This window comes from Phyllobates terribilis, unplaced genomic scaffold (genome assembly GCF_046119375.1).
Source record: "Phyllobates terribilis strain yellow unplaced genomic scaffold, ASM4611937v1 Scaffold_1__5_contigs__length_1240528914, whole genome shotgun sequence".
Classification (NCBI taxonomy): Eukaryota; Metazoa; Chordata; class Amphibia; order Anura; family Dendrobatidae; genus Phyllobates; species Phyllobates terribilis.
The window spans coordinates 813,165,924-813,310,102 of NW_027362761.1; the positions used below are offsets into that span (position 1 = coordinate 813,165,924).

Below are 144,179 nucleotides of genomic sequence, written 5' to 3' on the forward strand. Positions count from 1 at the left end.
CAAGGTCAACAGCACAATACATATTGATACCATATACTGTGTTGTATGCCCAATGTCTCCATACATATCCCCATGTTGTATCTCTATGATACCAAATACATTTAAAAAAAGTTATTACAGTACATATATTAATAGAGGTTTTTGATATATAATAACATCATAACATAGTCCATATATAGGTACAGAGATACAACAAATACAACTGCTGGATAGCGGGTATTTTCTCCACTGTATATAATACACTCCAAGCAAATAAATTTAAAAGGGGCTGCTTCCACATACACAGGGGATCCCAAAAAGTTACATACGCTCTTATTCATTTTTCCATTATAATATCCATAGTGCGATGCAGGTAGAACCTTCACACTGTATCAATGGGTAGATGTATATTGCCATATTTATCCACAGCAGGTGGACGACAAATAAAAAAATAAAAACCTAAAAATTAAAACAAAAATTAGATATACACACATAAAAAGTACCCAGAAAAAGAAAGAAAAATAATTCTTTTTGATTGAATTGTTTGTCACACAGAGGACAGCAAACTATAGAAATGGGGCAAAACTAATATTTTCGTTAAGTCCGGTGGGATGTAAAGTATTTAAGGTCCATATCCATCTAGACTCTAATTGAGCTAATCGTTGAGAAATCGGACCGCCACGTATCCCTACTTTGATGCTATCAATACCTCGAACCTTCAGTAGACTTGGGTTACTTTGATGATATAATTTAAAGTGTCGCACAATGGTTTTCAGCGTGGATGCGTCCACGTGATCCGCCGAAGCCATAATCCCCAACACATGCTCCCGAACTCTACCTTTTAGTTGTCTAGTGGTTAAACCTATATAGATTAGACCACATGGACATGACGCATAATAGATAACATTACACGTATAGCAAGATATGTATTGTTTGATATTATATACAACGGAGCCGTCTGCATTAGAAAAGTTGTTACAGCGATCAATGTTGGGGCAGGCCACACAGCGCCCACATGGACTACATCCACACCGCACCATCTTAGCATCAAGGCAAGTTGGCCTTGGTGTCTCCTTATAGTGACTACGCACAAGATTTTCACGCAGATTTTTAGCCCGACGAAATGTAAGGGCCGGTTTATCAGGGATGTATCTAGAAATGAAAGGATCAGCCTTAAGAACCGCCATGCCTTTATCAATGCTCTCCTCATTGCCGGAACTTGTGTATGGAATTGGGTGATGAATCTCACAGTTTCATTATTGGTATTCTCCTTTTTACCATACAAGAGATTATACCTTGATGTATGCTTAGCTCTGTGAAATGCCCTCTTCACCATCCTATGACTATAGCCGCGTTCATAAAAATGCTCCTTAAGATCACGGGCCTGTGTTTCAAATTCAAAATGTTTTTTATGTTCCATATATTACAGATCTTTTAATACATTGCATATAGACTTGCTACGTGCCTATAATTTATCTCTACACAGTTTATGTGTGACACTGTCACGATTCTGTGGTATTTCCAAATGCAAGCAAGCATATGACCGCATGTATGCAATTAGAATACATGCGGTTGTATGCAGGTGACTGGATGCAATGCACAGACTAGCACGAGGAGGAACAGACAACAAAACTATTTATTACTTCCAGTATGGTGGGAATTTGTGGAACTGGAGAAGCAGTTTAACAATAGGAAACAACACAAACACAAGTCGGTTATACAATGCAAAATACAGAAAAAGTTTTACAGTTCAATTAGAATAATCAGAGAAGTCTCTTAAAAGATTATACTAGTGTCTCTTTGGCAGGGGTTGATATACCAGTTCCTAGGGGAGCTGATATACTAGCTCCTCTTGACACAATGGCCCTAGCAGGAGTCACCGGGTATTCCCGCTAGGTCGCAAGTCCTCCTAATGAAGTCAATCAAGGAACGCTGAGCTTCCATCGCCCCAGCCCTCCCCCACCTGTTGTCTTTAGCCAGGCCGACCCCTGTACCATAAGTTGGTGTAGGAAGTGACGGCCAGTCTCACTCGTGTCTCCTTCGTTTCACCACAAGCGTCCTCCATCAGTCGAAATTGCCTTTTGGATCTTAGGTGCTTGAGCGATGGCGGGTGTCTCCTAGGCCTAGGGGAAAGAGGGCTGGGCTCTGGCTCTCGGCTGACGTTGTCTGGCCTCTGGAACTTGACTGGCATAGATTGGTAGCTCAGGCCTTGCAGTCTGGGCTCAGGGTCTTGACCAGTGTGGATCTGGTCCCCGGGTCTTGACCGGCATAGTCGGGTCTCCGGACCTCACTGGGCGTTGTCTGGGCTCCATCTGAGAGCGGTCAGTACTCTACGGGTGCATGCTCTTCGCTAAGGCCTGTCACACTGTCCGCAATACTCCTCTCCTTGGTGCAAACTCTTCCCGCGGTTTGGCACACAGGACTTTTATATCCGGGAACTTTGTCATCCAAGGCACCTGACCAGGTCCCGAACGTGAACCGGTTTACCCTGCAACTTTTCCAATGCTGGTTGGTTCCTCATGGTTCCGTCTAGCCAGTAAATGGCAGTCTTCCCTCACTAATGCCTCGGGCGAGTGGCATCATAGATTGCCCGAAGTTTTCCCAAGGGTAATCTAATTTCAGCTAATAGTTGGGCACATTTTCAGGTTTTCTGCTGTTTCTGTTTCAAAACAAATTCGTCTTGTGCAGTTTGGAGTAATACCAGCGTTGGCACGTTCGGCCCTGCAGGGTTCTTCCTGTGGTGGCGTTTCTGGAGTACTTGGAGACCTAGTCACCAGAGACCGTAGGTTGTCATTTGGCTCATTTCCTGCCTAATTTGAGAGTGGCATCGGCAACTTTGGTGATCCCAACGGCATTGTGATCCAGCCTTCCTCATCTCCTAGAGTCCCTCTTTGGCTGGTCTCGGCCAGTCCCATTGGAGACCTTGTCTTGTTGGGCTCCTCCGCTTCAGAGGAACAGGGCCGCAGGATATTTCGGTGTAAATCTCAGGGTGGTGCTGTCTCGTCACCATCGGGTCTGACCTAATAGACTTGATTACCTGAGTGAATCTTCCTTTCTACTCAGAAGGGTACAGCTTCCCAATGGTGATACAGATTATTCTTGGGCCGCTTGGCCCGCACACGGTCTCTGACTGGAACTGTTCACCCGACGTCGGGGACCGACCTGAGTATTCCACCTCCTGAAACTTTTGCTAAACCAACCGCCTCACTGTCTGGAATCCCACACGTTGCATGCGTTCAGCCGTTGGTAGTCTATGTGTTAGAACCCTCCTGTTAGTTTTCTTTCTATTTTGTGGTCAAGTGACCTGCTGCCTATTTATTCCAGCTCCACCCTTCTGGCTTTGCTGGACTTCAGTGTTACTTTGACTCAATCTAGCCAGGTGCTTTGTACCTATCTCTATAGTTTGCTTGGTCCTTTGACCTCTAAGTATTTTTGTCTGTTTGTCTTTTTGCTCCGCTACAACTTCTGCTAGGAGGTGTCCAATTTTGTCCCAGTCCTTAGTACTTTTAGGGACCCCTCCTTTATATCTATAGGTCTGCGTTCAGACTAGCTGAGGACGAAGGAGGGTCTGTTCACAAGGAACAGGTTGCCCGCAGCATCATAGGGAATCAGCTTAGTCCTATTGTAGGGACAGTTTTCCTATCTTTCCTTAGTTCTTGTAGCAGATCATAACACTATGCAGAACCTCAGCGAACTAACACAATAGGTGCCACCCAAGAGCTCTGGCTTTCGTGGATCATTCCATTGCGCAGTATGAGTGACATCAGTTCTTTCACCTCCTGGTACATCTGAGGTAGAATTTGCAGATACCTCTCTCTCTCGCCAGTCCCAGGAACACTCTCAGCTCCCTCAGGTTGGCAGGAGTGAGCCACTTTTGTACTGCAACCACCATCTCTGTGGTGGGGTACACTCCTACACTGTGTCCCAAATACTCAATCTTCCTCTTAAACAAGTGTTAAACAAGTGACACTTCCAGGGTTTGACTTTTAGCCCATGTCTTTGAAGCTGCCCCAACACTTGTTCTTGCCGGGTACGGTGATCTTCAAACGTGGAGAAGTAAATGATGATGTCATCAAGGTATATAAGGGTCACTTCAAAGTTTAGATCCCCACATATATCTCTATCAGGCGTTGAAATGTTCCCAGTGCATTTGTCAGCCTGAAAGGCATCCAGTTAAATTCGAATAGGCCCATAGGGGGGACGAAGGCTGTCTTCGGGTGTTCTTCAGCAGTCACCGGAACTTGCCAGTAGCCTCTAGTACTTGGCCTTTCCCAAAGCGGACAGGGATTCTTCGATCCTGGGCAAGGGGTAGGAATCCCATACGGTGCACGCGTTCAGCCATCGGTAGTCTATGCAGAACCTCACCATAGCATCTTTCTTCCAAACTAACACAATAGGTGCCGCCCAAGGGCTCTGGCTTTCGCGGATCACTCCATTGCACAGAATGTGTGACAGCAGTTCTTTCACCTCTTGAATGGGAGCAGCGGTTCCTGTGGGGATCTCGTGCTGTATAGCCTGGGTACATCCGCAGTCATCTTTGTGTTGTGCAAAAACTCCTCGGTATCGCTGAAGCAATTGTTCGATTTGTTCAACTTGTTTCGAGGAGAATTCTGTGAGATTAGCCTCCATTTGTTTCAAGAGACATTGACCGGCCAGTGGCTCGCTTCTTTCCCTTTGACCATCGCTTGACACTGCTAAAGTCCACGGGTTTCCTCCTACAGGTGTTAATTCTATAGCATTGGCCCTGGTGAGATTTTTTGGCATTATGCAAACTTGGGTTACTTCTTGCCGGGATGTCAACTGCAGGCTTGCTCCACTCAAATTTATACAATGCATGGGTTCGCATCCCTGACGAACAGTGGTCAATGTGCGAGCAACCAATAGTCCGTAGATCGCTTCTTCCCCCTCTATTGATTCAATTTGGACATCCACTCCTTCCAACGATACATTAGCCAATACCGGCATAGTGACCACAGTCTGTCCTGCCAGTAGCATCGCCGTGTCTCAGGGGTATCAGCACTTTGCCGAGACGCTGGCAGGTAGCGGGAAACTTCTGAATTTGGCTGACCCACACCTTCTTGATGGCTTGTTCATGAGTGGCACGGGTCCAATTATTTCTGTCTAGGCCATCGGCCAGGAACTACCCAATAACACATTCATCCCCAGGGTCACGATGGGTCCTCCTCCTCCGGAGCCCTTTACCAGCACTATTCCCTTTAATCTCTGGCCCACGTCCACACCGCTCCTATCCTTGTCATCAACTTTTCCAGCAGTTTGGCGCGCAGGAACTTTATATCCAGAAACTTTGTCATCCAAGACACCAGACCGGGTTCCGCTCATGAACTCATCCCCCCTGCAACTTTTCCAATACCAGCTGGTTCCGCATGGTTCCGTCTAGCCAGAAGATGGCAGCCTTCCCTCACTAATGTCACATCACACAGGGGCTCTTCAGGGGTACCATCGCCTCCTCTTACACGTTCATGTGCATACTTGTCGTATTCGGCTTCTCGCAATTCACTTCTTTATATCTAGAGAAGACAGATGAGACTAGTCGGCACATGAAAACATATATGCAAATTGCTTACACCAGCAATACCAGGGAATCATGGCAGCGTGTGCACCATATGCTGTCATGAATCAGAAGTCTACAGTCAAATAGAGTGACTGCAGACTTGGGTCTGAAACCTGGACAACCTGGGTTTTCCACTACAAAGAGATTAACGATCTGATCTTTAGTACCACTAATTAAAACTCTAAATTTCTTTAAAGTATAAGTGGAGCCCAACATTGCTAAAAACCATAAACGTCACCAGACCAAGAAAAACTATTTTTTATACTCAGAAACGTATAGTTTAAATGAGTTTGATTAAAGTGATGCTCAACTGTGGGTTTCGCACTCATCAGCTTCTTCCAGGACATGAAGCCGTTTCTGATAACTTCAGCTGGAAGAGAAGTGAATTTAACAAATCGGACAACTTGTAATCTGCACATAGTTGACGTTGAGTGGTGAGCCAGTATATTTGCTTTTATGTGTGTGACATTTAACTGAAAGTTTTCTTTTTCTTTAGGGATTTAGTTATCTGTCACATTTTTGGTATGTATTGTGGAGGTATTCAGTAGTAGGCTAGGTGCACACAAAGCGTTTTTGATGCGTTTTTGCGGCGGTTTTCCCGCTGAGGAAACGCTGCGAAAACGCTTGTTAATAGGTCTGCCAGCTATAGCAATGGTAATCCGGATGTGCTGTGCACATGATTTGGAAATTTCCGCTCCGGATTACTATTGCGGTAAAAACCGCAGCATGACCATTGTTCGGGCTTTTCCGTCACAAATTTGCACCCATTAACTTGCATTGAACCGCAGCAAACCCGCAGGTATAATATCTATACTTGCGGGTTTGCTGTGTTTCAATTAAAGCCAATGGCCGTGAATTTGCGGAGGAAACGCGCTGCGGGTGGTACCTGGGTCGGGAGAAGAGGACTACAACTCCTCTCATCCAATCGCCACTCCTGCTGATAACGAGAGCAGCGTGGCTGGGAGAAGCAGCAGTCTGCTCTGCCCAGCCCGTGGTAGTAAAAAAAATAAAATAAAAAAAGAAATAAAAATAAAAAAAAACCTTATAATCACCTCTCCGGCAGCCCCCGGTGTCCCCCTGGTCCCCGGCGACGATCCTCTCCTCCTGGCGGTACACTGCGGGAGCGTGTGCCCTCCCGCAGTGTACTGTACTGCCAGGACCTGCGGTGACATAGTGATCAGCTGATCATCACGTGACACAACCGTGGGAACATTCTCAAGAATGCGCCCACGGTGGTTAGCTCACCGGGGCTCTTCAGCTGATCTTTAGCTGATGAACCCCAGTGACCTCCCTCCTGCAGCAATGTACACTGACAGGAGTGATTTTACACCCCTGTCAGTATACATTGCTGGCTTCTACAGCAGTGACATCAGTGAGGGACAATGGGCGGTAACCGTGGACTGCGTCATGACAGCGGACAGGTGAGGGATATGGTTGTTTGCTTTTTAATTTTATTTTTCAGAAGATCGAGAGCTTCGCGGGTCCAGTGCAATACAATTTTTTTTAAAAACCATGTCTTTTTTTTATTTCATTAAAATACTTTATTCTGGTCGTGTACTTATTGAAAAAGCACCGACAACTTTACTACACGGTTAGTAATGGGGGTGTCTTATAGACACCCTCCATTACTAACCTGGGCTTCACGTCAGCCGCCACTACAAGGCTGACATGAACCCCAACCCCATTACCCCACTCACCACCGCTACAGGGCAGTGGGAAGAGCGGAGGCTAAGCACCAGATTTGGCGCATCTTATGGATGCGCCATTTCTGGGACTGCTGAGGGGTGATATTAATAGCTGCGGGGGGGGGCTAGTATCCATAGCCTCTTCCCTGGCAATTAATATCAGCCCGCAGCTGTCTAGTTTAGCCTTTGCTGGTTAGATTTTATAGGGGGACCCCATGTCAATCTTTTTCTGGGGTCCCCCTGTAATCTAGCCAGTAAAGGCTAAACAAACAGCTGTGGACTGATAATAGCCAGGGAACATTGTTGGCTAACGGCCCCTTCCCCGGCTACTAATATCAGCCCCCATTTTATTTAAATGCACTTGCTTTTTATTTTATTTACAGCAGGGTTTATTTTCATTTTGCTTCTTGTAGGTTTTTTCTGATTCATGGCCATTGTGAAACATGCATTTATGTGCTGCATGTATACTATCCTAAACCAAGCTCAAATTTTGTGTTTTTTAATATCAGCCCCCAGCGCTCGGCTTTCCCTCTGCTGGTTATAAAAATGACGCGGGAGCCCACGCCATTTTCTTTTTAAATTTAGGCTCTGTGCCCACGATCCGGACGTAGCAGCGCTTTGGACGCATATTTTTTGCTGTGTCCAAAACATTTCATTCTATTGAACGCAGGTAAATCCACATGTGTTCACTGAACCATGCGTATTTACCGCATTCAATACTTTCTAGTGGTCAAATTTCTGTTGCAGAGACTAGCGACTCCGCAAGAGAATTTGACATGCTGCGGTCCTGAAAAACGCGTCGCGTGTCAGTGTCCACAGGTTGATCCGCAGCCTTGGATGCACCCATAGTCGACATGGGATTTCTAGAGATCCCATCCACTATACTGTAACATGTGGACGCTGAGGGTTTGGCACTGTATAAACACGCAGCGTCAAACCTGCAGCGGCTCCTGATCGTGGCCACGTACCCAAACTCACCCGCAGCATGTCAATATCTGTAGCGGACATGCTAGTCTCCACTGCAGATTTTGACCAATTGAACTGTCATTATATGCGGTGGATTCACATGTGCCGAAAACAAAAGTGCGGCATTAGAATACCGCATTTTGTATGCAACAAAAATACGCTGCGTCCAAAGCGCTGCTTGTTGCTGTTCGTGGGGACGTAGCGGCTGTGAGCTGTTATTAATGGCCAGGGACCATGTTTGCAAATGGCACCTTCCCAGGCTAAGAATACCAGCTCACAGCAGCCGCATAAATTACATGAATAGAAATGCTAATGAAGATTGGGTGAATGGGACCAGCTGACACATAGCTCTTTTATTTGGTGATGACAAGGTGTCAATTAGACCTTTTCATGACCAAACCTAATTTAAGTAAACACTTTATTTGAAAAACAACAGACACATTTTTTAATCATTTAAGTTAACCAATTTACTCACCCCAGTTCTGACGGTAATCCAAGGGTTTAAGCAATGTCCCACCAAATAACTTTATTTAGCTCCAAAAAGCATTCATTGATGTACAAAAACGCTTCAAAAACCGCATAAAAAATGCGCTGCGTTTTTCTTGCCAAGGAGATGCAGAAACGCTCAGGAAATTTGCTTCAAATCCTGATCGTGCGCACATAGCCGTAGTCTTATCTACTAAGGGAATGTTTTTTTACAATTTCCTTTGCTGTAAAAACCAAATCCATAGTTGTACCTTAATGAAGCAGCTGAGCCAGGCAGAGAGAAGCCATTTGGGACCTGTCCAGATGACTGTTTTTCCCATTCCTGTTTGTTGTTAAACTATGTTTACTCTGAAATGCCAAAATGTTTCAGAATAAAACAAAAGTTCAGTGAATATGCCTGTCTCTGTTTCCTGCTGCATGTGATTCCAGCAGCACAAATCCACTAACCACTCAGGGCCTGATTTTTGTGGATGTATTGAATTTACGACATTGATACAATATTATTACTTTTTTATTGTTTGTTTTACGGAGGCACAGACTAAGTAAGACTAATTTCAGACTAAGTAAGAGCATGTAATGCCAATCAGCGACTTCAAAGGCCAGCAGGATATATCATGTATTTAAAAAGAGACATGGACTCACAAAACAGGGATGAAATACTACCATTTTACAAAGCATTAATAGAGCCTTATCAGCAATATGCAGTTTAGTTTTGGGCACCAGTTCTTACAAAGGATGCTCTTGAGCAGATGCACATTCAGATGAAATGTATTGTGGCACAGAGACACGCCGGGTCCCTGCGCTGCAATATATTCTGCCAGCCAATTAGAGACCGGCAGCACATGTTGGCTTGCCAGGGACACACGGCGCATGGTAGTGATGTCATGCACTACCTGTACCGGCTCACCGAAGACAGCTGCCAGCTCCTGCACCGGCTACAGAAGAGGATGCTGGGAACAGAGGAGGGTGAGTAGAATAGTTTGTTTCTTTTAAAAATGTGCTGGATAAGAACGGATGGATGGGGCCCAGGGGCGGACCTACCGCCGGTGCAAACTACATCGGGGCCCGGCGGTGCAGGGGGTCCTTGCCGGGCGGTTAATATTAAGGGCAATCTGGCCTGCTTCTTGGAGCCCCAGGCTCTGGGGGGCCCATGGCCAGATTGCCCTCATCATATGCGGCGGGCAGGAAGCGATCCCTCAAGCTCTGCTGCTGACAGGAGGAAAATGGCGGCGGAGCTGGAGGGATCCGTCCACACCTCTGCTTCCTGCCCGGCGCTTCTTCTTTGACACAGGCCCACGCTGCTTGATGACGTCATCATGCAGCACGTGCCTGAGTCAGAGCGAAAGTTTCCGGTAACGAGGAGGATGCTGCTGCAGGGGAGCGGGCTGAGAGGTAAGTTGTATTTTTTTTATACTGAAATGCTGGGGAGAGGAACAGGAGGATGAGGGGAGGTGGGGGAGAGAAATGATGGGGTTGGGGAGAGCGATGATGGGACTGGAGAGAGCAATGATGGGGCTGGAGAGAGCAATGATGGGGCTGGAGAGAGCAATGATGGGGCTGGAGAGAGCAATGATGGCGCTGGAGAGAGCAATGATGAGGAAGGGGAGAGCAATGATGAGGAAGGGGAGAGCAATGATGAGGAAGGGGAGAGCAATGATTGGGGCTGGGGAGAGCAATGATGGGGCTGGGGAGAGCAATGATGGGGTTGCTGGGAGAAGGCAATGACAGGGGTGGTGTGGGGAGAGAAATGATGGGGTTGTGGGACAACAATAATGAGGGTGCTGGGAGAGCAATGAGGGGGGATGCAGGGAGAGTAATGATGGGGGCGCTGGGAGAGAGCAATGATGGGGGTGCTGGAAGAGAGCAATGGTGGGGATGGGGACAGCAATGATGAGGATGGTGGGAATGGGGAGAGCAATGATGGGGCTGGGAGAGAGCAATGACGGGGGTGCTGGGAGAGAGCAATGATGGGAGTTTCACTTTTCTTGTACTGTAAAGCCTTGTATATTTTCCGTGTGCACATAGCCTTACTGTTAATTGGGGAGAGTTACAGAGACTGAATAATTTATATTATTGGCCGGTGGAGATTATAGTTAATGGGGGGCACAGTGCTGCTTATCACTTTATATTTTGATTACTAAGTGGCTAATAGCATATTAATGGGGGAGGCGGTGCATATCTGTATGTGGGGAAGACACAAGTATGTATACAATATATGTGACCTTGTTTTTTTTCTAGGCTGGAGATCATCGTGACAAGACAAGTCGTGACAGGGAGATGTCAACATGAAGGTCTGACCAGATGGAGAAGAAGCAGCAGAAACCAACTCTGATCAGATGAGACGTTAGCGGTAAGTACCTGGATGTAAATATTATTCTGTGTCTGCACTGTGTGACTTGGAGTGATAATGTTATCTGTAAAATCCCTTAGTCTGCATTCTCACATTTGTGTGAAATGTCCGTGTGCTGCCAGATTTTTTTATCAGATGGTCCACGGACTCGTAAAGTTTTATAGATCCATTCACACATCCATGAAAATCACGGATCTGAGAATGTCCTGTTCTGATCCGATTTTGAGGATTAGAATAGGACATGCTCAATGCGTCTGTAAAAGCGGGCAGCACACCGACACTGCACACAGATACAGGAATGTAGGCTTATTTTGTATAGCACAGTCCCTTAGTATATAGTGTACTCACTTATTATGTATAGCGCCATCCTTAGTTATATAGTTTCATCTTTTATTATATATAACACCCTCCTTTATTACGTACCATCGCCTCTAGTTATATATGGTGCCGTCTCTTATTGTATAGCTTCCTTTGCTGTTATGTACAGTGCTGTCCCTTACATAGCGTATTCTTGTTATTTTTGTCAGTCACAGCGCAATCTTTTATTACATAGTCGTCTCTTGTTAGATATAAAATGACTGCTGATGGAGCAGCCGGTGACCAATCCATCAGCTCCTCCATCAGAAAAGAAGCTTTCCTATGCTCCATCAGTAGTCATTGCATTATATATCTAACAAGAGAGGACGCTATGTAATAAAGAACAGGGCGCTATGGATAATCCAAGATGTAAGGGACGGTGCTGTATATAACAAGAGAGCGTACTGTATAGTAAGGGATGTCAGTATACATAATAAAGGAGGCTATGTAAGAGGTATATACAGTGCCTACACGTAGTATTCAACCCCCTGCAGATTTAGCTGGTTTGATAAGATGCAAATAAGTTAGAGCCTTCAAACTGCAAACGAGAGTAGGTTTTATGAACAGAAGCATAAATCTTACAAACCAAAAAGTTATGTTGCTCAGTTGAATTTTATTAAATTTTAAACATAAAAGTGTGGGTCAATTATTATACAACCCCTATGTTTAATATTTTGTGGAATAACCCTTGTTTGCAATTACAGCTAATAATCGTCTTTTACAAGACCTGATCAGGCCGGCACAGGTCTGTGGAGTTATCTTGGCCCACTCCTCCATGCATATCTTCTCCAAGTTATCTAGGTTCTTTGGGTGTCTCATGTGGACTTTATTCTTGAGCTCCTTCCACAAGTTTTCAATTGGGTTAAGGTCAGGAGACTGACTAGGCCACTCCAACACCTTGACTTTTTCCCTCTTGAACCAGGCCTTGGTTTTCTTGGCTGTGTGCTTTGGGTCGTTGTCTTGTTGGAAGATGAAATTACGACCCATCTTAAGATCCTTGATGGAGGAGCGGAGGTTCTTGGCCAAAATCTCCAGGTAGGCCGTGCTATCCATCTTCCCATGGATGCGGACCAGATGGCCAGGCCCCTTGGCTGAGAAACAGCCCCACAGCATGATGCTGCCACCACCATGCTTGACTGTAGGGATGGTATTCTTGGGGTCGTATGCAGTGCCATCCAGTCTCCAAACGTCACGTGTGTGGTTGGCACCAAAGATCTCGATCTTGGTGTCATCAGACCATAGAACCTTGAACCAGTCTGTCTCAGAGTCCTCCAAGTGATCATGAGCAAACTGTAGACGAGCCTTGACATGACGCTTTGAAAGTAAAGGTACCATACAGGCTCGTCTGGAACGGAGACCATTGCGGTGGAGTACGTTACTTATGGTATTGACTGAAACCAATGTCCCCACTGCCATGAGATCTTCCCGGAGCTCCTTCCTTGTTGTCCTTGGGTTAGCCTTGACTCTTCGGACAAGCCTGGCCTCGGCACGGGAGGACACTTTCAAAGGCTGTCCAGGCCGTGGAAGGCTAACAGTAGTTCCATAAGCCTTCCACTTACGGATGATGCTCCCAACAGTGGAGACAGGTAGGCCCAACTCCTTGGAAAGGGTTTTGTACCCCTTGCCAGCCTTGTGACCCTCCACGATCTTGTCTCTGATGGCCTTGGAATGCTCCTTTGTCTTTCCCATGTTGACCATGTCTGAGTGCTGTTCACAAGTTTGGGGAGGGTCTTAAATAGTCAGAAAAGGCTGGCAAAAGAGATCTTTAATCCACACATGTGAAGCTCATTATTCTTGGTGCCTGAACTACTTCTTAATACTTTAGGGGGACCAAACAGAATTCTTGTGGTTTGAGGGGTTGAATAATAAATGACACGCTGAATTAACTTTTAACGTTTTAAAAAAAAAAAAATTTGCTGCAGTGCATTTCCCACTTCCAGGCTGATCTACAGTACAAATGTCACAATGCCAAGTTAATTCCGCATGTGTCAACCAGCTAAATCTGCAGGGGGTTGAATACTACTTGTAGGCACTGTATGTGTGTGTGACTATATATACATCTGTAGCTTTGTCGCCATAAAAGGTGGGGGGCCCAGACACATTTCTTGCACAGGGGCCCCAAGCAGTCAGTGTCAGCCCCTGATGGGGCCCATTATACCAGAATTGGGGACGTTATACCAAAATTGGGGATATTATACAAGCATGCGGGACATTATACCAGGATGGGGGACATTATATAAGAATTGGGGGCATTATAGCAGAATTGGGGATATTATATCAGCATGCAAGACATTATACCAGAATTGGGGATATTGTACCAGCATGGGGAACATTATGCCAGGATGGGGGACATTATACCAAGATGGTGGACATTATACCAGAATTGGGGATATTATACCAGGATGGGGAAGAATATAACAAGTTGTGGGGAATTATAACAGAACTGCAAGATTATACCAGCATGGGGGACATTATTCCAAATGTGGTGGTACTATATCAGGATAGGGGACATTGCACCAGAATTGGGGACATTATACTGGCATGGAGGACATTATACTAGAATTGGGGATATGGAACCAGAACGGTGAAATTATAACAGCATGGGGGACATTGTACCCGAATTTGGGATAATATACCAGAACTGGAGATATTATACCAGCTTGGGGGACATTATACCAGCATGATTGAAATTATACCAGAATTGGGGATATAACACCAGGATGGTGGGAAATATACCAAGATGGGGGACATTATACTAGAATTGGGGGTATTAGACCAGAACTGGGGACATTATAACAGTATGGCGGACATTATAGCAGAATTGAGGATATTATACCAGGAAGGGGGGCATTATACCAGAATTAGGGACATTATCCCAGAATTGGGGACATTGTACCAGGATGGGGGACATTATATCAGGATGGGGGACACTATACTACACCAGGAAGGGATGCAGGATGGTGAAAATGTTATAGCATGGGGCTCAGGAAGAGGGAGATTATTACAAGAAGGAGCCAGGATGGGGGACATTATTACATTGGGTGGGGGGACACGTATGTCTTTATAGGATCTAGATTCTGGAGGAAAGACTGGCACTACTGCTCCTGAAGTGCACGTGCTTGAGGAAAGGATGGCATTCCTAACTTAATGTAGGCAAAAATCCTCAGCACCGAAATGATGAGTTCAAGTTATAGGACCTTTTCTTGCCCTTGCAGACACACATTCAGATGAAATATATTATGGCGCAAAGTCCCTGCACTGCAATATACGCCACCAGCCAATCAGAGACAGGCAGCAGATGTTGGCATGCCAGGCAGGCACGGTGCATGGAAGTGATGTCATGCGCTGCCTGTACCAGCTCACCAAAGTCAGCTTCTGGCTCCTGCACCGGCTACAGAAGTGGACGCTGGGAGAAGAGGAAGGTGAGTAGAATAGTTTGTTTCTTTTAAAAATATGCTGGACAAGAATGAAGGGGCACAGGATGGGGGACCTTATAGCAGGATGGATGCCTTATAGAAGAATTGGGGACATTATAGCAGAATTGGGGACATTGTACCAGGATGGGGGACATTATGCCAGGATGGGGGACATTATGGCAGAATTGGGGAGATTACATCAGGATGAGGGACAATATACCAAGATGGACATTATAACAGAACGATGAGATTATACCAGCATAGGGGACATTATATCAAAATTGGGGATATTGTATCAGGATGGGGGACATTACACCAGAACTGGAGACATTATACCAGCATGGGGGACATTATAGCAGAATTGGGGATATTATACCAGCATGCGGGACATTATACTAGAATTGGGATATTATACCAGCAGACGGTCCATTATACTAGAATTGGGGATATTATACCAGCATGCGAGACATTATACTAGAATTGGGGACATTACTGTATATCAGAATTGGAGATATTATACCAGGATGGGGGACAATATACCAATATGGGAGACATTATACCAGAATAGGGAAATTATACCAGCATGGGGGACATTATACCAGAACTGGGGACATTGTACCAGCATGGGGAACATTATACCAGCATGGAGGACATTATACCAGGACGGGGGACATCATACCAGAATGGGGATATTATACAAGCATGGGCTAAATTATACCAGAATTGGGGATAATATACCAAGATGGGGGACATTGTACCTGAATTTGGGATAATATACCAGAACTGGGGACATTATACCAGCATCGGAGACATTATACCAAGCATGGGGCAAATTGAACCAGAATTGAGGATATAACATCAGGATGGTGGGCAATATACCAAGATGGGGGACATTATACTAAAATTGAGGATATTACACCAGGACTGGTGACATTATACCAGCATGGGGGACATTATACCAGCATGGGGGACATTATAGCAGAATTGGGGATATTATACCAGCATGCGAGACATTATACTAGAATTGGGGACATTACTGTATATCAGAATTGGAGATATTATACCAGGATGGGGGACAATATACCAATATGGGAGACATTATACCAGAATAGGGAAATTATACCAGCATGGGGGACATTATACCAGAGTTTGGGATATTATACCAGGATGGGGGACATTACACCAGAACTAGGGACATTGTACCAGCATGGGGGACATTATACCAGCATGGAGGACATTATACCAGGACGGGGATATTATACAAGCATGGGCGAAATTATACCAGAATTGGGGATAATATACCAAGATAGGGGACACTGTACCCGAATTTGGGATAATATACCAGAACTAGGGACATTATACCAGCATGGGAGACATTATACCAAGCATGGGGCAAATTGAACCAGAATTGAGGATATAACATCAGGATGGTGGGCAATATACCAAGATGGGGGACATTATACTAAAATTGAGGATATTACACCAGGACTGGTGACATTATACCAGCATGGGGGACATTATACCAGCATGGGGGACATTATAGCAGAATTGGGGATATTATACCAGCATGCGGGACATTATACTAGAATTGGGGATATTATACCAGCATGCGAGACATTATACTAGAATTGAGGACATTATATCAGAATTGGGGACAATATACCAATATGGGGGGACATTATACCAGAACGGGGAAATTATACCAGCATGGGGGACATTACACCAGAACTGGGGACACTGTACCAGCATGGGGGACATTATACCAGGATGGGGGACATTATACCAGAATGAGGGATATTATGCCAGAATTGGGGATAATATAACAAGATGGGGGACATTGTACCCAAATTTAGGATAATATACCAGAACTGGGGACATTTTACCAGATTGAGGGTCATTATACCAGCATGGGCGAAATTGTACCAGAATTGGGGATATAACATCAGGATGGTGGACAATATACCAAGATGGGGGACATTATACTAGAATTGAGGGTATTACACCAGAACTGGTGGCATTGCACGAGCATGGGGGACATTATAGCAGAATTGGGGATATTATACCAGCATGGGGGACATTATACCAGTATGGGGAACATTATCCCAGAATTGGGGACATTGTACCAGGATGGTGGACATCATATCAAGATGAGGGACATTATCCCAGGATGAGGGACATTACACCATACCAGGAAGGGGCCCAGGATGATGAAAAATGTTATTGCATGGGGCTCAGGAAGGGGGAGATTATTACAAAAAGGAGCCAGGATGGGGGATATTATTACATGGGGGGGGGGAGTAAACACGTATATCTTTATAGGATCTAAATTCTGGCGAAAGACCAGCACTACTGCTCCTAAAGTTAACGTGCTTGAGGAAAGGAAGACATTCCTGACTTAATGTGGGCAAAAAACCTCAGCATAAAAATGATGAGCTCAAGTGGTAGGACCTTTTCTTGCCAGATCAAAATAAAATATTCACCTATTTTGCATCAATATCTTCATTCTCTATCCTCATTTTGGTGATGAAGTTTTTTGGCAACTTTATAGGATCTAGAATGCTACCAGGCCCATACATCTGACCAACATGCAGGTGGGGGCCTGGGTCCAAAGCTTGCATCGGGGCCCATCAGACTCTAGGTACGCCACTGCCCTGGAGCTAGAAAAGTTACAAACAAGAGACACAAAACTGATTAAGGGGCATGGAAGATCTCAGTTATGAGAAAAGATTAAACAGATTCGATTCATTTAGACTTAAGAAAAGATGTCTGAGGGGGAGACAATATTAACTTGTACAAGTATATAAATTGCCCATACAAAAAGTATGGTGATAATCTGATTCATGTAAAGCCCCCTCAAAAGACAAGATACCTCCATCTAGACTAAGAAAAGGTTCAATCTTCAGATTGAACAGGTCTTCTTTACCATAAGCATTTTTAATCAGTGGAACAGTCTTTCTCAGGAGTTGGCCACAGTGGGAACCAATGATGGTTTTAAAAAAAGGGCTTAGACGCTTTTTTACAAGAAAAAAATTATAAATACATATGTTCTTGTCCTGAATGTTGATCCAGTCAATTGAAACTTGGGATCAGGAGGAAAAAACTTGCTTTTTCAGGGTAAATTGGTTCATGCATTATGGATGTACCTATACCTCTTTTTTTATCCATTCAATTCCCTTTGTTGAACTTGATGGATATGTGTCTTTTTCAATTATACTAACCACTGTGGTAAGACGACTCACTCGGCTGCAGTCGGAAGTAGACACAGGAACGGTTACGTTTGCAGGTTTATTTGTTAGCATAAAGCACTGCAGGCTTCATCATCCTTCTCTACGACGTTTTTGAGCATTGTTTTTAAGGATTTATTTAAGCGTCCCACCAGGCCGTCTGTCTGCGGATGGTAAACGGAGGTTTGCAGCTGGGTAATCTGAAGGACTTTACACAGCTCCTTCATTACCTTGCTCATGAACGGGGTTCCTTGGTCCATTAGTATCTCCTTCGGCAGACCAGTCTTGGCAAATATATGGACAAGTTCACGAGCTATGCTCCTACTCGACGAGTTCTTCAGTGGTACCGCTTCTGGGTACCGGGTCGCATAGTCCATGACCACCAGGATGTATTGGTGGCCCCGGGCTGACTTGATTAAGGGCCCCATAAGGTCCATGGCAATCCTCTCAAAGGGGATTTCTATCACAGGTAGGGGGATTAAAGGACTATGGAAGTGGGAAGAGGGGGCGGTTATCTGGCAGGTGGGGCAGGACCTACAATAGTTCAGGATCTCCCGGTTACACCCTGGCCAATAAAACCTCCTTAATATCCTCTCCTGAGTCTTCTCGACCTCCAGGTGTCCCCCCAGAACATGTGAATGGGCCATATCTAATACCCTCTGTTGGTATGGCCCTGGAACTAATAGCTGCTCCACTATCTCATCACCCCTTGGTTTGGTCACCCAATACAATAACTCCCCCTGAACTGCGAAGTGTGGGTACCTGGGGTATGCCCCCGGCTCTTGAGCAACCCCATTACAGACAGTAACATTTTCCCATGCCCCCTTCAAGGTCAAGTCCCGAACTTAAGCAGACCCAAAGTTCTCTCCTGGCACCTCTAACTCCGGGAGGTCGGCCTCCTCGGTCACAGTCTCATCCTTGTCGACAGCAAGGACACATAGTGGGAACTCATCCCCTTCAGATGTTGACGGGGGCATTTCCCTAGGGACCTGGATTTTGTCCAAGCGACTCAGTCTGGTCCTTTCCCCCACAAGTCCCAGAACAATGGGAAATCGCACCCCAATATGACGGGATGTATCAGGTCTTTGACCACCCTGACCTCGTGGGATTGGGCACCACAGTCTGTTCCCACTGTCACTCTGGCCATAGGGTAGTCCTTGGCGTCCCCATGTATGCAGCGAACGGCCACAGTCTTGGCAGAGATTAGCTGGTGGGGAAGGGTGGCACTGATTAGGGTCACTAGACTCCCTGAATCCAACAGTCCAAGCACCATCACCCCATTAACGGACACGTTACATGCCAGCGGCACCTCACCAGGTTGACCATCCACGCTACAGGCCGGATAGGCATAATAGGAACAACACTGTCCTAGGCTGCAGTCCATTGGTTCAGGGGACATATGACACCAGGCACCTATGTGTCCAGGATTATGACACCGCCAACACACGACGTCCCTCAAAGCAGTCTTTTCAGGGCCCTCAGAGGAATTGGGACTACCCCCATTTGTGACTCTAGACCCCTTACGTGGTGAGCCCATCCCTCTTTGCGTACTCCAGTACGGGAATTGACTATGTCCGGTTTCACAAGGGATTTTTCGACCACTTGGTACCTCTCTACCAGGCCCACAAGGTCGGCCGTGTTCCAAGGGTCGCCCTGGGCCATCCAGGTCTGTGCCGGCCTGGGTAAGGAATGGATGAACCTGTCCATCACCACTCGTTCAACCATCTGGCAAGGGGATGAAGACTCTGGCTGCAGCCATTTCTGGACTAGATGTAGCAAGTCAAACATCTGCGAGCGAGGGGGTTTGTCGCCAGCATACGCCCAGTGGTGCACCCTTTGTGCTCTGAAAGACATAGTCACTCCCGAGCATGCCAGTATCTGTCTTTAACTTGGCATACTCCTGTGCATCCTGTAGGTCCAGGTCATAGTAGGCCTTTTGGGGTTCACCCATTAAATAGGGGGCCAGCACCTCCGCCCACTGCTCCAGCGGCAGTTTTTCCCCCTCGGCTACCCTTTCGAACACAGTCAGAAATGCCTCAACATCATCCCCCGAGGTCATCTTTTGCAACGCATGCCTTACCGCCTTCCGGACGTATGACACATCACCTGGACTTGGGGGAGGGGCGGCCTCCCTGCTGCGGATCTCCCCTGCTAGGAGGTCCATCTGCAGTTGTTGCTGTTGGATCTGCTGCATGAGGAGTTTATTGGTCTCTTGCTGTGCTTGCTGGCTCTGCAACTGCTGCTCTCGTTGCTGGTGTAGAAGCTCCCGGTGCTGCTGCATGCTCTGCTGGCTCTGCAAGTGCTGTTGATGTTGCTGTTGTTGGCTTTGAAGCAAGTGCTTCAGGAGCTCCTCCATGTTGCCGGACATCTCTGGCTGGCTGGCGGCTTTTACCCAGGACATCCATCGATTCCTGTGGCAGGTACACGTGTTCCTGGAATCACACTCGCACTCTCACCAAACTGTGGTAAGGAGACTCGCTCGGCTGCAATCATAACCAGTAGAATGGTTACGTCCGTAGGTTTATTATGTCAGCATAAAGCACTGCAGACTTCAGCAAAAATTAAACTCAGCCTTGCTGGCATAAAGATAAAGCAAAAGACAAACGATAGCACAGTCCATATGTATGTGGAATTCGCCCACACAGGTTGTAGTCCTAGCCTTCAGCTCCGTCCTGAGCTGAAGCTTTCCCAGTCTAGAGACCTTGCCTCTCAAGACCACAACACAGAAAGAAAAAACAGAACTGAACATTTAAACCATGCTCAGCCACACCCTGAGGGGAGGTATGATGAATGAAGTCCCTCCCGTCTCTATGTCATTCACATAAAACCACACCCTTTAAAAGCGTTAACCCCCAGCAAATAACATGCTGGCAGAAATTCAGTAGGTCTCAGTTTACACAGGAGAGCAACCTGAGTGACACATACCTCCCATCGTATATCACACCAGTGACTGTCACACCACGTAATATTTTATTGATCTTTTTTTTTATTTTTTAAGTTCAAATATAGGACTTTGATCATTTCATTTAACCATTTGATTGCTTCAATGCCGGTGGTCACTTTTCTGAGGCAAGTTCGCCGGTGGCTTTGCCATCGTTCCTGTGGCAGCTCTGATGCTGGCAGATTTCTCTCTATACTGTCAAGTATGGGGAGCGGGCAACTTCCTCTAGGAAGAGTGAGAATGTCACTTCTTTAACTGAATATGTTTCCGAACCCTGAGGCGGTTAAAAGATGTAACAAAAGATGAAACGAGCGCAGCAACATAGTTTGGACATTGCTGTGCATTATGTTCATTTTTTGGGTCACTATTGCAGGCCGAATTCATCTGAAAAAGACGCAATGTGCATGTCTTTAGATTGCTTTTTATTTTTCCAAGAGCCTGGCTGCCATGACAATCCATCAGCACCCAGCGATCACATCGCGAGAACGCTAATGGGGTGACAAAGCCCATTCCCTTTATCTCAGCAATTAACACCTTAACCCCGGGCAATTTTCCGTTTTTGCGTTTTCGTTTTTTGCTCCCCTTTTTCTCAGAGCCATAACTTTTTTATTTTTCTGTCAATATGCCATGTGACGGCTTATTTTTTGCTGGATAAGTTGTACTTTTGAATGACACCATTGGTTTTACCATATTGTGTACTGGAAAACAGGAAAAAAAATCCAAATGTGGTGAAATAACAAAAAAAGTGCAATTCCACAGTTATTTTTGTATTTTATTTTTTACCATGCTCACTAAATGCCAAAACTGACCTGCCACTATGATTTCCCAGGTCATTACGAGTTCATAGATACCAAACATGTATTGGTTCATTTTTATTTGAGTAAGGGAAAAAAATCCAACGTTTGTTAAAAAAAAAAATTGCCATTTTCCTAGACCCACAGCATCTCTATTTTTCGGGATCTGGGGCCGGGTGAGGGCTTAATTTTTGCCTGCCGAGCTGACGTTTTTATTAATAACATTTTGGGGCAGATACAATGTTTTTATCGCCCATTATTGCATTTTATTGCAATGTTGCGGTGACCTAAAAAACATAATTCTGGTGTTTTGATTTTTTTCTCATTACGCCATTTACCGATTGGATTAATTATTTTTATATATTGATAGATCGGGCAATTCTGAATGTGGCGATAGCAAATATGTATATTTGTGATTTTTTTTAATCATTTTATTTTGAATGGTGCAAAAGGGGGGTGATTTAAACTTTTATATTTTTTTAATATTTGTAAAAACTTTTTTTTTTTACATTACACTTGCTTCAATAGTCTCCATGCTAGACTACAAGCTGCCATTGTCAGATCGCTTGTTTGTAGCAGAAATGCTCACTGGCCATGAGCGCCGACCGCTGGGCGGCGCTCATAGCCTCCTGCAATGGCAACCACAGGGGTCTCCTGCAGACCCTGGGTTGTCTTGCCAACCCATCGACGACCCACGTGACACGGGCGCCGCTGGGCGAGACTTATGACATCCTTCTGCCGTGGCCATGTTAAATGCCGCTGTTAGAGATTGACAGCGGCATTTAACATGTTAACAGCTGCATGTGGATCGCGATTCCACCTGTGGCTCTTAGGGGCACATGACAGCTGTACAGATCAGCTGTCATGTCCCCGGAAAGGTGTGGGCTCAGCACCGGAGGCCACGCCAAAGGGGGAGACCCGACATGTGCCGTACATATCGGAAAAGGGGTTAATAACTATTGACCACTGCATCATATATGATGAGCTTATATACAAGAGGTACAACTAGATATCAGTTTCACAGAATAGCATGGGGAGAAAGTACAACTTGTTCCGCAAAAAAACAATGACTCATATAGCAACGTCAATGTAAGAAAAAAAGCAATGATTGCAAAAGAAAACTGAAAAATTCTTTGAAAATGGGCTTAGCCCTCAAGGGACAAAATACATATTTGCAGAAATCACAAAGAAATTTTGATATTCATAAAGAACTATTCATTTGTAGCTTCAATGAAGCTTTGAATGAGTTAACTGGAGATTGGCAAGCCTCAGAACTGTGACGTCTGTTTACTCCCTGAGTTTTCCCTTCTGTATAGTAGAGCGAACGAACGTCTTTTTCTTCACGGAGGACCATGAAGATTGTTTTGGAAATCCTTCTGCTGCTCCTCACCGTCATCTACTCCTACCTGGAGGCTCTGGTGAAGCTATTCATTCCTGCAAAAAGAAAATCAGTCAGTGGAGAAATCGTATTGATCACTGGTGCAGGTCATGGCATAGGAAAGATCACAGCTACAGAGTTTGCTAAACTTCACACTGTCCTGGTGTTATGGGATATTAATAAGGTGAGATACCAGCAGAGGTTTAATTTACGATGCTGTCACTGTAAATCCGAGTGTAATGGGTCCCATACAAGGACCATGTAAGGTGTCATATAGAGGGGTCATCTCATTAGTCATAGTCATACCAAATGCTACATAAGGCGGTAAATAACTAATTTAAAGTAATTTACATTTTTTCAAACATAAAAAATAAATTATTTCTATCATTAATTGGTTCGATATGCCTAGAGTGCCTAGGGGGGCATAATCAGAGTCTCATGGGCCCTAGGGCAAATTTAGAACTTGGGGCGTCCCTCCCCACCAGCTTATGGCTTGGATACCTTTTTTTAAGGGACAAATAATATTGCCTCCATATTACTATATATTACCATCATATTGATTATCACAAAACCATGATTATAGACTGATGGAACACTCCATATATGTCTATATATATATCTACAGTACAGACCAAAAGTTTGGACACACCTTCTCATTTAAAGATTTTTCTGTATTTTCATGACTATGAAAATTGTACATTCACACTGAAGGCATCAAAACTATGAATTAACCCATGTGGAATTATATACTTAACAAAAAAGTGTGAAACAACTGAAAATATATCTTATATTCTAGGTTCTTCAAAGTAGCCACCTTTTGCTTTGATGACTGCTTTGCACACTCTTGGCATTCTCTTGATGAGCTTCAAGAGGTAGTCACTGGAAACGTTTTTCACTTCACAGATGTGCCCTGTCAGGTTTAATAAGTGGGATTTCTTGCGTTATAAATGGGGTTGGGACCATCAGTTGTGTTGTGCAGAAGTCTGTTGGATACACAGCTGATAGTCCTACTGAATAGACTGTTAGAATTTGTATTATGGCAAGAAAAAAGCAGCTAAGTAAAGAAAAACAAGTGGCCATCATTACTTTAAGAAATGAAGATCATTCAGTCCGAAAAATTGGGAAAACTTTGAAAGTGTCCCCAAGTGCAGTTGCAAAAAACATCAAGCGCTACAAAGAAACTGGCTCACATGAGGACCGCCCCAGGAAAGAAAGACCAAGAGTCACCTCTGCTTCTGAGGATAAGTTTATCCGAGTCACCAGCCTCAGAAATCGTAGGTTAACAGCAGCTCAGATTAGAGACCAGGTCAATGCCACACAGAGTTCTAGCAGCAGACGCATCTCTTCAACAACTGTTAAGAGGAGACTTTGTGCAGCAGGCCTTCATGGTAAAATAGCTGCTAGGAAACCACTGCTAAGGACAGGCAACAAGCAGAAGAGACTTGTTTGGGCTAAAGAACACAAGGAATGGACATTAGACCAGTGGAAATCTGTGCTTTGGTCTCATGAGTCCAAATTTGAGATCTTTGGTTCCAACCACCGTGTCTTTGTGCGACGCAGAAAAGGTGAACGGATGGACTCTACATGCCTGGTTCCCACCGTGAAGCATGGAGGAGGAGGAGTGATGGTGTGGGGGTGCTTAGCTGGTGACACTGTTGGGGATTTATTCAAAATTGAAAGCATACTGAACCAGCATGGCTACCACAGCATCTTGCAGCGGCATGCTATTCCATCTGGTTTGCGTTTAGTTGGACCATCATTTATTTTTTAACAGTACAATGACCCCAAACACACCTCCAGGCTGTGTAAGGCCTATTTGACCAAGAAGGAGAGTGATGGGGTGCTACGCCAGATGATCTGGCCTCCACAGTCAACAGACCTGAACCCAATCGAGATGGTTTGGGGTGAGCTGGACTGTAGAGTGAAGGCAAAAGGGCCAACAAGTGCTAAGCATCTCTCGGAAATCCTTCAAGGTTGTGGGAAGACCATTTCCGGTGACTACCTCTTGAAGCTCATCAAGAGAATGCCAAGAGTGTGCAAAGCAGTCATCAAAGCAAAAGGTGGCTACTTTGAAGAACCTAGAATATAAGACATATTTTCAGTTGTTTCACACTTTTTTGTTAAGTATATAATTCCACATGTGTTAATTCATAGTTTTGATGCCTTCAGTGTGAATGTATAATTTTCATAGTCACGAAAATACAGAAAAATCTTTAAATGAGAAGGTGTGTCCAAACTTTTGGTCTGTACTGTATATATGTATGTATAATATAATATAATATATACACACACACACATACGGTATATAACTGCAGATATATCTCTGCAACCCATTTTTATTTATTTGTCCAATTCATGGAGTATTAATTGGGTACAGAGACACACAAGACCCTATAGCACCATAATTGAATGTCACAGTGTTGGAAGGGGTTAATATGACTAGATGTTTAAATAGTTTGTCCAGGATAATAACAAAAAACTGCACAAAAGCAGCAATATATATAAAATAATGAAATAATATATGCTCAACCTTTCACTCCAGCCCATTCCAACGCTGCGTCCCTGACACTCTCTGATTGTTTTCCGTTACCTTGGCCAAAGACTACACAGTCAGTAAACCCAATATCACTGCTGCAGCCAATCACTGGCCTGAGAGGACTCATGCTCTACTGTGGTTGCAGCAGAGACGTGGGGTAAAATGGCTGTGAAGTCTGCTCTCTAGGTAAGCAGAAGACAAGCAAAGGGAGACAGGGACGTGGTGTCAGAAAGACCTGGGGTAAACATGTGAGGGTATATTATTTCTTTACTTTACATGTATTGTTGCCGATGTACAGACGCAGTGTGTGAATGCAGCCCATTGGTACCAATGAAGGCTCACTTTGTGAACTCTCTATTAGCGGCAGGTGTCATGTTCTCTTGTCTGATAGTAACTAACTCCTAAAGTGGCTGTCATTTCTTCACTGCTCCTAAACAGTAGCAGCCATTATAGAGAGCCTGACCTCTTCGTCTCTCCCCCTTGGCTGCATTACTTGGTCCTGGCTATACAGCCGGCCCTCGCGCTTCTCCTGAGGCTGAAGGAGCAGCATAGAAGCATCATGTTTGAACTATTTAATAACCAAAAGTCCTTGTTTTGCCATAGTTTTCGACTTTAAAAGTGTCCTGAATATGCACATACAGTTGAAAATGGGGGTTTGCCCGGGAATCCTGGAGTGTCTACTTACCATTCAGGCCCCTTTGTGGTCGTAAGCTCTGTGACCACAAACGTTACGCCACTGCATCTGCACACATTGGTTCTGCAGGTGATCTGTGCAGCTGGCAGAATCAGTCTCCAGCACCCTCTTGCAGCTGACAATATAGTTCTTTTTTACTTTCCTGCGGAAAGAATCTTTTCGAGTACTCTACTACTACAGAGCCTTTGCTCATTCCCTGACAAGAGGGCAGAAAGCAGCATAAAGTAGTGACAGACATGCTGATTTCCATGGTCTGTCACTTCTTAAGACCTTACATTTTAATCTTTACAAAACCCCATAAACGTAGTGAAGGTTCTGAGGAGTCCTACATTGCAATAAAAGTACAGGAATGTGAAATGCTATATCTCGTTAATTATCCGGCCACTAATTACAATATTTTACAATGACAGTCATGTTTATGAAATATTCCCATACATAAAACAATTATTTCATAGCTGTGCATGTGAAAGAAGAAGTACTTTCCTTTATTATTGTGCTCTATTTCATATGACACAATAACTTATTTTTGTCAAGTGCTTGTGCCAAGATCACATATGGATTTTGCAATGCTTTATATTTTATCAATATAAAATTATAGTTTTTTTCTTTTTGTATGTGAAAATCAAAGAGGCAGTATAATTTGACTATCATTATCGAACATTCTTTTTTTCAATATTTTTCTTTAAGTTGTTTTTTCATAGTAAGCTGCCATATATATTAGGCCTTTGACGTTTGAGTCCTACATTTATAGTATAAGTCAGAAGTACTGATAGACCTTTATTTACCAGACTTAGGACAAAAAAGTGTTACTTTGGCCTCCGCTGGGCTGGCATAAGTCAATATAACTTTTTTTTACTCACAAATATTCCAGGTTTGGCACCATCCCTCACAATATCGCAGCAGAATGAAGTGGATCAAGTCTGAACTGGTGGTGCTCAGTAGCCACAAATGGCCAGAATAGAAAACCGTATAATGTAGAAATAAAGTCCAGAAAATATATACGGCACCACTCACCAGATAATTTTCATATTTTTATTCCATGATCATTGGAGCAATCAAACTTATCACAGAGTCAGCACTACAGCCGTTTCGCGGCCCACTCAGGAGGCGCCTGTAGAAGCGTCACGTGGGATGCGAAACCGCCGATTCTGTGAGAAGGCGCCTAAAGCTTGATTGTCCTTATGATCATGGAATATTTTAATATCGAGTAAAAAGCAATATGAAAATTATGAGGTGAGTGCCACATATATTTTCTGGACTCTATTTCTAACTTTTTTTTACTTCTGCATTAAAAAAAATGTAGTCAACTAAACATTTCTAGGCCAAGGCATCTGGAAAGAGAGTATAGAGTATGGGAGAGGCATAGCTAGGGGTATAAAACGGGAGGAGGTAGAGAATCGTGAAAGAACTTTGAGAGGGTCACTAACACGGGCAACACATGTTTACAATGTGCGTTGGCGCATCTTTATTCTAGTAGTTTATTCTGTGTGATTATGGCAATGCCCAATTTACATCGTTTGCAGTGAGGCAATGCTACTGTCACATTTCCACCCGGGTCTGCTCCAGCTCCATGTGCTCTGGTCACCATGTGCTGCCATATTCACACTGCAAGCGGCGCTAGTGCTACAGGAGATGTGGTAGCCAGTAGTGCAGTCACTGCCTAGCTAGAGTTTAGCTGACACCTGTGGTTCCACTCAGTCAGGATAATGGGTGTGCTGCAGACCAACAAGTGCAATCATCTCTTACTGTGGCCTACCGGGTGGTACCATACCCTATATAAACTCACAGCTTCCTGCTTCAGTTGCCAGATATTGTGCTTCAAAGCCTCCTGAACTATGGTGTTTTCTTGTTCATTGACTCATGTGATTGACCCGGATTGTACCTTGACCTTGTCTTATTCTTTTATCACCCCTATTCCAACCTCCGCTTCTTTGACTACCCTCTGACTGATTGCCTGGCATCTGACCCTGGCTATCCCCCTGACTATGGCTTCTGATTTCTGCTTCTGTCCTTGTCTTGTTACTCCTGCTTCTGACCTGGCTAGCTAGCCTTCTCTCACCTCTGGTCAGCAGTCCCTCCTTGAAAGCAATCCATTGGCCCCCATTGTAAGACCAGATGCCTTTACAGTGGTTAAAGGGTGTTGGCCGGGGTTGCTCTAGTATCTGCCAGAGTAAATTGTTAGAGCAAAGTTAGTCCAAGGTAGCCTTTTTGAGCCAAATGGCCTCTGACAGACGTTACAGTGACATTGCAACACAAAGCATTTCTGACCCATAAATCTGTGACCTAAATCACAAGATATCCAAACCTGCTCGACACCCTGCCACTCGTATATCAAGGTCTCAGCAACATAACTATCCATACTAGGTCGTTCTTAAAGAGCAACTGTGCTTTAGAACAACTGCAGGTAATTAAATAAACAGCATGTTCATAAAAATCCTTGAACAGGCTGCTGTTTATAGCAGTCCATAGACAATGAATGGACTCTAGACTACAGGCAATTGCAAAAACAGCCAGGGGTGGTTATACTGTAACAGATACAGATGAGAGGTCAATCCATGGGAATTTGAACTCTCCAATCTCCCTTGCTCTAGTCTTGAAACACTACCATATGTACAGTTGTGGGTGCTGCTGATAATCATAATATATCAGGCAAATGCTGTATGTTAATTTATAATATACAGAAGAAAGATCCTTATTCTTAAAGGAGATATCTGGGACTTTGTAAGAATCAAAAAAGTGCCTAAGCACTAACATTTTGAAACAGCAAAAATGTGTATCTTTGTACCATGTTAGCTAGTAAATAAAAAAATATTAAGATTTGAGAGTCCTCAGTGGTTGATACCATCTTTTCAGTTAGCCATTAAAAGATAACAAATTGTAAGCTTTTGAGACTACTCAGGTCTCTGCATTAGGCATAGTATAACACAAAATCTGAAGATTCATATATTTATACATATACCTGTGTTGTGTGTAAATATGTGAATGTTCAGATTTTGTGTTATACTATGCCTGATGAAGAGAACTGAATAGTCTGGAAAGCTTGCAATTTGTTACCATCTGTTCAGTTAGCCATTAACCCCTTTAAAGCCCAAGATGTACTAATACGTATCTGCGCCCTGGGCTTTAAGAGCCTGATACGTATTAGTACGTCTTTGCGATCGCGATCGCCGCTGGGTGTCAGCTGATTGTCACAGCTGACACCCGGTACTATGTGCAGGGAGCAGCCTGCGGTGGCAAGGGGAGGTGATCGCAATACTCACCTCCTCTTCCGGCCTCCAGTGCTGTCTGCCGCGACTTCCCGGATGTTGCTGACGCGCCCAGGGGATGGGGACGACTCGGCGCCCGGGCCTTGTTGATGGTGCTGGGGGATGCCGGGGTGGCCGGCTCTCGGGGCCGTACCCTGGGGTCACTCTTAAAAGCAAGGAATAATGGGGGAAAATGTGTATGGGAAAGGGGAAAGTTTGTGACGCCACCCGTGGTGTCTGGTGAGACTCACCAGTGCTGCTACAGTCCTCTGAGGCCGGTGATCAGGCAGCTTAGTTGGTGCAGCTCCCCACAGGTGGAGGGGGGCCTCAGGGCAGCGTAGGAGAAGGAATGCAGAACAGAGCGCTGGAGTGGTATAGTGTTGAGTGTGTTGGTTGGAGTTCTGTGTGGTGCTCCATCCTTACGTTGGAGAGAAGATACCACACCTCATTTTGAGGTGCAGTACCCCTGTGGCGACTGATCCCTCAGGGGCGCCACATTCCCCCCTGGTGAAACACAGCACGTCCGCGGGCTGCAATAGAGCAAAGACAGGGTATTTTCAGACATTCAAAAATATTTTTCATAACAATAACAATCTTCCCTTTATGGGAGGCTCCTTATTAAACGTTACACATTATAATTACAAAGACATTATACATGTAGAGAAACAGTAGGAAATATTCTTTAAGTGCAGGCTCAGCAGCATGAGGGACCTGTCCAAAACCCTCCACGTAGGCCCTGGGGTGGCTTCCGGGCATGGCGATCCTGAGTTGGACCTCCGTTAGTGCCACCCAGACAGGCTTTGCTTCTGAGGTCAGCTGTTGTACTTATAACACCAATAGGGGTCACCTTAATAGGTGCAAACTATTTACAATCCAGTCTGTTGACTGCTCACTGTCCGCAGGCATAATCTCTTAAGGGAACAAAACAGTAACTGAAACTGAACAACAAGGAAGTTTTAGCCTCTGGGGCCGCATTACTGATGGTATCCCCACCGGGGGTACGGCTCATGTTTGCCCACAGAGACGAATCGATCCTCAGTGGCAATGCGCAGGGGGGCATCCTCCTTGAACACCCGGTGCACCTCCAGGGCATACAACCCACGTACTCCGTGGTGGCGGGTGTAGGAGACCAAGTCTCCCCGGTACAGATTGCGGTCGGGGTGTCCGTGCTCCAAGTGGGGCTCAACGTCCCGCCGGTTATCAAAGACGTCTTGTGCGAACTGGAGGCTGCGGATAAAGCCCCATCCCGCTTCCTGATGAAATCGGACTATCAGTCCTTCCTCCCGGGGACTAAAGCGGGAGGCCTGCGCCTGGCGGGCTTGGGTCTTGGCGGCTTTGACCGCACCTCCAGCTGCTCACAGCGGACCCTCCGGGTGCGTCGTTCTTTCTCTAGCTGGAGGAGCTCACTCCTGCAATGCTCCTCTCGGTGTCGAGCCTCAGCTTGGGTCTCCCGGGGAAACCCCATTAGGTACCCCCCCTGGTTGTCCCATCTAAACTCCTCTCCTTTAGGGCATGCAACCGGGGGTGCTGGTAACGGCATTAACGGGGGCCGCTGTTGGTCCTCTATTTTAGCGGACCAGTCCGGGAGTGGGTGCGTATACACCCAGGCGAGGGCAGGTGCTGGCGGATCCGGGAGTGTGAGGGGCAGCAGGCTTCTGGAGGCTGCGGCAGCTTGGGCCTCAGGTTCCTGGGCTAGTAGCTGTTCCCAGACGGTAGCGCCCGAGAATGGAGGTGGCGGTAGAATATCAAAGAGGAGATCGGTGCACTCGGCGCCCGGGGCAGGGGTTTCTTCCTTACCCGCTCCTGGGCTGGATGCGGCTTCCTGACTTTGTTCCGTTTCCGCCTGGGCTGGGGCATCGCTGATGGGGCACAGCGCATCCTGGTGTCGGGCCGCAAGCTTCCCCAGCATTTCTTTCCTCCACTCCGCGACTGCGTTCCATTGGGCCTCGTCCACCCGACGAGTCAGGTCCTGCGTCCCGCCGCGGAGGAATTCGGCTTCCTCCGCTGTTAGGTGAATACTGCATTCCTCCAGGGTGAGAGAGGTGGCGATTGGTAGGCCAGCGACGGAGGGCACATTTTGCTCCGCTTCCATCGCGACGGCCCGGTGTGTTCTGCCCAGACGTGCCCGGGCCACACCCTGCTTTCCTCTCTTTCTCCTCCTCTTTTGGGGCGGTTCATTGGCTGCTTGCAGACAGGCACTCCCTGGAACGTCCCATCCGTCTTGACGAACACAACTATGCGGACAGTCTCTAAGGCAATGGGCGGTCTGAGCTTTTGGCGCCATTGGGGAACCTGGCCCACGATGGGAAGGCTTAAGTTGGTGTTGTTTTCCCTGCACATAATGGCGCCCGTTCTTCTTGGGCGGGCGCCACATTGAATGTGGAAATACAGTCTCTAGGAAGGCGCACAGTACCCGATGGCAATGGGTATAGACTTCTGCCGTTGCCATGGGCACGAAATCCTGTTTGTGATGCCAGGAAGAGTTGACGCGCCCAGGGGATGGGGATGACTCGGCGCCCGGGCCTTGTTGATGGTGCTGGGGGATGCTGCGGTGGCCGACTGCCGGGGCCGTACCCTGGGGTCACTCTTAAAAGCAAGGAATAATGGGGGAAAAAGTGTATGGGAAAGGGGAAAGTTCGTGACGCCAACCGTGGTGTCTGGTGAGACTCACAAGCGCTGCTACAGTCCTCTGAGGCCGGTGATCAGGCAGCTTAGTTGGTGCGGCTCCCCACAGGTGGAGCGGGCCTCAGGGCAGCGTAGGAGAAGGAATGCAGAACAGAGTGCTGGCGAGTGCAAAGCCGAGGAGGAAAGAACAGACAGAGGCAGGATTTGAAGTCATCCAGGTCTTTACTCACGGTAGTGCTTTCTCAGCCCAGAGTTTCTCTCTGCTGTCACACGGCGAGCTGCGGCCGCCAGGGTGGGGTTCAGCACACCCCAGGTAGTTCAGGAGCGCTTGACAGAACCCCCGCTTGTAAAGTGTTCCTCTCCTTGTGAAGCTTTTCCCGCCTTGTGTCCCCCACTGTGTCCCGTACGGGTACTGCGATGTCCTTGATGGGTAGCTTGTAGCTCCCGGACCGACTGGGTGCCCTTCTTGGTTACTAGTGGTGAGAACTTGGCGTAAGGCTGGATCCCTCTGGATGAACTCAGATTAAGGAATACAGGTGGCGACTCCGCTCCGTCCACATCCCCCTGGCATCCACATAAGCCTCCGGACTTTTCCGACAGAGACGTGAAGTGCAAAGTCAGATAATCGGGGACCGGTACCGCCTCTTGCGGCAGGGTCTCTCTGGCAGGGCCAGAATAAGGTATGCAGGTGGCGACTCCGCTCCGTCCGCACCCCCTGAGATCCTTTCGCCTGTGGAGCTGAACTCCTCTGCTCCCCTCCTGGGCCATCTTGGTTGAACTCTGACCGGGGACAGAGCCGGGTATGACTCTGCCCCAATCCCACGTCTCGAGGCCTGAGACCGGGAATCGTGGACCCCTCAGCCGGCAGCAGCTTTGTGCTGACTTGCCGCCCCAAAGACCCACGACCAAAGACCCGGTTATCAAAATGGCCTCCGGTTATATATGATTCTATTAAGTGCTAAAGTAAAGTGCTTCCTCCACCCTCACTCACTACTTGGTTCCCCCTAACTTTGGTTCCCCCCAACTCCTCCATTCCGGAACGGGGCAGCACTATGGTGCTTTTTAAGCCCCTTGCAGAACTGGAGTGGTGTAGTGTTGAGTGTGTTGGTTGAGGTCCTGTGTGGTGCTCCATCCTTACCTTGGAGAGGAGATACCACACCTCATTTTGAGGTGCAGTACCCCTGTGGCAACTGAACCCTCAGGGGCGCCACATTGCCATGACGACCCGATGTCGTCATGACAATATCCGGGTCACCAGACAGCAGGAAGATATTTTGGTCACGCGCAGTGCATGACCAAACTATCTTCTGCATCTGCAGCACTGACAGCCTGTATAGCACAGGGATGGTGCTCCAGCCCTATACTATGCAGTCGATCAGAATAAAAAAAAGTGAAATTCCCATAGTGGGACAAAGTATAAAAGTAAATAAAGAGTCAGAAAGTGAAAAAAAAAAGTAATCCACCAAAAATAAAAATATTATGTACCCATCAATAAATATTATTATGAAAAAAACAAAAAAAAACAATAAAAGTACACATATTTGGTATCGCCGTGCCCAGAACGACCTGACCTATAAAATTGTCCCACTAGTTAACCCCTTCAGTGAACACGGTAAAAAAAATAAAAAACGAAGCAAAAAACAATGATTTATCATCATACTGCCAAACAAAAAATGAAATAACACGCGATCAAAAAGACAAATATAAATAAAAATGGTACCGCTGAAAATGTCATCTCGTCCCACAAAAAAAAAGCCGCCATACATCTCCATCAGCCGAAAAATAAAAAAGTTATAGCTCTCAGAATAAAACGATGCAAAAAAATATTTTTTTATATAAAATTGCTTTTATTATGTAAAAGCGCCAAAACATAGAAAAAACTATATAAATGTGGTACCGCTGTAAACGTACTGACCTGAAGAATAGAGCTACCTTATCAATTTTACCACATGCAGAACATATTAAAAATAAATAAAAAAAAAAACTATTCCTGAATTGTTGGTTTTTGTTTATTCTGCCTCCCAAAAATCAAAATAGAAAGCGATCAAAAAAGTCACAAGCCTGAAAATGGCACCAATAAAAACGTCAACTCATCCCGCAAAAAAGAAGCCGTCACATGACTCTGTCGGCCAAAATATGGAAAAATTTTATCTCTCAAAATATGGCGATGCAAAAACTAGATTTTACAAAAAAATGCATCTTTCAGTGTGTGACAGCTGTCTCAATCATAAAAACCCGATATGATTCTGGTATCACTGTAATCACACCGGCCCGAAGAATAAAGTCGTCTAATCACGTATACCGCATGAGGAACGGCGTAAAAAATAAACTCTCGGGTTAGGGTTAGGATTGTGCTAGGGTTGGGGTTGGGGTTAGGGTTGTGCTAGGGTTAGGGTTGGGCTAGGGTTGGGCTAGGGTTAGGGTAGGGTTAGGGTTGGGCTAGGGTTAGGGTTGGGCTAGGGTTGGGCTAGGGTTAGGGTTGGGCTAGGGTTGTGCTAGGGTTAGGGTTGGGGTTGGGCTAGGGTTGTGCTAGGGTTAGGGTTGGGGTTGGGCTAGGGTTAGAGTTGGGATTTTTTTCAAAAGTTAAAAAAAAAAAAAAGAGAACAATATGGCAACTAGTGTTGAGCACAAGTGCTCGCTACTTGAGTTTGCACCGGGTGCTCAGGTATGCATTGAGTATCGCGAGTGCTCGAGTGACATGCTCGAGTCTCTGCCCCATATGCTTCGCGGCCAAAAAAAACCTCGTGGGGATTGCCTGCCATGCACGAGCGATCCCCGCATGGTTTTTTTTGGGTGTCTAATAACCGTGAAACATGCGCTCCTTCCCTTCCGAACCCTGCCATGCGCCCACACAGTGTTTTTTCCCCACATATGGGGTATCTGCGTGCCCAAGGAAAATTGCACAACAAATTTTGGGGTCCATTGTTTCCCGTTACCCCTGCGAAAATAAAAAAAATTGGGTCTAAAGTAACATTTTTGTGAAAAAAGTTAAATGTTCATTTTTTTTCTTCCACATTCCAAAAATTCCTGTGAAGCATCTGAAGAGTTAATAAAGTTCTTGAATGTGGTTTTGTGCACCTTGAGGTGTGTAGTTTTTAGAATGGTGTCACTTTTGGGTATTTTCTGTCATAAAGACCCCTCAAAGTAACTTCAAATGTGATGTGGTCCCTAAAAAATGGTTTTGTAAATTTTATTGGAAAAATGAGAAATCGCTGATCAACTTTTAACCTTTATAGCTCCCGAATAAAAGAAAAAATTTGGTTCCAAAATTGTGCTGATGTAAAGTAGACATGTGGGAAATGTTATTTATTAACTATTTTGTGTGATATATCTCTCTGACTTAAAAATTCAAATTTTAAAAATTCTAAATTTTCGCCAAATTTCCGTGTTTTTTTTTAACAAATAAACGCAAGTGATATCGAAGAAATTTTACCACTATCATGAAGTACAATATGTCACGAAAAAACAGTCTCAGAATCAGGGGAATTGAAGCGTTCCAGAGTAATTACCTCATAAAGTGACAGTGGTCAGAATTGTAAAAATTGGCCTGGTCATTAACGTGCAAACCACCCTGGGGGGGTAAAGGGGTTATTGGGCATCAACCACTGAGGACTCTCAAATCTTAATATTTTTCTAAGCACTAGTACGCAGGTAGTCACTACTTACCTGTATGTTGTGCCCGGCGCCGTTCTTCCCCGCCACAGAGCAGTCACAGACCACTCCTGACAGGGATTCAGCTGCCTCTCTTGATATCACATCAATAAAGCGGCAGATTCTTTTCCACTTTTTTCTGTTGACGGGCCGGGACTGTCAACATCATTCTGATTGACAGCTGGATTCCCGCTGCCTAACTGGGGGGGGGGGGGGCCGACTGTCAAGCAGATTAACTTCGGAAGTCACACCCTGTCGACAGAGCAGGGAGGAAAATAATCCACCGCTCTATCGATGTGACGTCAGCAGGGGCAGCTGAATCACCGTCAGGAACTGTGACCGCTCTGTGCCGGGGAAGGACGATGCCGGGACAACAGGCAGGTAGGTAGCAACTACCTGCCTGTCTGAGTTTAGACACATTTTTTGTTTTGTTACAAAGTCTCAGATATCCCCTTTAATAGGCAAGTGGAGATAAAAGGCAGCACTAAAGCTACTGCAAATAAGGGTGCGTGTTTTCTAAGGACATATATCCATATAAAGTTTCAGACGTGATTGCTTGTATATGGAGTGAATAGACATAAATAAGACACTGTTTCACACTGTGTGCATTCTAGTTATTATGAATATTGTCAAGATTATAAAGCATGCATATAAATGTTCTGCATCCCTTAATGAAGCCATAGCACTGAACATCTTCCAAATACATGATCTTTCTATAAGAACAGGAATCATTACTATATTGTAAATGTTCTAAAGAATAAATCATGAAATATGAGTTCCAAACACAAAAGCAGATCTGTCATCAGAATCCACAATACAAACCTTTGCCCTGATGAGATTGGTATATTTACTTTGAAAATACATGTCAGAATGGTTATATAATTCTAATATTACGATGAGCATTTTTAGAGTTCAGCTACAGAATGAAGTAGCTCATAAGTCCAAGTGTATTCCATCTCCATTCAACCTGACAGGCTGCAGCTTGTACTGAGCAGTATGAGGTCCCTGAAGGGTGGAGCAACACTGAGAAGCTGTTTATTAGAACAGGTGGGCGGAGAATGAGTAAAATTTCATAACAGATTATGCTGTCATTCTGACATAGATTTAGAAAGTAAATACAACTGCCTTATCAAGTCTAAGTGATCTATTTAGCAACATATGTAATTTGTAATGAGGACTCTGACTGATCTGCTTATTGACTGAAAACACTTAAAGGGTGTGGTACATCTGCTCACTTGGCTGCATATGGAGGTAGACACGGAACACTGTCTCTTTAAATTTTCAGTTGGTTTATTAAGCGGCATAAAACAATGCAAAGTTCATAAAAATGACCGGGTCCAGCCACCCAGGAATAGCAAAAACACATGGTTCAGATTAGCACACAAAAACACAAGCTCCTCTCTCAGGAGCTAGCTTCCACACACTGAACAACACCTGAGTGAAAAGGCTGGCTATTTAAAGCCAAGACCACACCCTGGGGTAGAGATATGGTGAATGGCCTTCCGCCCGCACTTTGGCCATTCACAATCAAACATGCCCTTTTAAATATGGCTGCTTAACCCTCGTTGCACCTACCATGCAGGAGAAGACTTCCATGTTTCACATCACTGAAGCTAACAGCCTCAGTGAAACATATCTCCCCTCCAGTATTCTGCCAATGACTTTGTCACAAGGGGTATTTCTATCTTGAAGATCCTATCCCAATATGTAGTAGGTTTAATAATAATCGTTTTTAAGATTCACTATATTGCTTGCCTCATGTGCATGGCATTGTTGTAGCTTACTTATCCATGGTTCCGACTGCTAACAGTAAACTAAATAACTAACTGTCCCTATATGCGTGGTTGTAACCATGGATACCTAAGCTACTCCAATGCCCTGCACATGAGTTAAAGGGGTATTCCCATCTCCAATATCCTGTCTCAATATGTAGTAGGTGTAATAATAGTAATATTAGCAAATATCTCCAATTAGAAATGTAGTATAGTATTTTTGATTCACTATCTCTCTTTCCTCATGTGCAGGCATCGCAGGACCTTAGGTATCCATGGTTACGACCACTAGCAACTAGCTAACTGTGACTTTATCAGTGGACGTAACCATGGATACCTAAGGTCCTGCGATGCCTGCACATGAGGAAAGAGACATAGCGAATCAGAAAAACTATACTACATTTCTAATTGGAGATATTTGCTAATATTACTATTATTACACCTACTACATATTGGAGATGGGAATAGCCCTTTAATCGACTCAATAATGAATGAATGATAATTAATGAACACTTATGACCATGTGATATTTCAGTTTTTCTTTTTTAATAAATTTGCAAAAATTTGTACATTTCTGTTGTTTTTCAGTCAGGATGGGGTGCAGAGTGTACATTAATGAAAAAAAAAAATTAACTTTTTAGAATTTACCAAATGGCTGCAATGAAACAAAGAGTGAAAAATTTAAAGGGGTCTGAATACTTTCCGTCCCCACTGTATATTTAAAAAATCCATTAAATCATTCTTGAACCTATATGAATCCCTGATTACTGCAGATATTGTCACCCTTGATGATAAATGACAGTGATGCCCCTCTACTCTCCTTAAAATGTTCCTCTTATGTCCCTAGGAATATTATGGAGGAAACACAGGACAAATGTTTCAGCTAGCCTATAGATAATTAACTCTCAAAGTTGTCAATCGAGCAGCAATGACAATCAATAAAGTAGATTAGTTTCTCCATACAAGTTTCAAATAGAACCCACCCAACATAAAAAAAAAATCTTCATACAACTGGTCCCTGTTTAAGTATTAGGTCACATCCCCACTATCAGTATTTGGTCTATATTTGGTCAGTATTTTTTCTCAGGAGTGGGAGTCAAAACCAAGTGAGGAACAATCAGAGAAAAGGTATAATAGAAACAAGTCACCAATTCTGCATTTATCACCCACTGGTTTTGGCTCCCACTCCTGAGAAATAATACTGACCAAATACTGATAGTGGGGCCGTGGCCTAAAAATCTCAAACTTATCTGCACAGAGTGTTTCAACCTTCAATAAGGTAAATTTAGGGTTCATCAGAGGAACTGGAGCGCCAGAAATGTGGAAGTACTAGCCATAAAGGCCATAGTAAAGCAATGTAGGCAGTACATTTGCTTTAGGTGAACAGTCAGTTATATGGAGTATGTCTACATGTTTCAGATTTCTTTCATAGCAGAAATAATGTTCAGTGTAGTTCACTGCCACTGACTGCCAAAGTAGCTGAACCCAAGTGTCAGATACTTTTCGGAGATCTTGAAAAGATTGGCATCCAGGCTGAGTTCTGTATTTCTCAATACAATTACAGTATGCCCGAATACTGGAGAATGTTATTAATGCATAACACATATAATTATCTTAATAGATCTTAATTATCTTAATTAGTATACTAATAGATCATAGACTGAACATGAGTCAACAGTGTGATGCAGCAGCAAAAAAGGCAAATACAATTCTGGGATGTATTAACAGAAGCATACAGTCTAGATCACGTGAAGTCATTATCGGTCTTTACTCCTCTTTGGTCAGACCTCATCTGGAATACTGTGTACAGTTTTGGGCACCACATTTTAAAAAAGACATAGACAAACTGGAGCAAGTTCAGAGAAGAGCGACCAGAATGGTGACTGGTCTGCAAACCATGTCCTATGAGGAACGGTTGCAGGATTTGGGAATGTTTAGCTTGCAAAAAAGAAGACTGAGAGGAGACTTAATAGCTGTCTACAAATATGTCAAGGGCTGTCACATTGTAGAAGGATCATCTTTATTCTCATTTGCACAAGGAAAGACTAGAAGCAATGGGATGAAACTAAATGGGAGGAGACACAGATTAGATATTAGAAAAAACTTTTTGACAGTTAGGGTGATTAATGAGTGGAACAGGCTGCCACGAGAGGTGGTGAGTTCTCCTTCAATGGACGTCTTCAAACAGAGGCTGGACAGACATCTGTCTGAGATGATTTAGTGAATCCTGCTTTGAGCAGGGGGTTGGACCAGATGACCCAGGAGGTCCCTTCCAACTCTACTATTCTATGATTCTATGATTCTATGATTCTTGTTAGTATTTGCTGATGAGTAATGTGAATTCTTTTATTTTCTTGACAGAATGGTGTTGAGGAAACTGCAGCAGAATGCAGAAAACTTGGAGCCAAAGTATACACGTATGTGGTGGACTGCAGCAAACGTGAGGACATCGGTCAAGCTGCTGATAAGGTGGAAAACTTCCTGTACCTAAATATTATTTACTGATGATGGTCATTGAGTAAAGCATTTTTATCTCTTTAAAGAGGACCTGTAACTTGTCATATATATGCAATATTTTACCTGGTGTAGAAGCCGCTGTTCTCCTGAAACTGACATTGCATTCAGTTTGTTCCTACACCTCTCCATCCCTGAGAAATGTCCCTCCATTACATGTCTATACATTCCTCACAAGTATTAAAGCTGTCAAACAGTTGCAAATCATGCACACGAGTGATTCAAACATATCACCGAGCAGCTGTAACTACTCGGTGCTCGCCCGAGCATACTCGGCGAAAGGGTTAATAGAACATACTTGCTCATCACTAGTCCTGATATTTCCGGTACTGGAAAAAACAGTACCGGAGATACTGTATCTGTGTCTGTGCGCAACATACGTGTGGCATCCGTATGCCGCATCAGTATGACACGTACCGGCGCCTGGGAAGAGCCTGGGTACATTTAGCGATATTCCCAGGCACTGGGTGCTGAAGGCAGGGCCGGCTCCAGGTTTTTGTGGGCCCTGGGCGAAAGAGTCTCAGGGGGCCCCTTTAACACATGCCACAATTCATGATGCACAGATACGCAGAGAAATATATGTATAGTACAAGGCCAAAGATTTTACTTCTTTCATTACATGAGTGATATCTATTGTAAATTCTACAATAGCTCAGAAACCGGCAAATCCTCGCATCACACAGTGCAGACCGGACAATATAGTCCTCAATACAGTATTATGGGCACCACTAAGTCTTCCATACAGTATTATGGGCACCACATAGTTCTCAATACAGTATTATGGGCCCCATATATTGCTCCATACAGAAAAATGGACCCCATATGATGCTCCATACAGAATAATGGATCCCATAAAACGCTCCATGCAGAATAATGGACCCCATAAAACGCTCCATACAGAATACTGGCCCCCATATAATGCCCCATGCAGGCTGTGCCCCATATAATGCCCCATGCTTCCTGGGCCCCAATATAATGCCCCATGCTTCCTGGACCCCTATATAATGCCCCATGCTTCCTGGGCCCCCATATAATGCCCCATGCAGCCAGGTGCCCCATATAATGCCCCATGCAGCCAGGTGCCCCGTATAATGTCCCATGCAGCCAGGTGCCCCATATAATGCCCCATGCAGCCAGGTACCCCATATAATGCTCCATGCAGCTAGGTGCCTCATATAATGCCCCATGCAGCCAAGTACCCCATATAATGCCCCATGCAACCAGGTGCCCCATATAATGCCCCATGCAACCAGGTGCCCCATATAATGCCCTATGCCAGGCTCCATAAATAAAAAAAAATAAAAAATCAAATACTCACCTCACTTTTCCTCACCTGCTGCCGCTGCTCTCATCGCTGCCACTGCTCGGGACTCTTCAGCCGCGTCTCCGTCTTCCATGGCTGCTGGACTGTGACTGTCCAGGAGAGGACACGGTGCAAAGACATCATCGCGCCCTCTGACCTAAGACGTCATAGTGCAGCAGACGCGGAGGATACAGGACCTGCTGTGGAGGCACGGGGAGAGGTAAGTATTATGCTGGCTGCCGGGGCCCTGAGCAAGCGGGGAAGGGTGGCACAGTGGCGGGCGCTGGCTCCGCTCTCCTCCGCTCACGGGTCCCATAGCGCGCCGGGGTGCCCGACGGGAGTTGTATTCAGCCCACGTCGTGTACATCGTGTATTAACCCCTTTACCCCCAAAAGTGGTTTACACGTTAATGACCAGACCAATTTTTACAATTCTGACCACTGTCACTTTATGAGGTAATAACTCGGGAATGCTTCAACGGATCCCCCTGATTCTGAGATTGTTTTTTTTTTATGACATATTGTACTTCATGATTGTGATAAAATTTCTTCGATATGACTTGCTATACTTTGTGAAAAAAATCGGAAATTTTTGAAAATTTTGCAATTTTCAAACTTTGAAGTTTCATGCCGTTAAATCAGAGAGATATGTCACTCAAAATAGTTAATAAATAACATTTACCACATGTCTACTTTACATCAGCACAATTTTGGAACCAACATTTTTGGGGGTTAAGAAGTTATAAGGGTTAAAAGTTGACCCCAGCAGAATTTACATAACCATTTTTTTAGGGACCACATCACATTTGAAGTGACTTTGAGGGACCTTTATGACATAAAATACCAAAAAGTGACACCATTATAAAAACTGCACCCCTCAAGGTGCTCAAAACCACATTCAATAAGTTTATTAACCATTCAGGTGCTTCACCGGAATTTTTGGAATGTAGAAGAAAACAATGAACATTTAACATTTTCTCATAAAAATGTTAGTTTAGACCCAAACTTTTTTATTTTCACAAGGGTAACAGGAAAAAATGGACCACAAAATTTGTTGTGCAATTCCTCCTGAGCACGCCAATACCCCATATGTGGGGGAAAAGCACTGTTTGGGCGCACGGCAGGGCTCGGAAGGGAAGGAGCGCCATTTGACTTTTTGAATGTAAAATTTGCTTGAATAATTAGCGGATGCAATGTCACATTTGGAGATCCCCTGATGTGCCTAAACAGTGGAAACCCCACACAAGTGACACCATTTTGGAAACTAGACCCCTCAGGGGACGTATATAGATGTGTGGTGAGCAACTTGAACGCTCAGGTGCTTCATAGAAGTTTATAACATTGAGTTGTAAAAATAAAATTGTCACATTTTTCCCACAAAAACGTTTTTCAGCCCACAATTTTGCATTTTCATAAGGGTAAAAGGAGAAATTGCACCATACCATTTGTTGTGCAATTTCTCCTGAGTAAGCCGATACCCCATATGTTTATAACGTAGAGCAGTGAAAATAAAAAGATGAAACTTTTTCCACAAAAATGATCTTTTGGCCCAAATTTTTTTAATTTCACAAGGGTAAGAGGAGAAAATTGGACCCCAAAAACTGTTGTGAAATTTCTCCTGAGTACGCCGATACCCCATATGTGGGGAAAATACACTGTTTGGGTGCACGGCAGGATTCAGAAGGGAAGGAGCACTGTGTTACTTTTTGAACGCAAAATTGGCGGGAATCGAGAGCGGATGCCATGTCACGTTTGGAGAGCCCCTCATGCACCTAAACAGTGGAGACCTTCCACAAGTGACCCCATTTTGGAAACTAGACCCCTCAACGATTTTAATTAGGGATATAGTGAACATTTTGAGCCCAGAGGTACGACACAGAATTTGATAACATTAGGTCATCATATTTAATAAGTTGTCATTAGTCTTGAGCGCAAGTGTTCGCTACTTGAGTTTGCATCGGGTACTTGGGCATGCACCATGTATCGCAGGTGCTAGAGTGTCATGCTTGAGTCCCCGTCCCGTATGTTTCATGGTTGTTAGATACCCAAAAAAAACATGCGGGGATCGCTCATGCATGGCAGGCAATCCTCGCAAGTTTGTTTTGGCTGTATAACGGCCATGAAACATATGGGGCAGAGACTTGAGAATGTCACTCGAGCACCCGCGATACTCTGCGCATACCCAAGCACCCAGGGTCGGACTGAGGTGCTTAGGGCCCACCAGGGTAATTGACTCTAGGGGCCCACACCACAGCTACCATAAACGGTTTTATTACTTGTTAATTTTTCGGCCTCTCTCACTAAAATGTGTGCCTTTTCGCAAACTATACAGTGTGCAAAAGAACTGTAATGTGCACTGCACTATATCAAAGTGTTTTTTTGTTAAAATGGAAGAAACACAAGATGACTGTTAATCTTCCTCGGTCTCGGGCTCCATGCAAGATCTCCCCTCGTGGGGTAAGGATGATTCAGAGAAAGGTCAGGAATCATCCCAGAACTACACGGGAGGACCTGGTCAATGACCTGAAGAGATCTGGGACCACAGTCTGAAACATTACCATTAGTAACACACTACGCCGTCATGGATTAAAATCCTGCAGGGCACGCAAGGTCCCCCTGCTCACGCCAGCACATGTCCAGGCCCGTTTGAAGCAGGGCTCTGGAGTCGGAGGCCATTTTGGTGGAGTCGGTATAAAATAGACCAACTCCGACTCCTAAAATATATAATAAATTGGGTACAGTAGTTCAATGCAGTTTGTGGGGAATATTTTTTCATAATAATTTGGAAAAGTTATGAAACGTCCTATAAATGTCTGTCCTATTCCTGATCTAACGGTCTAGACTTTTAGCTGAGATGAATCTGTGCTACAGTAAATTCATCACTTAAACATGAGCCATGTATGAGAGAGTCGGAGTCGGAGTTGGAGTCGGTGTCATGGAAATTGAGGATTCGGAGTCGGAGGTTTAGCTTACCGACTCCACAGCCCTGATTTGAAGTCCGCCAATGACCATCTGGATGATCTGGAGGAGGCATGGGAGACGGTCATGAGGTCAGATGAGACCAAAATAGAACTTTTGGTATCAACGCCACTAGCCGTGTTTGGAGGAAGAAGGATGAGTACAACCCCAAGAACACCATCCCAACTGTGAAGCATGGTGGGGGAAACATCATACTTTGAGAGTGCTTTTCTGCAAAGGGGACAGGAAGACAGCACCGTATTGAAGGGAGGATGGATGGGGTCATGTATCATGAGATTTTGGCCAACAACCTCCTTCCCTCAGTAAGAGTATTGAAGATGGGTCATGGCTGGATCTTTCTTCATGACAATGACCCAAAACACACAGCCAGGGTAACTAAGGAGTGGCTCTGTAAGAGGCATTTCAAGGTCCTGGAGTGGCCTAGCCAGTCTCCAGGCCTGAACCCAATAGAAAATCTTTGGAAGGAGCTGAAACTCAATGTTGCCCAGCGACAGCCCCGAAACCTGAAAGATCTGGAGAAGAACTACAGGAAACGTCTGACCTCTGTAAATGCAAACAAAGGTTTCTGTACCAAATATTAAGTTCTGTTTTTCTATTGTATCAAATACTTATTTCATGCAATAAAATGCAAATTAATTATGTAAAATCATTCAATGTGATTTTCTGTTTTTTTTTTTTTTATAGATTCTGTTTCTCACAGGTGAAGTGTGCCTACGATAAAAATTACAGACCTCTCCATTCTTTGTAGGTGGGAAAACTTGCAAAATCGTCAGTGTATCAAATACTTGTTTTCTCCACTGTATAATGACAGGTGCATTATATACAATGTTATGAGTCAGAGTGAAATCCTTAAAGTATACTGGACTTTTCTTTAGGCTACGGCCCCACTATCAGTATTTGGTCAGTATTTTTTGTAAGCCAAAACCACGTGAGGAACATTCGGAGAAAAGATATAGTAGAAAGAATTCTGCATTTTTGACCCACTCTTGGTTTTGGCTTACAAATGCTGAGGAAAAATACTGACCGAATACTGATAGTGGGGCTGTAGCCTTAAAGGGACTCTGTCAGCACAGAATGACTGTACAAACCAAATGCAGGCGCTCGGTGCATCATGACAGGGCCAATCTTTTACATACACCTTCCCAAGGCCCTGGAAAATCAGAGGGGCCCACCGCCCACTCACTGTCGGGGCCCTGGCCGCTTCCTCGGCACCTGTTCAGGGACGCAGGCGCTGCTTGATTGCCGGCACTCCCCCCAGACATGGCCGCGCGCTGTCCGGCTATGTCTGCTAGTAATGACGCGGCAGGGTCGACGGCACTGCACCTTTAATTGTGCTTGTGTGTCGCCCCTGCCGCGTCATTACTAGCAGACACAGCCGCACAGTGCGCAGCCATGTCTGGAGGAGTGCCGGCAATCAAACACCGTTGGAGCGGAGGTCCTGCACAGATGGGCGGGAGCGGCACGGACCCGACCGCAAGTGGGCCCCTCTGATGTTCCAGGGCCATGAAGTCTGTGACACGCCGGGGGCCCTGCACTGCCCCATACCTGAGGAGCTGCTGGACAGGACACTTGACCGGGGACAGGTGAGTGAGGCTTCCCCTTCCCCAATCCCCATATTAAAAATATTTGTAATGGGTCTGTGTGAGTGCATGTATGTGAATGTCAGTGTGTATGACTGTGTATATATATTTGTCTGTTTTATATATGTCTTTAAGAATTTGTGTAAAAATGTGTGTATGTCTGTATGTGTACATATCTGCGTACCGTGTGTGCGTGCATATGTCTGCGTACCGTGTGTGCATGCATATGTCTGCGTACCGTGTGTGCGTGCATATGGCTGTTTACCGTGTGTGCTTGCATATGGCTGCGTACCGTGTGCGTGCATATGTCTGCGTACCGTGCGTGCGTGCATATGGCTGCGTACCGTGAATGCGTGCATATGGCTGTTTACCGTGTGTGCGTGCATATGGCTGCGTACTGTGTGTGCGTGCATATGGCTGCGTACCGTGTGTGCGTGCATATGGCTGCATATGTGAAGGATGAGGGGGCAGGCTGGGCCCTGTGTACTATATATATATTTCTCCGCCGTATCTGTGCATCATGAATCGTGGTATGTGTTAAAAGGGCCCACTGAGACTCTTTCACCCGGGGCCCAGAAAAACCTGGAGCCGGCCCTGCACCTTCCCACCTGCTGGTTTCCATCTATCTCCATCCTTCTCTGGCTCTATGAAGCCAGAGCTGTCAATCTAATTAGAGGGAGATTGTGGAGATTGAGGGAAAATAAGCAGGTGGGAAGATGTATATAAATGATTGGCCCCGCCATAAAGCACCGAACAGCGGGACTTAGTTTGAACAGTCATGCAGTACGGAAAGTCGCTTTAAGGGTAACTTGTCACATTGAGAAACACTATTTATCTGCAGATATGTGGTTAATCTGCAGGTAAATAGGGTTTAAAGCCAGGTTAGCCAACTTAATGAAAAAACGTTAACTACAGGGAGAAAATTACGTTTTATTCTCCCTGCCGCCACTCGTTTCCTGTTATAGGGTCGGTGCAAGGAGGGAGACAATACAGGCACTGCTAACTACAAAGTGAGTGTGCTGTAATAACGTCCCGGCACCTTGATTGTGACATTGTCTAAGGAGCCCAACCTCAGTGTGAGCTTCTTTGAACAACGATCATGGCAGCAACACATGAAAACTCATCAGCAGCCCACAATTGCGTCACAGGGGGTTGATCGAAGCTGGTGAGTGCATGCACCAGCCATCGTGCTATCTAAATGACGCTGTCAGTGATTGACAAGGCCATTTAAATACTTAAAACAGCAATCAAGGCGAGCTCTGATCACTGCTGTTACAGGCAAATGCCGGCTATGTGTCACAGCCGACATCTGCCTGGTATGGAGAAGGCTCAGCTCCTGAACCTGCTCCATAAAAGCACATCACTAAGGTGCCAGTTATGTCAAGGTTAGCCAATTTCACTTATCTGTTCCTAAACATGGAAAGACAAATGGAAGATTTATTATAATTGGAGAGAGATTGGGGAGACATTTTAGAAGACAGTATGGGGAGAATGTGTGAAGAAACAGGATAGTGAATGGGTGAGGGTACAGATTGGGGAAGGGGGTGTATTTATTGTCAAACTACTATGTTTTCTCTTTTTAAATTTTAATGACAACCAAAAACATCCAAATGACTCTGTTCAAAAGTTCACATACCCTGGTGATTTTGACCTGATAACATGCACAGAATTTGACACAAATGGGTTTGAATGGCTACTAAATGTAACATCCTCACCTGTGATCTGTTTGCTTATAATCAGTGTGTGTGCATAAAAGCTGAGTGAGTTTCTGGGTTCCAGACAGACTCTTGCATCTTTCATACAGCCACTGATGTTTCTGGATTGTGAGTCATGGGGAAAGCAAAAGAATTGTCAACGGATCAACGGGTAAAGGTACTTGAACTGTATAACACAGGAAAGGGATACAAAAAAATATCCAAGGAATTGATAATGCCAGTCAGCAGCATTCAAACTGTAATTAACAAATGGAAAATCAGGGGCTCTGTAAAAACCAAACCACGGTCAGGTAGACCAACAAAAATTTTGGCTCAAACTGCCAGGAAAATTGTTTGGGATGCAAAGAAAAACCCACAATAACATCAGCTGAAATTCAGGACTCTCTGAAAACTAGCAGCGTGGCTGTTTCAAGATGCACAATAAGGAGGCACTTGAAGAAAAATGGGCTGCATGGTCGAGTCGCCAGAAGAAAGCCATTACTGCACAAATGCCACAAAGTATCTCACCTACAATACGCCAAACAAGGTAATTTGGAGTGATGAGACCAAAATTGAACTTTTTGGCCAAAACCATAAACGTTACATTGGGAGAGAGGTCAACAAGGCCTATGATGAAAGGAACATCATTCCTATAGTAAAGCACGGAGGTGGATCGCTGATGTTTTGGGGATGTGTGAGCTACAAAAGCACAGGAAACTTGGTAAAAGTTGAAGGAAAGATAAATGCAGCACGTTATCAGCAAATACTGGAGGCAAATTTGCACTCATCAGCCCGGAAGCTGCGCAAGGGATGTACTTGGACGTTCCAACATAACAACGATCCAAAATACAAGGCCAAGTCGACCTGTCATTGGCTACAGCAGAACAAAGTGAAGGTTCTGGAGTGGCCATCTCAGTCTCCTGACCTCAATATCATTGAGCCACTCTGGGAAGATCTCAAGCGCGCAGTTCATGCTAGACAGCCCAGGAATTTACAGGAACTGGAGGCTTTTTGCCAAGATAAATGGGCAGCTTTACCATCTGAGAAAGTAAAGAACCTCATCCACAACTACCACAAAAGACTTCAAGCTGTCATTGATGTTAAAGGGGGCAATACATGGTATTAAGAACTGGGGTATGTGAACTTTTGATCAGGGTCATTTGGATGTTTTTGGTTGTCATTAAGATTTAAAAAGAGAAAATACAGTAGTTTGACAATAAATGGCTTCACCCAACCAGTAACCATGAGTGGAGGAAAAGTTTTTTTGTTATCATTCATATTGTCTGAAACAAGGTTAAGAAAGGAAAAATTCTGCCGGGGTATGTAAACTTTTGAGCACAACTGTATACACATGCAAACACAAACAAGCGCACACACACATACAAATGCAGTGCAGGCAAACATACACATGTAGACAAGCACACACACAGAAATGCAAACGCTGTCATGCACAGGCACATGCTAATACAGATGCACACTCAGATACGCATATACTCGTACATACACAGAAATGCACACGTAAACACACCCACACATGCGCACACAGACACGTGCACACACAGTCATGCAGACACATGCAGATATTCACACAGAAATGCACGCAGACAAGCGCACGCATGTAGTCACGCACAGACATGCACACACACGCAAATGCACACGCACATACAGGCAGGCACGCACACGTACACATGCACATACAGGCAGACACGTACACATGCACACGCACATACAGGCAGACACGCACACATGCATACACACAGGCACATACAGGCATACATGCACACACACAGACATGCACACGCAGACTCACAAAGACATGCGCGCACAAACACAGAAATGCACATGCAAACATGCACACATGCATACCCAGGCAGACGCGCATGCATACACACACACATAGACATGCGCAGACAAACATATACACAAACACATACAGATTCACATTCCCATAAACAGTCACAAATATTAAGGGTGTTAACATTACTAAACTACCGTGGCTTGTTTCCTATACAGCGTAAAGTAGCTGTGCAGGGCCCAGGTTCTTCAAAGGGGCCCGCGGCCGTGCATGCTCACCCGGCTATAGAGGCCTGTGCGCACCCAAGCTCTTCAAAGGGGCCGCGGCCTTGCGCGCCCAGGCTTTTCAAAGGGGCCTGCGGCCGTGCACGTGACCCCTGTTCCCCGTCTTCCCTGACCCAGCCCGCCCCTGTCTTGAGTGTCGCGCGCGGCCCTGCACTTTTAAAGGGCCCGCAACCACAAACATATATGTATATTTCTGTTGCTTTTTTTTCCCTCTCTCCTCAGCAAGGGCCCATCGGGGATTTCCCCGATACCCCGCCAGGCCAGTCCGACCCTGCAAGCACCCGATGCAAACTCAAGTAGCGAGCACTTGCACTCAACACTAATCGCCATATCGTCATAATTTTTTTTCTTTACTTTTGAAAAAATCCCAATCCCAACACAACCTTAACCCCAACCCTAATACAACCCCAACTCTAATACAACTCTAACCCTAGCACAACCCTAACCCTAGCACAACCCCAACCCTAGCACAACCCTAACTCTAGCACAACCCTAACCCTAGCACAATCCTAACCCTAGAGTTTATTTTTTACTCCGTTCCTCGTGCCGTATAAGTGATTATACGACTTTATTCTTTGGGTTGGTGCGATTACAGCGATACTAGATTCATATCGGGTTTTTATGTTTGGCAGCTGTCACACACTAAAAGATGCTTTATTTTTTGCAAAGACTAGTTTATGCAATCATTTTTCCATATTTTGGCAGAGTCATGTAAGGGCTTGTTTTTTGAGGGACAAGTTGACGTTTTTATTGGTACCATTTTCGGTCAAATTACATTTTTTGATCGCTTTCTATTCCGATTTTTGGGAGGCAGAATAAAGAAAAACCAACAATTCAGGAATTGTTTTTTTTTATATGCCGTTCCACTTTGTGGCAAAATTGATGAGGCAGCATTATTCTTCAGGTCAGTATGTTTACAGTGATACTACATTTCTATAGTTTTTTTTTATTTTTTGGCACTTATTACACAATAAAAACTATTTTATAGAAAAAATAAATTTTTTTGCATCGCTTTATTCTGAGAGCTATAACTTTTTTATTTTTCAACTGATGGAGCTGTGTTTTGCAAGACAAGATGACGATTCCAGCGGTAACATTTTTATTTACATTTGTCTTTTTGATCGTGTTTTTTTCAATTTTTTGTTTGGAGGTATGTTGATAAAGAATTGTTTTTTGCTTCGTTTTTTATTTATTTTTTTACTGTGTTCACTAAAGGGGTTAACTAGTGGGACAGTTTTATAGGTCAGGTAATACAAGACGCGGTGATATCAAATATGTGTACTTTTTTTTGTATAATAGTTCTTTATGTGTACAGCATATTTTTATTTTTTTGGATTACTATTTCATTTTTTTATATTTTTACAATTTAAAAAAAAAATTCACCTTCTGACACTTTTTTTTTAACTTTTACACTTTTTCCCACTATGGGACTTTAATTTTTTGCAGGCTGATCGCTTGTATAGCAAAGGGATGCAGCAGTATCCTTGTGCTATGCAGGCTGCCAGCCCTGCAGACACAAGTTAGATAGATCGTGCACCGAGCACGATCTACCTAACTTCCTGATGCCTGATGACCCGAATGTCGTCATGACTACATTGGGTCATCATGGCAACGATCGGGACCCCGTGCTCACAGCACGGGGTCACCGATCCAAGGTAAGAGGGGCGCTCTTACCACTGCTTTCCCTGGAAATGCTGCGATCGACTTAGTTCACAGCAATTCCGGGGTTAATGTAACGGGAGCAGTGCGGGACTGCTCCTGCAACATAGTACCGAGTGTCAGCTGTTAGAATCAGCTGACACCCGGTGTCAATCGCGTCTACACAGCCTCTGTGCGGGCATGATCGGCAGGGTGTAATAATCCGTACCTGGTCATTAAGGCCCAGGGCGCAGGTACATATTATTATGCCCTGCGTCAAAAAGGGGTTAAATAAATATTTTTCTTAAAAAATGGAGTGGGGTCCAGCAAAATTTTCATAACTAGGAGAGGAAAAGCCGACCGCTGTGGGCTGATCTGGGAAAGGGGTCAATATCCCAAAAGGTTCCTAGGCTATTAATAACAGCTTACAGCTGTTTGCTTAGCCTTTAGTGGTTAGTTTACAGGGATCTGTGAAAAAAATTACTAGTAATAAGTGCTAATCAGCCAAGGCTAAACAGACCGCTGTGGGCTGATACTAATTGCCTAGGAAGGGGCCAGGGATATTGGCCCCCATCCAGACTAAGAACATCAGCCCTCAGTCGCCCCAGAAATGGCGCATCCCTAAAATGCGCCAAATCTGGTGCTTAGCCTTGCTTTTCCCACTTGCCCTGGTGCGGTGGCAAGTGGGGTAATAGTGTTGGGGTTGATGTCAGCTGTTTTAGGGCAGCTGACACCAAGCCCAGGGGTAATAATGGAGAGCCATCGATAAGACACCCCCATTACTAACCCCATAGTCAAATGTAATAAAGAAAAAGACAGAGTCCTTTATTTGAAATAAACACTCCGCACCCTCTTTTTCCCATTTGTTACTGTAAAATTAAAAATAATAAAACACTATATTCCTCACCTGTCCATCAACAATCCATTTACCCAGGAAGAGCTCCAACTCTGCTTCATTTTAATTTCATGGCTGAGCGGTGCAACCGCTCAGCCGTGAATCCAGGAGAAACTGTCTGGGGGTGACGGATAACTTCATGAAGTTCGCAGTCGTGACCCCTACCAACGATCAGACGGCCGAGTCAGAGACCCAAGCAATCTGTCGTGACTTCATCCAGGTATACGGATGTCCAAAGAGGATCTATTCCAACCAGGGAGCGTGCTTTCAAGGGGGAGTCATGGAAGAACAACACCGACTGTACGGCATTGAGAAGACCAGAATGACGCCCTATCATCCACAGGGAAATGAAGACTGTGAACATTTCAACAGAACGTTGCTACAGATGCTGAAGACGCTGGAAGATTACCAGAAGATGAGATGGCCCGAATTTGTATCAGAACTGGTGTGGGTGTACAATAATCGGGTTCACGCCGCAACAGGTAGTACCCCCTACACACTGCTGTTTGGCCATGAAATCACCGAGCTTGAATTCGATCCAGAGGATCTGTACAAGAATGAATACTTCCACCGTGGTGAGAGAACATCGACATCGGTTGCAGACCTCGGGGCGTCTGGTTGGGCAGAGATTCCAGGAGATGAGCCACCCTGATGTGACCCCAGTGCAGGAGACGCCACTGCAACCAGGGGATCGAATATTGGTACGAGAAAAGCACCCTAGGGGCAAGTTGGATTACAGATGGGAGGCAACTCCCTATCGGGTGACAAGGAGAGTGCATCCCAAAAATCCAGTGTATGAGGTTTGACCTGAGGGAGAAGAAGAGCGCGAAACTGCAACATGCTCCATCCTTGTGTGTCTGAAGGGGAGATAGTGACTGAACCCAGAAAGAGCAGAGGAATTCTGCACCAAGAAGGTATGCGGACCATGAAGATGAAGGGTGGGTAGTACTTGCAGTACCAAGAGAAGTAACACTACCACCTCAAACCAGCTCTGAGGATAGATCAATAGATCAAAAAATTAAAGATGTGTCTGACAGGATATCAAGACTCTTCAGACCTACAGATCACTACCCATTCCTGCTAATACATGTGGGGACAAATGACACCGCAAGAAAGGACCTGGAAACCATCTGCAGTGACTTTGAAGACTTAGGCAAGAAAGTGAAAGAATTGGGAGCGCAGGTGGTCTTCTCATCCATCCTCCCAGTGGATGGCCATGGAACAATGAGGTGGAATAAGATTCTACAGGTGAACAACTGGCTACGTCGATGGTGCCGTCAACAAGGATTTGGATTTCTGGATCACGGAATGAATTACCTATACGATGGACTACTTGCTAGAGATGGGGTGCACCTTACGAAGACTGGAAAACATGTATTTGGAAGTCGCCTTGCTACACTCATCAGAAGAGCTTTAAACTAGAACAATGTGGGAAGGGAAGCAAAAGGCCAGAAAAAGCCATACAGCTGACAAATACTATTGAGATCTCTGCTACTGGAAGTGGAAAGGAAGAACAAAGACAAAACAATTTAAATAATAAAAATATGGGAGGAAGAGAAACCAATCACAAACTAAAATGTTTTTATACAAATGCACAAAGCATGGGCAACAAACAAGGAGAATTGGAACTACTAATGCAGGAAAAGGAATATGATGTCATTGGAATCACTGAAACTTGGTGGGACGATACACATGATTGGAATAAAAGGCTAAAAGGATACAACTTATTTGCAAGAAACAGACTTGATAAACGAGGAGGAGGTGTTGCATTGTATGTTAGAAAAGCGTATATCTGCACAGAGATTGAAGCTTCAGAGACTGGGAGTTCTGTGGAAACTGTTTGGGTAAGAATACAAGGAGAGAACAACGGAAAGGACACCATTGTAGGCATTTACTACAGGCCACCTGGGCAAGCTGAAGATATGGATGAACTCTTTATGTATCAAATGACCAAGTTCTCCAAAAAATATGACGTAGTGGTCATGGGAGATTTCAACTATCCAGACATTTGTTGGGAATCTCTCTCAAGTAAAACTAACAGGTCAAGCAAATTCTTATCCTCTCTTGCTGACAACTTTATCTTCCAAAAGGTAGGGGAGAAAACAAGGGGATCTTCTACTTTGGATCTAATCCTTATAAGCAGGGAGGAAATGGTTAAGGAGGTAAAGGTGGCTGGGACCCTAGGAGGCAGCGATCATGCTATTATAGAATTTTGGATAACTAGAGGAGGAAGACATGTGAAGACTCAAACTTCAAGGTTAGATTTTAGAAAGGCAGATTTTAAGAGACTCAGAAAGAGAATAGGAGGAATCCAATGGCTGGATGTCCTTAAGGACAAAAATGTCCAGGAAGGATGGGAAATTTTTAAAAATGAGATTCTCAAAGCACAATCGTTAACAATCCCGAAAAGTAGGAAGAATGGGAAGCATTTAAGGAAACCAGGATGGATGAACACAGAACTTAAACACATGCTAAAAAGAAAGAAAGAAATGTTTATTAAATGGAAAGAGGGAGGCATATCTAAAGAAGATTATAATGCAGTCTGCAGATCCTGCAGGGCACGTATCAGATTAGCTAAAGCTGACAATGAATTAAGGCTTGCAAGAGATGTCAAAAGCAATAAAAAAGGATTTTGGGGGTATGTCAAAAGTAAAAGAAAAGTCAAAGACGCTATAGGATTTTTACAGGATGAAAATGGAGAAATGGTAAGAGAGGATGTTGAGAAGGCCAAACTTTTTAATTCCTATTTTGCATCTGTTTTCTCTCAGAAAGAAAATGTAACATCAACTGATCTTCACTGTCCTTTTAAAGGAATAGAGGAATCCAAGTTATCTGTAAACAGAAAGATTGTGAGGGAATATTTAGCTAACATAAATGAGTTCAAGTCTCCAGGTCTAGATGAATTACACCCCAGAGTACTGAAGGAGATCGTAGAAGAAATTTTAGAACCACTCTCCATAATCTTTGAAAATTCTTGGAGAACAGGAGAAGTCCCAGAAGACTGGAGAAGAGCAAATGTTGTTCCTATCTTCAAAAAGGGGAAGAAGGTGGACCCAGGGAACTATAGGCCGGTGAGTCTGACTTCTATACCAGGAAAGATCTTTGAACAAATTATTAAACAACATGTATGTAAGTACATGGATAAGAATGAAGTGATTAACCAGAGTCAGCATGGGTTTGTAACTAACAAGTCATGTCAGACTAACTTAATTTCCTTCTATGACAGAATCACTGACTGGGTGGATCAGGGAAATGCTGTAGATATAGTATATCTTGACTTCAGCAAAGCATTTGACAAAGTATCTCACACCATCCTTATTGAAAAAATGACCAAGTATGCAATGGACCAGGCAACTGTTAGGTGGATTCATAACTGGCTTAGTGATCGGACTCAAAGGGTGGTTGTAAATGGCTTCACATCCAGCTGGATGAATGTCTCAAGTGGGGTACCACAGGGCTCCGTCCTGGGACCTGTATTGTTCAACATCTTTATCAATGATTTAGATGAAGGAATTGAGGGTAAACTGATTAAATTTGCTGATGACACAAAGCTAGGAGGGATAGCTAATACTAGAGAAGAGAGAGAGAGGATTCAAAAAGACCTAAATAAACTGGAGCAGTGGGCAGCAACCAACAGAATGGTTTTTAACAGGGAAAAATGCAAAGTACTACATCTGGGCAATAAAAATGAAAAAAGCATATACAGAATGGGAGGAATAGAGCTAAGCAACAGTACATGTGAAAAAGACTTAGGTATACTAATAGATCATAGACTGAACATGAGTCAACAGTGTGGTGCAGCAGCAAAAAAGGCAAATACAATTCTGGGATGTATTAACAGAAGCATACAGTCTAGATCACGTGAAGTCATTATCGGTCTTTACTCCTCTTTGATCAGACCTCATCTGGAATACTGTGTACAGTTTTGGGCACCACATTTTAAAAAAGACATAGACAAACTGGAGCAAGTTCAGAGAAGAGCGACCAGAATGGTGACTGGTCTGCAAACCATGTCCTATGAGGAACGGTTGCAGGATTTGGGAATGTTTAGCTTGCAAAAAAGAAGACTGAGAGGAGACTTAATAGCTGTCTACAAATATGTCAAGGGCTGTCACATTGTAGAAGGATCATCTTTATTCTCATTTGCACAAGGAAAGACTAGAAGCAATGGGATGAAACTAAATGGGAGGAGACACAGATTAGATATTAGAAAAAACTTTTTGACAGTTAGGGTGATTAATGAGTGGAACAGGCTGCCACGAGAGGTGGTGAGTTCCCCTTCAATGGACGTCTTCAAACAGAGGCTGGACAGACATCTGTCTGAGATGATCTAGTGAATCCTGCTTTGAGCAGGGGGTTGGACCAGATGACCCAGGAGGTCCCTTCCAACTCTACCATTCTATGATTCTATGATTCTATGATCAATGACTGAACTTACAGGAGGAGTATCAGAAGCCCCGAGAGCTCCAAAAGATACAAGTCAAGAAGAGCTTTGCAGAACGGAGTGTGCCATCGCTGGTGTCCCACCCACAGGGTACACAGAGGAAAACTTCATCTGACAGTACATAATGTAGGAGATATGAGAATGGCAGATAATAGCAAAGCTTGGACCGCCGCCGAGGAGCATCTAGGGACAAAGCGATCCTTCCAGCCTGAGGACTGACAAGATTAAGGATAGGATGAATGTAAGAGGATTAAGGACTTCTGTAGTGGAGTGTACAGTGAAGCCTACATAAGCAAACATCGCCATCTAGTGGCCAGAGCTTGTAGGGACAGCAACAAAAAGAGAACAAACAGGAACCACAAAATAGGCATAGGTTGCCAGAGAGGAAACAAAAGAGAGGGACACTATCATGTGAGTGAGGAAGAGGGACCCGAGAGAGAGGGCCAACCAGAAGAATCGAGACGACCCGAGAGAGGGAGTCGATCAGAGGAATTGAGAGAGAGGGAGAGCTGAACAGAGGAATTGAGGAAGAGGGATCCGACAGAGAGAGAGAGCCGACCAGAGGGATCAAGAAGACCTGAGAGAGGGAGATGTTCAGAGGAACTGAGAGAGAGAGACGATCAGAGGAACTCAAGACGACTGCGGTGTAAATGACCTTACAGAGGGGACTTGGGGCCACGCTTCAGGAAACGGAGGCGGCCGGCATAAACGCATCACTGAAGCAAATAGTTAATAAAGGACTTGTGGCCTAACTGAGTAGTACCACTGACTCCTGTTACGGCCTGTATTGAGATTGTTACTGCCGACGTACTGACTAAGCGACGACAGTGAAGAGTACGAAACTGACTAACGCACTATAGACCAGGATATCAGGACAGAGACATAGCCATCATTATTATTATTGTTGTCTTGTTAGATATAGTTTTGATTGTTATAGCAACTCTCACCCCCAAAAAGGGGTATACATTTCCATTATAAAATACTTCACTGCATTACAATAATTTTTCAATCCTTCTTAATTCTGCATCTTAATCACCTTAACAGTTGTGTTAGGCTATTAAACAGTCTTTGGTTAAGTTATCACTGTGTCTTCATCTTCTGCACCATTGCATCCAAGCACCTGTTTGTAACTGCACAATCAATAACTGAATCGCAAAAGAAAAAAGAAAATTGCTCCGAAATGCGGGCAGGTTTATCTCCTAGTAATTGGCTGCTTGCCACACTACAGTTACATGTGGACCCAGCCTTAATGAGTAACCACCATTTTAGTTTTTTTTTTAACAAATCAATAATGCACTTAAAAATAACAAAAAACGTTGTAATATATCTTATTAGAGAAACTGATTCTTTCTGGATTCATCATTCAATCTCAAAATTCTCCATTCACAGGTAAAATCTGTTTTCAATCAACACAGGTGTTCCCAGTTTAGAAATGGATGATGACAGTTGGTGCTTATCAAGTTCTGTGGAGAACTTTAACTGTTGTTTCATTAGAACTTGAGCTTAGAGTAGCAAAATATCTGTCTGCCTCTAGCTCTTCCCCTTCTCCATAGAAGTTAAAAAGCACCAACGGATATCTACTACTATCTCAGTAATGGGGAAAATCTGTCTTCACTAAATACAAATTTTACTAAAGTATTGAGAGTAAAAGATCAATCCTGGCAGAAAAAGAAGCAAGTTTCTCTGATAAGATATATTAAAAAGTTGTTTTTTTCAGGTGTACTATTAATTTATGAAATAACAATTAAAATGGTTACATTTTTAATCAGTTTTATCATTAGATCAAATGTGTTTTTAATCGGGAGGGAGAGAGGAGAGGAGAAAGCCTGGCAGCGGCTTATCTCCCATGTAAGGATCAGTCGCAGGACAGTCGGGAGGCTCCCACACACATCAGATAATTGGCTGGTCCCATCGAAATTGGTTGGTTCAGTCAACTCTTACAGTATATCACAAAAGTGAGTACACCCCTCACATTTTAGTACATATTTCATTATATTTTTTCATGGGACAACACTGAAGATAGGACACTTTGATACAATGTAAAGTAGTCAGTGTACAGCTAGTACAACAGTGAACATTTGGTGTGCCCTGTAAATAACAACACACAGTCATTAATGTCTAAACTGCAGGCAATATAAGTGAGTACACCCAAAGTGAAAATGGCCAAATTGTGCCCAATTAGCCATTTTCCTCCCCGGTGTTATGTGACTCATTAGTGTTACAAGGTCTCAGGTGTGTTAAATTCAGTGTTATCCCTCTCACACTCTCTCATATTGGTCACTGGAGTTCAACATGGCACTTCATGGCAACGTGCTCTCGGAGGATCTGAAATTAAGAATTGTTACTCTACATAAAGATGGCTTAGGCTATTAGTAGATTGCCGAAATCCTGAAACTGAGCTGCAGAACGGTGGCCAAACCATACAGCGGTTTAACAAGATAGCTTCCACCATGGTCAACCAAAGTTGAGTGCACATGCTCCGCATCATATTTAGAGGTTGTCTTTTTAAAATAGAACGTATGAGTGTTGCCAGCATTGCTGCAGATGTTAAAGGGTTGGTGGGGCAGTGCTCAGACCATACGCCGCACACAGCATCAAATTGCTCTGCACGGCTGTCGTCCCAGAAGGAAGCCTCTTCTAAAGATGATGCACAAGAAATCCCGCAAACACTTTTTTGAAGACAAGTAGACTAAGGACATGGTGTACTAGAACCTTGGCCTGTGAGCTGATAAAATCAAGATAAGCTTATTTGGTTCAGAAGGTGTCAAGCTTGTATGGTGGCAGCCAGGTGGGGAGTACAAAGATATGTGTGCCTTGTCTACAGTCAAGCATGTGGTGGGAGTGTCATGGTTTGGGGCTGCATGAGTGCTGTTTGCTGTGGGGAGCTACAGTTCATTGAGGTAACCATGAATGGCAACATGTACTGTGACATACTGAAACAAAGGCTGATCCACTCCCTTTGAAAACTGCTCTGTAGGGCAGTATTCCAATATGATAACGACCCCAAACACACCTCCAAGACTACCACTGCCTTGCTAAAGAAAATGAGGGTAAAGGTTCTGGACTGTCCAAGCATGTTCCAGACCTAAACCCCATTGAGCATCCTCAAACAGAAGGTGGAGGAGTGCAAGGTCTCTTAACATCTACCAACTCCGTGATGTAGTCATGGAGAACTGGTAGAGGAGTCCAGTAGCAACCTTTGAAGCTCTAGTGAACTCCATGCCCATGACAGTTAAGGCAGTGCTTGAAAATAATGGTGGCCACACAAAATATTGACACTTTGGGCACAATTTGGCCATTTTCACTTAGGGGTATACTCACTTTTGCTGCCAGCGGTTTAGAGAATAATGGCTTTGTGCTGAGTTATTTAGCGGGAACACCAAATGTACACTGTTATACTAGCTGTACACTGACTACTTTACATTGTATCAAAATGTCATATCTTCAGTGTTGTCCCATGAAAAGATACAATAAAATAATTACAAAAATGTGAGGGGTGTACTCACTTTTGTGACATACTGTATATAATGTGTCTTTGGGCCTTAAGGCTACTTCTCACTATGAGCTTTTGGTGAGTTTTTGTATATTTTCTGCAGCCTTTGTGCACTCATTAAGTAAGATAGGATACTTTAATTTTTTCGAAAATACGCATCATCAAAAACTCACAAAAAACTCCGTCATTCAGTCATTACTCAGCATAAACTGATATGCTGCGAATGTTAAATTTGCAGCACTAGTCAGTTTCCACTGCAAATTTTCTCAGCATATAAATTACATTTTGTTAAATTATTTTCTTCACAATGCTTGTATTGGAATATGCAACTGATTTTCCATTGCAAAAATCAAGACTGGAAATCTGCTTTGTGTCCGACTCTTCTAAACATTCCCCTATTGCCTCTTCCAGGTAAAACAAGAAGTGGGAGATGTTAATATCCTCGTAAATAATGCTGGCGTTGTGTTCTGTGCGGACCTTCTGTCTCTAGAGGATAGTCAGATCCAGAAAATATTTGAAGTGAATGTGATTGCTCACTTTTGGGTAAGTATTACTGGTAATTGTTTAGAACTGGACTAAGGCATTTTTAAGTGTCTTATATATTATATATAGTTAGATCATTCAAGAGAGCACAGTATTTACATTTTAGACTGTTTTAGATCACAGCCCAACCAGCAACTTAGCCTGCACGAGACAATTTCCATTAATTTGCGGAAAAGTTATAGGAGCAGGACTAGTTTGTCAGGGGCCCACCAGTAACATTGATTCTTGGGGACCACAGTTCCCCCAAATGCAAATATTAAATTACCCTTAGTAACAAATTTACATATGCTTCTATATAATAATAAACTAGGACATTTTTTATATTAATGTAAGACGCTGCCTTTGTCTGTACAGATTGAATCAAGTATACTGTATCAACTACTACTCAAATAGAGGGGATGTCTACTTCTGCACAGGAGCCCACCAGGAGATTCACCTGTTCCCCTGAGAACCAGTCCGATTCTGCATAAGAGCCATTTATACTGCATTATTATCGATAAAGAACATTCCTAAGAACACTTGTTTCACGATAATCATGCAGTCTAAAGCATGCAGCCTATTACACTATGGACAAGGGATTTGATTTGTACAAAAGATCATCGTTCTCGGCAGCACATTGTCCTATGTAAACAGGACCTATGCTGCCGAGACCAATGGCAGCCTATGCGCACTGATTCAATCAACTACAGATCGTTCAGTGAGCATCTGAAGCGCGGTCTGCCTGTGTAAACAGGATATATATCAACCATTGACTGGCAAACGTGTTCTTTGTTGATGCATGTTTAGCACTGCGAATCCCGCATTGTAAATGAACCTTTAAAAAATGTCAATTGGCAAAGATCAAGTATATGTAAGATCAAATACCATATCAGGGTACTACTGAATGTAATCTTGACACCACACAATGCTCAACTGTGAAGTGCCTATTTGTGTACATGAGAATTGTGCCAATGAGTACTTGTTATCACACTTAGGCAAGTAGCAAGCAAGAGTGTATTTACATCTGTAGGACAAATCTTGGCAGTGACGTGTGTTCGCTATTGCTCTGTACTCTCTTTTTGTAACTCTAGACCACACGAGCATTCCTGCCATCAATGATGAAGAACAATCATGGGCACATTGTGACTATTGCATCAATAGCTGGAGTTTTCGGGGTTCCATTTATGGTGGACTATTGGTATGATTTTATAATGTATTCTCACAATTATTGATATTTGGTATTTCAATGCTACCAAACCACAAGATACTGTAAAGTACGGTAAACCAAAGAACCATAACATACTTGTACATTTCACAGTTGTAATGAAAATTACTAAGTTAATTCTTTAATTAGAACTATGTAATGCATGTGATTATACATCAATGTAGTATGGAAGGGGATGCATGACAGGAGAGGTTAGAAGAAAAGTAATTTATTCCAGAAACAGTGGCACTTTAATTAGAACCACAATACCTGTTATAGCCTAGGGATAAGACTGCCACTGTTTCTGGAAAAGAAAACACTTTTTTTTCTAAGACTATGAGCACACATTGTTTTTCTGGAAGTTTTTAAAATAGATAATGAGCGGAAAGTGAGCAGAAACTCTCCAAATCCTCATCAAATTCTCAAAAGTCCTCAAAAGCTAAGTTTCTGCAGCGAAAAATTCTGGAAAATCCCTTTAAAGAAGTTGTCCACTACTTGGACAATGCCTTCTCATAGCCCACATTTGGTCCCGATAAAATAAAAACACTTATGCTCATTTCCGTGCCGGCGCCGTTCCAGCAGTGCTGTCACTAGCTGTCCTGGGGCCCCCGTGCGGTGTTGTGACATGTGAGCCAGGCGCCCAATCAGCGCTGGCGTCACTGTCCCCGTCTTCGGACAAATTGAACATGAAGAGGAAGTCACAGATCAGCTGCAGCTGGTCTGACTTCCTTTTCATGTTAAAGTTGACAGAATGTGGAGACAGTGACGCCAGTGCTGATTGGGCGCAGGACTCACGTGTCACAACAACCGCATGGGAGAGAAGGGATCGCGAGTTCCGACAAAGCTGGAACGGAGCCGGCACAGGAGGGGAGTATAAGCTTTCTATTTTATAGGGGGCAAACATTTAGATCAATGAGGGGTTATCCTAGTAGTGGCCAACCCTGTTAAGATAATTTTCACAAAGAAAAAGCACACACCTGCACTAAATTCCAGTCAACCAACCCATTATCATTAGCGATCACTACTGACAAATATTGCATTTTATTATCTCTCTCTTTCTCTCTCTCTCTATATATATGTTTTAGCTTTAGTAATATAAATAATGTGAAATGTATAATTCCGTTTCAGCTCTACCAAGTTTGCTGCAATCGGATACCATAAAGCACTGACCGCTGAGCTTGCAGCACTGCAGATGTCAGGAATAAAAACATCATGTCTGTGTCCTGCTTTTGTGGATACTGGCTTTGTTAAAAATCCAGGTTCAAGGTAAAAGCCTGAATGTTTACTTATCAACATGCACAATTATTATTATGTTACAGTGCGTATGACAAAAGACAACAGAAGTGTATAAGATCCACAAATGCCACGTGGCTCAAGTGATGAATAGCTGCATAGCTTGATACATGACTCAAGTGGCATAATAAAGACCCTCATACACATGAGATTAATGTTGGCTGAATGTGTATTGGGGCACCGGCCAACTGATGGCCAGGGGAGATGTTGACATGTCCGATTTCAGATTGCCATTTGCATTGTTCTGCCTGATATAAGCCTCCGGCCGATGTGTCAGTGAGTGGCTTCCTCATATAGAACACAGGAGTGCTCCTGTGTATGGGGGAGTCGTCTGAGATGGCTGTCGGCTAAAGCATTGTTTGTTATGTTCTGCAACTTAGAACTAAGGAATAGGAGGGAAAAGCTGTCCCTGCACTGAGACTCAGCTTAAACCCTATGCTGGGGTGGGTGCCCTATTCCTTGTGAATAGCCCCACCGACACTCCTGCACTGAACTCAAACGAAGACCTGAAGGAAAGGGAAGGGGTGTCCCTAAAAGATCTAAGAACTGGGAGCAAAAACAGGAGACCTCCTCAAAGAAAAGTAAGTTGCAGAAACGAAGATAAAAGGAAACAAAACTGGTGGAACAAAAAGTCCCAGGATATCAATTGTCCTAAGCACAAAAAACTAACAAGGCAACTTAGCCAGAGCACAAGCGAAACAACACTGATGCACCTACTTGATGACTTCCCATTGCCACTCTGGCCACCAGAAACTCCGACCGATAGACTTCATAGTTTCCGAATTCCCTGGGTGACCCGCCAACTGAGACTCATGACATTCAACAAACAACGCTCTCCTCAAGGCTCTAGGCACAAACCATTTACCAGATGGAGTGTTAGTTGGTGCAGACCTTTCCTTCAGGTCTTCGTTTGAGTTCAGTGCAGGAGTGTCGGTGGGGCTATTCACAAGGAATATGGCACCCACCCTAGCGTAGGGTTTAAGCTGAGTCTCAGTGCCGGGACAGCTTTTCCCTCCTATTCCTTAGTTCTAAGTTGCAGAACATAACATTGTTCAGCCGACAGCTTGTCACGCAAGGTGTGGGAAAGACCCAGAGCAACACAAAGGGATGAGGGAAAGGGAGCCAAGACTCCAGGGAAAGGGGAGAAGCGGAGACCTACCAGGTCGATCCAGCCCCACCCCGTCTCCCCCCAAGTCCCCGTACTGGCCCCCCACCAACCGCCGCAAGCGTGCACCGCCCTGTCTTTCCCCGGCGTATGGCTAAGGCTAGGGAAGGGAGGAGATGAGCACTATTCGATCCCCACCAAACACCACAGACAGCAAGGGTAAACAAACAGGGGGAAATAGCTAGGTCAATAATAACAGTAACAGGATGGACCGCCCCCTCCAAAAAATGTCGCCATTCTTCAAACACCAACTTGATCGCCAAAAGTTCCCTATTACCCACGTAATAATTTCTCTCAGCCGAAGACAATTTTTTAGAAAAGAAGGCGCATGGACGCAATTTACCAAGGGACGGACCCTGAGACAACACAGCCCCGACCCAGACATCCGATGCATCAACCTCCACAATAAAGGGTTGGGTAACTTCAGATTGACTGAGTATAGGTGCAGTGGCAAAATGATTCTTTAAGGAAGATAAAAAGCCTGGAGGGAAGCATCCGACCATTTGGAAAAATCAGACCACTTCTTAGACATGTCAGTAAGGGGTTTCTCAATAACAGAGTAATTTTGGATGAATTTCCAGTAAAAATTAGTAAAGTCCAGAAAACGTTGTAGAGCCTTCAGGTTCTCGAGACGTTCCCAGTCAAGGACTGCACGGATATTCTCCAGATCCATCCGAAAACCCGAAGACGACAACAAGTACCCCAAAACCTGCACCTCATGAACAGTGAAAACACATTTTTCCAGTTTGGCATAAAGATCCCTTAATATCTGGAGCACCTGCTTAACATGCCCCTGATGAGTCTCAAAATCAGGTGAGCAAACCAAAATATCTTCCAGATAAACCACGACAAACCTCCACACCAAATGATGGAAAATATCATTTATGAAATGCTGGAATACCGCAGGTGCATTGGTCAAACCAAAAGGCATAACCAGACTCTCGAAATGTCCTTCCGGGGTATTGAACACTGTTTTCCATTCGTCCCCTTCTCTGATTCTAACCAGGTTGTAGGCTCCCCTTAAATCCAACTTGGAGAATACCTTAGCTCCTACAACCTGGCTGAACAAATCAGGAATCAGAGGAAGAGGGTATGAATCACGGATGGTAATTTGATTTAATTCCCGGAAATCTAAACAGGGACGTAGACCGCCATCTTTTTTCGTCACAAAGAAGAACCCTGCCGCTACGGGCGAAGATGAGGGTCTGATATGTCGCTTCTCCAGACTTTCTGCAATAAAATCCTTCATGGCTTGTCTCTCAGGGCCAGAAAGATTATAAAGTCTGGATTTCGGTAGTTTAGCTCCAGGGGTCAGGTTAATTGGACAGTCATAAGCACGATGAGGAGGCCAATCCTGACACCCCTTCTCCTTAAAACCAGACAGAAAAGCAGGTAATATTTCCGTAGAGACAGTAGCAAGGGAAGTATCTAAACAGTTCTCATGGCAGTAATCTTCCCATTCAGTAATAATCTCCCCTGCTTGCCAATCCACCAACGGATTATGTTTAACAAACCAAGGGACTATTTGACAATGAACTGACCCCACCCTCAGCTTTACATTATGTACAATCTGAGTAAATGCTTTCTGTGCAAGTGGCACCGAGTCAGTGGCAAAGATGGAAATAAGTTCAGCTAAAGCACAGCAAGCAAGACCATGAGTTTTCACAAACTCAGCATCAACCATGTTGACTCCGGCTCCACTGTCAACAAACACAGAAATTTTCTCGGTTTTGCTCTCTAGCACCACCTCTGCTGACAGGACAAAGTGAGAACTGCAGGTTGGTAACAAATGCACCCCTTTTTTATCCAACGCCAGACTCCCCAGAGTTAATCGAGACTCCTTTTGTTTAGGAATTGCAGGACAAAATGTCCCTTTTTCCCCACATAAAAAACATACGCCTTTTTTCCTGCGAATCTCCGGGGAGATGTATGATGTAGAGACACCCCCTAACTGCATGGGTTCCTCCACTTCCCCCAGTACTGGCTCAACCCCAGACCACTCCCCCGGCAGAGGTACACAACCCTGACAAGAAGGCTCTTGGAGAAGGTGGTCTCACCCGTCTATCCCAAAGATGTCCATCAAGACGTATGGCCAACGACATGGCAGCCTCCAAGTACTAAAGGGTTTCATATACTGCCAAGGCATCTTTTCAACCTTTCAGTAAGCCCCTCACAAAATTGACTTCTAAGGGCTGAGTCATTCTATTTGGAATCCGTTGCCCATGTACGGAATTCCGAACTGTACGTCTCCACTGACTGATTCCCTTGCTGAAGGCGACATAGCCTAGACTCAGCCAAGGCGACTTGGTCAGGGTCATCATAGATGAGGGGCAGAGCCCTGAAAAACCCCTCCACAGACTGGAGACAAACCGAGTCCTGCGGTAAAGAAAACGCCCACGACTGAGGATCTCCCTGCAGTAGAGAGCTCACAATACCAACCCGTTGCTCCTCATTTCCCGAGGAGTAAGGACAAAGTTTAAAATACTGTTTGCAGGCCTCTTTGAATACAAAAAACTTGTCCCTACCTCCTGAAAATCTGTCCAGGAGGGCAACCTTGGGTTCAGGCTGGGCAGGCCTACCTGCAGAGACACCCACATTAGCGACCTGTAGCCGCTGATGTTGCTGTTGAACCAGTGGAGGTCATTCACCTCCAGGGACAGACAGCAGAACTGCTCTGCGAGCTCTGGAACAGTACCCATACCAAGGGAGAAAGGAAAAAAAAAGTCCATGCCCAAAAAACACACAGAGAGGGGAAAAAAACAAAGTGTCAGTTTTTTTTTTCCTTTTCAAAATGTGCTCGGCCGGCGATAATGTCACGCAAGGTGTGGGAAAGACCCAGTGCAACACAAAGGGAAGAGGGAAAGGGAGCCCAGAGTTCAGGGAAAAGGGCGAAGCGGAGACCTTCCAGGTCGATCCAGCCCGACCCTGTCTCCTCCAACATCCCCGTACTGGCCCCGCGCCAACCGCCGCACGCATGCCCCGCCCTGTCTTTCCCCGGCGTATAGCTAAGGCTAGGGAAGGAATGTGTGAGCACTAGTCAATCCCCACCAAACACCACAGACAACAAGAGTAAACAAACAGGGGGAAATTGCTTAGCTCTAGACGAGTCCAGACAACTGCGCATACGTCCTCAAGCTCCAGAGAGGACAAAGTCCTGCTCTAGCTAAAGCCTTCACAAGTAGTAATGAATATCGCTTGCACCTCCCTCTGAAACACAGCAGGTATTTATACACCCAGGCTGGGTGTTAATTAGCTAGAGGAAGGTAGCTGCTGGGTTCTAGAGAAAGCCTCTAAGAAGATGTCTGTAATGCCAAATTTAGAGATCTCCTGCAACCAACTGCAGGGCGACTGTCTGTCACTTTTGACACACCCATGACACAGCCATGTAATGTGTATGGCCAGCTTTAGACTCAGCAGCTTTAGAAACTAGCAACAATATGAACACAGAATAGCAGGAAGGTTATAAAAGTATAGTTAAAGAGTAACTGCCATTTTGATTTTTATTTCATAAATTAATAGTTTTAATGAAAATAAGCTACTTTGTAATATATCTTATCCAAGAAACCTGCTTCTTTCTCCTTCTGGACTGAGCTTTCACTTTCAAAGTTCTCAATTCTGGAGCAGAATCTATATTCAGTGAAGACTGATTGTTGCATTAGTGAGATAGGAGATGACGATTGCTGCTGGTCAGATACTATATAGACAAGAGGGGGAGAGGTATAACTCTCTGTAAACCCCACCTACACCACTGATTGGCAGCTTTCTGTGTACATTGTATATTGACAAAAGCTGCTAATCAGTGGTGGGAGCGAGGTTGGATTAGGATGCACAAGAGCAGCTTGTCCCGTAGTGATAATTTCCTGCTGATAAAACACTGATTATATTGAAACAGCAAAACACAGCCCAGTAAGTGACACATCGATGGGATCATGGTCTCTGCCTCTAACATTCAGGGATGTCAAACTCAAACACACAGAGGGTCAAAATGAAAAACTTGGACAAAGTTGAGTGCCAACCAATATATAGTATAATGGGCCCCACAAAGTCCTCCATACAGTGTAATGAGCCCCACATAGTCCTCCATACTACAAAATAATGGGCACCACATAGTTCTCCATGCAGAATAATAGCCCCACATAGTCCTTCATACAGAATAATGGACCCCACATAGTCTTTCATACAGAATAATGGGCCCCACATAGTCCTCCATACAGTATTATGGGCTCCACATAGTCCTTCATACAGAATAATGGGCCCCACATAGTCCTCCATACAGAATAATGGACCCCACATAGTCTTTCATACAGAATAATGGGCCCCACATAGTCCTCCATACAGTATTATGGGCCCCACACAGTCCTTCATACAGAATAATGGGCCCCACATAGTCCTCCATACAGAATAATGGGCCCCACATAGACCTCCATACAGAATAATGGGCCCCACATAGTCCTCCATACAGAATAATGGGCCCCACATAGTCCTTCACACAGAATAATGGTGTCACGGGTGTGTCGCCATGAAGATCGTCGTGATTACACAGCCTGACTTCTCGCAGCTGCGTTTTTGGTGCTTGGTGTTTTTCGGCAGGGAGGGAGTTAATTCTCTCTCTCTGTGCTAGACGAGGCCCAGCCTCGCCCAGCTGCAGTTAATTCTGCAGTATTGGGACTCCTTAAAATACCTGCCGTTCTGATAGGGTAGTTGTCGGTGAAAGCTTCTCATGCAGACTATCAGAGCGATACGTGGTATTGTGGAGTTAGGAGCGAAGTGTACTCGGTGTGTTTTTTTCCCTTCCTCGCTTTATTCTTTATCCCCTTACCCGTTGGTGTTCCCTCCGTTGTAGTGGTGGTAAGTTTTTGTATGCGAGGTGGTTTTTGGTTTGCCCCTTGTACTGTCTCGTTCGTCTTGTACTGTGTTTTGCATATACGGACCTGTCCCCAATTGTTGTGATCGGGGTCCTTCTCAGGACTAGACTACTGAGGTTCAGGGATTCTCAGGAGGTAGGTTTACGCTGGCAGCCTGGACTTCTGTACCATCAACAGTACCTCCAGGTAGAGGGATTAGGCAGGGCCTCAGTGTAGGGTCAGCATAGGCTCCTGACCTCCTGAACGCCGAGACAGCGTGACATTTTCACCGACCCACTAAAAGATTCTCTCCAGCCACCATGGATCCTGTAGCCAATATAGCTCGGCAGTTGCAGAGTTTGTCCTTGGAGCTGGCGGACGTTAAGTCCAAGGTTCTGTATCCCCTGGAGCAAGCCAGATCAGAACCCAAAGTAGCTCTCCCTGACAGGTTCACGGGGGGGCGGGACAAGTTTTTTGTTTTCCGGGAGGCATGTAAGTTGTACTTTCGGCTGCGGCCTCGGTCATCGGGGAGTGAAGAACAAAGGGTGGGAATAGTTATCTCGCTCCTTCAAGGGGACCCCCAATCTTGGGCGTTCTCTCTTCCCCCGGGCTCTCCGGCTCTCCGGTCAGTGGATGGGTTTTTCTCTGCTCTGGGTCTTGTATATGATGACCCGGATCGGATCTCCCTTGCTGAATCTAAGTTACGTAGGATCCAGCAGGGAGATCGTCCAGCGGAGGAATTCTGTTCAGAATTCCGTAGGTGGGCCACGGACACCCAGTGGAATGACCCGGCTCTTCGGAGCCAGTTTTGTCAAGGTTTATCTGACAAATTAAAGGATATGTTGGCACAGTATGACTCTCCCGCGTCGCTGGAAGCCGCTATGGCCCTTGCTATTCGCATTGACAGACGGCTTCGGGAGAGGTGCGGGATAACTCCACCCCCTGTGATGACTCCACCTTCTACAAGGGTCCCTTATATGGAGGTTCCCCTGGTCAGTCCAGAGGAGCCTATGCAGTTAGGAGGGACATCCTTTTGGGGGAGGGGACCGGCGGTGCGCCACAAGACAGGAAGGTGTTTCTTCTGTGGGAGAAAGGGACATTTTATTGGGGGCTGTCCTTCCCGTCCTTTGCAGAGCAAAGAGTCGTCGGAAAACTATTGATCCCAGGTTGTGTGGTGGACGGCAATCTGGGAGTAGGTATTTCGTCCCTAGGTTCGTCTCAGTTTCTTGTACCGGCGGAGGTGGTGGTGGGTACGAGAACTGAGAGGTTATCTGTTCTTCTGGATAGTGGGGCCGGGGCTAATCTGGTGGACGCTCGGTTTGCTCGGGTTCAAGGTATGCGATTGAGTGTGTTGGCTAAACCCATCCCCATATTCTCGATCGACGCCAGGCCTCTCGGTCAGGGAAGTTTTTCGCAAGCGGTGCATAACATAAATCTTCAAGTGGGGGCGATACATAAAGAACTGTTGTCTTGTTACGTGTTGGAGGGTCTTCCCACTCCTATTGTGTTGGGCCTTCCTTGGTTAACTAAGCATAACCCGGTTATTAATTGGCAATCTAGAGAGATAAGCCAATGGAGTGAATTCTGTAAAAAAAACTGCATGAATACGGTCATCGGTACGGTCGCTCCTAGGGTCTTACTCCCATTTCTGGCTGACTTTGAGGATGTGTTCTCGGAAAGAGGGTGTCAGGAACTACCTCCTCATCGCGTGTATGACTGTTCGGTAAAACTGCTTCCTGGGGCCAAGTTACCTAAATCTAGGTTGTATAATTTGTCTGGTCCGGAGAGGCAGGCCATGAAGGATTATATTTCAGAAAGTCTGGCTAAGGGGCATATTAGACTTTCATCTTCCCCGGTGGCCGTGGGGTTCTTCTTTGTGAAGAAAAAAGATGGAGGCCTACGCCCTTGGCTGGATTTCCGTGAACTTAATCGGATTACGGTCCGAGATCCGTATCCGCTCCCACTTATCCCCGATCTCTTCAATCAGATTGTGGGCGCCAAATGGTTCTCTAAATTGGATCTCAGGCTGGCGTACAATCTGATTAGGATGAAGGAGGGGGATGAGTGGAAGACGGCTTTTAACACTCCGGAGGGACATTATGAGAACCTTGTCATGCCATTTGGTCTGACTAATGCCCCGGCGGTGTTCCAACACTTTGTTAATGACATTTTTCGCTGCCTGGTGGGTCAGTTTCTTGTTATTTATCTGGATGACATCTTAATTTACTCGCCTGATCTTGTGTCTCATCAGGAGCATGTTAGGCAGGTGTTACAGATCTTGCGGGATAATAAACTGTACGCCAAGTGGGAAAAGTGTGTGTTCGCCGTTCAGGAACTCCAGTTTCTAGGCTTCCTGGTGTCAGCGTCTGGTTTTCGTATGGACCCTGGGAAAGTGCGGGCAGTTCTTGAGTGGGATCTGCCAGAGAATCTTAAGGCACTACAACGTTTTCTGGGGTTTGCTAATTATTACCGGAAATTCATTCGTAATTTCTCGTCCATGGTTAAACCTCTCACAGACATGACAAAAAAAGGGACGGATTTTTCTAGGTGGTCTGACAACGCTTTTCAAGCTTTCTCCTCCTTGAAAAAATGTTTTGCCTCGGCACCCATACTCATTCAACCTGATGGGTCACAGCCATTCATTGTAGAGGTAGACGCTTCTGAGGTAGGGGTAGTATTATCACAAGGTTCGTCTCCTGGTAAATGGCGTCCGTGCGCTTTTTTCTCTAAAAAATTGTCATCCGCTGAGAGGAATTACGATGTCGGCAATAGGGAACTCTTGGCCATTAAGTTAGCTTTTGAGGAGTGGCGCCATTTTCTGGAGGGGGCTATCCATCCGGTCACCGTCATCACCGATCACAAGAACCTGCTATATCTGGAGTCCGCAAAACGTCTGAATCCCAGACAAGCTAGGTGGTCATTGTTTTTTACCAGGTTTAATTTTGTCGTCACATATCGTCCTGGATCAAAAAATGTAAAGGCGGATGCCTTATCTTGTAGTTTCCCTGGGGCCGGGAATACGGATGACCCGGTTCCTATCCTTCAGGAGGGGGTGGTGGTGTCGCCAGTATGCTCTGAGCTTGAGGAGGAAGTATTGGAGGCTCAGGGGGACGCCCCTGTTGGACCTCCTGGGAGACTGTTTGTTCCAGATCAGTTGCGACAAAAGGTGATCGAGGCACACCATAACTCAGCTTTGGCAGGACACCCAGGGAGTAAAGCAACTGTGGATCTCCTTTCGCGTCGGTGGCCTAATTTACATAGGGAGGTGGGAACTTTTGTTGCGTCCTGTGGGGTTTGTGCGCGCTCTAAGACCCCACGTACCCGTCCGTCTGGAGCTCTCTTACCTTTGAAGATCCCGGAGCGTCCTTGGACTCATCTGTCTATGGACTTTATTACGGATCTCCCGCCATCTTCGGGTAAAACGGTCATACTCGTTGTAGTGGACAGATTCAGCAAGATGGCACATTTTATCGCTCTTCCTGCTCTTCCTAATGCTAAAACTCTTGCGCAGGTGTTCATTGGGGAGATTGTAAGGCTTCACAGTGTACCCTCTGATGTGGTGTCAAATCGGGGGTCTCAGTTTGTGTCCAAATTCTGGAGGGCATTTTGTACACGGCGGGGGATGCATTTATCGTTTTCTTCGGCTTTTCATCCTCAGACCAATGGTCAGACGGAACGTCTGAAGCAGAGTTTGGAGACATATCTCCGGTGTTTTGTGTCAGAGAACCAGGAGGACTGGGCTTCTTTCTTACCTCTGGCGGAGTTTGCTCTTAATAATAGGCGGAGTGAGTCCACTGGTAAGTCCCCGTTTTTTGCGGCATATGGTTTTCACCCCCAGTTTTGTACTTTCAATAGGGGGGGCTCTTCGGGGGTTCCTGAGGAGGAACGATTTTCGTCATCACTCGCTTCGATATGGAAAGGGGTGCTCTATAATCTAAGTACTATGGGGAACCGATACAAACGTATGGCTGATAGGAAGAGAGTGTCTGGTCCGGACCTAAGTGTGAACGATCGGGTATGGTTGTCTACCAAGAATATAAAACTTAAGGTTCCCTCCTGGAAACTGGGTCCCAGGTTCATCGGGCCGTATAGGATCTGCTCTATAATTAATCCGGTGGCATTTCGTCTTGACCTCCCCTCTACTTTTAAAATTCACAACGTGTTCCACAGATCTTTGCTTAAAAGGTATGTGGCGCCGGTGATACCGTCACCTTTACCTCCTCCTCCTGTGGTGGTTAATGGTAACTTGGAGTTTCAGGTATCGAAAGTCATCGATTCACGTTTTAATCGCCGGTCCCTTCAGTACCTGGTTCATTGGAAGGGGTATGGTCCTGAGGAGAGGATGTGGGTTCCTGCGTCGGATATTAACGCAGACCGATTAATTCAGGCCTTCCACACGACTCACCCGGATAAACCTGGCCCTGAGGGTCCGGAGGCCCCTCGTAGAAGGGGGGGTACTATCACGGGTGTGTCGCCACGAAGATCGTCGCGATTACACAGCCTAACTTCTCGCAGCTGAGTTTTTGGTGCTTGGTGTTTTTCGGCAGGGAGGGAGTTAATTCTCTCTCTCTGTGCTAGACGAGGCCCAGCCACGCCCAGCTGCAGTTAATTCTGCAGTATTGGGACTCCTTAAAATACCTGCCGTTCTGATAGGGTAGTTGTCGGTGAAAGCTTCTCATGCAGACTATCAGAGCGATACGTGGTATTGTGGAGTTAGGAGCGAAGTGTACTCGGTGTGGTTTTTTCCCTTCCTCGCTTTATTCTTTATCCCCTTACCCATTGGTGTTCCCTCCGTTGTAGTGGTGTAAGTTTTTGTATGCGAGGTGGTTTTTGGTTTGCCCCTTGTACTGTCTCGTTCGTCTTGTACTGTGTTTTGCATATACGGACCTGTCCCCAATTGTTGTGATCGGGGTCCTTCTCAGGACTAGATTACTGAGGTTCAGGGATTCTCAGGAGGTAGGTTTACGCTGGCGGCCTGGACCTCTGTACCATCAGCAGTACCTCCAGGTAGAGGGATTAGGCAGGGCCTCAGTGTAGGGTCAGCATAGGCTCCTGACCTCCTGAACGCCGAGACAGCGTGACAAATGGGCCCCACATGGTCCTCCATACACAATAATGGGCCCCACATGGTCCTCCATACAGAATAATGGGCCCCACATAGTCCTTCATACAGAATAATGGGCCCCACATAGTGCTCCATACAGTATAATGGGTCCCACATAGTCCTTCATACAGTATAATGGGCCCCACATAGTTCTTCATACAGAATAATGGGCTCCATATAGTCCTCCATACAGAATAATGGCCCTACATAGGGGTGGGGGTTCTGGTGTCGTGGGCCAAATAAAACCACCCTGCGACCCAGATTTGGCCCACAGGCCAAAGTTTGACATGTATGTTTTACATCATGGTGCTCTCAGACTACAAAGCAAAAACCTGCTGACAGATTCCTTTTAATAGCAACTGCCATCTCTTATATCAGCAGTGTAAATATCTGTCTTAACCGAATACAATTTTTACCCATTAATTGAGAATTTTGAGAATGAATGGTCAGTCTTGAATGAGAAAGAAGCAAATTTCCCTTATAAGATATTACAAAATTGCTTACTTTTATTTGCACTATTGATTTATATAATAATTAAAATGAAGGTTACACTTTTCATCATTTTTGTCATTAGATCAAATAGGACCCATTGCTTTGCTTTAATTATCCTCCTGGCTTCTTTTTGAAGTAAGAGCTTGTATCTATCACCTTCTTGTCATGGAGGTAGAGCATGCAAGATTCTACATTTTTTTTCTCAAAAGGAGTTTCTTTTCTTCTTTTGAAACCAGAATGTAGGATCACTGGAAAGTTTAGAATATGTTTTTTGATCAAATAACGATATGTAATCCTCAGCGATATAGTAGTCTGTTGTAATAAGGACCACCATACCGTGCATATCTGCCCGACAGATGATGACATATTTTTTGGGTCTTAGTTTGTTGAAGGCACTATGCTCCCATAGTTAGATTAGTTGGGTACTAGTGTACACCATTGCTTTCAAAAATTAAAAAATATCAACAGTGTTAGTGGTTTGTGATGGGGGAATAAAAATAGACTTTAAACCACCCTTAAAGGCTTCTACTTTGACATCAGTATTACTGGAAATGTCAGAATGATCTGTAATTTCTAACAGAATGGTGGCATCAGCCTTAGTGTTACTGGTGGTATCGTTAGGTGCAAAATCAAAAGCACCCACTATTGCAAGAATTTCACCTTCTTTTGGTATATTATTAGACTCAATATTTTTTTTTAACCATTTATGTAAGTGAATCTTATGAGCTGCCTTAAATATATCGATTTCAACCGGATTGAATATCTCTGCTAAATAGTAGTTTTACCCCTTTGACAGCAGCGATTGACAATCAGAATTAAGGCCCCCATACACATCAGACTAATGTCGGATGAACCAGTCGATATTGACCGTTTCAGTCAACCGTGTAATATGTATGGGGCGCCGGCTGACTGATGGTCGGGAGAGATGTCAAACGGACATGTCGGATTTCAGACTGTTGATTGCATTTTTCTCTCTGAGATAAGTCGCCGGCTGACCTGTCATAGAGAACACAGAAGCGCTGCTGTGTATGGGAATATTGGATGAGATAGCTGTTGGCTGAACATTGTTCTGCAGAGAGCCATCTAATGTGTAGGGCTTCATCAGATTGAGAACAGTCATTGGTTTGTCCACAATAACTTATCTTCTACATAAAACCTGCTCACTCTTTTGACCTCTGCCTGACTCCCTTATTCTTCATGTGCCCCCATTTGATGGGACGCTAAAAGGTTGTTCTCAATAATGTGTTCTCTTCAGCAGTATTGGTATGATATTTAATTTCTGGGTCCTCAGAGATGTTTGCGACAGAGTCTGTGGTCCAATAGTCCAAGCTTTTCTTATGTTTGGCACTCTGTTTTGTTAGAGTTTATAGCTCTTCCAATCATGTCTAGAATCATAATCTATTTTCACCAGAGAAAATGATCGTTTTTCACATTGTTTAAATTTGGCTTTGTACAGGAACTAATTTTCTTTCCACTTTTTTATTGAAAAGCTGCATTTGTTGCTCAGTGAGCCGGGTTTGTAATTCAATTTGTGCTTTTCAGAGTTCAGTGATGACATTAGTGTACTCTTCTGGCTCATCTCGCTGTAATATGAGACGCATTCAATGCTCCATATGGGCTTCCAAGCTGCTAAAAAGACTGTGTCATCACTGTATTGTACATTGTTGCATTGTACATAATAATTTAAGGGATTAATAGTCCAAAAAAGCCATACTTCAAGTTCAGCAAGTGTTTCTACAAAAACACGTTTCAACATGCTCCTACGTTCTCTCCCCTCATTTAGGCCAGACGCAATACAGCTTTGGTTAGTTCCACCTGTTTCCATTAACATTTTAAATCCATCCACTACATCTCTAGTAGCTCAGAATAATCCCTTAAATGCTGTTTTCTATCGTGACAGCAGTATTTAAGTGGTAAAAGGGGTTAGAAGACCCCCTTTTACAGGATCGACCACCCACGGTGCCGATCGTTGCTATGGTACCATGAGGTCATCTGATGACCCCATTGAATGGTGGCCTGTTAGACTCGGCTTATAAGAAGAGTCTAGTAGGCTCTGTCAGTGACGCACTGGCAGGTCTCAGGCACTGCAGTACTGCAATGAATGAGACCAAAAATCAAAGTAAAAAATACTCGTGTCCCACAGTGGGACTAAGTGAAAAAGTAAAAAAGAAAGTTAAAGTAAATATGTAAAAAAGAGTTAAAAAAAAGCAACATAAAAAAGTGCACACAAATCACGAAAACCGATTTTCCACTAGAAACGCAGCCTTTATGATAAAACAAAAATAAAACAAAAGTACACATAAGTTATATCGTTGGGTCTGGGACAAAATGATCTAAAAAACTGTCATGTTATTTATTCCGTACGGCGAACACAGTAAAAAAAATAATAAAAAACAGGCCGAAAATATCCCTTTTTCATCATACTGATGCTCAAAAAATTTAACAAAAAGCGATCAAAAAGTCATATGGAAAAAAAAAAATGGTATAAATGAAGACGACAATGAAAATGACAAGCCCTAATATGGCTCATTCAGCAAAAAAATAAAACAGTTGCAGCTCTCAGAATATGGCGATGCAAAATCAAATACATTTTTGTAAAATATTGTTTTTATTCTGTAAAAGTAGCAAAGCATAAAAATACTATATACCTTATTTTTCGGACACACCGGACCATAAGACGCACCCCAAATTTTGGGGTGGAAAACAGGAAAAAAAATATTTTTTATAAGATGGGTGTCCGTCTTATAGTCTGAATAGGTATCTTACCTGGGGGTGTGGTGGAGCGGGGGTCACAGGAGACAGGGTCCTTCAGGAAGCCGGCGGAAGTGGAAGAATGCTGCAAGAAGCCGGTGCTCCAGCAGCGGGGAGTTGCAGTGGTGGTGAAGCAGCATCGCAGGGCCCTCCGTTCCCTCCCTCAGGAACCCGGCGCCTGCAGCAGAAGAGGTGAGATGCTGTGGGGCCGGTGCCTGGCTGGGGGCCGGTGTCTGTCTTTTGGCTGGGGCCTGGCTGGGGGCCTGTGCCTGGGGCTGTGGGCCTGGTGCCTGGGGCTGGGGGCCTGGTACCTGGGGCTGGGGGCCTGGTGCTGGGGGCCTGGTACCTGGGGCTGGGGGCCTGGCACTGGGGGACTGGTACCTGGGGTTGGGGGGCTGGTACCTGGGGCTGGGGGGCTGGTACCTGGGGCTGGTGGCCTGGGGCCTGGGGACCTGGTGCTGGGAACCTGGTGCCTGGAGACTGGTGCTGGGGGCCTGGTACTGGGGCCGGTGTCTTGCTGTGAGCGGCGTGGCAGAGCAGCATGAGCGGCTTCCGGTGCCCGCGGCCATCTTTTTGAAGCTGTGATTTACAGGAAAATGGCTGCCGGCATGGCAGAGCGCATGCGCCGGCTCCGGCGGCCATTTTCCTAAAGATCACAGCTTCAGGAACATGGCCGCTGACACCGGAGAGCCGCTCACGCAGCTCTGCCTCACAGCCACCGGCCCCGGTACCCGGCCAGGCCCTGGCCCCCAGCCAGGTACCGGCCCGCCTCACCTCTTCTTCTGCTGCCGCCGCCTTCCTGGTGGAGGGAGGGAACGGAGGGCCCTGCGATCCCGCTCCACCACCACTGCACCACCGGTAAGTTATGTTCAGACCATAAGATGCACCCCCCATTTTCCTCCCAAATTTGGGGGGTAAAAAATGCTTATGGTCCGAAAAATACGGTAAATCTGGTATCTCTGTAATCATACTGACCTGACGAACAAATCAGTCTCATCACTTTTACTGCACAGTGAACAACGCAAAGAAAAATATAAACAATAACTAAATTGCTAATTTTTGTTCATTCTGTGTCTGAAAAATCTGAATGAAAAACGTTATGTACCCAAAAATGGTATAAAAAAAATCTCCAGCTTGTGCATCAAAAGATAAAAAAGTTACAACTCTCAGAATATGGCAACGGAAAAAAAACTTTTTTTTTTTGGTAAAAAAGCATTTTTATAACCTATAACTACCTAATTACAGTGAGTTGTTCTGTCTGTCTTTTCATTTGAGTCACATTTTTGTGGGATTTACATGGAAACCCCGACATAAGTGCTCAGCGTAGAACACAAAAATGTGATCCTAGCCTTATACTGAAAGCGATCAAAAAATGTAATGTACCCACCAAAAAGGCCCAATAAAAATCCTAATTTATCCTGCACAAAACCAGCCCTCACTCAGGTTCATCATGTGTCACTGGAAATATAGGGGGTCCCATGTTATAGGTAGAACAAAGACTATGGAAATGCGATGGTTCCCACCCTTCCCCCGCCCCCAAATCCAATCCAGTGAAATTGTCGCTCCCAAATCCAAATGCCCCCTCCTTCTGAGCCCCCACTGTGCCTAAACCGCACTAAGCGGCCACTTGTTTGGCATGATTGTAGTGAGGAGAGAGCATTTAACAATTTACGGGCCACAAGTCACCAGAAGGACAAGCTGGTTACAGTGTATGGGGGTGCTACAATATATGGGGCCACAATGTATGGGCATTAAACTGTATAGGTGCACAATGTATGGGAACTAAACTGGCATATTTGCAATTCACCAGAATAAAGATTGGCGTGGATGTTACAAAATAGTCGCTGCAGCCATAGATGAATTCATTGAAAGGTGCAATTTCTACAATGGCGTCACTTTTGTTTTTTCTGCTGCTCTGACACCTTCTGGGCTCCACAAATGTCGCCCGCAAACTACTCTAGGGCTCCAAAAGCCAAGTAGCGCTCCTTCCTTCTCAGCCGTGATGTGTGACCTAACAGTAGTTTCTGATGACACATGGTGCATCATTGCGTTCGGGAGAAATTGCGCAATTAATTGTGGGATCCAGTTTCACCTATTAACCCTTGTGTAACTGACAAATTTGCAGCAAATAAAAAAATTACATTTTTACCACTAAAATATTATATTTCCACATCCCAATGTTATAAAACATTCTGTGAGACACCTGTGGGTTGAAAATACTCACTACACCACTAGATGAATTCCTTCAGCAGTGATGTTTCCAATATGGGGTCACTTGTGGGAGTCTCTGCTGATCTGGCACCTCAGGGTCTCAGCTAATGGATCTCACAATCTATTGACACTTTCTGTGTTCACAAAGCCAAGTAACGCTCCTTCACATCCAATCCCTTCTGTGAGCTCAAAGAGTAGTGTACAACCACATATGGGGTAATGCCACATTCAGTAAAAATTGCATATATAACGCCAGTGCAGTCAGGGATGCCGACATACACAACGCCCCGGCCGCCCAGCGGAGTACCCATTCCCTGCTGTGGCTTCCTGCTACTCTGGCCTGCGCACATCACACAGATCTCCCGGCGATGCGCCTAGGGTGCACGCTCCTCGATTCATAAAGGGGCAGCGCACACTTTGGCTGTGCCCCATCCAATAGCTGGGAGGCATCAGTTATATAAGGTACCCTCCCCAATAGGAAGGTGCCTGAGCAACCCCAGTAGTTTCCCTACTTAGTGTGTGTGCAACTAGTATGTTCCCAGGTCCCTGTCCTTGAGTCCCATAACAAAACAGTTAATAAATAACATTTCTCTCATGTCTACTTTACATCAGCACAATTTTTGAAATATTTTTTTTGTTAAGAAGTTATAAGGGTTAAAAGTTGACCAGCGACTTCTCATTTTTCCAACAAAATTTCCAAAACCATTTTTTTAGGGACCACATCACATTTGAAGTTACTTTGAGGGGTCTATATGACAGAAAATACCAAAAAGTGACACCATTCTAAAAACTGCACCCCTCAAGGTGCTCAAAACCACATTCAAGAAGTTTTTTAATCCTTCAGGTTCTTCACAGTAACTGAAGCAATGTGGAAGTAAAAAAGGATCATTTAACTTTTTTTCACTAAACTGTACTTTAGACCCATTTTTTTTTATTTTCACAAGGGTAACTGGAAAAAATAGACACCAAAATTTGTAGTGAAATTTCTCCTGAATATGTCGATACCCCATATATGGGGGAAAACCACTGTTTGGGCGCATGGCAGGGCTCGGAAGGAAAGGAGCGCCATTTGACTTTTTGAATGTAAAATTTGCTGGCATAATTAGCGGACGCCATGTCGCATTTGGAGAGCCCCTGATGTGCGTAAACAGTGAAAAAAAAAAACACAAGGTACCCCATTTTGGAAACTAGGCTCCTTAAGGAACTTATCTACAGTGGGTACGGAAAGTATTCAGACCCCTTTAAATTTTTCACTCTTTGCTTCATTGCAGCCATTTGGTAAATTCTAAAAAGTTCATTTTTTTTTCTCATTAAAGTACACTCTGCACCCCATCTTGACTGAAAAAAACAGAAATGTAGAAATTTTTGCAAATTTATTAAAAAAGAAAAACTGAAATATGACATGGTCATAAGTATTCAGACCCTTTGCTCAGTATTGAGTAGAAGCACCCTTTTGAGCTAGTACAGCCATGAGTCTTCTTGGGAATGATGCAACAAGTTTTTCACACCTGGATTTGGGGATACCATTCTTCCTTGCAGATCCTCTCCAGTTCCGTCAGGTTGGATGGTGAACGTTGGTGGACAGCCATTTTCAGGTCTCTCCAGAGATGCTCAATTGGGTTTAGGTCAGGGCTCTGGCTGGGCCAGTCAAGAATGGTCCCAGAGTTGTTCTGAAGCCACTCCTTTGTTATTTTAGCTGTGTGCTTAGGGTCATTGTCTTATTGGAAGGTGAACCTTTGGCAAAGTCTGAGGTCCAGAGCACTCTGGAAGAGGTTTTCATCCAGGATATGTCTGTACTTGGCCGCATTCATGTTTCCTTCAATTGCAACCAGTCGTCCTGTCCCCGGAGCTGAATAAAAAAACCATAGCATGATGCTGCCACCACCATGTTTCACTGTTGGGATTGTATTGGACAGGTGATTAGCAGTGCCTGGTTTTCTTCACACATACCGCTTAGAATTATCACCAAAAAGTTCTATCTTCGTTGCATCAGACCAGAGAATCTTATTTCTCATAGTTTGGGAGTCCTTCATGTGTTTTTGACCAAACTCTATGCAGGCTTTCATATGTCTTGCACTGAGGAGAGGCTTCCGTCGGGCCACTCTGCCATAAAGGCCCGACTGGTGCAGGGCTGCAGTGATAGTTGACTTTGTGGAACTTTCTCCCATCTTCCTACTGCATCACTGGAGCTCAGCCACAGTGATCTTGGGGTTCTTTTTTACCTCTCTCACCAAGGCTCTTCTCCCACGATTGCTCAGTTTGGCTTGACGGCCAGGTCTAGGAAGACTTCCGGTGGTCCCAAACTTCTTCCATTTAAGGATTATGGAGGCCACTGTGCTCTTAGGAACCTTGAGTAATGCAGAAATTCTTTTGTAACTTTTGTGCCTTGCCACAATTCTGTCTCTGAGCTCCTTGGGCAGTTTCTTTGAGCTCAGGATTCTCATTTGGTCTGACATGCACTGTGAGCTGTGAGGTCTTATATAGACAGGTGTGTGCCTTTCCAAATCAAGTCCTATCAGTTTTATTAAACACAGCTGGACTCCAATGAAGGAGTAGAACCATCTCAAGGAGGATCACAAGAAAATGGACAGCATGTGACTTAAATATGAGTGTCTGACCAAAGGGTCTGAATACTTATGACCATGTGATATTTCAGTTTTTCTTTTTTAATAAATTTGCAAAAGATTCTGCATTTCTGTTTTTTTTTCAGTCAAGATGGGGTGCAGAGTGTACTTTAATGAGAAAAAAAATGAACTTTTTAAAATTTACCAAATGGCTCTAATTAAACAAAGAGTGAAAAATTTAAAGGGGTCTGAATACTTTCCGTACCCACTGTAGATGTGTGGTGAGCACTTTGAACCCCGAGGTGCTTCACAGAAGTTTATAACGTAGAGCTGTGAAAATAAAAAATCTAATTTTTTCCACAAAAATTATCTTTTAGCCCCATTTTTTTTATTTTCACAAGGGTAACAGGAGAAATTGCACCCTAAAAGTTGTTGTCTGATTTCTCCTGAGTATGCTGATACCCCTTATGTGGGGGAAAACCATTGTTTGGGCGCACGTCAGGATTCGGAAGGGAAAGAGTGACGTTTTGGAATGCAGACTTTGATGGAATGGTCTGCGGGTGTTATGGAGAGCCCCTGATGTATCTAAACAGTGGAAATGCCCCACAAGTGACCCCATTTTGGAACTGATCTACGTTTTCCTGGTATGTAAATTTTATAATGTAATGGCATACAGTACGTAAGTTGTGTAGAATGTATCAGGTTGGTATACGTGAGTACTGTATAGTGCATAAGGTTGGCATATGTGAGTTGTGTAGTGTTTGTCAGGTTAGCATACATGAGTTGTGTAGTGTTCGTCAGGTTGGTATACGCGAGTTGTGTCAGTCAGAAATGAATTTAGTAGTCCATGGTTGTGTGGTATAGTCTGAATCATTCTTTTATACACAGGCCAGGTTTGTTGGGGGAGGTGTTGCATTGATAAGTGGTGTCCTTGCATATCCCCCTTCTATAACACACTTGGCACCTTTTTTGCGACCTTTCTTTTTTGTGGTTTGAGGGACCTCCACCGGGAAATGTTAGCCTGGTATGATACGAGCACCTTCAGTTCCGGAGGTACTGGGGACCGCTCCTTCCTGATCTCCAAAGATTAGGGCCTTGATCACTACACCTCTTGGAACTGACATACCGGTCTGGCCTGAACATCGTAATAGCACAAATGCGTTGTGCATTGCCATCTGTACGATGTGCACGGCCAGCTTCTTGTACCACACCTTGGCCTTTCTCATAGCAGTGTACAGCTGGAGGACTTGATCAGAGAGAACCACTCCCCCCATATTCTTGCACCCCAGTACACAGTGTGGTTTGTGGACTTCTGTAGATGTACCTCATATAGTGCTGCCATTACCATGTATGGTAGTCAAGAAAAGGACATCCCTCTTGTCCTTGCACTTGACCACTAGCATGTTGTCGCTATATTGGGCTCTGCTCTCACCCTTTCTGAGCAGCTGCCCAATTAGCATCTTAGGGAGGTCTCTCTGATTTTTGCAGACAGTACCGCAGGCTGCAGTAGCTCGTTCAGAGAGGGACTTGAAGAGTGGGATGCTGGTATAAAAGTTATCTACGAAGAGGTGATAACCTTGATCCAGCAGTGGGTTCACCAAATCCCACACAATTTTCCCACTCATTCCCAGGACAGGGGGGCATTCTATCCGGGAGTCCTTCCCTTCATAAATCCCAAACTTGTGGGTGTACCCTGAGGTACTCTCACACAGCTTGTAGAACTTAATTCCATACCTGGCCCTCTTACTGCGCAGATACAGTCGCAATTTGAGCCTCCACAGGAAATGGATTAGGGACTCATCCACGCAGATGTCCCTTTAGGGCACTTACACCTCAGCAAACTTGTTGCTAAAGTGCTTAATGACAGGCCAAGCTTTGAAAAGACGGTCAAAGTTGGGGTCATCTCGGTGAGGACACGGTGCATAATCATTGTAAAGCAAAAAATTTGTGATGGCCTCAAAACGTTTACAGGTCATGGCCATTCAGAACACTGCAGTGTTGTATAAAACATCAACACTCCAATATTGCCCCATGTGATGGACCAGGCCCCAAAATATCATAATTTCTACTGTGTCTACAGGAGTCCAGTTAGAAAATGATGAAGAGAGGTTTTGTGCCAATATTACTGGGCGTACAAATTTGTTTGGGCCACCATAAGGTTTACAAAATCCTCAGAGAAAAAGACTTTGAAAAAGTCCATTTCTGTGAGGATGGTGTTGTCAAATTGGATTCCTGATTACACCACAAACTCAGGAATCAGTGGCTCAAAATCTTCGGAGGCTGAGGTCTGTACGGGGTCAGTAATGGTGGGTGCTGGTTCAGTTTCTGTCCTCGGGCGTCTGCGTGGTGGTTCAGCATCACTTGAGGAAGAGGAGGAAAAATAAAGGAAAGTGGGATCCTATCCATCACTATCAGTGGAAGGCGTATGCGTCCTCCGCTGAATACAGTAATTGGAACGAGGGGGACATTTTTTTACGTATGTGATGTTTGTGTAAGTACCAAATTTTATTCAGGTGTGTGTGTGTGTGTGTGTGTGTGTGTGTGTCTGAGTGCATGGTGTAAACTTTTTTTTATTTAGAAAAGAAAGAAAAAGATAAAAGAAAAAAAGTAACAACCGGAGGTTGATCACTAATGTGCGTCAGTGATCAGCGCTCGACAGCTGTAGGACGGACACTCGGATTCTTTTTTTTCCCACATTGACACTAACTAACTCAATTCAGTAAAAGATACCATTGTAGACAAGGATTACTATGGTATATTTTTACTCTTTACTAACTAAATTCAGAAAAAAATACCCTAGTAGACGGGGATTACTACAGTATATTTTTACTGTCCCTAATCTAGTCCTATCAACTAATCTAAATTATTAATTCTTTATTTTTTCACAATAAAAAAACAACCGGAGGCCAGTTGGTGATGTTCGTCATCGACCCGCGCACGACGACTGTAGTACGCACGCATGGATGTGGTGCAAAAAAAGGATAAAAAAAATAGACAGGAAAAAAAAAGTCCTTGCCAAAAACGAACACGGGTGCTAATCGGTGGTGCGTGTCTGATCAGAACACACACAATGAGTGATGCAAAGGGGGGAGGGGAATAGTGAAAAAATAAGTTGTGGAAAACAGTGAGCATGAGTGTGGGTCAGTGATATGTGTTACTGATCAACGCTTGGCGGCTGCTGGATGCACGCATGGAGGTGGTGCAAAAGAGGGGGAGAAAAACAGACAGGGACAAAAAAAAGTCCTGGAAAACAGCGAGCTTTGGACGTTGATCAGTGATTTGCGTCACTGATCAGTGCGCGGCAGCTGCAGGATGTTTTAAAAAGAAAAAAACTGCCAAAAAATTCGATCAATGGCAGAAGTGGGGTTGGGGAGGAGGGAAAAAGGAGCAGAAAGTGGGGAAAGGGGGATTGGTTAGAAGAGATCAGGCAAGGATCAGGAACTCTTCTTTCTTCTTCTTCTTGTTCAGGAGCAACAGAAGCACAGGCAGCAGCAAGATCTGTGATGGCACCACAAGGCCCAGCACGGCGCACAGAGTGCCTGCCCTGTACAAATCCGCAGCTAGAATAAGTAAGTACAGGGCGGTCATTGACAGGTCACACTGCGTCTGTGCGCTCTGATTGGTGGGATCGATGTCATCGTCGATCGCACCAATCAGAGCAGGCTCAGATGAGGCTGGCTTTGCCAGGCACCAGCCTATGATCACTCTTACAGCACCGATCCTAGGCTGTACATCAGTGTTTCAAGCAATCTGATTGCCTGAAACACTGAGAAACCCTGTGATAGTTTGAAGAGGCGATCCTCTCTAGGTGACTGATAGGTCTCTCCCGATGTACATACAAGGGAGAGACCTGTCAATCAACTAGAGCAATGTGGGGCATACTAGTTGTGTATTCTTATTGTCGTTGGCTGGCTCTGCAAGCTATGATTTCTCTGATATGGCGCTTCAGAGAAAAACACACCTGACTACAATTGTGCAGCCGGCCTCTTATCCAGTCTGCCCGCGGTTTGGGCAGTATGAATCGAATGTCAGTCATTTGGTCGATATAGAGCAGAAAGGACAGCTAGGTTCCTGTGTGACATGTATCTATGCTCACTGACTGACAATAGTAGAAAGAATACATTATATAAAAAATTATTTCTCCGCAGTGTTGATTTAGACCAGTGTTCCCCAACTCTGGTCCTCAAGAGGCACTAACAGGTCATGTTTTCCTTAGTATTGCCCCGGTGATGGAATTATTGCCTGTGCAAGTGATGTAATTATCACTGGGGCAATACTAAGGAAATCCTGAAAACATGACCTGTTGGTGCCTCTTGAGGACTGGAGTTGGGGAACACTGATGTAGACTATGGCCACTGTCAGACATGGAGGATTTGTTGCAGATTTTTGCACAGTACAACACATGACAATATGATTATCACATCCCCATCCATGTGCAGTGGATATGAAGGTATGCAGCAGATTTTAATATCTTAATTAACACCACTGTGGATTACTTATGGCATATCCGGACTCACCCTAAGGGAAGAAAAACATTTATTCTTTGTGCGGGACTTGTTTTAGCAAACGTTTTTAGCTCTCTCAGATAAAACATTGCATTTATTTTCAGATTTGTTCCCGTGCTAATGCCTGAAGATGTAGCGAAGACACTGGTGGATGGTATTTTAATTAATAAGAAGATGATTTATGTCCCATCGTTTATGTCACTGATTGGGGTGATGGACATGTAAGTATCAGATAATATTGCATTAATGGTAGTAATGGGGTGGCATCTATGACCTGACAGGTTATGGGATGATAACCAGAGATTCATGAGAAATGGGTCTTTACATGGATCTGCCAGTTATAACAATCTAATATACAATGTACTGTTATGATTCCTGTAGTCTTCAAATAAGATATACGTCTCTGCTTCCTTTTCTTACAGGTTCTTACCAGAACGTGCCTTGAACGCTTTGAATTCATTCCAAAGACTACACTTTGATGCTAAAGTACGGAGCGTTGACAAGGACAAGTAGACTCAGATGAAATTACAGTATTTCACTGTTTACTCAACTGTAACATAATTAGGGATCAGGTGATAACATTTATAGGAATGAAATTTTCTATTAAGGAAGCGTATTACCAGAAAATAACCTACTGTTTAAATATCACTGTCTTTTCAATAAAATTAGCATAAATCACCAGTATAAGCGTATATAATAAACTTCATAATATACTCATTTCTTATCAGGAAAATCTGAATCTTTCTCCACTTATGAGCCCCTCCCTCCTCCCTGAACCCAACATCTATTCTGAAAAAAAAAACTGCTCAATCCAATACTTTGACCAAACTTGCATTGACCAAGACTGACTTCCAAAACAGTGAGGTATCAGATTACAGCTCCTATTGTACCCTACTGAAAGGTGAGGGGGATGAGGAGCACTCAGCACAATGATAGACAAGCAGACACAGATCATGCTACAGCTTATAGCAAATGTATTTCATTTTAGTGCTGGATCCACAGCCACACAGCTCAGTGCTGCTGTATATTGTCTCTCATACTGTTATTGCTAAATGTGCTACAGAGAAACAAAAGCAGGAATCACTCTGATTCTGTGTGCTTTTTATGGGAGACATCATAGCTGCTAGTTTCTACCCATCAGCTCAGAGAGTACTGAAAGTTAGAGATAGAGTCTACAGAGGGAAAAATGCCGAAAACAAGTCATATAATGGTCAGAAATAGTGTTATACACATGACAGCTTATTCTGAAAAGACAGATATGATTTAACTCATTAGCTGATTAAGGTTTCTGGACATACACTGCTCAAAAAAATAAAGGGTACACTCAAATAACACATCCTAGATCTGAATGAATGAAATATTCTCATTGAATACTTTGTTCTGTACAAAGTTGAATGTGCTGACAACAAAATCACACAAAAATCATCAATGGAAATCAAATTTATTAACCAATGGAGGCCTGGATTTGGAGTCACCCCCAAAATTCAAGTGGAAAAACACAATACAGGTTGATCCAACTTTGATGTAATGTCCTTAAAACAAGTCAAAGTGAGGCTCAGTATTGTGTGTGGCCTCCACGTGCCTGTATGACCTCCCTACAACACCTGGGCATGCTCCTGATGAGGTTGTGGATGGTCTCCTCTGGGATCTCTTCCCAGACCTGAACTAAAGCATCTGCCAACTCCTAGACAGTCTGTGGTGTTGGTGGATGGAGCGAGACATGATGTCCCAGATGTGCTCTATTGGATTCAGGTCTGGGGAACGGGCGGCCAGTCCATAGCTTCAATGCCTTCATCTTGCAGGAACTGCTGACACACTCCAGCCACATGAGGTCTGGCATTGTCCTGCATTAGGAGGAACCCAGGGCCAACCGCACCAGCTTATGGTCTCACAAGGGGTCTGAGGATCTCATCTCGGTACCTAATGGCAGTCAGGCTACCTCTGGCGAGCACATGGAGGGCTGTGCGGCCCTCCAAAGAAATGCCACCCCACACCATTACTGACTCACTGCCAAACCGGTCATGCTGAAGGATGTTGCAGGCAGCAGATCGCTCTCCACGGCGTCTCCAGACTCTGTCACGTCTGTCACATGTGCTCAGTGTGAACCTGCTTTCATCTGTGAAGATCACAGGGCGCCAGTGGCAACTTTACCAATCCTGGTGTTCTGTGGCAAATGCCAAGCGTCCTGCACGGTGTTGGGCTGTGAGCACAACCCCCATCTGTGGACGTTGGGCCCTCATACCACCCTCATGGAGTCAGTTTCTAACCGTTTGTGCAGACACACGCACATTTGTGGCCTGCTGGAGGTCATTTTGCAGGGCTCTGGTAGTGCTCCTCATGTTCATCCTTGCACAAAGGAGGAGGTAACGGTCCTGCTGCTGGGTTGTTGCCCTCCTATGGCTCCCTCCACATCTCCTGGTATCTGTTCCATGCTCTGGACACTGTGCTGACAGACACAGCTACCCTTCTTGCCACAGCTCGCACTGATGTGCCATCCTGGATGAACTGCACTACCTGAGCAACTTCTGTGGGTTGTACTGTAGACACCGCATCATGCTACTGTACCTCTAGGGGTGAGAGCAATGGCAAAATGAAAAAGTTACCAAAACAACAGCCAAAAAGGATGAGAACAGAGAAATGGTCTGTGATCACCACCTGCAGAACCACTCCTTTATAGGGGGTGTCTTGCTAATTGCCCATCATTTATACCAGTTGTCTGTTCCATTTGCACAACAGCAGGAGAAATTGATTCACAATCAGTGTTGCTTCATAACTGGACAGGTAGGTTTCACAGAAGTGTTATTGACTTGGAGTTACATTGTGATGTTTAAGTGTTCCCTTTATTTTTTTGAGCAGTGTATTTCACCTTGGGAAGGAAGAACAAATTTCACACTTGTGACATGTACCTGCCATAAACACAAAAAACTGAATTGTAAAATATCTACCCCCATATCCAAATCATTTTTAAAAGTGAACACCAGGCACGTTGTCAAACCCGTCATGTAGTTCACATTCACGACAACCTTCATGCAGGTTTGTTGAACACGGCGATTATACAATTTAAAATGTCATTGTTTCGTAAGCAGCTTCATGCAAATGTACATCAGTGTGGAAAGCTATGGTTTTACTAGGTTTGTTACCAAAACTGGCTGTTGTAATGAAATCTTTGCATGAGGCGGAGTGGGATCGGAACAGTGTGGACATACTAGAATATGGATATGACTGTATTTTCCAGACTTTAGAAAGGAGAATTTAGAGTGTGGTTCATTGTCATACTGATATAGTGGGCTATGCTCGCAGTTTCCATATTTTTGGTGTTTGGGGCTTTTTATAATCTTTGTTAATGCTTTTATTGAGGTGGGATATAATTATGAATAATAAAAATGTTTTGAAAATGACTGGAAATAGTGTGTTCTATAGTTACAGTACAAGGATAGGAAATATAGAAGAATTGTTCTCTCACCATCTGGTTACAGTGACCTTGTCACTCTGTGGGGTGTCCCTGAATCATGATCATGGTCACTGATTAAAAACAACGCAAAACTGGAATTTGAGAACCTGGCCTTACAATACAGACAGAACACAGCAGATATTAAAGGGGTAATTCAAAACTAACATTTTAATCCTAAATCCCTATTTATTTAATGTCATAATCTAATCTTCCTGACAGACCAATTTTTTCAACTCTGACCAGTGTCACTTTATGTGGTAATAACCTGCAACGCTTCGACATAACCCAGTGATTCTGAGATTGTTTATTTCGTGACACATTGTACTTCATGCTAGTGGTAAATTTTGGTCGATTTGATTTGCCACATGTCTACTTTATATCAGCATAATTTTTTAAAGCATTTTATTTTTTGTTACGAAGTGAGAAGGGTTAAAACTTTATCAGCAATTTAAAATTTTTCCAGCAAAATTTACAAAACCAATATTTTTAGGGACTACATCACATCTGAAGTGTCTTTGAGGGGTCTATGTGACAGAAAATACCCAAAATTGACACTATGTTAAAAAAATGCATCCCTCAAAGTGTTGAAAACCACATTAACCCTTTAGGTGCTTCACAGGAATTAAAACATTGTGGAAGGAAAAAGAAGGAGAAAATGGACCGCAATTTCTCCTGAATATGCCAATACCTCTTTTGTGGTGGAAAACTACTGGTTGGGCGCACGGCAGGGCTTGGAAGGGAAGGAACACCATTCAACTTTTGGAGTGCAAAACTGGCTGGAATAGATAACGGACATCATGTCGCGTTAGCAGAGCCTCTTATGTGACAAAATATTGGAAACCCCTCACAATTTACCCCATTTTGGAAACTACACCCCTCAATGAACTTATTTAGTGATATGGTGAGCACCTTGAACCTACAGGTGCTTCACAGAATTTTAGAACATTGAGCCATGAAAATGAGAAAGTACATTTTTGCCACAAAAAATGTTGGTTTTGCCCGAAATTTTTCATATTCACAATGGTAATAGGAGAAAATGGACCATACCATTTGTTGTGAAATTTCTCTTGAGAACACTGATACTCCATAAGTGGTCAAAAACTACTGTTTGTGCGCACAGCAGGGCTTGGAGTTGAATTCTGGAGCACAATTTTGGCTGGAATAGATTGTGTATGCCATGTCACATTTGGAGAGCCCCTGACATGCCAAAACAGCAGAAACCCCTACAAGTGACCTCATTTTGGAAACTACACCTCTTGAGTAATTCATTTAGGGGTGTAGTAAGCATTGTTAAGCTTCAGGCAATTCACAGAATTGTATAACATTGGGCTGAGTAAATGAAAAACTACCATTTGGCCCCAAGTTTTTAATTTTCATAAGGGATAATAGGAGAAAATGATCAGTATAATTTGTTACACAATTTCTCTTGAGTCAATACCCCATATGTGGTCAAAAGCTACTTTTGAGGCACAGTGCAAAGCTCAGAAGGGAAGGAGCACTATATTGGAGTTCAGATTTTGCTGGAATGGTTTGAGGGTGACATGTCACACTGGCAGAGCTCCTGAGGTGCCAGGACAGCAGAACCCTATATAAGTGACCCCATTTTACCAACTACATGCACCAATGAGCATATTGACACCACATGTGCCTCACAGAATGTTATACCATTGGGCGGTGAAGAAAGAATAATTACATTTTTACCACTAAAATGTTGTTTTAGCCCCAAGTTTTTAATTTTGATAAGGGCTAACAGGAAAAAATGGACCTCACAGTTTGTTGTGCAATTTCTGCTGAGTGCGCCAATATCCTACATGTAATCGGAAAATACTTTTCAGGGTCAGTAGAAAGCTTAGAAGAGAAGGAACGCCCTATTGTAGTGCAGATTTGGCTGTTATGGTTTGCGGGTGCCATGACCCACTTGAAGAGCCCCTGAGGTGCCTGAACAGCAGAACGCCCTCCATAAGTAACTCCCTTTTACAAACTACCCCTCTCAATGAATTCATCTAGGGGTGCAGTGATCATATTGACACCACAGGTGTGTCACAGCATTTTATATCATTGGGCAGTGAAGAAAAAATACTAATTTTTTGACAAAAATTTGTTTTAACTCCAAATTTTACATTTTCACACTGAGAAATGGGTACAACTGGCAATAAAATTTGTCACATAATTTCTGCTGAATGTAGAAGTACCCCATATGTGTCTCTACAGTACTGCTTAGCCACATGGCGAGACTCAGGAGGGATGGAGCACTATTTGACTCTTTTAGAACAAATTATTGTAGAATAGTTTGCAAACTCCATATACAGAGCTCCTAAGTGTCAGAGTAGCAGAATCCCCCCTCAAGTGACCCCATTTTGGAAATTTAACCCCTCTGGGAATTTATCTACAGGTACAGTGACAATTTTTACTCTATGGGTGTTTGCCAGAAACAAGCAGCAGTGGATGTTGCTGAGTGAAAATTAACAATATGCCATTGTGGTGCCCAGTATGTTGTAGTGCCCATGTTTTACAGTATGCCCAGCTCGTGCTTCTGGAGACATGCTAAATTAAGCGGGCACTCATCACTAAAGAAATGGCAAACATGTGGATGCTAAATGTGCTTTAGGCACACTGTGGGGCTCAGAAGGGAGGTGGACATTTGGACTGTCCCTATTTGAGGTCTCAGTCCCGCCACATCAGGGCTTTGTTCCAGGCTTCAAATACTCACCTCTCTTCGACATGTTCATAGCTTCTCCTCCTCAGGGGTCGGGCCGCGTCACTCTGCTCAGTGCATGAATTAAATTAAAACATTCCCTGCTTGTGATTACGTCTCCCCTCAGACCAATAATCTCATGTTCGCAGGTAGCAGCTCTAGAGATGAGCCACAGCCCACAATGATGTACATAGGAGAATTTGGTAATCTTGAGCTGTATTGCAGTCAGTGAACCCAAAAGCAGATTATACTATTACTAGATGGTGGCCCAATTCTAACGCATCGGGTATTCTAGCATATGTCTCCCGACCCTCCTTTATAATGCCCCATGTAGGATGTCACATCTCCCCCCTCCCTTATAATGCCCCATGCAGGATGTCACATCCCCCTATAGTGCCCCATGCAGGATGTCACATCCCCCTATGTAATGCCCCATGCAGGATGTCACATCTCTCCATAGTGCCCCATGCAGGCTGTCACATCTCTCCATAGTGCCCCATGCAGGCTGTCACATCCCCCCTATATAATACCCCATGCAGGATGTCACATCCCCCGTGTATAATACCCCATGCATATAATACCCCATGCAGGATGTCACATCCCCCGTATATAATACCCCATGCAGGATGTCACATCCCCCTATATAATGCCCCATGCAGGAAGTCACATCCCCCCTATATAATACCCCATGCAGGATGTCACATCCCACTATAGTGCCCCATGCAGGATGTCACATCCCCCCAATATAATACCACATGCAGGATGTCACATCTCTCCATAGTGCCCCATGCAGGCTGTCACATCCCCCCTATATAATACCCCATGCAGGATGTCACATCCCCCGTATATAATACCCCATGCAGGATGTCACATCCCCACTATATAATACCCCATGCAGGAAGTCACATCCCCCTATATAATACCCCATGCAGGATGCCACATCCCCCTATAGTGCCCCATGCAGGATGTCACATCCCCCCTATATAATACCCCATGCAGGATGTCACACCTCTCCATAGTGCCCCATGCAGGCTGTCACATTCCCCCTATATAATACCCCATGCAGGAAGTCACATTCCCCCTATATAATACCCCATGCAGGATGTCACATCCCCCTATAGTGCCCCATGCAGGATGTCACATCCCCCCTATGTAATACCCCATGCAGGATGTCATATCTCTCCATAGTGCCCCATGCAGGCTGTCACATCTCTCCATAGTGCCCCATGCAGGATGTTACATCTCTCCATAGTGCCCCATGCAGGATGTCACATCCCCCCTATATAATACCCCATGCAGGATGTCACACCTCTCCATAGTGCCCCATGCAGGCTGTCACATTCCCCCTATATAATACCCCATGCAGGAAGTGACATTCCCCCTATATAATACCCCATGCAGGATGTCACATCCCCCTATAGTGCCCCATGCAGGATGTCACATCCCCCCTATGTAATACCCCATGCAGGATGTCATATCTCTCCATAGTGCCCCATGCAGGCTGTCACATCTCTCCATAGTGCCCCATGCAGGCTGTCACATCCCCCCTATATAATACCCCATGCAGGATGTCACATCCCCCGGTATAATACCCCATGCATATAATACCCCATGCAGGATGTCACATCCCCCGTATATAATACCCCATGCAGGATGTCACATCCCCCCTATATAATGCCCCATGCAGGAAGTCACATCCCCCCTATATAATACCCCATGCAGGATGTCACATCCCACTATAGTGCCCCATGCAGGATGTCACATCCCCCCTATATAATACCCCATGCAGGATGTCACATCTCTCCATAGTGCCCCATGCAGGCTGTCACATCCCCCCTATATAATACGCCATGCAGGATGTCACATCCCCACTATATAATACCCCATGCAGGAAGTCACATCCCCCTATATAATACCCCATGCAGGATGCCACATCCCCCTATAGTGCCCCATGCAGGATGTCACATCCCCCTATATAATACCCCATGCAGGATGTCACATCTCTCCATAGTGCCCCATGCAGGCTGTCACATCTCTCCATAGTGCCCCATGCAGGATGTTACATCTCTCCATAGTGCCCCATGCAGGATGTCACATCCCCCCTATATAATACCCCATGCAGGATGTCACACCTCTCCATAGTGCCCCATGCAGGTTGTCACATTCCCCCTATATAATACCCCATGCAGGAAGTCACATTCCCCCTATATAATACCCCATGCAGGATGTCACATCCCCCTATAGTGCTCCATGCAGGATGTCACATCCTCCTATATAATACCCCATGCAGGATGTCACATCTCTCCATAGTGCCCCATGCAGGCTGTCACATCTCTCCATAGTGCCCCATGCAGGATGTCACATCTCTCCATAGTGCCCCATGCAGGATGTCACATCCCCCCTATATAATACCCCATGCAGAATGTCACATCTCTCCATAGTGCCCCATGCAGGCTGTCACATCCCCCCTATATAATACCCCATGCAGGATGTCACATCCCCCCATAGTGCCCCATGCAGGTCCCCTATGGCCCCATACAAAAAAAAAAAATCCAATACTCACCTCACTGCTTCTCTGGACTCCAGCGTAGCCGGCATCTTCCCGCTGTGCACTGTGACCGCTCAGGAGAGAGCGCGGTGTAAAGATGTCACCGCGCCCTCTGACCTGAGACGTCACAGAGCATCAGCAGAAGACACAGGAGCTGCTGCGCAGGCACGGGAAGGGGTAAGTATGATGCCGGGTGCCGGGGTCCTGATCGAGTGGGGGGAGGGACGGGAGGAGAGGAGAGGGGAGGGGAGAGGAGGGGAGGGGAGGGGCGTCACACTTGTCCTCGGGAGATAAGCGGCCGTAGCCGCTGATCTTCCGACGATAGCCGCATGTAGGTCAGCGGCGCCTGCGGTCGGGGGACTTATGCTGCGAGCAGCCGGCTGCATCTCCCGGCTGCATCGCCGCTGACCTCCGTGCTGCACATGAGCCGCTAATGGCCGCCATGTTTTTCTGAAATGCCGCGTTGCTGATTGGCCGCGGCCGGACCAATCAGCGACCCGGGATTTCCTGGACAGACAGACAGACAGACAGACAGAAAGACAGACAGACAGATGGGATAAGACAATTATATAGATAGATACATAGAAATACATTGTATATAGCAGTGTGTTTCTATGTATTTGTATTCTGCAAGCAAAGAAAAAGTCAGTTTTTTTCCCCTAAAATACTACAAAAAATAATGAAAATCAATAAAAAAAAGTAATTTTCTCTTTTTTGTGAGTCTTTCCCCGTACTTAAACCGACAACCTTGATAATTGCAGGCAGGAGCTAAAGCTATTAAGCCACACACTCTCTAAGGATGTCACTGGGAGTATTTTGTGTACTGTATTGCAGCCAGTAACCCAACAGGCAGATTATACCGAGACATACAGATACAGTACATTGTATATAACAGTGTATTTTGTCTTTGCATACATAAAAGAAAGGAAAGAATAAAAGAGAGATTTTTTTTCTTCCTATAAAATAATAAAAAACAATTACATGAATGTCATTTTTACTGTACGCTTTTAAAAAATAATAAACATCACAAATCAGCAAACAACATTGACATATTTGGTGTCCCTGTAATCGTGACAACCCGCACATCACAATGATCAGATTACGGTATTTACGGGGATCGGTAAATGGCGTAAAAAAAATAGGGTGATTAATATTTGTTCTCTATTAAACCCATAAAAAGTGATAAAAATGAAACGCTGAGGCCACGTTCACATATAGTGTACATGCTACATTTTTCTACTACCTTTTTTTGCATATTTTCTGCAGGTGTCCGCACCACAGGACTCAATAACAATCTTCTCTGGTTATTGCACGTTTGTGCATTACTTTTATGCATGTTCCCCCATATTTAATGCGTTTTTGGTGTAGATGTGAATCTGTGTTTTTAATGCTTTTTTAATACTACAGAAAAGCTTTGACTTTGACTCTGCTCTTACAAATGCAACAAAATGTTTTTTTATTGCGTTTTTTTCAGGCTCCACATAGAAGCATAAAAAAAAGCACAGTACAGTAAAGCAGCGTCTTTAGATGCACCAAGGGCGGAGATTTCATGGAATCACATCCACTTTGCTTGGACATTTAGACCATGTTCCCATGTAGCGTAAACGCAGCATATTTTCTGCTCTGAAATACTCTGTGTTTAACTGTCCAAGCAAAGTGGATATGATTTCATGCAAACTGTGCCTGTTGCGCATCAAAAGACGCTGCTGAACTGTGCAGTTTAGGTTGTTTTTTTTTCTCTGGAGGTTTCTATGTGGAACCTAAAAAAGACATTTAAAAAACTGCAGTTACTTTTTTAAGTGCATAATGAAAGCTTTTCTGTACTATAAAAAAACAATAAAAACTTGGCTTCACATCTGCACTAAAAGCACATCAAATAAGGGGGAAGAGGCATAAAAAATGCAGCAAACATAAAATAACCAGAGAAGATTGTTATTGCATAGCTTGGTGTGGTTACCTGCAGAAAACAAAAAATACATTATTTATGATACGTGTGAACATGGTCTTACATACACCAAAAAGCCAGATGTCATATAGTGAAGCTACATAAAGAAGAGAAAGTTCTGGCTTCTATGACTGTAAGTGAATGAACAAAAAGTAAATCCACAGGTCCCAACTAGAGATGAGCAGGACGCACAAATGATGTCGCGCCTGCCCTGGATAATCAAAAGCCGCACCGGGGACACCGGATAGTAAAAGATTTACGGCCTCCTGTCCAGCCACCAGGTAGCACTGACCTGCACGCTGGACCGGAGAGCCGTAAATCGATCCGCTCATCTCTAGTCCCAACAGTCCCGGATACAGCGGGACAGTCCTGGATTTTTGTATACTTCCAGCAGTCTCGGGCGTCTGCTGAATGTCCCTCACTGCCACTGTCCCTCTGACATCTCCTGCTGCCAGGGGAGAAAGAAATGATAAATGGGAACGGGCTGGGGTGTGGCCAGGGGGTTTGGTCAAAACTTGCGACAACACATAATTTGTCCCTCTTTGCTCTTAAAAGCTTGGGAGGTATGGAGCTGATGTAAGAGTGGTGGACTGTACTATTGTGTTGCTACTCCTGAAGAAGCAATGTGCATAAAGTATGATAAGCATTGTTAGTATAATCGGCATAGTGTGCAGCACAACTATAGGGAATGTAAAGTATAAGATTCTTTAAGACATAAGGTAGTGACCATAGGATAAGACTTTGGTAATCATTATAAGCATAATATGTTTAATGTATAATGTTTGTGAAGGAGATCTGCCCAGCCACACGCTGTAGGGACAGACATAGTTAAAATTTGGGACTAGCCCATAGTGGGAGGGGTAAGGCCCAGTGAAAAGGGACTGCTTCTTAATAGTTAGTCAGATAGGGAAGTATAGTAACCAAGGTCAAGTTCAAGTGCAGTGAGCAAGCATCTATCGTTCGGGGCAGCGGGAAGCCTTACTGGAATTCCTTGCGGACATTCCTGCAACTTCCGGAGCTCAAGGCTCAGTACAGGTACTATGAAGAGTGCCTTTTCCATGGTGTACAGGCCATGATGGATGTGGAACCGCATGAAGGGAAGGTAACGAATCCCATGTGCACTGCGGGACTGGATGGGAAATCCATAGGACCGACAGGAACAGTAAATATAGGGATAGTCCAGGAGTAGCAGATAGTAATGCTGAAGACGCACTGTATTAAGGAAACAAGAACTAAGAAGTGTTGTGCCCAGTATTGCGTGTTACAATCTGATTAATTTGAACTGTCCAGTAAACTTTTGCTGGTTGAAACGAATTCCATATCCCCTGACTTATGTGCAGCTCCTGAAGATGGAGACCTGGAGAAAGCAGAGGCCTGCGGCCTACAAGTGAGTGTGATGCACCCCACACCTGACAACCCATTGGGACTGGGACATGATTTTCCTATAAAGTGCCAGGGCGTTATGGAGCAGCAGCTCGTCCACGGCTACCACCCTCGATCACTTTACACTAAAGTAGAGCTCCATACATTGTCGCTCAGCATCTATTGAGGTGAAGAGGATATAAGCTACAGTACCTGGGAGCAGCCACTAAACAGTGTACAGACCTGCAGTGTTGCTCTCTGGATACGGATTACATCTGCCTGGTACAAGAGTTAATAGCAGCTGATCAGCAGTGCTGTCTGATTTCAGGTTCTTGCTGATCTGATATTGATGACCCATAAAAAAGAGAGAGGTCATTAACAGCGGGTTTTAACAAATTGTCAGGATAGTGTTAGAAAATTCTCTCGGATGAGAAAATCGGAGTACAGGTGCGGAGAAGATGGAGAGCAAAATTTGTCCATGTTCTCCATTGTGTGAGTCCGCGTGTCACGCAAGGTGTGGAAAAGACTTAGTGCAATACAAAGGGAAGAGGGAAAGAGGTGTGGAATGAACTAACCAACCTGGGAGCGTTCACCACCTGATGCTGAAACCCACATTCTCCCCTCTGGACCATAGACTTTCCAGTGCACCAAGTATTGTAGAGAACGATGTTGAAGACGAGAATCTACAATACTCAATATCTGGAACTCCAGATTACCATCAACCATTACTGGGGGCGGTGGCAGAGGTGAAGGCTCAAGAGGTTCCACATACTTCTTGAGTAAGGACCTATGGAACACGTTGTGGACCTTAAGGGCCTTAGGAAGCTCAAGACGAAACGCTGCTGGGTTAATGACGGCGGTGATTTTATAGGGACCAATAAACCTAGGTCCCAGCTTCCAAGAAGGAAATTTCAATCTTATATTACTGGTAGACAACCACACAAAGTCATTTACATTCAGGTCCGGACCTGGCGAGCGTTTTCTGTCAGCCATACGTTTATACTTGTCTCCCATGATCTTTAAATTACTCAGAACACCCTGCCATACCGAGGAGAGCGACAAAGTAAACCGTTCCTCCTCAGGAACTCCTGAAGCTCCTCCCCCACTAAAGGTACCAAACTGTGGGTGATAACCGTATGCACTGAAGAACGGCGACCTGCCAGTGGATTCTTGACGATGATTATTAATGGCAAATTCTGCCAGCGGTAAGTAGGATGGCCAATCCTCCTGATTTTCGGAGACAAAACACCTGAGGTAGGTCTCCAAATTCTGATTGACACACTCGGTCTGTCCATTCGACTGAGGGTGGAAGGCAGAGGAAAAGGACAGCTGCAACCCCAGTCTAGAACAGAATGACTTCCAGAACTTGTAAACAAACTGGGTCCCCCGATCTGACACCACATTGGAGGGAACCCCGTGAAGCTTCACGATCTCATTTATGAAAACCCTGAGCAAGTGTCTGGGCATTTGGAAGCGCAGGCAATGCGTCAAAGTGAGCCATTTTACTAAACCTATCTACTACCACCAAAACCACCATTTTGCCTGCAGAAACTGGTAGGTCAGTAATAAAAACACACTTGTCCATGGCCTAATAGGGATAGGTAGCAGAAGAAGAGTACCAGACGGATGGGTATGCGAAACCTTAGAACGCGCGCAAATACTACAAGCAGCTACGTGTTCAATCACATCCCGATGCAACCCCGGCCACCAAAAACGACGAGAGAGGAGGTCTGCGGTTGCCTTACCACCTGGATTCCCAGCAAGCACAGAGTTATGATGTTTCTTAATTACTTTGCAGCGCAGATCAGATAGTACAAATAACCTTCCTGAAGGGCAGGAGGCAGGGGCGTCCCCCTGAGCCTCCAACACCTCACCCTCAAGTTCAGGATACAGTGCCGAAATGACTATGCCTTTCTGTAATATCGGGGCAGGGTTCTCATGGTCACCACCACCAGGTGTCAGGACTTCGAATATTTTTTATTACATTTTGGCCATTTTTGCCCTCTTTCAAGATGGTGTCTTATGTCTCATGTGCCCCTTGTCTTCCTGCTTTATAACTCCACCCCAGCCTCTAGTCAGTGCTAGAGTATTCTGCCTGTGACCTGTTCCTGGTGGTTTCCTAGTTTCCTGCTTTCCCCTGCAAACCTGCGTGGATCTCCTGTTACCTGCTCTCAGAGATTCTGCTGCATTCACTTGTTACCTGCATTCCTCCTTCTCTTGGCTGCTCGTGCTGCTTCCTCTGAGCCTCAGTCCTCACCTGCATTTTGCTAACAAGTAAACTGGTTTCTGCTCTGACTCATCTTAAGTAGATAGTTGCAGAGCACGGGTCTGTGCTGCACTATCAGGGACTTCCTACCCAGGCCTCCCTGGATTATCTAATATATATTGTATGTACTTACTTGAATCTATATATATATACTTGTGTATGGACTTGATAAAGACTTACTTGTTTTCTAGCATCCTCTAGTGTGAACTGTGCTTTACAGACTGCTCTGCTGATTGCATTTTCCCCTGAGTTTTTATGGACTTTGAGTTTTCGTCTGCACTTGTTTGAAACACCGTGTGTTTATAATATAAACTTTGACACCTATAAACTGTGTTCTGTAGTATCTTTGTTCCACGCAAAGAGACTCCTGGGGTATCCATTATAATTATTACACCAGGAAAGCTTCGGGACAAAGCATCAGCCTTGACAATTTTGACCCCTGGACGAAAAGTGACAACAAAATTGAACCTTGTAAAAAACAGTGACCATCTGGCTTGCCTAAGGTTGAGACGTTTAGCTGACTGGTGATATGACAGGTTCTTATGGTCAGTTATAAAAGTAATAGGATGGATAGCCCCCTCCAACCAATGTCACCATTCTTCGAACGCCAAACGTTCCCAATTACCCACATCATTATTTCTCTCAGCCGAAGACAATTTTTTAGAAAAGAATGCGCATGGACGTCATTTACCAGGGGACGGACACTGAGACAACACAGCCCCAACCCTGACATCCAACGTATCAACCCCCCAATGGGAAACATTGGGTTCACTGAAAAAGCGTGTAGGGAAGCATCCAACCATTTGGAAAAATCAGACCCCTTCTTAGTCATGTCAGTTTGAGGTTTCACAATTACAGAGTCATTTTGGATAAATTTCCAGTAAAAATTAGTAAAGTCTAGAAAACGTTGTAGAGCCTTCAGGTTCTCGGGACATCCCCAATCAAGGACTGCATGGATCTTCTCCGGATCCATCCGAAAACCCGAAGATGACAACAAGTACCCCAAAAACAGCGAAAACACATTTTTGCAGTTCGGCATAAAGTTTGTTATGCCTTAATATCTGGAGCACCTGCTTAACATGCCCTAGATGTGTCTCAAAATCAGGTGAGTAAACCAAAATATCGTCCAGATAGACCACCACAAACCTCCCCACCAAATGATGGAAAATATAATTTATGAAATGCTGGAATACCGCAGGTGCATTGGTCAAACCAAAAGGTATAACCAGACTCTCAAAATGTCCTTCAGGGGTATTGAACACTGTTTTCCATTCGTTCCCTTCTCTGATTCTAACCAGATTGTAGGCTCCCCTTAAATCCAGCTTGGAGAATATCTTAGCTCCTACAACCTGGCTGAACAAATCAGGAATCAGAGGAAGAGGGTATGGATCACGGATGGTAATTTGATTTAATTCCCAGAAATCTAAACAGTGACGTAGACCACCATTCTTTTTTCTTCACAAAGAAGAACCCTGCCGCCACGGGCAAAGATGAGGGTCTGATATGTCCCTTCTCCAGACTTTCCGCAAAGAAATCCTTAATGGCTTGTCTCTCAGGGCCAGAAAGATTATACAGTTTTGGCTTCAGTAGTTTAGCTCCAGGAGTCATGTTAATAGGACAGTCATAAGCACAATAAGGAGGCAAATCCTGACACACCCTCTCAGAAAAAAACGTCCTTAAAACTAGACAGAAAAGCAGGCAATATTTCCGTAGAGACAGTAGCAAGGGAAATATTTAAACAGTTCTCATGGCAGTAATCGCCCCATCCAATAATCTCCCCGGCTTGCCAATCCACCAACGGATTATGTTTAACAAGCCAAGGAATACCCAAAACAATAGATGGGGGTAGATTGTCCAGGACATAGTAAGGGATAATTTCACAATGAACTGACCCCACCCTCAGTTTTACATTATGTACAATCTGAGTAAATGCTTTCTGTGCAAGTGGCACCAAGTCGATGGCAAAGATGGAAATGGGTTCGGCTAAAGCACAGCAAGCAAGACCATGAGTCTTCACAAACTCAGGATCAATCATGCTGACACTGGCTCCACTGTCAACAAACACAGAAATTTTCTCGGTTTTGCTCTCTAGCACCACCTCTGCTGACAGGACAAAGCTGGAACTGCAGGTTGGTAACAAATGAACCCCTTGTTTATCCAACTTCAGACTACCAAGAGTTAATCAAGTCTCCTTTTGTATAGGAATTGAAGGACCCAACAAAATGTTCCCTTTTTCCCCACAAAAAAAACAGACGCCTTTTTTCCTGCGAATCTCTGGGGAGATGTAGAGACACCCCCTAACTGCATGGGTTCCTCCACCTCCCCCAGTACTGTCTCAACCCCAGACCGCTCCCCCGGCAGAGGTACACAACCCAGACAAGAAGGCCCCGGAGAAGGTGGTCTCACCCATCTATCAAGACGTATGGCCAACGACATGACAGGCTCCAAGGACTGAGGGATTTCATATACTGCCAATGCATCTTTCAACCTTTCAGTAAGCCCATCACAAAATTGACTTCTAAGGGCTGAGTCATTCCATTTAGAATCAGTTGCCCATCTATGGAATTCCGAACTGTACGTCTCCACTGACCGATTCCCTTGCTGAAGGCAACGTAGCCTACACTCAGCCAAGGCGACTCAGTCAGGATCATCATAGATGAGGGCCAGAGCCCCGAAAAACCCCTCCACAAACTGGAGACAAACCGATTCCTGCGGTAAGGAAAATGCACACGACTGAGGATCTCCCTGCAATAGAAAGATCACAATACCAATCCGTTGCTCCTCATTTCTGGAGGAGTAAGGAGGAAGTTTAAAATACAGTTTGCATGCCTCCTTCAATACAAAAAACTTGTCACTACCTCCTGAAAACCTCTCCGCAGTAGGGGGCCCACCTGGGGCTACGCTAGTGTAACTGTATCCGACGTGCTGCGCACGCCGGATACAGTTGCACTCCGGGCAGAGCAGGGAGACTATGCCCCTGCACTGCCCGGCGGCCGCTATAGGGCCCTTGAGCAGGAGGGGGGTCCCCTGGTGCCAGCATCGGGGCCCCCTGCCCATCACCGCCGCAAGTTTACTGATGAGAGAGGGAGCGACGCTCCCTCTCCCATCAGTCCCCTCTCTGTGACTGATGTCTCTGACGTCATCACTTGGCGCCTGGCCCGCTGTGCTGAAGATGTGTGCGGGCCGGGCGCTCTGAGCAGCGAAGGAACCAGGAGGAGAGGTGAGTACTGTTTATTTATTTTTTGCCGGGTGGAGGGCAGCATTATATTACAGACTCTACCTATGGGGAGGTGGGGATTATACTACAGACTCTGGCTATGGGGGGGGGGACATTATCCTAAAAACTCGGCCTATGGGGAGGGGGTGCCATTATACTAAATACTAAAGACTCTGCCTATGGGGGGGGCATGATACTATACAGACTCTGCCTATGAGGGGGGGAGCATTATACTACAGACTGCCTATGAGGAGGGGGGGGGGTATTATACTACAGACTCTGCCTATGAGGAGGGGGGGAGCATTATACTACAGACTCTGCCTATGGGGGGTGCATTATACTATATGAAGGACTATGGGGAGTGCATTATACTATATTGAGGACTATCTGATGCATTATACTATATGTAGGCTATTTATAGGACCTGGAAACCATCTGCAGTGACTTTGAAGACTTAGGCAAGAAAGTGAAAGAATTGGGAGCGCAGGTGGTCTTCTCATCCATCCTCCCAGTGGATGGCCATGGAACAATGAGGTGGAATAAGATTCTACAGGTGAACAACTGGCTACGTCGATGGTGCCGTCAACAAGGATTTGGATTTCTGGATCACGGAATGAATTACCTATACGATGGACTACTTGCTAGAGATGGGGTGCACCTTACGAAGACTGGAAAACATGTATTTGGAAGTCGCCTTGCTACACTCATCAGAAGAGCTTTAAACTAGAACAATGTGGGAAGGGAAACAAAAGGCCAGAAAAAGCCATACAGCTGACAAATACTATTGAGATCTCTGCTACTGGAAGTGGAAAGAAAGAACAAAGACAAAAAAATCTAAATAATAAAAATATGGGAGGAAGAGAAACCAATCACAAACTAAAATGTTTTTATACAAATGCACAAAGCATGGGCAACAAACAAGGAGAATTGGAACTACTAATGCAGGAAAAGGAGTATGATGTCATTGGAATCACTGAAACTTGGTGGGACGATACACATGATTGGAATAAAAGGCTAAAAGGATACAACTTATTTGCAAGAAACAGACTTGATAAACGAGGAGGAGGTGTTGCATTGTATGTTAGAAAAGCGTATATCTGCACAGAGATTGAAGCTTCAGAGACTGGGAGTTCTGTGGAAACTGTTTGGGTAAGAATACAAGGAGAGAACAACGGAAAGGACACCATTGTAGGCATTTACTACAGGCCACCTGGGCAAGCTGAAGATATGGATGAACTCTTTATGTATCAAATGACCAAGTTCTCCAAAAAATATGACGTAGTGGTCATGGGAGATTTCAACTATCCAGACATTTGTTGGGAATCTCTCTCAAGTAAAACTAACAGGTCAAGCAAATTCTTATCCTCTCTTGCTAACAACTTTATCTTCCAAAAGGTAGGGGAGAAAACAAGGGGATCTGCTACTTTGGATCTAATCCTTATAAACAGGGAGGAAATGGTTGAGGAGGTAAAAGTGGCTGGGACCCTAGGAGGCAGCGACCATGCTATTATAGAATTTTGGATAACTAGAGGAGGAAGACATGTGAAGACTCAAACTTCAAGGTTAGATTTTAGAAAGGCAGATTTTAAGAGACTCAGAAAGAGAATAGGAGGGATCCAATGGCTGGATGTCCTTAAGGACAAAAATGTCCAGGAAGGATGGGAAATTTTTAAAAATGAGATTCTCAAAGCACAATCGTTAACAATCCCGAAAAGTAGAAAGAATGGGAAGCATTTAAGGAAACCAGGATGGATGAACACAGAACTTAAACACATGCTAAAAAGAAAGAAAGAAATGTTTATTAAATGGAAAGAGGGAGGCATATCTAAAAAAGATTATAATGCAGTCTGCAGATCCTGTAGGGCACGTATCAGGTTAGCTAAAGCTGACAATTAATTAAGGCTTGCAAGAGATGTCAAAAGCAATAGAAAAGGATTTTGGGGGTATGTCAAAAGTAAAAGAAAAGTCAAAGATGCTATAGGATTTTTACAGGATGAAAATGGAGAAATGGTAAGAGAGGATGTTGAGAAGGCCGAACTTTTTAATTCCTATTTTGCATCTGTTTTCTCTCAGAAAGAAAATGTAACATCAACTGATCTTCACTGTCCTTTTAAAGGAATAGAGGAATCCAAGTTATCTGTAAACAGAAAGATTGTGAGGGAATATTTAGCTAACATAAATGAGTTCAAGTCTCCAGGTCCAGATGAATTACACCCCAGAGTACTGAAGGAGATCGTAGAAGAAATTTTAGAACCACTCTCCATAATCTTTGAAAATTCTTGGAGAACAGGAGAAGTCCCAGAAGACTGGAGAAGAGCAAATGTTGTTCCTATCTTCAAAAAGGGGAAGAAGGTGGACCCAGGGAACTATAGGCCGGTGAGTCTGACTTCTATACCAGGAAAGATCTTTGAACAAATTGTTAAACAACATGTATGTAAGTACATGGATAAGAATGAAGTGATTAACCAGAGTCAGCATGGGTTTGTAACTAACAAGTCATGTCAGACTAACTTAATTTCCTTCTATGACAGAATCACTGACTGGGTGGATCAGGGAAATGCTGTAGATATAGTATATCTTGACTTCAGCAAAGCATTTGACAAAGTATCTCACACCATCCTTATTGAAAAAATGACCAAGTATGCAATGGACCAGGCAACTGTTAGGTGGATTCATAACTGGCTTAGTGATCGGACTCAAAGGGTGGTTGTAAATGGCTTCACATCCAGCTGGATGAATGTCTCAAGTGGGGTACCACAGGGCTCCGTCCTGGGACCTGTATTGTTCAACATCTTTATCAATGATTTAGATGAAGGAATTGAGGGTAAACTGATTAAATTTGCTGATGACACAAAGCTAGGAGGGATAGCTAATACTAGAGAAGAGAGAGAGAGGATTCAAAAAGACCTAAATAAACTGGAGCAGTGGGCAGCAACCAACAGAATGGTTTTTAACAGGGAAAAATGCAAAGTACTACATCTGGGCAATAAAAATGAAAAAAGCATATACAGAATGGGAGGAATAGAGCTAAGCAACAGTACATGTGAAAAAGACTTAGGTATACTAATAGATCATAGACTGAACATGAGTCAACAGTGTGATGCAGCAGCAAAAAAGGCAAATACAATTCTGGGATGTATTAACAGAAGCATACAGTCTAGATCACGTGAAGTCATTATCGGTCTTTACTCCTCTTTGGTCAGACCTCATCTGGAATACTGTGTACAGTTTTGGGCACCACATTTTAAAAAAGACATAGACAAACTGGAGCAAGTTCAGAGAAGAGCGACCAGAATGGTGACTGGTCTGCAAACCATGTCCTATGAGGAACGGTTGCAGGATTTGGGAATGTTTAGCTTGCAAAAAAGAAGACTGAGAGGAGACTTAATAGCTGTCTACAAATATGTCAAGGGCTGTCACATTGTAGAAGGATCATCTTTATTCTCATTTGCACAAGGAAAGACTAGAAGCAATGGGATGAAACTAAATGGAAGGAGACACAGATTAGATATTAGAAAAAACTTTTTGACAGTTAGGGTGATTAATGAGTGGAACAGGCTGCCACGAGAGGTGGTGAGTTCCCCTTCAATGGACGTCTTCAAACAGAGGCTGGACAGACATCTGTCTGAGATGATCTAGTGAATCCTGCTTTGAGCAGGGGGTTGGACCAGATGACCCAGGAGGTCCCTTCCAACTCTACCATTCTATGATTCTATACAGTGTGGGAGATAATGTGGGGTCTTTGAACAGTGTGGGGGCCATCATACAGTGTGGGAAATAATGTGGGGTCTTTGCAGTGTGGGGGCCATCATACAGTGTGGGAGATAATGTGGGGTCTTTGTATACATTGTATGCAGAATTATTAGGCAAATGAGTATTTTGATCACATGATACTTTTTATACATGTTGTCCTACTCCAAGCTGCATAGGCTTGAGAGCCAACTACCAATTAAGTAAATCTGGTGATGTGCATCTCTGTAATGAGGAGGGGTGTTGACTAATGACATCAATACCTTATATAATGTGGGCTTATTTATTAGGCAAGTTCCTTTCTTTTGGCAAAATGGGTCAGAAGAGAGATTTGACGGGCTCTGAAAAGTCCAAAATTGTGAGATGTCTTGCAGAGGGATGCAGCAGTCTTGAACTTTCCAAACTTTTGAAGCGTGATCACCGAACAATCAAGCATTTCATGGCAAATAGCCAACAGGGTCGCAAGAAGCAAGTTGGCCAAAAAAGGCGCAAAATAACTGCCCATGAATTGAGGAAAATCAAGCGTGTAGCTCCAAGATGCCATTCGCCACCAGTTTTGCCATATTTCAGAGCTGCAACGTTACTGGAGTATCAAAAAACACAAGGTGTGCGATACTCAGGGACATGGCCAAGGTAAGGAAGGCTGAAAAACGACCACCCATGAACAAGAAACATAAGATAAAACGTCAAGAATGGGCCAAGAAATATCTTAAGACTGATTTTTCAAAGGTTTTATGGACTGATGAAATGAGAGTGACTCTTGACGGGCCAGATGGATGGGCCAGAGGCTGGATCAGTAAAGAGCAGAGAGCTCCACTCCGACTCAGACGCCAGCAAGGTGGAGGTGGGGTACTGGTATGGGCTGGTATCATCAAAGATGAACTTGTGGGACCTTTTTGGGTTGAGGATGGAGTAAAGCTCAACTCCCAGACCTACTGCAAGTTTCTGGAAGTCAACTTCTTCAAGCAGTGGTACAGGAAGAAGTCGGTATCGTTCAAGAAAAACATGATTTTAATGCAGGACAATGCTCCATCAATGCATCCAACTACTCCACAGCGTGGCTGGCCAGTAAAGGTCTAAAAGAAGAAAAAATAATGCCATGGCCCCCTTGTTCACCTGATCTGAACCCCATAGAGAACCTCTGGTGCATCATAAAATGTGAGATCTACAGGGAGGGAAAACAGTACACCTCTCGGAACAGTGTCTGGGAGGCTGTGTTGGCTGCTGCACGCAATGTTGATCGAAAACAGATCAAGCAACTGACAGAATCTATGGATGGAAGGCTGTTGAGTGTCATCATAAAGAAAGGTGGCTATATTGATCACTAATTTTTTGGTTTTTGTTTTTTCATGTCAGAAATGTTTATTTCTAAATTTTGTGCACTGATATTGGTTTACCTGGTGAAAATAAACAAGTGAGATGGGATTATATTTGGTTTTTATTAAGTTGCCTAATAATTCTGCACAGTAATAGTTACCTGCACAAACAGATATCCTCCTAAGATAGCCAAATCTAAAGAAAAAAACACTCCAACTTCAAAAAATATTATGTTTGGATATTTATGAGTCTTTTGGGTTGATTGAGAACATAGTTGTTGATCAATAATAAAAATATCCCTCTAAAATACAACTTGCCTAATAATTCTGCACACAGTGTAGTGTGGGGTCCATCATACAGGGTGGGAGATAATGTGGGGTCTTTGCACAGTGTGGGGGCCATCATACAATGTGGGAGATAATGTGGGGTCTTTGTATAGTGTGGGGGCCATCATACAGTGTGGGAGATAATGTGGGGTCTTTTCACAGTGTGGGGGCCATCATACAGTGTGGGAGATAATGTAGGTTCTTTGCACAGTGTGGGGGCCATCATACAGTGTTGGAGTCATCAGTTTGGGGGCTACTAAGGGGTCAGTATACTGTGTGGGGGTACTATACAGTGAGGGGGAATTATATTGTGTATAGGAGAACATCATACTGGTTATAGGGGAGCTCTACATGGGGGGAGACTCAGGACATTATTAAATCTTAAGTGGGCACTTATTGTTATAGGGGAACTTAGGTTATCGTGACTGTCAAAGGGGCTCTATTACTTTCTAGAGGGCACAATGTGGGCACTGTTTTTGTAGGACACTTGCACATGGCATTACTATATTTTAGAGGTTTGTTTTACCATCTAGAGGGCACACAGTAGGTTCAGTAATTGGGACACATTTTGCAGCAGAGGCTCAGTATTGGGGTATCAGCAGTTTGTGCAGGTTGGGAATAGATATGGTCAGTGCCTGAAATGTAAGGAGTCAAATGTGTCTTTGTTGTGATCTCTGCAGATCTGAGACTCTGAGCCCTGGCTGGAGAAGTTGTCGTGTTGGTCTGGGCCAGATGGAAAAGACGGGAAAAGTGAACAATTTAATCAGAAAGAGCGTCAGCTGTAAGTCACTATATATAACTGTGCTGTGATCTCTTATATGTTCCTCAGGACTGGCATCTATCAATATATGTCACCATATGGCGGTAATACCAGTGCTGGTCTTTGTATAGAGATTATTTTTAGTAACAGCGCGGTCATCTGCTGAGGTTCTCCTACATCCACTATCTGGGTGCGCCACTATAGTTATAATCAGGGTTACCTGGTTAGGAGCCCACTCAGAAGTTTTGCCCCCCCCTAAACGAAAAACCCTAGCTACGCCTCTGCCTCTCCGGGAGGGCAGCCTTGGGTTCAGGCTGGACAGGCCTACCTGCAGAGACACCCACATTGGTGACCTGTAGCCGCTGATGCTGCTGCTGAACCTCACAGCGGAGGTTATTCACCTCCAGAGACAGACAGCAGAACTGCTCTGGGAGCTCTGCAACTGAACCCATACCAAGGGAGAAAGGAAAAAAAAAGTCCACGCCCAAAAACACACAGAGACAAAAAACCCAAAGTGTCAGGTTTTTTTTTTTCAAAATGTTCTTGGCCGGCGATAATGTCATGCAAGGTGTGGGAAAGACTTGGTGCAACACAAACGGAAGAGGGAAAGGGAGCGCAGACTCTAGGGAAAAGGGGAAGTGGAGACCTCCTAGACTGGTCTAATGTCACCCTGTCTCCCCTAACGAACCTATATTGACTCTTCACCAATCGCCGCACGTGTGCCTCGCCCTGTCTTTCCCTGGTGTATGGCTAAGGCTAGGGAAGGGAGGAGATGAGCACTAGTCGATCCCCACTGAACACTAAAGACAACAAGGGAGGACAAACAGGGGGACATTGCTTAGCTTTAGATGACTCCAGACAAATGCACACACGTCCTCAAGCTCCAGAGAGGAAGAAGTACTGCTCTTGCTAAAGACTTCACAAGGAGTAATGAATATCGCCGGCACCTCCCTCTGGAACACAGCAGGTATTTATACACCCAGGCCAGGGTGTTAATAAGCCAGAGGAAGGTAGCCGCTGGGTCCTAGAGACAGCCTCTAAGAAGATGTTTGTAATGCCAAACGTAGAGATCTCCTGCAACCCACTGCACGGCAACTGTCTGTCACTTCTGACACACCTGTGACAACAAGGAAATCGGACTGCACTCGGCTGTTATCCAAGTGAAACTGATGTTTTCCACGCACCCATGGACTTGAATGGGTGCACGTTAACTGACTTGTGCAGAAAATCACAGCATGCTGAGATTTTTTTTTTCATATCAGTGATTGACAGCTTTCATTGTATAAGTGTCTATAGAGGTAGCTGTCAGTCACTGATAGGACCGCCCACTGGACCCAAAAGCACAGAAAAAGGAGAGGTTTAAATGATTAAAACACAGGTTATACTGAATCTTTCCTCACAAAATGATATCTCCGGTACCCTGCTATGTAACATGGTGTCTGCAGATTGGACTGCATGTGCGTGGTGACAGGTTCCCTTTAAAAGCCAACTGTGCTTGCTTCCATTCTGTGGAGATCTCAGGAGACTTGTAATTTATAAGTTCTTTCTTAAAGTCTTTTCTACTACAACGTCACTTCTAAATAAACTTTAAATCGGTTTTCAATGTGAGACATGGAGCTTGTTTCCAAGTCTTCCTTATCAGGTATACATCACTGAAGTTGGAGTTCTGTAATGCTGCCTGCACAACCAAAAGATCAAGCAAATGCCACCCTCTGCCTCCATATACATTACATTAGATTATATTAGATCCTGTTAATACAAACCAAACCATATACTTTGTTCTGGTTCCTTCACCAACCTTAAAGGGGTTATTTGGGACTATTTTATTTTTTACCTATTGGGCTAAGAACTGACATTCAGGTAGTTGCTACCTACCTGCCTGTTCTATCCAGCTCTGGCTCAGAGCGGTCACTGACCGCTTCTGCCAGCGATGCTGCTGCTCCATGTCAACAGAACAGCTTTTCCTTTTCGGGCCGCTCTGTCAACGGGGCGTGACCGTTGTCATGCTGATTGACAGCTGGCTTCCCGCAGTTAGGCAGCAGGGAGCTGGCTGTCAGTCAACATTACATTGGCCGTCATGCCCCAGCAACAGAGCAGAGCGGAAAAGAAGCTGCTGCTCTGTCACCAAGAAGTCACCAGAATCAAAAAAATCCTTGTCAGGAGCGGTCCATGACCGCTCTGTACCGGCAAAGATCGGCACCGAGCATATCAGGCAGGTAGTTGGCAACTATTCTTAGGCCCATAAGAAGAAGTTAAATAGTCTCAAATACTGGCTATACAGAAGCAATGGCCAACCTAACAGAACTATGCAGCTTCTAGGCAGTGGTGTAATGTGAGGCTCATGGACCCCAGTGCAAAATTTACAACAAGGCATCCAACTCTCACAAGACTTGGATAGTATAGGTTTTCTTATATGGGCCAAAGGGACCTTTGAGCCCCCAAAAGAATACAGGGTCCGGGTGCGACTGCAACCCCTGCACTCACTATAGTCATTCCTCTGCGAAGTAGAGTATCTGAGACATGAAAGTAGATAGATGAGTACCTGGGGACGTGAGTCTGAGTATACCTGGCTGAGGGGGCACATGCCTGAATGTATGAGTATGGGCATTCAATTGTAAGGTTGTGACAAAGACTGTCATACACCTGCCCGTGAAAACAATTATAGTATGAATATTGACTTGGGTTTTAGTGCGCTTTATTGTATGATGTGAAATATGTAAAATGTAATGTAAAATGCATAAAGTGTAATAGATGCTAATGCTGCTGTGTGGGTACAGTATTGCTAATGCCTAAAGTAACCTGGTACACTCAGCTCAGGGGTAGGGACTAGTGATGAGCGAGTATGTTTTGTTAACCCTTTCGCCGAGTATGCTCGGGCCGAGCTCCGAGTATTTATAGCTGCTCGGTGAAATGTTTGAATCGCTCCCGTGTGCACGATTTGCAACTATTTGACAGTTTTAATACATGTGAGGAATGTCTATTTCTTACATATTCCTCACATGTATTAATGCTGTCAAACAGTTGCAAATCATAAACACGGGAGTGATTCAAACATAACACCGAGCAGCTCTAATTACTCGGTTCTCGCCCGAGCATACTCGGCGAAAGGGTTAACAAAGCATACTCGCTCATCACTAGTAGGGACAGTTCAGAACATAGTTTAGGGCTTATGGCCCGAACTAGCCAGGGTGGAATGAGCCTTAATCCTTTCCATACAGAGGAAGCCAGATGGGGAAATGCGTGAAGGAAATGTAATGGATCTCGGGAGTGCTGTGGTGCCGGACGGGAAATCCTTGGGGCTGACAGGAGGATTAATCGTAGAGATAGTTCGAGCTAAACATGAGCAAGAGCTTGAAATGCACACTAGAGCCCGTGCCCCAAGAACCGTGGGAGAGGATCCGAAGGAGTAGCAGAGAGTCCAGTTCGAGTGGCTGCTCCATGAGCACCACCATCTTTGTCTTCCAAGGCCCGGGATCGGCCACCTACATAGGAATGACGGGTGCCGGGGAGCAAGAAGAGGACCCTGCCCCCACGTCCTGCCCCGAAGCACAGAAGACGTCATTTTCTGAAAACTTTACAAGGTGAGTATTAAACAATCACTGAGCAGATCCCTTCACATCAGGTATCAGATTAATCAACATCACAGCGCCATTATAGCCATGCCTTTAGTTATAGGGCTAAATCCTGCTGACAGCTTTCCTTTAAGCCGGTTTTACACACACTGGCTATTATTTTTTTTTACCTACCCAGATTAGACAGAACTATGGTCATGTGGTTGAGAATAGGATCAGAAAGCCGCCTCTTCTATCCGGAGGCAAGCGGCTGATGTCTCTATGTTATCCACACAGTGCTCAAAGTCTCACACCTGCGCAGTGGTATCAGAGTCCTCACTTTGTCCTACTGAACAGGCAGGGAGCTGGTGACGTACAAGTGAAGCCAGCACCTGGGTATTATATGACTTCACGCTGCCGGTCTCTGATTCCACTGCGCCGGCGTGAGACTTTGAGCATTGTGTAGATATGTTACACGCACGCCGCTAGGTTCAGATAGGGCAAGACGGGTTTCATGAATTCTCTTGAATCCTGGGGGAACTGTTACTCAGGGCGACCATAGGCTGCAGCTTCTCTCAGGCACACGATGGATTCTATTGCAGACACATCTGACAAGAGTCTTTTTCAACAGTTTAACAGTGGAATTTAGTCTGAAGCACAGCCAGTGCAATTCAGGGATATTACAGCACAATCTTTATTACAGTACAGTCTGAGTTTCTTGAGCAACCGGCTCCAGTAACAATACAGAAGTTTCTTCACAAGGCACAGTATTACAGTCTCTTCAGTAGCATAATTCAGCATAGATTAGATCTCTTAGCAGCACACTTCTATGTATACACAACCACAGGCTTTTCCTTCACAAGGACACAATAGTACACAGCATTCTTTATCCTGCATGGAGATGGAGGGGGAGGGTTTGATGAGGGAGCTGATCCCTGTGACACAATTCCTTTCATTCCTTATCTTCCTGCCCGATAATACTCTGCATTGTTAGTTCAGAGAGTTTATCTGACCTGTTTAGTTTCTCTCCTGATCTGAATCCTTTTCAGTTGCCTTCTGTCAGATCCAGATAACACACCACCTTTCTCTTCAGCTCCAGCCAGACTACAATAACAAGTTCCCCACAACCCCCCTGGGGCTCTGATAAAATACTCCCTGTCTCCTGTGACTGTGTTAACCCCTCTAGTTGCTGGATGCTTCTGGAGCACAACACTTCCTGTCTCCTGTGCTTGTGTTATTTGTAATAGCAGCTGGATGCTTTGGAAGCAACAGCACTACTTCTGCATGTCACAGATGATGTAAAGATGTCATCCATTTACATCCAAAGAGAAGAGGCGGTGCTGATGATAATCTGGATTCACCCATAGGAGTGGACCACACAACATACATGCGGCACGGGGCCTGTATAATGACACTGTTTGGGAGGGGTGCAGGGCACCTATTAGGTTATAAAGGGGTTGCAGGAACCTCATTTACATGATTTTAAAGGTGATGGGCAGGATTTAGAAAGGCAAAAAACTGGTGACAGGTTCCCTTTAAATCTCACCTTGCATTTTATCATCCTACATTACCAGCAGTACCCAGACCCATACTGACTAACATCATTGCTGGACCAGGGCTGTATATGTCCCACCCAGGAACCCAGAAGGAGTGACAAAGTTCATAAACCGTCCATTCTTCATCCCTGGAGATATCTGAATTTACCAAGATAGTTATCAGAACTCTGGAACAGTCCCAGCAAATGTAGGATCATTTAGGCGACCATGTAAGGCCCTGAATAGTAGAACCTTGGGGGTGCCGGAGTAACGTGTAACACAGCTGCTACACTGCAGATCACCATGTAGGTGGCGCCCCAGACTGGCAGCTCCGGTAGGCGCAAGCCAGCATCTGCCATGCTACACAAACTACATGTCCCGGCATGCTTCGCTCTCTGAGGGCCGTGACGTCATCACCACGGGCCCGGAGTCCTTCCGTCACTCGGTGGTTTCAGACTCCCTCACGTTACACAGTCCGGTGCATTGCACGCTTTCCTCTATGATGTGTAGTAGATCGCGGACGCGCTGCTGTGAGTTCCCATAAGCTGCTTCTATATACTACTTGGTCTGGGGACTACAAATCCCAGCATGCCTTGAGAGCCTGCGCCTGTCTGACATGTTGGTTATTGTAGTTTTAGAACTGCAGCAGAAGCATAAAGCCCTACACTGGGATGAAAGCACAGCTGTGACGTCACATGGCCTATCATTAACCCTTGCTCTGATGGGGCAGAGTACCCCCGTACTGTAGAGAGGGAGCACAGCTGTGATGTCACATGGCCTATCATTAACCCTTGCTCTGATGGGGCAGAGTACCCCTGTACTGTAGAGAGGGAGCACAGCTGTGATGTCACATGGCCTATCATTAACCCTTGCTCTGATGGGGCAGAGTACCCCTGTACTGTAGAGAGGGAGCACAGCTGTGATGTCACATGGCCTATCATTAACCCTTGCTCTGATGGGGCAGAGTACCCCTGTACTGTAGAGAGGGAGCACATCTGTGATGTCACATGGCCTATCATTAACCCTTGCTCTGATGGGGCAGAGTACCCCTGTACTGTAGAGAGGGAGCACAGCTGTGATGTCACATGGCCTATCATTAACCCTTGCTCTGATGGGGCAGAGTACCCCTGTACTGTAGAGAGGGAGCACAGCTGTGATGTCACATGGCCTATCATTAACCCTTGCTCTGATGGGGCAGAGTACCCCTGTACTGTAGAGAGGGAGCACATCTGTGATGTCACATGGCCTATCATTAACCCTTGCTCTGATGGGGCAGAGTACCCCTGTACTGTAGAGAGGGAGCACATCTGTGATGTCACATGGCCTATCATTAACCCTTGCTCTGATGGGGCAGAGTACCCCTGTACTGTAGAGAGGGAGCACAGCTGTGATGTCACATGGCCTATCATTAACCCTTGCTCTGATGGGGCAGAGTACCCCTGTACTGTAGAGAGGGAGCACAGCTGTGATGTCACATGGCCTATCATTAACCCTTGCTCTGATGGGGCAGAGTATCCCTGTACTGTAGAGAGGGAGCACAGCTGTGATGTCACATGGCCTATCATTAACCCTTGCTCTGATGGGGCAGAGTACCCCTGTACTGTAGAGAGGGAGCACATCTGTGATGTCACATGGCCTATCATTAACCCTTGCTCTGATGGGGCAGAGTACCCCTGTACTGTAGAGAGGGAGCACAGCTGTGATGTCACATGGCCTATCATTAACCCTTGCTCTGATGGGGCAGAGTACCCCTGTACTGTAGAGAGGGAGCACAGCTGTGATGTCACATGGCCTATCATTAACCCTTGCTCTGATGGGGCAGAGTATCCCTGTACTGTAGAGAGGGAGCACATCTGTGATGTCACATGGCCTATCATTAACCCTTGCTCTGATGGGGCAGAGTACCCCTGTACTGTAGAGAGGGAGCACAGCTGTGATGTCACATGGCCTATCATTAACCCTTGCTCTGATGGGGCAGAGTACCCCTGTACTGTAGAGAGGGAGCACAGCTGTGATGTCACATGGCCTATCATTAACCCTTGCTCTGATGGGGCAGAGTACCCCTGTACTGTAGAGAGGGAGCACAGCTGTGATGTCACATGGCCTATCATTAACCCTTGCTCTGACCGGGCAGAGTACCCCTGTACTGTAGAGAGGGAGCACATCTGTGATGTCACATGGCCTATCATTAATCCTTGCTCTGACCGGGCAGAGTACCCCTGTACTGTAGAGAGTAGAGAGGGAGCACTTCTGTGATGTCCGATCATTAACCCTTGCTATGACGGCCAGAGTGCCCTTTCTGACACCCATCAAACCCCCTACAAAAACAAGATTGCGGGGTACTGCTAGCATTGTACCTTCTGGAGGCCCCTGTGTCTGCCATGTTTTCATACGTGGGAAGGCTTAGATCGCTGATTTTACAATACACTGCAGTATTACAGCATTGTAGTGTATTGTACAAGTGATGAAGTCTCGAAGAAGGGTTCAATAAAAAATGTTAAAAAATCAAAATATTTTTTTAAATAAAAAGACACATTTATATCATCCCCCTTTTCTCAGGATATAAATGAAATCTAAAAAACAAAAACATACTTGGTATTGCCGTGGGCATAAATGTCCAAACTAATACAATATATTTATCCCATATGGTGAATGTTGAAATAAAAAAAATGATATGGCTAAATCGCTAGGTTTTGTTCACTTTGCCTCCCAAAAAGAGAATAAAAAGAGATCAGAAAGTCATATGGACTCCAAAATGGTACCTCAAAAAATAATAAAGTTATAGCTCTTGGAAGGTGGGGAGGAAAAATGGAAAGCTACTTGGGGACCACCGGTACTCAGTCATCCAAGGGCCAGTATAAACCTGAAGCTTTCCCTGACCATGAGGATCTGTCTCATGGCCATAATAGACATGTTATAATTTAACCATATTTCTGTCGTCTGAGGGTGTGGGAGGTAGGAAGAGTGGTAGAGGGGCTGTTTTTAGGGCAGATCAGTGGTTGTATGTTAGCTTGTGTTGTGAATGAATCAGCTACATACAGTGGCATGTAAAAGTCTGGGCACCCCTGGTCAAAATTACTGTTACTGTGAACAGTTAAGCCAGTTGACAATGAAATGATCTCTAAAAGGCCTAAAGTTATAGATGACACATTTCCTTTGTATTTTAGGAAAAAGAAAAAAAAAAAAAAAAATATATATATATATATATATATATATTTATTTTACATTTAAAAAATCACAAAATGGAAAATGGGCCGGTGCAAAAGTTTGGGCACCCTGCATGGTTAGTACCTAGTAGCACCCCCTTTGAAAGTATCCCAGCTTGTAAACGCTTTTTGTAGCCTGACGACTTTCCATTCTTCTTTGGAAAATTCTTCCAGTTCTGTGAGATTCCTGGGTCGTCTTATATGCACTGCTATTTTGAGGTCTAGCCACAGATTTTCAATGAAGTTCAGATCAGGGGACTGTGAGGGCCATTGTAAAACCTTCAGCTTGCGCCTTTTGAGGTAGTCTATTGTGGATTTTGAGATGTTTTTAGGCTCATTGTCCATTTGTAGAAACAATTCTCTTTTCAACTTCAGCTTTTTTACAGATGGTGTTATGTTTGCATCAAGAATTTGTTAAAATTTTATTGAATCCATTCTTCCTGTGAAGTGTTCCCCATGCCATTGGCTGCAACACAACCCCAAAGCATGATTGATCCACCCCCATGCTTAATGGTTGGACAGATGATCTTTTCCTGAAATTCTGTGCCCTTTTTTCTCCACACATACCTTTGACCATTGTGGCCAAAGAGTTCTATTTTAACCTCATCTGTCCACAGGACTTGTATCCAAAATGCATCAGGCTTCTTTCGATGTTCTTTTGCATAGTTCTGATGCTCAATTTTATGGTGAGGACGCAGGAGAGTTTTTCTTCTGATGACTCTTCCATGAAGGCAATATTTGTGCACATGTCTCTGAACAGTAGAACAATATACCACAACTCCAGTGTCTGCTAAATCTTTCTGAAGGTCTTTTGCAGTCAAGCGGGGGTTCTGATTTGCCTCTCTAGCAATCCTACGAGCAGCTCTCACTGAAATTTTGCTTGGTCTTCCAGACCTTATCTTGACCTCCACTGTTCCTGTTAACTGCCATTTCTTAATTACATTTCGAGCTCAGGACAGGGCGACTTGAAAACGCTTTACGATCTTCTTATAGCATTCTCTTGCTTTGTGGGCCTCCACCATTTTCAGAGTGCTAGGCAGCTGCTTAGAAGAACTCATGGCTGCTGCTTTTTGGCAAAAGGTTAGAGGAGGCTTCGTCAAACACAAATCTCCAAGGGTGCCCAAATTTTTGCATTGGCCCATTTTCCTTTTTGTAATTTTTAAAATGTAAAAAATGACACTATTTTTTTTGCCTAAAATACAAAGGAAATGTGTCATCTTTAACTTTAGGCCTTTTAGAGATCATTTCATCTTCAACTTGCTTAACTGTTCACTATAACGGTAATTTTGTCCAAGGGTGCCCAAACTTTTACATGCCACTGTATACTGTGATGCACCGTATAGAAAGAAGAGAAGAGATGAACTTAGTAATAACCTTATCATTTGACTTCCTAGGAGAACTGATGGCCTTGACATTTAAGATGACCCGAACATGTGTGCCTATGCACAGAGCTGTGTACCGCACATGTACCCGTAACTTGTCTACTACTGTGGCGTCTCGCTACTGGAAAAATGACTACAACGAGAAGACATATCTGAAATCCAAATGGCACCACACAAACAATGCATCCAACCTTTTTCAGAAATATTTGTGCCCGATGGTTAATCAGAGTGCTCGTCTGAAAACCTCACTTAATATTTGGACAAAGCTGAGGTTTTCTGCCACTGGAATGGTTGAAGCTATGCCAAGTAAAGTCCAGCCGTACCTACGACTTATGAGATTGGATAAACCTATCGGTAAGAAGACCTCTTACAGCACATCAGTATCTCACACCTTTACCCCCCGGTATAGTTTTTGGAAGTTTAGAACTTAACCAATCTTCCATACACATGAGGGTGTATGGAGGAATACACTGCTGGCAGCAGCTTATCTCCTGCAGGAACAAAATGTCCAGACATTCAGATTCATCAAGTCCAAGCCTTCTCTCCCTGGAGATCATCTATCTGGGAAGAGTAAGGAAGCCCCCACACTCATTGGCAGGTTTGGCTTTAGTGACTGGTAAAAATCCCAGTATAGTTTCTGATTTTCTGCAGTGATTTGTAGAAATGTTATCTAACGTGTCCATACGCTTCATGAGTTTGGTTAGGGCCGCACAATGACACTGTTGTACATGTTCATCACAGTGTCATATAGCGACATTGCATCTAATGATATCAGTAGGGCTGTATTGCATCCCATGACCTACAACTGCCACAAAAAATTCAATCTTTGGTTAGAAATGGAAGCAAATTTTCCACCAGACACCTCAATGCAAGTCCCCGGCACCACTTGTGGTCAGCACCCTGGACAGCAGTCCTCCTAGGTACTATGGGGTTCTTAATGTCGAAGGACTCAAAAAGCAAACCATAAGGAAGACCCGCAAAACATATATTAAGGTTTTCAGGTTTCGCCTACAGTTTCACTGTCGGTGGCTGCTATATCCCTTTTTCTATTTTCAAATATTAGAGAAAAATTCAACTGAAAGACTATGAATTTTCTTATGGACATATAACATGGTACCGTTGTATAGTTTGGTATGCACTCTTTATAACGTTCCTTCATTTATTTTTTCTGTTTTGCTTTCTAGGAACCTGGTTGTTATACCTGCCGTGCACTTGGAGCATAGCCCTTGCAGCCCAGCCTGGTTGCCTCCCAGATTTCTATATGCTTGCCCTGTTTGGTGCTGGTGCAGTACTAATGCGTGGTGCTGGATGTACTATTAACGATATGTGGGATAAAGACTTTGATAAAAAGGTATAATAGAAAAAAATCGTATTCACATACGCTGCAAAGCAAACTGTCAATACACAGTGACTGTAATCCCTATGACTGTAAGCGGCCGGCTCCCAAGAGGATATAAATTCACTTCCTCGCAGTAGCTGTTCGGGCAGCATTTTTACCTGCAGATTAACCCTATATCTGCAAATAGTGTTTTTGCATATGACAGGTTCCCTTTAAACTTCCATAAGTGTCGATTTTCTGAACCCTAAACTCATCAAAGATGAGCACTATATCGCAGACGTTGACATATAGTAGAACAGCAAAGCACTCCACCACTTCCCGGGCTGCTATGGCACTGGAGAGATGTCAGAAACGTCTTTGTCATGTTGGCCATGAGGACACATGGATAAAGGTGCTCCATTTCCATTTGGCAAATTGGCCATAAATGTGGCTACAGCCATACACAGTATAACTATTTCCGCCGACTCTTCCAAAAATATGCATGCTGCATTGAGTGTGTAAGTTTATTGCAATATGGACAGAGGGAAAAAAACACCTCGCTGTTATAGTCCTGTGTTAGCAGCTTATCTTCTGCAAGGACAATGGATTGGGCGTGTAGAATTCCAATACAACCAAAACCCAAGCAGGCCACGTTCACACGTTCAGTATTTGGTCAGTATTTTCCATCAGTATTTGTAAGCCATAAACAGGAGTGGGTAATAAATACAGAAGTGGTGACGTGTTTCTATTATACATTTCCTCTGATGTAACATACTGACCGAATACTGAAGGTGTGAATGTGGCCTAAGCCAGCTATACGTATTAGATGGCTGTCGGTTTGCTGTCCCATACTTAGGACCACTCATTCAGATCAGTTATCTGGGGCTCCCATACACATTAGAGTGTCGGCCTCACCCGTCGCTATCAGCGGCTTTGGCCTACATTAATCTCATGTGTATGGTGGGCCTTTACCTGATCCAGAGTCCTCAAGCCCCCATACACATTATATCTTTGACTATCCTGACAGGGTACGTTTCTTTTGACTTCTTATAGATGACCATTTTTCTTTTCCAAGGTTGCAAGAACAGCTAATCGCCCGATCGCTGCTGGTGACATCACCCATTTTCAGTCTTTGGTTTTCCTGGGAGGACAGCTTAGTCTGGCATTGGCTGTGCTCCTATGTCTTAATAATTACAGGTAATTATTTCATTTATTTTTTACTAAAATGTCAAATTGTATTTTACTTAAAGGGGCTTATCTTCCATAAAATGTTTAGCACGCCTGCTGATCCCCAACTAAACATCCAGCGCTACTCAAACAATTGTAATACAAGCATATCCCATAGAGAATGTGGCATTGCTGGGGAAAAAGCAGTTTCTTATGTAATCTAAGTAATGTAGGACTAAACTAACACACTAATAAATTATGGTATATGATATCAGTACATGGCCACGTGTAAGAAATGGCGAGCACTACCGGGGATACACTTTATTTAATATGTTACATTTTCTTTAGTATTGCTTTAGGAGCTGCCTCTTTGTCGCTGGTACTCACCTATCCATTAATGAAGCGGATTACTTACTGGCCCCAGCTTGTACTAGGTAATTTACAAATATGTGTCATTTTGACTTAAAATCATCCATATTTCATACATTAATTGAAAAGGTCATGGCTGCAATACCAGACACAGCCTATAGTTAACAGTGGCGGAAAAGTAAAAAACAAAAATATTTTTTTCTCCACGACCCCTTAGCAAACACCTGTTTTTCCCGCTTGCGTACATTACAGAGAAGAGGTTTAATGAGCAAACTTGTACTCAAGATCTAGTAATGTCCTCATAGAATGATGGTCATTGATAATATATAATTAATATATATATAATGATAATATATAGTTAATGAATATAATAAACTTAGATCAATATATTAATGTATCCATCTCTATTTACAATGTCTAATACACAGGACTGACATTTAACTGGGGGGCCCTATTAGGCTGGGCTGCTATTAAAGGATCCTGTGATTGGTGGGTTTGCCTCCCCTTGTATGCTTCTGGAGTTATGTGGACGCTGATATATGATACTATCTACGCTCATCAGGTATATATAGTATAGTAAATATTCATACCGCATATAGTTGTAATAAATACTACCGATTCTTGAGGCCATTTATTTTGCTGGGTTATAATGAACCACAAATTCTCTTTTCTCTATACTTAGGACAAAGCAGATGATGTGTTGGTGGGGGTGAAGTCGACAGCACTACGCTTTAATGAGCAGACAAAGCCTTGGCTCAGTGGCTTCAGTGTGGCCATGCTATCCGGGCTGACGCTAACAGGACTGAGCTGTGACCAGACTGTGCCCTATTATGCAGCTGTTGCACTCATCGGGGGGCACCTTGTCCACCAGGTACCTATTGACAGTAAAAAAAAAGGGTCTGAATTTAACCTAGATTTATTAAATGTGTGCTGTCAAGATAGTTAGCCAATGGCCGCACAAGCTACAGCCTGAGTGAGTTGCCCTCCCTAATACCCTGAATGCTTTCCCCCCTATCTCCTTATCCTCCCAACTTCAATCTTGAACAGAAGGGTTGAACGCACCAGTCGTCAGAGCCTGGAGCAGAGCTCCGACAGATCTTGCATGTCAGACAGTTAGTTGAAGGATGCTGACTATTTAGAAAGTTGCTTAACTCCTTCCCGCTGTGGGCAATTTTCATTCTTGCGCTTTCGGTTTTTCTCCTCTTTTCAGAAGAGCTATCATTTTTTTTTTATTATCTTTCCATCGACATAGCAGTACGAGGGCTTGTTTTTTTGTGAGACAAATTGTAGTGTTGAATGACACCATTTAAAAGTACTTTAAAAAGAAAAATAATCCCAAGTGTGGTGAAGAAAATGCAATTCCGCCACTGGTTTGGGGGGGTTTTGTTTTCACAGAATTTATTGTGCAGTAAAAATCACCTAGAAATATGATTTTTCCAAGTCAGTATGAATATTGCAAAACCAAATTTGTATAGTTGAGTTGTTTTTTTTGCATTTAAGTGGTGAATCTCATTGTGTTGGATCGTTAATTTGAGCTTTCAGGTGAGGATTTGCCTCGTCCTATACATGGAACATTTCGGGTAGATTCTGATGAAATAAAACAAGAATCGAATGGTTATAGCCAACACTAGCATCATATCTATTATTCAATCCATTGGAAGTAACTCTGTATTCTCTCTTTTCTAGATTTATACCTTGGATATCAACAATGCAGCTGATTGCTGGAAGAAGTTTACAGCTAATCGTACAGTAGGGTTTCTGCTGTTCCTAGGCATTGTGTTGGGCAATTTGTGGAAATCAAAAGAAACAAATGAAGTCAAAGATTTATTGACCCAGAGCTCATAAGCGAAATATCATTGGGGTGGGCACAGGAGCCAAGTCCACTCCATAAATAGTGGGTGCCTGCCGAGTTATACAGCCAACTCCCGCTCCTAACTGGCATGGTTAGAGCCATCGCCGATTGCAGCAGTAGAACTATTTAGATGACGAGGTCAATAGCGATCGCAGCAGGTAAGAAGGGGTAGGCGTTCTTCTGTCACCCCGTCATCATCATCCAGTAATGCAAACACAAGGGCTATCATACCAGCTGGGGGCTAACTCAAGGTCATCTGTCTGCTATGTTAAGGATTCATACAAGATTGATAAAATAACAAAATGCAATACACAACAAGTGATCTCAAGTTACTATTTCCGATAGGGAGCTAAAAATATAAAATGAAAAAGTTTAGATCACCCCAGTTGAAAAAATAATACCTACCCCGACACAAACAAGCTCAGTTGATGGAGAAGTTCTGCTGATCTGAATATGGCGAGACAAATCTAATTTTATTTTTTAAGAACATTACGAAAAAAAGATAGAAATATCATCTAGACGTATGGATGGCATTTTAACTTTTGTACATCAGATGGGACTGACCTTCATGAGTACGATGGAATCAAACTACCAAAGCCGTAAAAGTACTCTAGTGTTGCAGTCAGTAGAAGTAATTCAGTGCTCGACTTTACAGCTACACGATGACGAACGTTGTAAATACTTGGCATCTTTTCTTTCAATGGATTGTCCAATTGTAACTTATTAAAACTTTTTAATGTACTTTATTCCTGAATACAGTTGATTTCTGACCATTCGTGTCATCCAAGCAGCTTCAGTTCTGCTGCTGTTCTTAGTATCCTGTGAGCTTTTTTCCTCGTCAGTGACATGCTATGAGGGTAGCTGGCTGTCTGGCTCAGTTTGGAAGCTGAGCCAGCCCCCTTCACTGTCTCTGCATGAGCCAATTAAAGACGGCTGCTGGCAGAGTTAATAGACTGAGCCAGACCCTTGCAAGCGCATCACTGACAGAGATGGTAGGATGCTTTTTATATATGTTGGATCAAAAAGCAGGATTGGTACTGCTTATTTACAGGGCTGTAGGATCTCATCTACAGCACTTGACCACTGCAGCCAATCACTGGTCTCAGCGGTGATGCGAATGTAGATATGAGACCAGAGACTAGAGTTGAGCACAAAACCCTAAATAAATTCACAGGACCCTGCTCCAGCATCCATGTGTGTTCTGCAAATCTTTTTGCTCCACTCTGACGTCGACTTATGTTTATTTTGTTATTTTAAAGCATTACCAGTCTGTGGACCAGTGCTACAGTGGGAGATTTTCTAGAAATTTACTATATAAATATCTTAATTGGTGCTGGTACAGTTTATAGGGCTACTGCCCATCAGTAAGATAGCAGTACCCTTCTCATGGGTTTGCAGTCCAGAAAGGAAGAGACCATGTATTCCGCTTTCTACATTGTAGTAAATGGCAGATACTGAAAGGGTTTCCCTTCTCCCATAGATTCTCATGCATGGTCACGTCACCTCATCTACTTATTGTTCTTGTATGGGAGTCAGGACTTGCCTTGTTTGACAAAATGTGGCTGCCCAGAAATGACCACATAGCACACCATTCACAAGTACCCGTCCCTACAGTGCTATGCACTACTGGTCTCCTCCATGACATGTGACCACACACTATCCAGATGGTTCAGGACCACACAGAAGGGCATCGCTGGCTGCATGTGGCTCCTTGGCCACCAGATGTGCACCTCTGCACTAGATATGGTAATATACTACTTATCTTCATAGTGACCACCACACGCCATGTTATCAGTCGTAAGCTGCAGGTCAACAATACAGAATTCATCTTAGAACCAATGAATGAAAGTTAGTGTCAAATGGAAGTTTTATATGATGCATAAGTTATTTTTTAAATAAAACAAAAATATTCCCATGCCTTTGATTTTTTTTTTTGTGAGCACAAAATATAGTAATATCAATAAGAATGATTAAAAATACAGGAAAGGTCTTAATGGATCATCTTCACAACAACTTTATTATTGTTCCGGTGATCCAAAATGAAAATGCAACACATTTTCTAATTATTTTACCTAAAATGGCCTATCATTTTGTGTTTACAGCTCCTATGCAGACCTGTTTGTCTCCATGGTTACAGTATACAAAATGATCCTGCAGTCAATGCACCCTTCCATCTGCCCCTTATATGCATGATGCATACATTTGGTGGATTAGCAAGAAATAGTGGACATAGGTAAAGCAGCATGATTGCTGGACTACACAGGGTTTAAATTAGGTCTTTGGGGACCCATATGTCTCATTAGAGGTGTTGTCAAAAAATATATATATTTTAATTAAGATGCAAGGTGTCTCCGTTTTAATTGCAGATGATTGGAATAGTAACTGGGCACAGACGAATAAGCCCATAAAGTGTACATGAAGCCTGTTCATCTTAAAGGTGGGGTCTTCTGTCCCCAGTTTTCCACATCAAGATATTGTAAAAAAATAAATCGTATGATGCCTTGTTTTTTTTAGGGGACGAGTTGTACTTTTGAATGACAGCATTAATTTTATCATGTGATGTACTGGAAGGTGGAAACAAAAATCCAAGTGCATTGAAATTGCAAAAAAAAAAAAAAAAAAGAAGTGCAATTCCACAATTGTTTTTTTTTATATACCATGTGCATTATACGGTAAAACTAACCTGGCAATATGATTCTCCAGGTCAGTACGATTGCGCAGATACCAAACATGAATAACTGTTTTGATTTTTTTTTTTAAGTGGGGATTAATTTTGCTTGTGTCCCGTTACGTTTTCAAATTTTTGGGATATGGGGCTGGGTGATGGCTTAATTTTTGCACGCTGAGCATACAATGGGTTTGATCGCCTCTTATTTCAATGTTTTGGCGGCCACAATAAAAATATAATTATGGCGTTTCAACTCTTTTTTCTTATGACGTTCACGATTCAAATTTATTTTATATTTTGATAGATCAGACTTATACAAACGCAGTGATACCAAGTGTGTGTGAGTTTTCTGGTTTTACTTTTAATGGGGCAAAAGAGGGGTGATTTGAACTTTTGTATTTTTATTTCATAATTTTAACTTTGTTTCACTTTTTACTGTATTTAATAGTCCTCTTAGGGGACTTGAAGCTGCGATCATGATGCACTGCTATGTTTAGTAAAAAAAAAAAACAACACACACCACAATTTCCTATACACTGATATCTTCAGCCCTGCCGGCGCGTGCTAAATGCTGCTGTCACAGATGGACAGCGGCATTTAACAGGTTAAATAGCCACGGATGCAGCCCACATCATAGTTAGGGTCACAGCAACATGACATAAATGTACGTCACATGTCGAGAATGCGTTAAAGTGAGTAGCAGTTTTTTACTATGTAATCTGAGAACAGGATGATGTAGGGGCAGGGAGCCTGGTTACAGTGATGTATAACTTACTGGACTGCTTGGTGCAGTTTTGATAGAATTCCTGTTTTCTCAGTTGTAGATGTAGTAGTGCTCAGAATGCTGAGCTCTGTATAACCCTGCCCTGTATATGTTTCAGAAGCAATATGTTATATAAAAAAATTAAAGCACAAGGCAGGGTAGACAAACAAATGACCTTTATTTCATGTGCATGCCACAAACACGGCTGCCTTTTATCACACATGCGTCCTTGATGTTCAGTTTTACGATTGTGGTCTAAAAACTTCACTGACATTCATTAGTTGAAGAAAATGAAAATTCTTACAAAAGTCCTCTAAGTGCATTGTTGTCACATAACTTGACAAGGTTTACTGTATAATCCTAAAAGGGAAAAAAGAAACATGGGTATAGTCTTCACTGGGCCATCTGAGCCTCCATGGCCTGAGCGGTCCACTCCGGTGCCGTCTGACTGATCTTTTCTAGAAGGTTATTGACTTGGAAACATAATGACTGGATCTGTTTGTCCCACGTAGGTAAAGCTTCACGAGCTGAGGACGCAAAGCCAAAAAATAAGTCAAAGTACATTTCAACAAAGTTCTATGTAAAGATCAGTAGTTGATTTTAATTATAGATTTTATTTTCTAGCAGAAGGTTGGAGAAACCTGGAGGTGACTGTTGGCAAAAACCGCCCATCATTGAATTCATGGAGCAATATAGTGTAATCTACAGCTTCCAAATCTACCACTCCCTACAGTATGATGCAAAGACCCCCCCCCCCTAAGGATGAGATTTTTTTTTAGGACTGTATCAAAGTTTTGGGTCCATTATTTTTTCCTCTGCGCCTGTTTTTTTTTTTTTTTTAAACCCGTTACACACACACACACACACACACACACACACACACACACACACACACACACACACACACACACAAACAGTTCCACCATTGTCTTAAGTTTCATTTTTACAGCGCTGCAAGAAAAGAATTGGCGTCATATAAACAGTACTAAAAGCAAAGTTTTATTTTAGCGGTGTAAGAAAAATTCTGCTAAAAAAAAAAAAAAAAAAGTTTGTCATTTTGCAGGACGCACTTTATTTTTCCTTTGATGTAGTTCTATAAGTGCTTATATTGTGTAGTGAGCTGTAGTTATTATTGATACCATTTTGGGGTACACAAGACATTTTGATTGCCTTTTATTGTATTTTTATGGAGAAGTGCAGTGACTGAAAAACAACTATTCTGCTGGGTTGCTTTTTTTTTTTTACTGCTTTTACCGTATGGGTATTCTAAACTTCAATATAAACTTTTACGGAAACCTCAGTACCAAATTGATTTAAAAGAAAAAAAAAAAATCATATCAAATCATTCTTCTATTTTTATAGAAGAAGAGAGATTTAAATTTTATTTTTATTCTTTATTTTTAATACTTTATTTTTTTAGTCTACTTCTAGAACTTGCTATTATCTGAGTACTTGTACTACATACTGCAGATACGAAAATAATAGGCTTAGTCTTCGTAGGAATACCTTTATGGCAGTGTCTGGATGTTTAGTAGGCTTCTGGCTGCCATGACAACCTGCTGACACAATGGACACCTGCCCCTCCCTGGATTGCAACATGTAAATGCTGTTGCCAGTGACTGACAAAGGCATTAAATCAGAGATAGCAGTATTTACTGCAAGTAGCAGCTGATGCTGGCCTATAACACAGCAGGCATCTGCAGTGTGTCTCAGGAGCAGAGTCCACTCCATAACCTTATATATGAGCCCATGTCTGGAAGGGGTTAAATATATTGCACTATAGATATATACAGGGATATGAAATATGTTGCAATCAGGTTAGTATTTTTAAATACTTTTTTTTTTTTTTAAAGGGCTTTTTTTTTTTTTACAATACTTAAATTTTAATCTACTAAAAGAGGGATTTTGGTACTCACCGTAAAATCTCTTTCTTGGAGCCAGCATTGGGGGACACAGGACCATGGGTGTATGCTGCTGTCGCTAGGAGATGGACACTAGGCAAAAAAAATAAATAGCTCCTCCTCCGCAGTATGCACCTGGCTACAGGCACCAAGCTCACCAGTTAGTGGCTAAAGCAGTAGGAGAAACATAAAATAACCAACTATGCAATGCCCAACGGGGCACAACTGTGAAAACTAAAAGGAGATGCCCAAAATCAGGGAGGGTGCTGTGTCCCCCCAATGAAGGCTCCAAGAAAGAGATTTTACGGTGAGTACCAAAAATCCCTCTCTTTCTTTATCGCTTCACAGGGGGACACAGGACCATGGGACGTCCTAAAGCAGTCCTTTGAGTGGGAGAACACAAGATACTCACAGACTAGGTCAGACTGCGGGCAACCGCCGCCTGCAGGACCTTCCATCCAAGACTGGCATCAGCCGAAGAAGTGTGGACCTTGTAAAACCTTGAAAAAGGTGTGGAGTGAAGACCACGTTGTGGCTTTACAGATTTGGGAAGCCGAAGCCTGATGGCGAACCGCCCAAGAGGCCCCCACCGCCCGGGTGGAGTGAGCCCTTACACCCGGAGGGGGAGATTTGGCCGAGACGCGATATGCCTCCAAAGTAGTCGAACGTATCCAACGGGCGATGGTTGACTTGGAAGCAGGAAGACCCTTGCGACGCCCCTCAGGGATAACAAACAGGGCATCCGAACGCTGAAGGGAGGCCGTTCTAGAAAGGTACACACGTAGAGCTCTGACCAGATCCAGTTTGTGCAGGGATTTCTCCCGAGGATGCACTGGAGCAGGGCACAAAGAAGGCAAAACAATGTACTCATTGATGTGGAAAGAGGAGACTACTTTCAGCAAAAAGGAAGGCACCGGCCTGAGCACTACCTTGTCTTGATGGAAGACCAGAAAGGGCGACCAACATGAGAGGGCTGCGAACTCTGCAACCCTCCTAATTGAGGTAACAGCCACCAAAAAAGCCACTTTCCAGGAGAGAAGAGAGGCTGAGATGTCCTGAATGGGTTCAAACGGGGGCAATTGGAGAACGCTTAGGACCATATTAAAAGGTCCCATGGGTCCAATGGAGGGCGATAAGGCGGCGCCAGGTGAGCCACCCCTTGTAGAAATGTCTTGACCCGAGGACGGTCAGCCAAGTTACGTTGGAATAGAATGGACAAGGCCGAAACTTGGCCTTTGAGCGTGCTTAAAGAGAGTCCCGCCTCCAGGCCAGACTGAAGAAAGGCAAAAATGACCGGTAACGAAAAAGACATGGGAGCTAGCTGATCTTGCTCACAGTGACGAAAAAAGGCTCTCCACGTTCTGTGGTATATGCGCGAGGTAGCGGGTTTTCTGGCGTTAATTAGGGTCTGAATGACGTCAGCAAAAACCGCCTTCTTCAACACTGCGGCCTCAACGGCCATGCCATTAAATTCGGAGAACGAGAACTCTGATGAAGAATAGGTCCTTGAGAGAGGATATCCGGACAGTCTGGTAGTCTTCAGGGGGAGTCAACGAGCAGGTTTACTAGATCTGTGTACCAGACGCGTCTGGGCCAATCCAGGGCTACTAGAATTACCTGTACTCCTTCTGTCTTGATCTTTTTGACGACTCGAGGGATCAAAGGTAAAAGGGGGAAAGAGATATGATCTCAGTTCCAGCTGCCCTGATATGACTAGCGCGTCTTGAGCAATCGCGGGACCGAGCTACAAAGGATGGGACCTTGTGGTTTAACCGAGACGCCATGAAGTCGACATCCGGCGTGCCCCACCGTAAGCAAATCTGACGAAACACCTCGGGATGGAGAGACCATTCTCCTGAAGGCAAGGCCCTGCTGACTGAGGAAGTCGGCCGCCCACTTGTTGACCCCCGGAATGTGGACTGCTTAGATTGCCGGAACGGTCTTCTCGGCCCAAACTTGCACTCTTACCACCTCTTTCAAGATGGGCTTGCTGCGCGTTCCTCCCTGATGGTTTATGTATGCCACGGCCGTGGCATTGTGCGCGGACTGGGAACCCTGCTAGAATCTCCTGCCAGTGACGCAACGGCAGGTAAATTGCCCTCATCTCCAAGATGTTGATCGGTAGGGAGACTTTGTGGGGACTCCACCGGCCCTGCACCGTGTGGTGAAGGAAGGCTGCCCCCCAACCGATGAGGCTGGCATTGGTCATGACCACCTGCCAGCGAAGCGGTAGGAATGACCTCCCGGGTCTGAAGGAAGAGGGGCGGGTCCACCAGGTTAGTGACCTTCTGACCTGAAGAGGTAACCTGATGCGTCGATCTAGAGACGACAGGTTCTTGTCCCAAGCCAACAGAAGGACCAGTTGAAGAGGCCGGGTATGGAACTGGGCAAACGGGACTGCTTCCATGGCTGACACCATTTTTCCCAGGACACTCATGCATAGGCGAAGGGAGTGTGGACTTGGGTCGGAGAGAAGGTGGATCCCCCGACGGAGAGAGTTTCATCTTTTCCCTCGGAAGAAGGACCCGGGCATGGGTCGTGTCGAACTGCATCCCTAGAAAGGTTACACGTTGAGATAGGACCAGGGAGGATTTGTCTGTGTTGATCAGCCAGCCTAACCGAGAGTGTGTGTTCAAGGTGATCTGGAGGCTGTGGAGACAGTCCCTGAATGTGGGGCCTTTGATTAACAGGTCGTCGAGGTTGGGGATAATTACAATCCCCCCGGCTCATAGAATGGTCATGACCGTCGCCATTACCTTCGTGAAAACCCTCGGTGCAGACGCGATGCCGAAGGGGAGGAAAGTGAACTGGTAATGTGCGTTCTGGAAGGAACAGAGAAGGAACTTCTGATGTGATGTGCAGATTGGGATGTGAAGATACTCGTCCTGAATGTCCACTGTACAGTCATGGCCAAAAGTATTGAGAATGACACCAAAATTAGATTTTCACATGATCTGCTGGCCTCTGGTTTTTATTAGTGTTTGTCTGATGTTTATATCACATACAGAAATATAATTGCAATCATATTATGAGTACCAATAGGTTATATTAACAGTTAGAATGAGTTAATGCAGCAAGTCAATATTTGCAGTGTTGCCCCTTCTTCTTCAAGACCTCTGTAATTCTCCCTGGCATGCTCTCAATCAACTTTTGGACCAAATCCTGACTGATAGCAGTCCATTCTTGCATAATCAATGCTTGCATTTTGACAGAATTTGTTGGTTTTTGTTTGTCCACCCGTCTCTTGATGATTGACCACAAGTTCTCAATGGGATTAAGATCTGGGGAGTTTCCAGGCCATGGACCCAAAATCTCTATGTTTTGTTCCATGAGCCATTTAGTTATCACCTTAGCTTTATGGCAAGGTGCTCCATCATGCTGGAAAAGGCATTGTTGGGCACCAAACTGCTCTTGGACGGTTGGGAGAAGTTGCTCTTGGAGGACATTCTGGTACCATTCTTTATTCATGGCTGTGTTTTTAGGCAAGACTGTGAGTGAGCCGATTCCCTTGGCTGAGAAGCAACCCCACACATGAATGGTTTCAGGATGCTTTACAGTTGGCATGAGACAAGACTGGTGGTAGCGCTCACCTCTTCTTCTCCGAATAAGCTGTTTTGCAGATGTCCCAAACAATCGAAAAGGGGATTCATCAGAGAAAATGACTTTGCCCCAGTCCTCAGCAGTCCACTCCCTGTACCTTTTGCAGAATATCAGTCGGTCCCTGATGTTTTTTCTGGAGAGAAGTGGCTTCTTTGCTGCCCTCCTTGAAACCAGCCCTTGCTCAAAGAGTCCTCCGCCTCACAGTGCGTGCAGAAGCACACACACCAGCCTGCTGCCATTCCTGAGCAAGCTCGGCACTGCTGGTAGTCCGATCCCGCAGCTGAAACAGTTTTAAGATACGGTCCTGGCGCTTGCTGGTCTTTCTTGGGCGCCCTGGAGCCTTTTTGACAACAATGGAAGCTCTCTCCTTGAAGTTCTTGATGATGCGATAAGATTGTTGACTGAGGTGCAATCTTTGTAGCTGCGATACTCTTCCCTGTTAGGCCATTTTTGTGCAGTGCAATGATGGCTGCACGTGTTTCTTTAGAGATAACCATGGTTAACTGAAGAGAAACAATGATACCAAGAACCAGCCTCCTTTTAAAGTGTCCAGTGATGTCATTCTTACTTAATCATGACTGATTGATCCATTAACACAGGTGTGGGTGTTGATGAGGACAGGGCTGGCGATCAATCACTAAAACGATGTTAGCTGCTCCTTTTTTAGGCAGGACTGCAATGATGTTGAAATGTGTTTTGGGGGTTAAAGTTCATTTTCTGGGCAAATATTGACTTTGCAAGTACAGTAATTGTTGTTAAGCTGATCACTCTTTGACATTCAGGAGTATATGCAAATTGCCATTACAAAAAATGAAGCAGTAAACTTTGGAAAAATTACTATTTGTCTCATTCTCAATACTTTTGGCCATGACTGTACATAGGTATTACCCGGCTTCCATCGAGGCGATTACCAACCTGAGTGACTCCATTCTGAAGTGCCGGGTGCGTACTTGTGGGTTTAGCCGTTTGAGATCCAGGATCGGACGTAGTGAGCTGTCCTTTTTTGGAACAACGAAAAGATTGGAGTAAAAACTGGAAAACCTTTCCTGAAAGGGGACGGGAACTATGACTCCTGAGCGCAGAAGGGAGGCAATGTCCTGAAGGAAGCCGGGAAGCAGAGATGGTTGTGGGGGGGCGGGACCGGAGAAATCGTGTTCCTGGCCTGGCGTTGAATTCAATTTTGTAGCCGGAGGTCACAATCTCCTTTACCCAGGTGTCTATTGCCGAGACCCCAGAGTCTCGGAACAGAAGCAGACGGCCGCCCGCCCTGGGAGAAGTCCCAGGTGGGAGTGACCAGTCATGCTGAGTAAAATCTGTTGGATCGTGATCGGTATCCAGAGGACTTGGAGGAGCGACCCTTTGCGCGCCAGTTGGGAGTGGGCCTAAAGGAAGGCTTACGTCTCTCTCGCTGTGCTGGGGTACGGTCCTGTTGAGAGGAGGGGCCCGATTGAGCGAACTTACGAAAGGACCGGAACTGAAGGGAACGTCTCCTAGGAAAGGGGCATTTAGGTCTGGGCTGGGGAAGGGAGGTGCTCTTGCCCCCAGTGGCATCAGAAATGATTTGGTCTAACTTAGACCCAAACAGCCTGGAGCCTTGAAAAGGAAGATTTTTTAAGAGATTTTTTGGAAGATGGGTCGGCGTTCCAAGCCTTCAGCCAAAGAATTCTACGTAAGGCAATAAGATTGCTAGAGACACGGGCTGATCAGGCAGTGGCGTTGAGGGACACCGTGAGCAGATATTTCCCTGCGTAGGCGATCTGATCCGCTAGGTCAGCCAGATCATCCGGGGAAGCCCCCGTTAAAATGCCTTGTCTAAGCTGTTTGGCCCATGCGGACATTGCTTTTGATACCCAAGTTGAGGCAAAGGAAGGACAAAGGGAGGCGCCAGCAGCCTTGAAGGCTGACTTAGCCAAGGCCTCAGCCTGTTTATCCGTAGTGTCCTTAAGGGAGGAATCCTCTGGAAGAGACAGCACCGTTTTGTCCGAGAGACACAAGGATCCACTGATGGGGACTTCATCCATTTAATGACAAGGTCATGGTTAAACGGGTATAGCATGTCTGTTTCTTTCCTGTGAAGCACTTTTCTGGATGCTCCCACGGTTTCTAAAAGACACCGTCAAATTCTGTATGGTTAGAAAAAGTGCGTGCCGGGCGATTAATTCTCTTGAAGGAAACAGTAGTCCTGAGAAGGGCTCTCGTCCTCTTTAACGTGCAGAGTCTGATTGACGGCCGATATAACGCTGTCAACCATGTCCTGGATCTTTGAATATTGGTTCATGTCGGATCCAGAGTCTGAATCTGATGCCTAGTTAGATCCCAGGGCGACCTCCGGGGAAGAGGTGTGAGATGCAGGGAGCATCTTGGAGTCTGGAGAGCTGGAGGATGAGCTTGTGCAAGTCTGTTTCTGAGAACGTGCTCTCAGTCTGCCCTTGGGAGGAGGGGGCAGGGGTGCCTGCGAACTGTCCGTGGGAACGTTCGGAGCTCTGGTGGCTGTGGATAAGGCAAGCGTTCTAGGACCTGCACCAGAGATTGAGATACCTTGGTGATGTCAAAGACAGACTGGGACATAGCAACAGCCCACTCCGGAGGAGAGGGAGTTCCTTCGTCCTGGGTGGCGGGGAGGATCTTGGGGTGCCAGCATGGCAGGAGGTTTGCAGGTCGAGCAGAAAGCTGTTGTGAGAACCGTGGGCCACTTAGTACCGCAAAGAGCACAGGCATAGTATGTGACTGACTATGTGAGAGGGACGGACAGAGAGCTCTCTGGGCATATGTGCCTGACCAGGGATACTGCAGAGGAGGGAGCCTGTGGGCAGGAAAGGGTGTGGGTTGGTGCCAGGGCAGAGCCTACCCGGTCCTGAAGTAACCACAGTCCCGTGTCCCCCGTCAGAACTCCGGAGCTGAGGCTGGAGCAGGAGTCAGGAGCAGAGCTGCGGTGATGAAGCAGCCAGGCAAAGTGATGGCGTTGGCGTAGAGGGGCGGGGCAGGAGCAGAGCGTGCTGCCCTGCTGACAAGGGGAACTGAGACTCTTGATAGGCGGACGGAAAGGGGGCGGGCTTAAAGAACCCGGCCGCTGATAGGTCCGCGAGAGGGCTTGTGGGCGTGGCGGAAGCGTCACAATGCTCCTCGGCCCTGATTGGTCGATTGCCGGAGGGGGCGTATACCCGCCCGTAAGAGGAATGGCCCACCAGAGACGCCCCCCCGACGGAGAAAACGCGGGCAGTTTGGCCACGCATTATGGGGAATAGGCAAGGACTGGCCACCGGGAATCACACCGTGAGGTGACAGGGGATAGGTCCTGCCCAGCGGGTCTGAGAGTGGGCTATGTGGGGGTTGCCACACTGCTCTCTCGGTCGCTTGTGAAACGGGTTAACAGGAGACGCAGTGTTCCCTGTTAACCCTGAAGAGCTGTATATGAAAAAATAACGAACAACTCTTAATAAAACACAACAGGGTTGGATCTGTTAGTGTCTGTAGGAGGTAGACTGGATCCTAAGCTTAAACTGGTGAGCTTGGTGCCTGTAGCCAGGTGTATACTGCAGAGGAGGAGCTATTTCTTTTTTTTGCCTAGTGTCCATCTCCTAGCGACAGCAGCATAGACCCATGATCCTGTGTCCCCCAATGAAACGATAAAGAAATTCCTTTCTCATGGCAATATACTGACATATTCACACCTGTTAGAAGCCTGTGGTGTGCCCTACAAGAGACAGCCCTGGAAGCGTTTATTTGGTCCCAGCCTGTTTTGATAGTGAAATCTGCCACAACAGCATGATACAGGGATCCCCCTATAGTACAGCGTCACAATCCAAGAGCATTAAATGCTGGAATCTCAGTTTATCAGACACCGGCAATTGCAGCAGGAGTGTAGCTAAGTAGCAGCTATCCTCCTAACCCAGATAGTGTAGCCTCAGAGGAAGCGTCACAAGGACTAATAGTATGCCATTAGGTCAGTGTGCAGGAAGGGTCACAAACAAATGTAGTTCAAGATGAACCGAGCTATAATCTAGCGTTTGGGTAAATACGTAAACTAGTGAGATTTTAAAAATTACAAGATGGTGTGGCAATGATTGCATAGCTTTTCTCTATATTACGGGCTTCATTAGTCTGTCAGTACTTACTCTCAAAGTGAACAATGCCATCAATCTGATCAATGAATCCGTTCATCCTGCCTTCTGTGATCATCTGAGACGCGATCTTCTCAGCCTGTAACACAGAACACATTGCGACTTTTACACTTACAGGATATCGGATTAGAAACTCATAAGCCAGAAAGCGGAGACTCACCTTGGCAGCAGGTATTTCTAGCAATGCTCCAAGCTCCTCAAATGTGATATTGTTGTACAGTTTGCTTGCTGACAGCAAATTATGTTCTATAACCGCCCTATCCAGGATACTTGAGCCTTAGTAGGAGACAAAAGCAAATGAAGTATGGGAGTTAAAGGGAACCTGTCACCAGGTTTTATACCATACAAGACAATGCAGCTACCTTTCAGCCCTTATATACAGCATTCTATAATGCTCTATATATGCCCCCCAATTCGGCCTGCAAGACAAGAAAAAGGCATTTTATTATACTCACCTTCGGGGAGGTCTGGTCCAAGGGGTGTCGCTGTTTCTAGTCCAGCGCCTCCTTTCTGGCGATGCGGTCCTTATTACTTCGAGTGGATAACGCATCCCATAAGTCATCCACACAGCCTCCCTGGCATCGCGCTCTTGCGCAAGCGTACTACTTTAGCCTGTCAAGGGCAGAGCAAAGTACTGCAGTGCGCATAAGTGGGGCTCTTTGACCCATTCCAGTGCCTGTACACCGCAGTACTTTGCTGTCAACAGGGTAGAGAAGTATGCCTGCACAGGAGCAAGAAGAAGGGAGGCGCAGGACCAGGACGAGCAACGCCCTTCACACCTGACCACCCCACCCTGCAGGTGAGTATAATAAAAGGTGTTTTTCTTGTCTTGCAGGCCAGGTTGGGGGCATATATACAGCATTCTAATATGCTGTATATCAGGGCTAAAAGGTGGTGGTGGTCTTGCCTCATATGGTAAAAACCTGGTGATGGGAATACCCCTTTAATGCAAACCTATCTCCAAGATCATATCCCAATATGTAGTAGGTGTAATAATAGTAATATTAGCAAATACCTCCAATTAGAAATGTAGTTTATTTTTTCTGATTCACTCTCTTTCCTCAAGTGCAGGCATCGCAGAACCTTAGGTATCCGTGGTTACGTCTACTGATAAAGTCACAGTTAACTAGTTGTTAGTGATCATAACCATGGATACCTAAGGTCCTGCGATGCCTGCACATGAGGTAAGAGATAGCGAATCAAAAATACTATACTACATTTCTAATTGGAGATATTTGCTATTATTATTACTACACTTACTATATATTGGGATAAGATCTTGGAGATGGGAATACCCCTTTAAGCATATTTTGTGTTCTGTATATGGATTGTACATAACTGCATCATATTCGCACATTTTACCATTCATGAAACACAATCACAGAGGATTACAATACTCCGTTCTGAGCTTCAATAACATTGGTCCTACAGCAGCTCTGCCTATTTTGGCGGAGCGGGGAGAAACTGGGGTGAAAACACCAAAAGATGCAACATTTTTTGCGCAAATATTTCCCAACTTTTCAAAGCAACTTATGCCAGAATTCTGGCTATATGGCTTTGTTGAGCCAGGGCCTATGATTTTCTATTCTCAGCATGTGGCTGTATTTTACAACAGTGTCCTCATCACATTCATTCCTGCGTTAATATAGCAATAAGTGTCGACACGTCACCCAGAATCAGCACAATATCACTGTGTAATAATCCCTGCTGCGTATCTTACCATCACCGGTAGTTGCTTTCTGGTGTGGCATGAGCATAGCGGCAAATTCTTGCAGTTGGTTTCCTCGGATGATCCTGTCAAGGTACATCTTCTCCAGAATGCCATAGGCAGAAAGCTGCTGGCACCGCTCATCTTTAAACAGTGTCGCCAACATGCGTGAACGTTGCTGTCCTATGAATAATATGACACCATAAACTTTTGTACTAAACAGTCGCCAGTTTCAAACTGATTACAAAATAAATACATCAAAATATTGGTCTTATAATTATTTCAAAAGTTAAATGGGGTTGTCCAAAGTACGTTGGCAGCTGACAAATCCACATTATCACTGCAAGGTTTCCCTGCCAGTACCACCTACACTATTTAAATGGGTAGGCAACCATGTAAAAACAGGAGACGCTTTTTCAGAGACTCTTCATGGTTAATTCAAATGGCTTTACCTGCGGAAGCGAGGATAGTGCAATGCAGTGCATGCTTAAGTGCTTCCATCCGCTCGGTTTCGTGCACGATGGTTTTGTATGACAGTTCATTGTACCTCTGTGCAGCTTCTATGAACTTCCTTCTGTAGTCAAGGACCCGGGCATAGCATACCTAGACAGCAGAAATGTATTCAGTACACAGTAAAATGGTCATATCTTTCCACACAGCAAGAAGGTGCTTAAAACACTGCATATTTCTTGCAAAAATTAAAATTAAGGAGTTTGCCCAAAATTCAAAAATAAGCCACAGAACAATGCAAATTAAATGTGTTTTAAGAAAGCCATTCACCCATGCTGGATATTCGGTAAATTTCAAGCATTGCTGTCAGACACAAGTGAATAGAGGGTTAACAATTTTTCAAGATCTTATGTCTAATCTAAATGTCAAATGCTCCATCCTAGCATCATCTGCACGTTGCTTGTGCATCACAAGAAATGTTACCCAGGCACAATGTGCTTCTACCTGAACCTGATTTTCATATAGCACATTGTGCTCCGTTACCTTGTAATGGATTTGTAGCTGCTCATTAGTGGACTCGTTCTGCAGCAAGGACGCCCGGTTTATGTATGCTTCAGCCTGTACTGGGTCATCATCCTCCAGGTACAGCCGGGCAATCTTCAGGTAGGTTTCCAGTTTGTAGTCAACATTGTATTGTCTTGAGGAAGACACACAGTTAATACAGGTGGGGAAAAACAAACAAAAAAAAACAAACACACACACACACACACACCTGCCCATTAAGTTTAACTGAGAAAAACAAAATATTTAGACAGGGTATATATAAGAGATAGTTTAACCCCCTTCACCACCTTGCGATTTTCCATTTTTTGCACTTTCGTTTTTCCTCCCCTTCTTCCCAGAGCCAAAACTTTTTTATTTTCCATCAATATAGCCGTATGAGGACTTGTTCTTTTTGCGGGACGAGTTGTATTTTTGAATGGCACCACTGATTTTACCATCATTTTTTTTTTTATTTACCATGTTCACTAAATGGTAAAACTGACCTGTCATTATGATTCCCCAGGACATTACGAATTCGCAGATACCAAATATGTATAGGTTATTTTTTTAATTAAGTGGTGAAAAAAAAAATCCAAAATTTGTAAGAAAAAAATTCAATTATGTCACCATTTTCCAAGACCTGGAGCATCTTCATTTTTCGGGATCTGGGGCCGTGTGACGGCTTATTTTTTGTAACCAGAGCTGACGCTTTTATTGATACCATGTTCGGACAGATTCAATTTTTTGATCGCCTGTTATTGCAATGTTGCAACGGCCAAGAAACCATAATTCTGTAGTTTAGATTTTTTTCTCGTTACGCCGTTTACCAATAGGACTAATTTACTTTATATTTTGATAAATTGGACAATTGAGAAGGCAGTGATATCAAATAACTGTATTTTTTCTTTTTTGTTTTATTTTCAATGGGGATGATTTCAATTTATGTTTAAGGAGACTTAAAGCTGCGATCTTCTGATAGCATCAGCTATGTGTAGCACAGGCTATGTGTAGCAAAAATCGTGATCGATGAATGCCGGCCATGAGCCGGCATTCATAGGAGATTCCCAAAGACAGGCATGGGGTCTTCTGCAGAACCCCAGCTGTCATGGCAACCCATCATGGTAACCAGCCAGCACGTGTTAAATGCCGCTGTATGTGGTTAACAGCTGCAGGTGGATCTTGGTTCCACCCACGGCTTTTAGAGACACACGACAGCTCATCAGATCAGGTGCCATGTGCGGGGAAAGATGCCGACTCAGTGACAGAGACCGCATGAAAGGCAGGGACTCTAAGCCTATACATCCAAGGTCGTGAAAGGGTTAAAAGAATTAGAACTGAATCTCACTTCTGCCCAGTTTCCAATGGGATCCCAACAAGCACTTGTGCAGCGTTTCTCCAGTCTTCCTCCTTTTCATAAATGGACGCCAAATGCTGTCTAATGGATGCGACCTGTAGGTAAGAATTGCAGTGAGATTTACCATCCACACCAGCTGTCCACCATGCAGGCGGTTTTACAATACAGAATATGTGGTGCGGCCCCTCACCTGTTCTTCAAAAGAAATGACTCGCGGCTGGATCTTCTCGAGGGTGAAATGATAAATTTCCTTGGCAATACCATCCGGCAGACTTGGAAGATGGGTGCAGAAGTCTGTGAGCAGTTGGCGAGAAATCACTAGGCTGACATTCTCATTCACCACTGGAAACGAGAAGAACTCAATCAGGAATCGACGCATTGGGGGCAATTTGTTTCATCAATGCTTATGGTGGGGGAACATACAATCACTTTTCACTGTAAATTACAATGTGACATTTTACACTATAAATCTTACTTGCTTCAACAAAGGCTTTGAGAGCTTCAAGCTGCTCTGGACCAAGCAGCTGAAGTGCTTTCTCCAAAATCTGACGGTACCTGGAAAATGAGAAAAATACAGTTATTCCATCACTCCCGCCCATCTAGAAAGTATTGGATTATCTCCAAGAAATACCAGCGAACATGAGGACAAACAATTCTGGGCTTCTGGTAATTTTCCCAATTTCTATATTAGCAGTGCAGCAGACTAGAAAGATACACATCATGTTTAAGGTCACCACTGTGCAGTATTGGGGCATTACTTACAAAAACGCAATAAAGACTAATAAACAGGTCAAGAACAGACAAGCAGCGCTGGGACTACAGGACAGATCAGGGATTGTTTCACCATTACAATTCTTGCTCATATGCTGCCTTCTTTATGAGGGGATTTATCACCATGGCAGTAACAGGTAGTGGCAGAGACCTTTATTTCAGGGCTGTATTACTTCATTTATGATTGCAGCAGTTTGTGTGTCCTGCTACGTACACTGCATATATCAGGCCACTGCCAGAGCAGAAAACAGCTGATGGGTGTCGGACGGTCACCAAGCACCCCCACCAATGTGATACTGATGACCTATCAGGATTTAGCAATAGGTCGGTCCCAGACAACCCCTTTAACACAAACTACATTTTGGGCCCGGTCTATTATTGCATTTGCAACTCTTTTTGGTCTAGTTCTTGCCGTTCTTCATTTATGCCTTCATATTATTTTTTTTTAAGCCTGTTCCATTTATATGCTCTATTTTTTATTTGTGGCCTGTGTGTCAGTGTGTGGTTTCAGATGTTTTAGGCTGAATCATCAGTTTTTGCGTCAATGTAGTCCAGTCCCCCCCTATAGGTATTTCATGCACGCCAGATATTTTTGTGCAAATTTTGCTCTACGTTAGCATAATGTGCATCTCTTTGTGCTACAGAGTCACTAAACAGATTAAAGACAGAGATAAAAAGCATTTCAGAAAATTAAATTACCTTGTGTGTCATTTTCAGGTATTAGGTGCAACAAAAGTAACTTAAATACCCCTCAGATCATGACTCAGGCCATTTGTAGTTTAAAGGGAATCTGTCAGCAGGTTTTGCATCTGAGAGCAGCATAATGTAGAGAAAGAGTCCCTGATTCCAGTGATGTGTCAATTTAAAATCACAACTACTGCAGGCAAAGTTTTTAGATGTAGCTGAGGTCAGAAGGCTTCCCTTGCCCACACCAGGCTCTGTGTACATTGTCTATAGACAGTGAGCTGCTTATCAGAGGAGGGGGGTGTCGGTCTAAGTGTGCCCTGTAGTCCAGCAGTGATAATACCTTCATTATAAGTAAACAACAGCACACAGCCTAATAAGCAACATATCCCTGAATTCAATGCTTTAACCCCCTACATCATAGAGTCCTTAGATTACATAGCCAAAACCTGCAGACAGATTCCCTTTAACTCCCCCCATTTTCCAGATGTCAGTGAGCAAAAACATTCTTCCTTATATTTCATGAGTAAACAGTTCTGAAGTAAAACTGTTGCTGGTGAGAGGAGACATCTGATATCTGGGCCTGGAAGACCAGATCCAGATAGAAATCCCACCCTGAAGTGTGGAGAGGAATATTTCTACACACTGACAGCAA

At 44.4% G+C, this 144,179-nt stretch overlaps 3 protein-coding genes across 4 annotated transcripts in view; 2 read left to right on the forward strand and 1 right to left on the reverse strand.

The window, feature by feature from the left end:
• Window positions 1–23,030: 23,030 nt before the first annotated feature.
• On the forward strand, window positions 23,031–90,342 carry LOC141152682 (17-beta-hydroxysteroid dehydrogenase 13-like). 2 transcript variants are annotated; one of them, XR_012247136.1, is made up of 8 exons: window positions 23,031–23,332; window positions 40,033–40,140; window positions 60,701–60,832; window positions 61,903–62,009; window positions 63,144–63,281; window positions 85,908–86,008; window positions 87,049–87,165; window positions 87,367–90,342. XR_012247136.1 is itself a non-coding variant. In XM_073637246.1 (7 exons), exons 1-7 carry the CDS (start codon window positions 23,123–23,125, stop codon window positions 87,455–87,457), a joined length of 903 nt encoding a protein of 300 aa, XP_073493347.1. In that variant the 5' UTR covers window positions 23,041–23,122; the 3' UTR covers window positions 87,458–90,342. The 2 variants fall into 2 exon arrangements, 1 of the variants encoding a protein (XP_073493347.1); XM_073637246.1 differs by lacking the exon at window positions 85,908–86,008 and having other exon boundaries at window positions 23,041–23,332.
• A 25,718-nt stretch (window positions 90,343–116,060) lies between these two features.
• COQ2 (coenzyme Q2, polyprenyltransferase) lies at window positions 116,061–126,876 on the forward strand. The gene is made up of 8 exons (XM_073637264.1): window positions 116,061–116,197; window positions 120,268–120,609; window positions 121,440–121,606; window positions 122,649–122,770; window positions 123,089–123,174; window positions 123,538–123,671; window positions 123,792–123,980; window positions 124,796–126,876. The coding sequence occupies exons 2-8, from the start codon at window positions 120,276–120,278 to the stop codon at window positions 124,952–124,954; spliced, it is 1,191 nt and encodes a 396-aa protein (XP_073493365.1). The 5' UTR covers window positions 116,061–116,197; window positions 120,268–120,275; the 3' UTR covers window positions 124,955–126,876.
• A 1,674-nt stretch (window positions 126,877–128,550) lies between these two features.
• Window positions 128,551–144,179, reverse strand: part of COPS4 (COP9 signalosome subunit 4) — a 16,044-nt gene continuing 415 nt past the window's right edge. The window contains exons 2-10 of the mRNA XM_073655211.1: window positions 142,545–142,624; window positions 142,260–142,411; window positions 142,061–142,164; window positions 140,716–140,869; window positions 140,175–140,325; window positions 139,735–139,905; window positions 138,175–138,290; window positions 138,009–138,093; window positions 128,551–128,919 (exon numbers count right to left, since the gene is read on the reverse strand). Of these exons, the coding sequence (XP_073511312.1) occupies window positions 128,786–128,919; window positions 138,009–138,093; window positions 138,175–138,290; window positions 139,735–139,905; window positions 140,175–140,325; window positions 140,716–140,869; window positions 142,061–142,164; window positions 142,260–142,411; window positions 142,545–142,624 (1,147 nt within the window). The 3' untranslated portion in view covers window positions 128,551–128,785. The remainder of the gene's footprint in view (window positions 128,920–138,008; window positions 138,094–138,174; window positions 138,291–139,734; window positions 139,906–140,174; window positions 140,326–140,715; window positions 140,870–142,060; window positions 142,165–142,259; window positions 142,412–142,544; window positions 142,625–144,179) is intronic.

What these genes read in the sequence shown, in the direction of transcription:
- LOC141152682 (XM_073637246.1), top strand. Translation starts at nt 23,123, where the DNA reads ATGAAGATTGTTTTGGAAATCCTTCTGCTGCTCCTCACCGTCATCTAC. An exon ending in TGTTATGGGATATTAATAAG is followed by an intron (nt 23,333 to 40,032) that starts GTGAGATACCAG and finishes TTTTCTTGACAG; the next exon opens with AATGGTGTTGAGGAAACTGC. An exon ending in CCATTTATGGTGGACTATTG is followed by an intron (nt 62,010 to 63,143) that starts GTATGATTTTAT and finishes ATTCCGTTTCAG; the next exon opens with CTCTACCAAGTTTGCTGCAA.
- COQ2 (XM_073637264.1), top strand. Translation starts at nt 120,276, where the DNA reads ATGGCCTTGACATTTAAGATGACCCGAACATGTGTGCCTATGCACAGA. An exon ending in CTATGTCTTAATAATTACAG is followed by an intron (nt 122,771 to 123,088) that starts GTAATTATTTCA and finishes CATTTTCTTTAG; the next exon opens with TATTGCTTTAGGAGCTGCCT. An exon ending in CTGGCCCCAGCTTGTACTAG is followed by an intron (nt 123,175 to 123,537) that starts GTAATTTACAAA and finishes TCTAATACACAG; the next exon opens with GACTGACATTTAACTGGGGG.